This window comes from Vulpes lagopus, chromosome 5 (assembly GCF_018345385.1).
Source record: "Vulpes lagopus strain Blue_001 chromosome 5, ASM1834538v1, whole genome shotgun sequence".
Lineage (NCBI taxonomy): Eukaryota > Metazoa > Chordata > Mammalia > Carnivora > Canidae > Vulpes > Vulpes lagopus.
In genome coordinates, this window is record NC_054828.1 from 52,946,288 (window position 1) to 53,087,799 (window position 141,512).

A 141,512-nucleotide genomic window follows, 5' to 3' on the forward strand; every position below is an offset into this window, starting at 1 on the left:
CGAGAAGCTAGCAAAAAAAAAAAAAAACAAAAAAACAAAAAAACTGCACGTATTGATTTCGATGGTGGCTGTTTCCTGAGTGTGACACTTGGAAGGCGGCTTGTTCTCAGCTGGAAACTTTGCCCAAAGAGTACACAGTGAGCGGCAGCGAGGAGGCTGATCGTGAACAGCAGAGGAGACACCAGAGGAAGAGCAGCTAAGGCCCCGCGGTCCCCGCAGCCTGCAAACCCAGGAAAGCAAACTCAATTTGCTCTGGAAACTGGAAGAAGAGAGAAGCCGAGGCTCACGGCAGAGGCAGGGGCTGCAGCTGATGGGCGGTGGCGCCGGCCAGGGGTGAGGCCTGCGGTCGCCACGTGTCCTGATTTTCCGTGGGACGGGCTCGGTGACTGTCCCGACGGAGGCCGCCCAGGCCGCTTCTGGGCTTTCCTGCCCGGGGTCCCCCCGACGCGGACCCCAGCGCCCCTGGGGCCTCCAGCGGCTCCGCGAGCACATTCAGGCTGAAGGAGGAGACGTCATTCATGACGCACGTGCTGGAGAAGGTGTGGGATCACGTTCTGGGATCTTTAAGGCCCCCTTCTCTCCTTTTTTAAGATTTTATTTATTTGTTTGAGAGAGAGGACGGGAAGGGAGGGGCTGGGGGAAAGGGGGAGCCTCAAGCGCAGCCCCACCAGGTGCAAGCCCGGGGCGCCCCGTCCCACCGCCCCACGATCACGACCTGAGCTGAAACCAAGACTTGGGCGTCCATGGGACACGCCCGCCCCGGGGCCCGAGGGTCCCTTCTGCCTGAGGCCGTCACGCTGAGGTACGTTCTGACGTTGGCGGCCAAACAACAAATCCTTGAAAACCGCCTCTCCGGGCGCTCGGCGTGCACCAGCCTGGCGCCGAGGTGCTGTCCGTGGGCCGTGACGCAGCCGGCTGAGGCCCGGGCCCGCGTGGGCGCACCTGAGGGCACCCGGATCCGCAGGCAGTGGGGCACGGCCCAGGCCCAGGTGGTGCTTGGCGGTCGGCGGCCACATCCACGGCGCAGCCCTCGCTCATCCGCGTCCCCACGTGGCTGTGCTGTCGCCTGGTCACCCCCGTGACGACCATACAAGGAACTGGCAGGCAGAGACGGAAGGCGCGAGGCGTGACACTGCGACACGAGAGACTTGAGCCGGACGTGGCGGGCGAGCAAGGAGCCGGCGCTGCCGGTGCTCACACGCAGCCGGCCGGGGACACGCGCAGCTGGAACACGCTCGGCGGCAAGGTGAGCCGAGCGGGGACCTGGTGGTGACGGAGGGCGGCCACGGCCAGAGGAAGCCGTGGTAAAAAGAATTCACGGTAAAGGAAGTTGCAGAGCGACTTGATGACCTCGACAGCACAGGTGACAAAGTGGCAGAAGCGGGTCCCGGCTTGGAAGGCTCTGACGGCCGGCGGTGGCGGGAGGACGCCTAGGCCGCACCTCGGGCGCGGGAGGCCCAGCCGGTTCCAGGAGGTGACCCAAGTCCCCGTGTTCCTGATGTTCCGAGCACAGTGCACTAAACACCCCTTACACTTTCCCATTTTATTTCACACATAACGGGTAGTAGGAGTTTTTAATATATTGACAGATTTTTGAGGTCACAGTCCTTCTCCCCATGGATTACTAAGCTTGCTTTGAATGGCCCTCGACGCGGCCCGACCCTGCCTGTGGCCGGGGACACTGCCCGCTTTTTTTTTTTTTTTAATTTTAAGATTTAATTTATTTATTCATGAGAGACACAGAGAGAGGCAGAGACACAGGGAGGGGGAGAAGGAGGCTCCATGCAGGGAGCCCGATGTGGGACTCGATCCTGGTACCCCAGGATCACAGCCTGGGCCGAAGGTGGTGCTAAACCACTGAGCCACCCAGGCTGCTCCCCCTTTTTTTAAGATTTAATTTATTTATTTATGAGAGACACAGGCAGAGGGAGAAGCAGGCTCCATGCAGGGAGCCTGACGTGGGACCCGATCCCGGGTCTCCAGGATCACGCCCCAGGCTGAAGGTGGTGCCGAACCACTGAGCCCCCCAGGGATCCCGCCGGTTTCCATTACTGATGGCCAAATACCCCTCTAATCGGACACATACCTTCCTTTTGACTCAGTCATTTCTGTATGTGACTCCCTCCTAGGGGAATGAGGGTACCAGTGTGTAGAGATTTATGTAGAGTTTATGTATAACATTGTTTTTGGAAGCAAGGAGCTGAGAACAAATGGAAGGTCTACCAGTAGCCAGGTGGCTAACTAGTGTAGTAGATCCACGCAAAGCCTTGTTGTATGACCTTTAGGAGGAATGATTTAAAAGGAAGTCTATTGGGATCCCTGGGTGGCGCAGCGGTTTGGCGCCTGCCTTTGGCCCAGGGCGCGATCCTGGAGACCCGGGATCGAATCCCACATCAGGCTCCCGGTGCATGGAGCCTGCTTCTCCCTCCGCCTGTGTCTTTGCCTCTCTCTCTCTCTCTGTGACTATCATAAATAAATAAAAATAAATTAAAAAAAAAAGAATTGTTTAAAAAAAAAAAAAGGAAGTCTATTGAATTGGGGAATGTTCATAGTGAATTGTTATGTGAAAACAGCAAATCGAATAGTTCAATTTATAGTGCAGTCCATTGTTTGTGGAAAAGATCTCCGCATGTGTGTAAATGTTTGTATATTTCTACACGGGCACAGGAAAAAGGGGTAAAAACTGCCTAGAGGAACGAGGGGAGAAACATTTGAATGACACAAGCCTGGTACAAGAAAAGAATCTGCCTTAAATATATATAATTTATATAATATATAAATAAAATATATACAAAAATATATTTTTAAAAATAATAAATATATATTCATTTTAAAGATGGTATTTATTTATTTTAGAGAAAGAGAGACAGAGAGGGAGGGAGGGAGAGGGAGAATGAGCGAATCTCAAGCAGAGTCCGTGCTGAGCCTGGAGGGCAGCCCGGGGCTCCGTCTCAGGACCCTGCGATCGTGACCTGAGCTGAATCCAACCGAGCCCCCCAGGAGCCCCAATCTGCCTTCATTTTCAAACTTTATTGAACTATGAAGAGAAGCGTCTCATATGACATAACTGTACATGGTATTGGCAGCTATGTCTTAAATATGGAGGTGAATAGAAGAAAAAAATTTTTAGACACACAAAACATTAATTTTATTATATAGTAATTTAAAAAATAGACTTTAAAATTTTTTAAAAAATATTTTATTTATTCATGGGAGACACACAGAGAGAGAGGTAGAGACACAGGCCGAGGGAGAAGCAGGCTCCTTGCAGGGAGCCCGACGTGGGACTCGATCCCAGGACCCGGGGGTCACGCCCTGGGCCAAAGACAGATGCTCAACCACTGAGCCCCCCAGGCGCCCAATAGACTTTTTAAAAAAACACTTTCTAAAAGATTTTTGTTTTTTTAGTTCCAGTTTGGTTAACATACAGTGTTGCATTAATTCCAGGCGTACAGTATAGGGATTCAACGCCTCCGTACATTACTCGGTGCTCATCCCACCTCCTTCACCCCCTTCACCCACCTCCCCTCTGGCAACCTTCAGTCTGTCCTCTACGGTCAAGAGTCTGTTTTTTGGTTTGTCCCTTTTTCTTTATTCATTTGTTTTGTTTCTTAAATTCCACGTATGAGTGACATCATAGGATATCTGCTTTCTCTGACTTATTTTGCTCAGCGTAATACCCTCCAGTTCCACCCGTGTGGTTGCAAGTGGCAAGATTTTGTTCCTTTTTATGGCTGCGTACTCTTCCGTTGCATCCGTACACCGCCTCTTCTTCATCCATTCACCGATTAAGGATGCACACTTGGGTTACTTCCATAATTTGGCCACCGTAAATCAGGCTGCGGTGAACACGGGGGGACACACATCTTTTCAAGTCAGCATTTTTGTATTCTTGGGGTAAATACCCAGTAGTAGAATTTTTTTTTTTTTTAGAAGAGAAACTCTTTTTTTTTTTTTAATTTCTATTTATTTATGATAGTCACACACAGAGAGAGAGAGAGAGGCAGAGACTCAGGCAGAGGGAGAAGCAGGATCCATGCAGGGAGCCCGACGTGGGATTCAATCCCGGGTCTCCAGGATCGTGCGCTGGGCCAAAGGCAGGCGCCAAACCACTGCGCCACCCAGGGATCCCCCCAGTAGTAGAATTACTGGCTCCTGTGACGATTCCATTTTTAACTCCTTGAGGAACCCCTGTGCCATTTTCCACAGTTTGCGTTCCAAGCAACAGCGAACAAAGGTTCCCTTTTCTCCACATCCTCCCCGACACTGTTGTTTCTTGAGTTTTTGACTCTAGCTCGTCTGACAGGTGAGAGGTGGTGTCGCCTTGTGGTTTGGAGTCGCACGTCCTGATGCCGAGTGATGCGGAGCATCTCCCATGCGTCTGTGGGCCGTGCGTAGGTCTTCTTTGGGGAAATGTCTGTTCTTGTCTTCTGCCCATTTTTTATTTTCATTTATTTATTTTAGGGATTTTATTTATTTATTCATGAGACGCACAGAGAGAGAGAAAGGGAGACGCAGGCTCCACGCAGGGAGCCCGACGCGGGACTCGATCCCGGGTCTCCAGGATCACGCCCTTGGCCGAAGGTGGTGCCAAACCGCTGAGCCACCCGGGCTGCCCTCTGCCCATTGTTTAATTGGTTTATTTGTGTTTTGGGTGTTGAGTTGTATAAACAGAATAGAAGAAAACTTTAAGATCATACATTTTCGTCTTCCCATGGGCCCTTAGCCCCTTTCTGTGGAACGTGGATTCCAGTGTTATTTCCCTCGGTACCAAGAATTCAAATACGGCTCTTATTTTCCTTGTGATGACGTGATGGCAGAATTTAGTGGCGAATCTTAAACCTGGTGGTGATACTTCGTTTTCAGAACGGAGGGCACCGTCTGCAGCAGTGGAAGTCCTAGACAGAGGCCCGGCGCTTTGTCCCTTAACAAGTAATTGGGGCGAGCGGTGCGGGGGTGCTCGTAGTTCTGGTGCCCCGGCGGCTGGGTCTGCGGTGCCGGGTCCTAAAAACTCTGGCTGGTCCTTGTCTGCACCATCAGTGTTAGCTAAGGAACCACGGAGTGACAGCTCATTTTCTCAACTTTCACGACAAGGGCTCGTTTACGGAATGTGGTCTCCTCCTCCTCCAATTAGAGCGAGCTTGAGACCATCGCTCCCCGACCAGAAAACTGTTCCTGGGTCCGAATTCGAGCCGGGTGCCTTCTTATCAAGCAGGTTTCCCCGAGACCCTGAGGCAACAGGCCGGGCCTCGGAGGCTCTCCGCCAGGCGCCAGCCAGAGGAGGACAAACACGACCCGGTGTCACCTCTGCGTGAAACCTAGAGGAGCTGAGCTGGCGGGAGTTGCAGGAGCTGCGGTGGGGTCGCATGACGGCCCTCGATGCCGCCGTATGGCCCCCCCGCAGGCTGCCCACGGCCGGGACCCGTTCTTACCACCCCATGGAGGTGGCCGCTCGAGGGGGGAGGCGGGAGCTGACGTCACCGTGGTCAGCATCTCGCAGCACCAACGTGTGCCGAAGGGCCGCCGTGCACACCTAGAGCGAGCCCTCCCAGTTGTGGCCTGATGAGCATGGGGGGAAGGGGGGGGCAGGCGTCCTTGTCGCACGCACCCGGGCTGGGCACGGTCTCCATCGGCTGCGGCTTGGGACGTGGGGTGTGTATTTGCCTGGAAGCTCCGCTTCTCCGCCAGACCAGGAAGCCCATGGACCTGCGGGGCCCGACTGTGCGGCCCACGTCAAGTGCCACCATCCGGTCACCTGCAGGGCCCGCTGGCCCCAGGCCACAGCTCCTCGGCCCCAGGCCAGGGCTCCTTGGCCCCAGGCGACCACGCGCTCCGCCAACCGAGCCAGTGATCCGGTTACACCCGACGTGTGGCTGTCTGCCCTCGGGCTCTGGGCTGCATGCGGGACAGAGGTCCCCACCCTGGGGACGCCTGACCCACAGGAGTGTGCGCGGCCGCGGGGAGGCTCCGGGATGGCTCCGCAGACAGAGGCGCCAGCCCCGTGTTCTGGAAGGAACGGCCGCGCTTCCACAGCCAGGCGGCCAGAGGGCCTGACCTGCTCACACGTGCGCCGCGGTCACGCAGGGGACCCTCCGCGGAAAGTCCACGCATCCCGCTTCTCTCAGAAGGAAGGGGAGAAGCTGGCCCCTGAGCTGCATGGATGAGCCCGGGGAGCTGCCTCCCCAGCGGGTCCCTCCTCGGCCTTTGCTGTCCCCCCTCGGCCCCCTCGGTCCCCCCGGCAGCTCTGCTCTCGAGGCGCAACTGCTGCGGCTGTGGCTGGGCGTTCTCGGAGCCCCGGGCCGGCAGGACAGTCGGGAGAGGCGAGCCTGTGTCTGTGGGAGCCCGTGTCCTCGGGGGGCCCATGTCCGTGGGGAGCCTGTGTTTGGGGTGAGCCCGTGTTCCATGGGAGCCCGTGTCCTCGGGAAGCCCGTGTCCGGGGGAGCCCATGTCTGTGGGGACCCCCGTGCCCTGGTGCAGGCTCCCCCCGCCGACCCCCACACTCTGGTGCGGGCTCCCCTGCAGACCTTAGGATCCCCTTCGGGAACACGCAGGGCGCTGCGCCGTGGCCGAAGCTCCCGCTGGAGTAAAGGGACACGGCGTGTCTGCTTTTTCTCTCTCCTGCTGGCTTTTGGCATAAACGTGGCCGCGGTTTTACCCCCAGTTGTAAAATCTGCCTCCCGAAGAGCCATTGCCCACTCGTGCACGACCTCAGTGCTGGTCACAGGGTGCTCCCCACGGGGCCCTGTTCCCCCAAGGCTCCAGCCCCTTCTCTGCCCTAGGGGACCCCACCCCGAAGGAGGCCCCGCCTCCGAGCCTCCCCAGGGCACCAGCCTCTGGACACAGGGGATCCCTGAGCCCGGACGGGGTGGGGCGGCTCTGGGGGGGGGGGTACCAGGCGCCTGGGCTGCAGACACCAAGCCTCTCCTGGGCCACCCGCTCGCGGGGTGTGGGGTGTGGACGGCAACAGGGCCTGAATGAGAATCGGGGGGACTGTAAACATGTGCATGCGCCGCCCGGCAGGTCCGCAGCTGGCCTGATGGGGGGTCACTAGCTCAGTGGCGACGGCACCGCCAGGCCCAGGTGGTGAGCACATCCCGCTCGGCTGCACGGAGACCTCAGCAAGTCCCCAGAGAGCAGAGGGGGAGGGGGGCTTCCAGAAGGCAGGGAGGGGACGCGGGCGGGAGCTCCGGGGCTGCCGGGCAGGCAGGAGGCAGGGCCGCGCTGAGGGGGGCAACGGTGGGCTGGGCCAACGGCCACCAAGACGAGGCCGACAGTGGGGACTCCGGTCCTCGCAGGGAACAGCTGGTCCCCGGGATGAAGGGGGACGACTGCTTTGCTTCACTGCAAGAGGGGACAGCCCAGGGCCCCACCGGGACCGGGATCCCGACAGCCCAGGGCCCCATGAACCCCGGGACCGCCTCGGCTTGGGATCAGGGAGGCGGGAGGAGCGGCACTGGAGAGGCTCCCATGGGGTAGAGAGGAGGCGGAGCGGCCCCCGGTCCCCGGGACGGAACAGGGCCCAGGGGCGGAGGGAGCACCAGGTGCAGGCACAGCCACCCTTCGGGTCCCAGGAGGGGCTGAGGGCTCTGCCGAGGGGCAGCCACCAGGCCGGTGCGCTGGGGACAGGGGCTGCCTCGCTTCACCTCCGGGGGAGGGGGGGGGACAGCAGGTGCTCCAGGCTTGCCCTCCCTCATGAAGCCAAGCATCCCTTGGGACCAAGGTCCGGCGCCCCTCCACTGCCACCCGCTCCCGGCCGCTGCCGCACGAGCCCCTGCGGGGTGCAGGTGTGGGGTGCATGCAGGGGTCGCAGGTGCGGGGTGCAGGTGTGGGGGCAGTGGGCCTGGGGGACCCGGGTGGGCAGCCGTAGGACAGCCCTGCGGCAAGGGATGGGGCCCTGGGGGCAGGCAGGCCTGCTCCCCCGTCAGCGGCCCCAGGCAGAGAAACTCCAAGCAAATGCAGGCCTGAGGTCAAGGCTGTGAGTTCTGAGTCCTGACACGCCCGGGTTCCCTCCTCCGCCAGGCCTCGGGGAAGCTTCTCCTAAGGATGAGGCCCCACACTCGCCTGCCCGCAGCCGAACCCTGCAGCACCGGGTTCTCAAACTTGAGCACCCATTGGAAGCACCTAGAAGGGGCCCCAGCGCCTCTGCAGTTTAGTAGGTCTGGGGTGGGGCTGAAAATGTGCCTTCCTGAGAGGCCCCCGAGGGCAGTGTGGCTGCAGGGGGCCTGGGGTCGCCTGGGGTCACCTGGGGCCTGGGGTCACCTGTGGTTGCCTGGGGTCGCCTGGGGCTGCCTGGAGCCTGGGGGTCACCTGGGGTCGCCTGGAGCCTGGGGCTGCCTGGGGCCTGGGGCCTGGGGTCGCCTGAGGCCTGGGGTCACCTACGATCGCCTGGGGCCTGGGGGGTCACCTGCGGTCACATGGGGCCTGGGGGTCACCTGGGGTCGCCTGAGGCCTGGGGTCACCTACGATCGCCTGGGGTCACCTGGGGGTTACCTGGGGTTGCCTGGAGCCTGGGGCTGCCTGGGGTTGCCTGGGGCCTGGGGTCGCCTGGGGCCTGGGGTTGCCTGGGGCCTGGGGTCACCTGGGGTCGCTTGGAGCCTGGGGTCACCTGGGGTCACCTGAGGCCTGGGGTCACCTACAATCGCCTGAGGTCACCTGGGGGTTACCTGGGGTTGCCTGGAGCCTGGGGCTGCCTGGGGTTGTCTGGGGCCTGGGGTCACCTGGGGCCTGGGGTTGCCTGGGGCCCCTGGGGGTCACCTGGGGTCGCCTGAGGTCTAGAATCACCTACGATCGCCTGGGGTCACCTGGGGGTCGCCTGGGGTCGTCTGGGGCTGCCTGGGGTCGCCTGGGGTCACCTGAGGCCTGGGGTCACCTGAAGTCTCCTGGGGCCTGGGGGTCACCTGGGGTCGCCTGAGGCCTGGGGTCTCCTGAGGCCTGGGGTCACCTGAGGTCGCCTGGGGCCTGGGGGTCACCTGGGGTCACCTGGGGCCGTCTGAGGCTGCCTGGGGCCGCCTGGGGCCTGGGGCTGCCTGGGGTGGCCTGGGGCCCCGGCGCTCTCTGCCTTACAACTTGAGGCCCTTTTGCATGTGGTCTGCACCTGGTCCAGGACCACCGTCTGCGTCAGCGTCTCAGCCAGGCCCCGGTTCCTCTGGGGGCAGGGACCGCGTGCTTGTATTTCCCTCTGCATTGGCCGGCTTAGTGTCAGACGTGTGGACAAGGACCTGCACAGCCGGGACCTCGCAGGACTCGGTCTCTTCAGATGGGGAGCCTTCTCGTTAATTCTAGGATTCCCGCACTTTGCAAAAGAGCATCTAATTTTTTCTCGTCATCCACGTTTGTGGAGGAAAGCTGTGATTTGCTTTGCAGCGGCGCGCCAACCTCAGGGAGAAAAGCTCCAGCCTTGACTGGGGGGGCGGGGTTCATGGCTTCCTCCTTCCCAACAAGGTGCAGGACAACCGGAGGACAAGGCGCAGGACTGAGAAACACACGGCGTTTTGTACTGCTCACCAGTCTTTAAATAAGTGTAATTCAGATATTAAGGAAAAGAACTGCTGATCACATTAACGCATTACAGAAATCAAAATTAACTTATCACACAAAATAAATTAAAACATTAAATATTAACCTTCTCAGTGCAACATATACAGAAGTCAGAGTAACACGTTCTAAAAAAAAAAAAAAGCATCAGGTTTGTTATAATAAAGGTACTGAAAAGCCGAATGCTTCGGGAGGTCACTGCGGGGGGAGGCGCTGCTTCTCGGGCCGCCTGTGTCCCCCACGAGATCCCTCGGGAAGCCCCGCGGACCGCGGCTGGGGCGGCTCTTGGGCCCCGCGTTAAGGCCAAAGGTCTGTGTCCGCCCGTGCCCGAGGCACCCGCTGCGGCCTGCGTGTCCCCCGCTGAGCAGGTGCAGGGATCAGGGCCCGGCCCGAGCCACAGGGCAGGGGGCGAGCCGCGCGGGGAGCTTGTTGGTCCGTTTCTGCCAGAACTGCCGGGGGGGGGGGGGGGGGGGGGGGGGGGGGGGGGTGGCTGGTGGCCCAGGTTCCGGAGACAACCCGGCCGGGAGCCCCGGGAGATGCCAGCGCTTCCCCCCGCCTCGGAGGGCACCGTCCCCAGGGGCCGCACCTGCCCGGCTCCCGGCGCCTCTCGATCCCTCCTCCTGCGGGGGCCAGGGCTGGTGGCTGTGTGCCCTTCACCTGGAGGCCCGCGTGTCCTGTGGGGCCAGGCCAGGCCCCACGGGAGAGTCCCACGGAGAGTCCCGAGCACCCTCTCCCCTTTCCTCTTCCCGAGACAGACGCGGGGAGCAGCCCCGCTCCCGCCCCGTGGCTGGGTCACCCCGGAAGGGAGCCCTGATCAGAACCCCGGGCTTTGGGGCGGCGCAGACGCAGGAGCCGTCGGCACGGTCCTGAGATGCCCCCCGGAAGGGGGCACCCATCCAGCTGCCGCGGGAGCACCGGCGCCCCGCAGGGCACGGACTCCTGCACTTTCCGGGGCGCACAGGGCTTCCGGGGCGCTCAGCCCCGCCCGCCCTCACCCGGCCTCTGCCGCGGACCGTCCTGCACCTGCCGGTCTCAGGGCACCGCCCCGGGAGCCACGGCGCCCCCCGCCCCCTGCCCACGGCCTGGCCCAAGGCGACGGCCCGCGGGGAAGCCAGAGGCTCCCGTCCTCCCCTCCCCAGCCTCCGCGAGGGCCGGACGCCCCAAGCCTGGGCCGGGGGCCCGCCAAGCGCGTCAGCAGAGCCTCGCGGCCTCCACTGCTCTGGGAAAGACTGAGGAGAGTCGGGTCCGGGGCTCTCCCGTCCGACTCGATCGGCCGAGGACAGGGCCGGGGGCCGTGGGGGGCCGTGGGGGGGTCCACACAGCGGCCGCAGCCCCCGCCCGTCCCCTCCAAGGTCGCCGGCTGCTTGCTGCCCTAGGGCGGCTCCGGCGCTCCCGCCTCGGCTGGAGGACCTGGGGACGGTCCAGCGGAACGGACAGACGGGGGACGAGAGTCCGCGGGGGACGGTCGCCCGATGGAAGATTGAAGCCAACCTGACATTCTAGAGGCCCCTTTCGGGACGTGGGGAGCTGGCGCGCCCGTACACCGAGATCTTCGCTCCAGACACCAGGGAGTCGAGTCCTGCCGCACAAGGGCCTCCCGCGGTGCCTCACTGCCGCTGTTTGCCGATTTCAGTGAAAATGACCGATTTCAGTGAAAATCCCGCTGCTCGGCTGGAGGGAACCGGTGGGCTCCCCAGGCAGGCCCGCGGGTCACGACGCCCCCAGACGCCCCCAGGACAGTTTCGCCTTCTGGGGGGGGGGTGAGACCCGCCCCTTGGGAGGTGACTTGTTAAGAGTTTTTGTTAATAAAATTACCAGCATCCTGAATGGAAAGGGCAAAACCAAAACCAAAACCAAAAACAAAAAAAAACAAACAAACCACGGGGATGTTGCTCCTAATGCTGGAAAATAAATAGAAAAGTTAAATTTTTCCTTTTAAAAATAAAGCGACAGGTCGACGGGGCAATGACGCGGGGGAGGACGCCCCCTTCACGGGTGCGGCCGCGTCCCCGGGCTCTCCCGGCGCCTCCTGGCTGGGCGTGCGGGGACCCGGCGGGGCTGCCTGGGGGCACTGACCCGCTGTGCACCCGGCCCGGCCCGCCCTCGCCACCACGCGCCCGGGGCCCGTCCTGGAGCCTCAGCTGCCCGAGCGGCCCCCAGCTCCACGGGCACCACCGCGGCGCGCGCGGGCGTCGGGAAGGGTCGGGGCTCTTTACGCCCACTTGGGAGACCCGCGCCGACCCCACGGTCCAGGGGTCGTCTCCGGGCTGCAGCGGCCTGGGGGGCCTCGGCGACGGGGTGCGGGGGCTCCTCTTGCACCCGCCGTCGTCACGGGACAAGCAGCCCCCTCCCCGCCTTCTTCTCCCGGAGGCGGGTGCGGGGAAGCCCTCGGGGCCGGCCGGCACCTCCGGGGCTGGTGGGAACACGCCGCGGAGGGACGGGGCCGTGGAAGGGAGGCCTCCGTGACCCGCAGGACCCCCGCGGCCCGGGCACACGGCGCAGCCGGGTCACCCGTGTGGTTGTGCTGGGACCCGTCCTATCGCCGTGGCCCCCCGATGTCTCATCTGGGTTGTACCCGACGACCCCAAGCTCAGAGCTCCCGGCAGTCGCGGGGGCCGCGGAAGACAGGCTGCGTGGGGGGGCTGGCAGGGTGGCGAGGTCTGTCGGCTGGTCCCGGAGAAGCCGCTCCCCTCGGCTGCCACGGCGACCCGGCCAGACGCCCCGGCTCCTCAGACGGCTGCAAGGAAGGACACACGGTGAGTCCAGGGCTGCCCACAGGCTCTCAGGCCTCGCCTCGGTCCTCGGCCTCCACCACCGGGGCCGCGGCTCCTGACACTGTGTCCCTGGAGCCACGGGCCGGGCCGGCGGGGGCGGGGGGCGGGGGGCACGGCCGCGCTGGGGGCCTGGTGCCCTGGAGGACGGTGGCCAGCCCGTGGTGGGCTCCCGGGAGGCGGCTTCCCCTCGGCCCCCTAGTGTCTCCCAACGGGGGCTCTGGAGGCCAGCTCCCCGACGTCTCCCTGCCCTGCTCCCTCCCTGTCCCTCCGGAGTAGGGAGGACGGCGTCCCGGGGAGCTTCGGCCGGGGCGTCTCTGGGAGGCCAGACCCTTCCGAGGCTCAGGGCCCACGTCCTCCCAGATGTGGGCAGAGAGGAACATTGGTGAGAAGCTTCCTCCACCCAGTTTTTTTTGGGGGGGGGAGGGATTTTATCCATTTATTCCTGAGACAGAGAGAGGCAGAGACCCAGGCAGAGGGATAAGCAGGCTCCCTGCAGGGAGCCCGACGTGGGACTCGATCCCGGGACCCCGGGGTCACGCCCTGAGCTGAAGGCAGATGCTCCACCGCTGACTCCCCGGGGCCCGGAACTTCCTCCCGTTACGTCCGCCCCGAGGTGCGCACAGATGGGGCAGCATCTGCAAGTCCTCTTAAAAGGCTCAAGCAATGTTCCTCCTGGTGCCCGACGACAATACGGAAGCTTCACCAGCTCTATGGACGGTCCTCCGAGGCCGTGGGGGAGACGGGGAGTGGGGCCCGCAGAGGCCCCTGTGGCTCACGGTCGGACCCAAGCACACCTTTGGCTGACTCAGTTTACCCGCGTCATTCACAAACCCTCCCAAGGCCATAAGGGCTAACGCGTTAGCATCCTCAAGAGGCTCCTGGAGACTGAACAAGCCGCCCCTGCCTGGCCCCTGCCCTGGGGAGGTGAGGGGAGGGAGGGGGGGGAAGGGGGCTCCTCCGCCCGCTGTACCCCTGGCGCAGCCCCTTACCCCCCTTACCTGTCTCCGAGTGGCAGCAGGCGGCCCTTCCCTTCAGCAGGGCGCTGGGCTTCTCGTGCCGGCACAGGAGGGCCTGGCACCACTCACAGTGCTTCCGGACCTGGCAGCAGCTGTGGGCAGAGGGCAGAGGACGGGCTGTGCGGGGCTCGGGCACGGGGGCGCCGTGGCCATGCCCGGCCTTCCCGCGGGGGCCCCGGGCGGGCGAGCAGCTCAGCGCGCAGCCTTCCAGCTGGGTGCAGGCCGTTCGTGCCGCGGCGGAGCAGCACGCGGGCTGGTGGGCAGAGAAGCAAGTGCCGCGTGGGACGCAGCTGACGTGGAGACCCCTGGAGCTGTCCCCGCGGGCCCCGTGGGCCTCGGGCTCCGCCCACCCCGTGGGACCAGGCAGGGCTTCCTGCTGGGCGGGGGCCCAGGAGCCAGCGAGGAAGGGGGCCTAGGAGCCAGCGAGGAAGCGGGCCCGTCGCTGGGCCGCCCTCCCGGGGCCCGCTGGCGTCTCATGGTCCCCAGCCCAGGGCCCCGCATCTCGGGGCAGTGGAGCAAGAGCCTGAGACCCTCCGTCCTGGGCGGCCAGCGCCGTCTGTGTGGCACGGCGCCCTCCTGAGTCGCGAGGCCGAGGCCCGGGGGGTCCAGGGATCCCTTCCGCGGGCAGCTGGCGGGGGACTGGGTCCAGCCACGTCCTAGCAAGGGTCACCCAGGTGGTGAGGTGAGGCCTCCACACAAGCTGGTCGCCACCAACCGTGAGTCAGGAGGCTGCAGGCTGCAGCCCCGGCAGCTGGGTGGGGTGGGGGCTCCCGGCCTCGGCCTCGAGCAAGGGTGGGCCGGGGAAGGGTAGAGGGACAGGACCCGCTGCCTCCCTGGGAGAGAGGCCGCCCCGCCTTCCCGCCTCGTTTTCGTCTGCAGAGACCCTGGGAAAACCTGCTTCTAGATCCCTCGGGACAAGCTCCCAGGGGCCCCCAGCTTGTCCCCGAGGCTCTGGGACTCCTGGCCAGGCAGGCGCCTGGGAGCGACAGCGGGCACAGGTGGGCGGCCCTTGGGGGTGCCCTCGTGGGGCGCAGGCCTGACCGCTGCCCTTCCCAGCACGCGGGCGGGACACACGGCGAAGGGCAAGGGGCGGGGAGGGCAGCCTCACCCCTGCCCCCGAGGCCCGCACTTGCTCACTGCGGCCCCAGAGGCGCGTGTGTTGCCCCAATGGCCACTAACCAAAGCAGGCGAGGGCCTCACGACCGTCTGTCCCGGCCCCTCGGGGCCTCCGTCTGCACCTTCGTCACCACGCAGCCCTCCCCGGCCCCGGTGCTACGGAGGTGCGGCACCCGAGCCGATGACGCCCAGGGCCTGCTCCGTGACGGGTGTGTGTGGGCACTTCTGGGGAGGCCCGTGGCCCACGCTGCCACCACAGCACGGGGGCGTCCCCCTCTGCGGAGAGCCGGGCCAGGGCGCAGGGCAGGGGCCTCCCTTGGTGGAGGCGCAGGAGGGCCCCCAGGGACGCAGGGTGAGGGGCGGCGGGGAGGCAAGCGCAGAGGGAAGGGCCATCGGGGACCTGTCCACGCGGCAACCCCGACCTTCGCCGCGGCCGTGGGACCCGCAGAGAGCCCCGGCGCAGAGGAGGCTGGAGCCCTCCCAGTCCCCCGGCACGTCACCACGAGGCCTGCAAGCCCAGCCCCGGGGACACTGCATGCACCTGCTGTGCACCGGCGTCCGGCGACCGCAGTGGGGACCCTCCTGGGATGGGCCCTTCCTCCACTCGGGTAGGCGGCCGTGAGCTGGGCGCCCACAGATGCCCGCGGGGCCCGCCGTTGGGGGCAGCACCTACTTACTGTATCAGCACACACGTGATGATGAGGACGGCCAGGGCCACGATGGAGACCGCCACCAGGGCGGTGATGGCCTGCTTCTTCTGGCTGGCGGCCACCACGGCCAGGAGGTCGGCGTGCTCACAGCGCGCCCCGACGTACCCGGAGTGGCAGCTGGGGAAGAAAGGAAAAGGCGCTCGGTCGTCACCGTGTCAGACGCCGGCGACAGGGCGGCCAGTGAGTTAGGTCCCCAGGCCGCTCTGGCAGCCCACAGGAATCCGGGCTGTTTCTGAACTAAGTGCACGTATTTGGAGTTTGATGACGAGTGGAAACCACGCTAACCCGCAGGAGACACGCACGGGCTGCGCTTTGCTGTGCCACCGTCTTCATCGAATTCCGTCAGCCCTGAGCATGTATGGATGCGGGGGGCACACGGGGCTCGGGCTGCAGCGGGCTGGGCCACCTCTGCGAAGGCAGGGCCTGAGAAGCCAGCCCGTTCCAGCGACGCCCGGCCTGCTCCCCCCTGGAGGATCCGTGGGGGCAGGACGGAGCTGGAGCTGCGGACAAGCGGCCCCCGGAGAGGGCACGGCCCCGTAGAGAGCACGGCCCCACATGGAGGGCACGGCCCCGTAGAGAGCACGGCCCCGTAGAGAGCACAGCCCCACATAGAGGGCACGGCCCCGTAGAGAGCACGGCCCCGTAGAGAGCACGGCCCCACATGGAGGGCACGGCCCCGTAGAGAGCACAGCCCCACATGGAGGGCACGGCCCCGTAGAGAGCACGGCCGCACATGGAGGGCACGGCCCCGTAGAGAGCACAGCCCCACATGGAGGGCACAGCCCCGTAGAGAGCACGGCCGCACATGGAGGGCACGGCCCCGTAGAGAGCACGGCCCCACATGGAGGGCACGGCCCCGTAGAGAGCACAGCCCCACATGGAGGGCACAGCCCCGTAGAGAGCACGGCCCCGTAGAGAGCACGGCCCCACATGGAGGGCACGGCCCCGTAGAGAGCACGGCCCCACATGGAGGGCACAGCCCCGCAGAGAGCACGGCCCCGTAGAGAGCACAGCCCCACATGGAGGGCACAGCCCCGTAGAGAGCACGGCCCCGTAGAGAGCACGGCCCCACATGGAGGGCACGGCCCCGTAGAGAGCACGGCCCCACATGGAGGGCACGGCCCCGCAGAGAGCACGGCCCCGTAGAGAGCACAGCCCCACATAGAGGGCACAGCCCCGTAGAGAGCACGGCCTCACATGGAGGGCACGGCCCCGTAGAGAGCACGGCCGCACATGGAGGGCACGGCCCCGTAGAGAGCACAGCCCCACATGGAGGGCACAGCCCCGTAGAGAGCACGGCCCCACATGGAGGGCACGGCCCCGTAGAGAGCACGGCCCCGTAGAGAGCACAGCCCCACATAGAGGGCACGGCCCCGTAGAGAGCACGGCCCCGTAGAGAGCACGGCCCCACATGGAGGGCACAGCCCCGTAGAGAGCACGGCCCCACATGGAGGGCACGGCCCCGTAGAGAGCACGGCCGCACATGGAGGGCACGGCCCCGTAGAGAGCACGGCCCCGTAGAGAGCACGGCCCCACATGGAGGGCACGGCCCCGTAGAGAGCACGGCCCCGTAGAGAGCACGGCCCCACATGGAGGGCACGGCCCCGTAGAGAGCACGGCCCCGTAGAGAGCACGGCCCCACATGGAGGGCACAGCCCCGTAGAGAGCACGGCCCCACATGGAGGGCACGGCCCCGTAGAGAGCACGGCCCCGTAGAGAGCACGGCCCCACATGGAGGGCACGGCCCCGTAGAGAGCACGGCCCCACATGGAGGGCACGGCCCCCTAGAGAGCACGGCCCCACATGGAGGGCACGGCCCCCTAGAGAGCACGGCCCCACATGGAGGGCACGGCCCCGTAGAGAGCACGGCCCCACATGGAGGGCACGGCCCCGCAGAGGGCACAGCATCACGATCACGGGTATCACAGGCTCCTTCGCCCTCCCGTGTGCGTGTGTGGAGGCCCAGGCTGCTCCCTGCGTGCAGCTCTCGCTCCCGCTGCCTCCCGGACCCCCATCCCTGGGGCTGCCGTGGGGTGAGTCCCTGGGACCAGGTCGGCCGAGGAGGGGATGGTCGTTTCCTGATGCAGGTGGTCCCCCCCCAGCCCCGATTCTTTTCAACAGAAGATACTTGCTTGCGGCCCCTGCACGGGTCCCTCCGTCCTGCTGACTTGGCTACTGTACAGAACGTGGGGTCACCGCGGCCTCGGGGGGCCTCCTTCCCGCAGGGACTTGCGCCCCAGTCGCACACGGAGGCCGACCTGTGTTTCCCCCAGCGTGGCCACGGCAGCCACCTTCTCCCTTTTCTTCCCGGGAGGCCCTTCTGGACGCAGCAGCTGGTCTGTGACCTTCACCTCGAAGAACGAGGGAGACAAAGGGGCTGCGGGGCCCGGCTGCATCGTGTGGGGCTTTGCGGTCCCCTAAGCCCGGGGGAGGGGGGCAACACGGTGTCGTCTCTGCGGCACAGGCTTCGCTCCGTGTTGATGCGGCGACGCTCAGGCCAGAGCAGCAGGTCACGTCATCACCGAGGTGCACGGGACGCGCTGCCCGAGGCCTCCGGGGACGGCGGACGCTGCTCTCCGGCGCGTTACCCCGCGGCCCTGGCACCTGCCCTCCTGGCCGGGGTCTGCGGGTTGCAGTCGGGCCCTCGTCCTGTTAGGGGTCCTGGCCCGGCGCACATGCTGCCCCCATCCACGCACGGTGGTCGAGGCGCCTGTCCGGCTCGGGGGACAAGTGGCTCAGGAAACAGGTGGCTCGGGAACAGGTGGCTGGGGGACAGGTGGCTCGGGAACAGGTGGCTGGGGGACAGGTGGCTGGGGGACTGGTGGCTCGGGACAGGTGGCTGGGGACAGGTGGCTGGGGACAGGTGGCTGGGGGGACAGGTGGCTGGGGACAGGTGGCAGGGGGACAGGTGGCTGGGGGACTGGTGGCTCGGGACAGGTGGCTGGGGACAGGTGGCTGGGACAGGTGGCTGGGGGACAGGTGGCTGGGGGACAGGTGGCAGGGGGACAGGTGGCTGGGGACAGGTGGCTGGGACAGGTGGCTGGGGGACAATGGCTCAGGGACACGTGGCTCTGGGGACAGGTGGCTCGGGGACAGGCTCCCACCCCGCCTGGGTTCCTGCGCATTCCAGGCTGCGCCCCCCAAACTGCAACGGTGGAACCAGGAGACCGTGGATCAACCCCTACCTGCTTCTGAAAGAGCGACTTATTTCAGGGGGAGGCCAGGAGGGCGAGAGAGCGCCCGCGCGGCGTGGGGGTGGGGGTGGGGGTGGGGGTGGGGGGGGCGGAGGCACAGGCCTCAGCAGGACCCACCCGCAGCCCCTGAGCCCCACAGCCCCGCAGCCCCCCAGCCCCGCCCAGGCCTGCAGCCCCGCGGGGTCAGCCCCGGAGCCCAAACCCGCGGCGGCCGCTCATCCTCTGAGCCACCCGGGCCCCACCGGGCAAGCTCTCGCCAAGGCCTGACCCCCCCTACCTGCCCCTCCCCGCGGTGCCCCCCGTCACCTGCGCCCAGCCCACCTGCCACCCGCCAGCATCAAGCGGCGCTCAGTGCATGTGCACAGACACACGGACGGACCCACGGATGGACGCACGGCCACCGGGACGACTGCCCTCCGCTGCCCTGTCCCCACACCCCTCAGGCCACACCTTGAGGGGCCCCTGCCTGCCCCGGGCGCCCCAGGATCCCGGCCCTCGGGCCGCCGTCCTCCGCAGCCTGGCCCCTGCCTCTTGGCTCCTGCAGGTGCTTGCAGGCCTGCAGGCTGGGGCAGCACAGGAGGCTGCCGGGGAGCCTGCACTTTTGGGGTCTCAGGGGGCTCAGGGCCCTCATGGGAGCCTGCGCCGGGCCATGGCACATCCCCAGGGGGCCCACGCAGCTCCCCAGGCTGTGCAGCGGGTCCGGGCGCCCCTCCTCTGGCCTGCAGGCTCTGGAGACACGACCTCTGCACACCTGCCGCGCGGACCATCGGCGGGGGGCTCCGAGGGTCCCGGTTAAACGATGGTGGCCTCCGGCCGATGCGCACAAGGTGGCCATCCTGCCCCGCGCCCCGCTCCTCCGGGAAGCCGCGTCTCTTACTCCCAACAGTCACGCACGCAGGTGAGGCGGGGGCTGCTTAGGGACGAGGGGGTGGGGGGCTGCCAGGGTTAAGACCTAATGATCCCCCAGGGAGGTGACCTCTCTGGGGTCCTGCCACGGTCTTCATGGCGCGGAGGGCAACCTGGGGCACTGCTTTCGCGCCAAGCTCCGAGCCTCAGTGCAGAGGGAACGGCGGACGGCTTGGTCCCCTCGCTGCGGCACCACCAGTCGCCCGCCCCGGCTCCCTGGCTGCGCCATCCATCCCCATGCGCGGGAGACACAGCCCCGGCTGGCTCACCTGCTGCCGCCTCCCCCCGTCTTCCTCCCAGGGGAGCCCCCCCCCCGTTTGTGTGCCGGGCCCTTGCCAGCCCGCCCGGCCCCAAGCTGCCCCTGGAGGGGCTCCGGCTCGTTGGAAACCGTCGTGTCCACCGGCACGTCTCCGTCCCACACGGGCACAGCCGTGATCACGCACGTCTCAGCCTCAGGGGCTCAGGGAGCCCAGCGTGCACGTGGCGAGCACTGCCCCATGAGGCCCGGGGGACGCGGCTGCACCCGACCACGACCCTGTGGGTCCCGGCCTGGGCACGCTCGGGGAAGAGTGAGCGGGTCCTCACCCCGAGCGGCCGACTGCGGCAGGGGCGCGAGAGCTGCCGGCCACGGTCCTCGGGTCCCTCCACCCAGGCCTGAGACCCGGTGGCTTGGAGAAAAGGCCAGAGGTAACGGTGAGGAGGCGGAGGCAGGAGCCACCCACCACGAGGGCCTCCTAGCGACATCCAGGTTGGCTGCGCGCTGCCGTCGCCTCGGGAGCCCGACGCCACCCCCAGGTCCGGGCCGCGGCGTCAGAACCCGCGGGCCACAGTTAACGCGTCCTGGCCGCGGGGTGGGGGGGTCCTGCCTCCTGCCCGCCCGATGCCCGTGGTCATGGCGATGCTGCCAGGTGCTTTTTTATGAGGTTGGGAAAAGAAAAGGTTGGTGACGTACCTTTATTTTTCAAAAAAAAAAAAAAAAAAAAAAACCAACTTCCCAAGGTTCTACTGACACGAGGCTTGATTGTGCCGGTTATTCCAGGGACAAGTCTCACGAGGAGGGGAAGAGTCACTGAGCCGGGTCACGAAGGAATCGCTCTGACCCAGCGGCCGTCCCTCCTTGACCGCAAGCCGGCCCCGGTTCCTGCCCGACTGCGTGGTGGAACCCGCGGGAAGACGTGGAGGATGCCAGGGCCGAGGCCACCCCAGAGGCTCCGCCAGCAGGACTGCGCCCCGGGGAGTCTAGGATGCACCCGGCGGAGAACCACTGAGGCACTGGTGTGACTGAAGCACGCAGGTCAGGACCCGGCAACCCAGACCTGCCGCGTCCCTCCGTCCGTCCGTCCGTCCGTCCCTCTCTGGACCCTTCCCCAGGGCGGTGCCTGCACAATGGGCCGCCCCACGCCAGGCGCAGGACAAGGGGCAGAATCTGAACCCAACAGCAGCTGTTTTATCACGAGCGGCAACGGAGAGCGCGTAAGGTGGAGCATTTTCTCACATCCTTTGACCGGCTTCACCCGTGTGCCGTGGGTTTTACCAAACGCAGACCCTGGAATGCCGTTTCGTCTTCCTGATTCTGCAACGAGGCCTTGGGATCCCGTTCAGGCTTTTTACCCCCCAAATAACCAAAACGAAAGCCGCGTACAAGGAAGGGAAAAGGAGGCCGCGGGGGCCGCAGAGGAAGGCAGTGGCTCCGGCCGGGGGGCCCCGAGGCCTTGTCATTTTTGTTCCCCCGTCAAGATGGCTTTGGTGCTTCTCCTAGGAGCAAACTGTGGCTGGAGGCCTCCCCGCGTGAACAAGAAGAGAGAAATGATCCTCGAGGCGCCTTTTCTGTCCCCCCGGCGCGGGCCCGCGTGCGAGCCTTGCCGTCCGCAGACGTGCTCTCTTTCCCGGGTCACAAGGCTCTTTTCCAATTTCCAAGGAACATGATGATGCCTAGAGGGCTACGCTCCCAAACGCTTTCTTTCTTTTTTCTTATAAATTTTCTCCAACTGGAAAAGGAACGTTTCTATGCAAACTGGGAAGTGCATATATTACAATAAAGCGGGGAAAAAAAGAAAAAGCCCACACTCGTTGACCCCACGTCCCCTGGGGGCAAACTGACATGTTCCCTTTTGAGCTATTTCTATGTAGTTTTTAATACGGTCATTTCTTTCTTTCTTTTTTTTTTTTTTGCAGTCTTGTCTCGCCATGTCATTTCCATCTCGTCACCACGTCGTTAGAGGACTGGGAGGTCGTTTCAAATGTCGCACATCGATGTGTGTCCCAAACCCTTCCGGCTCAGGCCGTATCCAGCTCTGGCATCACGGACCCCGACAGGCCGTCACCCGACTGTACGCGCCTCTGTTTGGGCTGCAGACGATGTGCGCGGGACAGGGCCCCGCAACGGGACGCCTCACGGAACAGACCGTGGAGCCACACGGGCTCGAGGCCCGTTCGTCGCCTGGTGCCTGCGAGGCCCTGGGGTGCGCTCCTGCTGGGGGCAGCGCGGGAGTGAGGACGCGCCCCTTCTCCAGGCCTACGGATGGCACGACCTCGTGACTTCTTCCCGTATTTTTTACACCCAATGTGGAGCTTGAACTCAAGACCCCGAGATCAAGAGTCGCAGGCCCTGCCAACGGAGCCGCCCGGCGACCCAACGTCGACTGCGTGGCCCCTGCACCGCCCGCCGCCCGCCAGGACGTAGATCTGCGCCACGTGGCTCGGGTCCCGCCTGCCCGCACCTCCACCTCGCACTCCCCTCCTCGGTGGCGTCGCAGCTGGCCGGGGCGGAGGGCACGTCCCCGCACGACGCTGGCCTCTGTGCGGAGCCCCCGACAACGTGCCCGGCCTGGCCCACGGGGCAGGGTTCCTTTGGCTCAGCAACCCATGTTTGCTGCGGGAACGTGAAGTTGGGGTTCAGGCACCGCAGAGCACGTCGCAGGAGGGAAGCCGCGGACCGGCTGCCACGGGCTGAGCCCCGGGAACCCTCGGGACAGGTCACCTGGGCGTCTTTCTCCGACGGTTCTCCGACGGTTCTCCGTTGTTCCAAGGCCCCGCGGGCAGCGGCCCCCGGGCTGAGTGTGCCCCGGGGAAAGGCCGTGCAAGTCCCGACCCCGCACTCCTGGGGCTTTGCTGTCCTTGGAAATCCGTTCCCGCGTGCTCCTGCTGTCCCCGTGGGGACCTACTGAAGGAAGCCGCAAGCGCCGCCCGCGGTTCAGCCAAAACGTGGGGCCCAAGGACTTCGCTCACCACCGACGGCTGCGTCTGACGTCTGCCGGGTTGTGTGCTCTGACTCCAGCTCACACTTCGGGGTGAGACGTCATTCCAGGTTCTCCGGAATCCTGAAGACCGTCCTTCTCATAGAAAACAGGGCTGAGGCACGACAGTAGCTTAGAAGGAGCCCCCGCTTCTTCGATTATGATCTCGGGTCACTACGGGCCTTTATAAGGCCGTGACGCGGCCGGCCGGCCTCGAAGGAAGGCTGGTTGTAGTGGCCCGAGTGAGTGTCAGCAACCCAAGGGGCGGTTCACGCAAGCGGGGACAGAAGGTTCCGCTCTCGGCCCAGACTGGGAGTTCCCGCTCTGGGGGGGATTAGTTATCCCAGTCTTCTAGGAACTGCAGACACAAGGGTCCGTGGCATCGTCCCGTCCCCACCAGGCGTCCAAGCTCACACGGTGAGCAGAGTGGGTCAGGGCCCACACCCGCATCAGCACGGGGCAGTGGGGAGCCATGGGGGTGAGACCCGGGGAGGGTGAACTGGGACGGGACGGGATGGGGATGGGGTGGCGATGGGACAGGGACAGGGATGGGATGGGGACGGGGATGGGATGAGGACGGGGATGGGACTGGGATAGGGATGGGGACGGGTATGGGATGGGTATGGGATGGGGACGGGGATGGGACAGGGACGGGGATGGGATGGGGACAGGGATGGGACTGGGATAGGGACGGGGACGGGTATGGGATGGGGACAGGGACGGGATGGGTATGGGATGGGGACAGGGATGGGATGGGGACGGGTATGGGATTGGGATAGGGATGGGGATGGGTATGGGATGGGGACAGGGATGGGATGGGGACGGGTGTGGGATGGGGACAGGGATGGGATGGGGACGGGTGTGGGATGGGGATGGGGACAGGTATGGGATGGGGACAGGGATGGGATGGGGACGGGGATGGGATGGGGACAGGGATGGGATGGGGATGGGTATGGGATGGGGACAGGGACGGGATGGGTATGGGATGGGGACAGGGATGGGATGGGGATGGGGATGGGATGGGGATGGGGACCAGTATGGGATGGGTATCGGATGGGGATGGGTATGGGATGGGGACAGGGATGGGATGGGGACGGGTGTGGGATGGGGATGGGGATGGGTATGGGATGGGGACAGGGATGGGATGGGGACGGGTATGGGATGGGGACAGGGATGGGATGGGGATGGGTATGGGATGGGGACAGGGACGGGATGGGTATGGGATGGGGACAGGGATGGGATGGGGATGGGGATGGGATGGGGATGGGGACCAGTATGGGATGGGGATGGGATGGGGATGGGTATGGGATGGGGATAGGGATGGGATGCGGACGGGTGTGGGATGGGGATGGGGATGGGGATGGGGACCGGTATGGGATGGGGACGGGATGGGGACGGGGATGGGATGGCGACAGGTATGGGATGGGGATGGGATGGGGACAGGTATGGGATGGGGACGGGATGGGGATGGGATGGGGATGGGCATGGGGATGGAGATGGGGATGGGATGGGGATGGGATGGGGACGGGGACTGGGACAGTTTCAGGGACGTGATAGGATGGGGACAGAGATGGGATGGGATGGGGATGGGATGGGGACAGGGTGGTGGGTCAGTGAAACTTGACCTCTGGGGATCCCTGGGGGGCTCAGCAGTTTAGCGCCACCTTCGGCCCAGGGCATGATCCTGGAGACCCAGGATCGAGTCCCACATCGGGCTCCCTGCATGGAGCCTGCTCCTCCCTCTGCTTGTATCTCCCTCTCTCTCTCTCTCTCTCTCTCTCTTTTCTCTCATGAATAAATAAATAAAATCTTAAAAAAGAAAAAAAAAAGAAACTTGACCTCTGAAATGCCGGTAACTTCCTGCAACTCCTCAAGGACGACGCAGATCGTCCCCTGCTGCCACGTAGAACACACCTGTGGCCCGATTACCGCCCTGAGCTGCCAAGTTCTGCTGGGGAAACTGAGGTCAGGCGGCGCTCAGTGCTCGCAGGGCTGTGCCTCCCGACAGGTGGTCGGGCCTTTCCGAACCACACGGATGGCCCGGCTGTTTCTGGAGATCCCGCGCTTGCCGGGTGGTCCGGGTGGAGGGCTGGGGGGCGACCCCGACGTCCCTGTGTGCGCGGCGGGCAGACGCCAATGCCCCTCTTGGAAACAGAAGAGCCTAGTGATTCGAGACATTCAAGAGCAAGACTGAGCTGAGCGAATGTCGAGATCCCGTCGGCGTCCTGCAGCGACGTGGGACCGGGGCCGCGTCCGCCCGGCAGCTGGAAGCCGGGGGAGGCACCTGCGTGGGCGGCCTCGTCTCTCCGGGGCACACGGGGCCCCTTAGGCATGTGCTGTCATGGGAGCTGCCCCGGGGCGTCCCGGGCGACCGGCTGAGCTCGCTCCTGGGGGACAGCGGCTGGGGCTTAGCACAGGTGACTCCATCGGGGACCTGCCGTCTCTTTGTTTAAACAGGTGAGCTTTTAGGGCCAAACAGAGATCCACGTGGGGCAGGAGCTAAGAACACGGGTTTGGGGGCTGGAATCGAGCAGACTGAACCCTCAGCTCAGCCATTTAGCAACTCGGGGGCCCTGGGCCGACGGCTTCCGTGGGGCCGCCGGCTTCCGTGGGGCCGCCCAGGCGGTCGTCTATGCAGCAAGCACAAGGATTCCCAGTCGAGAAGGGGGCCGTGAGGACTCCGTGCGGCCCTGCACGCGGGCGCGGGGAGCCAGGCCCCACATGCAGCTACGGCTTTTCCAGAAAGCTCGTGATTAGTAACATTTACAGCGTGAACGGGGGTGGGGGCGGCGGGGGCTCAGGCGTCCTGACTGTGAACACGCAGTGCTGTGTAGACGTGGTGGACGGTGAGCTCCCCGGGCTTCCAGAATGAAGAGGACAAAACCCCCGGGCCCCCGCCTTCAGAGGTGACCGCCCGCTGCCGGGGCTCCGCCGCCATGGACGGTGCTGCTCGGGCACATCGGATGACCCGCTCCCGGCGGGCGGCTCTCGAAGCACTTGTGGCAGCCCCGGCCGGTGCGGAAGGCGCCGGGGAGGAACTGAGCTGAAACTTGGTCCCAACGCGGCAGGGACTCGCCGTCTTTCTCCAAAGAGGAGCCTCCGCCGCGCAGCTGGGTGCGCTGGGCGCTACCGAAGGGCCCACGGTCCCCACCGAGGGTCCCCGCCGATGCTCCCGGCCGCACCGGGGCTTCCTGGGCCACCGCGGCCTTTGTGGGCTCGAGCGTCCGGCACACACTGCGCTGCTGACAACCCGGTGCCGTCAGCCCCCGGGGGCCCTTGCGTGTAACTTAATAGAAATGGTGACCCCGAGTAATCGTCCTCATCGTCGTCCTGCTTTGTATTCACGGGCTGGGGACGGAGGCCACGGCCGGGTCAGCCCCCCGGTGAGGCTCCAGGCCCCGCCCGCGTCCATACAGCTGCGCCTCCGGAGGACAGAAGCACAGTATGGGGTGGGCGGACGCACCCGCGGCACCGAGGCTGGGAGCTCCTGCTCTGCGACCCGGGCGCGACCTCTGTGCCCGACTCGTGGGGTCCTGATGGGGACGTGTGGCCGAGCCCACGGAGCGGGACTGGACCGGGTCCGCAGAAGCGCAGGGCCCAGATCCTAGCTCCTGCTGACGTTGTAGCGTCCCTCACTGGTTCTGTGACGCTGGACCGGGCAACGGCTGCCTTTCTACCAGTTGTGACCCACGGAAAGGGCGGCGACCGCACGATGGGTGGCTTCCCACGGGGGCGGGGGGCGGGTTTTGTTCCCTCCCACCTCCAGGGGCCACCTGGAGGCTCTCGATGGCGGCAACTGTGAGGCGGGGGCGCCGGTGCCGAGCGGGTGGGGGCCGGGCTGCCGTCCCTGGACGCCCCGGAGGGCCCGGAGCCCGCAGCTGAGGACTGCCGCCCCCCGGGGGTTCTACACGGCAGACGGACAGACGGCGCTTCTTAGACACCCCTTCCCCAGACCAGCGTGGACCCCCCGCCTAGAGAACACAGGCCCCGGCCTCCGACTTGTCTCCAGTGTCGTCTCCCCGCTGGAGCCACCGCAGGTCCCCCGACGCCCAGGCCTGGGGCGCCTCCCCGTCCTGTCCTCCCCGCCGGGCAAACCCCACCGGCCGTTCAGGGAAGCTTCCCTCAAGAGCCCGGGCACGGGCGCCGAGCACGGAGAGCCCCGGGCCCCCACCCCGCGCCCCGCCCTCCGGAAGCCCCAATGAGGGGATTACGCCTGGAGCCTGGACCCGGGGCTTTTCAGAGTCGGCCGAACCCAGGTGTGACCCCGGGTGCTTGTTACAGATGCAGATCCCCAGGCTCCCACCCGCCCCCGCTCCCCGGCGACCCCGGGGTCCCGCCACTGGAATCCGGAGCTTCAACCCCAGGCTTTGAAGCAGGTGTCGCTCAGCCTGCTGTGCAGACCACTCCCCCCCCAGCTCCTGGCTGAGGCGCGTGGTGGGGCTATCCCCGTTCCTCCCACGGGCTGCAGGGACGCCCCCGGCCCTGGGACCTCGGGACAGCAGGGGACACTTACATGCACGCGGGCTTGTCCTCCTGCACCAGAAACCTGCAGGTTCCATGGAAGCAGAACTGGCTGTGGGAGTCCGGGCAGTCGTTGAAGTGGGACACCACCGCGGCGGCCACGGGCGGGCGTGCTGCGGAGAGAAGGACATGCGGCTCAGACCCACGGCCCCCGCCCCGCTCCCCCGCACGGGGTCCTCGGCGCTCCCCGTCTCCGGGGCCGGGTCCGCGGGCACCGGCCCCTCGTGCCTCCCCGCAGGGTGCACCGTGCCCCTACCATGTCGAACACTGGACGGACTCTCCGAGGGACCCAGCGTTTAGGGCCTGCCCTGCGCCACCGCACCTCAACTTTTGCAAAGCGACAGCGAGCTTCGTTTCAAGAGAGCCTTCCCAGAACCGCGTTTCAGAGGCAAGAAGCCAGAAGGCAGTCACGGGCGGCGCCTGACCCCCGAGGTGAGGCCGAGCGGCAACAGGGGATGGCGCGAAAGGGCCTCGGGGTGCGTTACCCTAAGTGAAATAGGTGCGGTTCCAACGTGGTTTGTAGAGGACGAGCCCGTGGCTGACGTAGGCAACAGCTCAGGTAGGCGAGGAGGCGCCGGGGCCGGGAGGGGCCTGGAGCCCAGGAGCCCAGGGGAGCAGCACAGACACACGCGGGAGGCCGGGCGTGGGGAGGGCGGCCCCCCTGGGAGCCCCTGGAGCCTGGAGAGCCAAGGTCACACCCTGGAGCCCCTTGGAGAGCAAGGTCACGCCCTGCTCCTGGACCTACTGAATCAGGGTCTTGGGGAGGCGCCCAAGGACCTGTGACAGGCTCTCTAGGGGATTTTTCTTTTTAAGATTTTGTTTATTTGAGAGAGAAAGATAAAGAGGATAAGCAGGGGGAGCAGCAGGCAGAGGCAAAGGGAGGAGCAGAGGGCCTGATGCAGGACTCGATCCCAGGACCCGGGATCACGACCCGAGCAGAAGGCAGATGCTCAACCGCTGAGCCCCCCAGTGCCTCCAGGTGATTTCCTGTGAATCAGGTTTGTTGAGGTGGGATCACGGTAGGTTCGCAGGTGCGCCAGGGACCGTGCTGCACAGGGACGGGAGGCCCGGCTTGTGTCACATGCGGAACATTGTTCAGAGACAAAGGCCTCTCAGAAGAGCAAGGGGAACCCTTGTGGTGGCAGGTCACGACCCAGGTGCTCACGACCCAGGTGCTCACGACCTGGTGGCAGGAAGGCCTGCGCTGCGCCACCGCCCTTTGTGGCCCGGGGTCAGGTCCAAGGCCACCCACGAGGACGAGTCTGGATCTGCCCTCCGGGACACGGCTCTCCAGGGCCCTCGGGCAAGGACAAGGCCCCACCCTGCGTTCCCGGTAGCCCGGCCCTGTGGACGCTTGGCCACGGCTCATAGAGGACCCGAGGGTCTCTACCAACATGGGGTCATAAAGGGAGGGGCACAGGTGAGTGAGATGGAGAAGGGAAGGGAAGGGGGGCAGAGGGGGACAGATGCAGGCCCAGCAACAGAGAAGGAGCCACCAGGCCAACGGCGTTGGGGGGCGGGGGGGCGGACAGGGGCAGGAGAGGTCATGCAGGTGCGGTGGCCCCAGGGCACCCAGAGCCCAGCCCCGCCCCAGCCTGGGAAGCAGGGTGCACACACTCAGGCTTGGCTTCGGCTCTGTCCTCCCCCCAGGGCTCCACGTGTCCCACCTCCTGGAGACAGAGCAGGATGCAAGCCCCGTGCAAGCCTCATGCAAGCCCTGCGTGGCCCTGAGGCCTGGAGCCGGGCGACGAGCAAGGCCTGCCTGCAGCCCACGCACACTGGCTCCGCGGCGCGGGGTCAGGGACCTGGAGGATGGGCCCTGGGTGCCCCTCAGCCGCGGCGGCCCTGAAACATGTTCATCTTCACACCATTTCTCTGGATGACGGAGCCACGACGGCGCTAGAGACCTTTGCTGACTGTCGGAGCCCGTGTGAGGTGCGAGCGCCGCTTCCTCCGGTTGCTGTGCTGCACCCCAGGGTCCACAGGGGGAGGCCCTGCCGCCCCGAAGGCCCATGTGTGTCCCGTGTGTGCCCGTGCAGGGCCCTGATGGGCACTGGGCGCGCGGGGGGTGGGGGCGAAGCCCAGGTGGGGGCGCGGTGGGCTTGCTCTCCTCCAGGCCCGGGGCTGGTCCCAGCCAAAGCTTTTGGAACCGACCCAGCGACCGACCCAGCGCCGACCCTGCGCGACCCCACCTGGAGTTGCCGAGGGCGCGGCCTGTGCACATCGCTGCAGACGTCTCTCGGGGGAGCCGCAGAGCTGAGCCTGGGGACCCCGCACCCGGCCATGGGCCTGGGGCCTGCTTCACAGTGAAGGGCGTCTGCAGCTGCAACCCGGGCACAAGGCGCAGGGACCCGACGGGGCGGGGGGGGGGGCTCCCCGGCTCGGCAGGGCCAAGCCAGCCATCCTGTGGTTCCCAGGCAGCGGGGTGGGCACCGGGCCGTCGGGGGGCCCTCACCGGGCTCTCTGGGCTGCTCGGGGCAGCTCCCCGCTCTGTGTCCCGGTGCCCGGGGTCGCGGACACGTCCCCACGGCAAAGCTCCCTCTACAGCCACCCCATCCCTCCCTCCAGGACCGGGGCTGACCTCGCCACAGTTTACTGCGGACACCGGGCTCTTTAGTAGGAACTTCCAGCCGAGGTTCCTGACCTGCGACCAAACGTTTTCTCCTCAGACACTGAGGCAAAACCCCGTAAGGCTCCTGGAACGTCCTGGAGGAAGGGCCGTGGGCTCCCTGAGTGAGGCCAGGAGTGGGCGAGCAGCCGCGGCAGGTGAGCGGGGAGGGGGGCGCACACAGATGCCGCGGACCCAGGGCCTCTCGCCCCGGCCGGGCTCCGTTCTGGGCCGGGGGGCTCGCCTCGGGCCAGCAGTCGCCCCACTGGACGGGGTAGAGACGCGTCCCTAGGCCTCGAGGGCACAGTGAGCATCCGGGAGATGGCAGGCGTCCCGAGGGCGAAGGGCATCGTCAGGAGTGAGCGTGGGGACGCTGCTGGCCTTCTCCGCGGAGAGGAGGGCCCTGGGAAGGGGCCGGGTTTCCTGCGGCTGCGGGACTGGGCCGAGCCAGGGGACGGCTGGGACGTGGGCAGCGGGAGTCCCAGAGCGCGGAGGAGGCGTCCCGGCCGCCTTACAGGGGAGGGCAAGCTCCCGTCCCAGGGCACTGGCCTGTCCCACGCCATCATCCGGCCTGTTCGTTAGAACCGAGAGCAGGGGATGCTTTAAAGACAGTGTGGGGAGCAGCCTGCAAACAGCTCAGGAGACGGGACATTCGCTTTTGGGAAGTGACGAAACGCAGCCCTCTCCGAGGCGCTGGGCCCACGGGGGCTGTGCTGGGCGCAGGGGAGGCCGGGCCACTTCTGGGCGTCGTCCCACCCACGCTCCTCAACCTCCTGACGGCAACGCCTGTGCCGAAGGTGCGGGTTTCCCCGAACGCAAGTTATGGGCCCTTCACCGACCTTCCGATGCTGTCTAAGCCTAACCTGGGTGCCTGCCCCCCGGTTTAGACCCTCTGCCCCGGGGCTCACCACGCGTCCTCCTGTTACATCTCCAGCCGGGCCGCGGGGTGAGCGCTACGTCCCTGCTCGGTGTGGGAACCTGCTCAAGGCAGCTGCCTGGGAGGCCCGGGACGCACCGACGGCACCTCTGACTCACGGGGCCGGGGGGCCGCGGAAAGCGAGGGTGCTGCCCCGGCCCGGGAAGGACGTGGGGCCGGCGCACGATCCGCGGGGCAGCCTAGGCAGCTCCGGGCAGCGGAGGGGACGCTTCCAGGAGGAGCACCCGGAGGCAGGACTGCTTCGGGGGCAGTGGGGAACATCTTATCTGCACACGGGAGTGGAGGACAGACGCGAGTGCACAAATCCTTTGCTGGGTGCACGCCCCGTAGGGCCTGGGCTTAGCGTTCGCAGCCCGGTGGGATCTTCTGAGGTCAGACTCCGCGGGTCCTAATGACGGTGACGGCGTCAACCGCGGCGACCGTTAGTGAGTTGTCTACGGCTGTCTACACCACTGCCCGCGCGGCATCCAGGGAGCTCCAGGTAATCCTCGCAAAGGTACTAGCCCGGTGTGCTACGGGGAGAAGCCAGAGCCAGGCCGGCTGTCGCTAAAGCTCTCGCTCTAACAGCAACCGTCGCTGGGGGGGGGGGGGGGGACACACAGAGAACGTGGGGGAGTCGGGGGTCAAGAAACCCTTAAGGGCACCTTGCGTCGGGAGGACACCTCTTCCATTTGAAGAACAGACAAATCAGGGATGAGCAGGAAACACGAAGTCCTAGGACTGTTCTAGAGGCAGAAGCGTGTCCAGTCCCACGGCAACAAGGCTGTACTCGGCACCGAGGCTTCAGGATCCCAGTCCGATCCCGGTCCTGGAGCCACGGGCCCACACCAGGGCGTCTCGCCTGACGACGTCCACACCCGTGCCAGGGCCGGCGTCCAGCTCGCCCTCGCTCCACAGTGACACGGCCCCGTCCCCAGAGCGCGTGGGGAGGGGCAGGGGGGTGAGGCGCCCCAGGAGTCCCCAGTCGGCGTCCCGGGTCCATCCCGGAGTAAAAGACGGGACAGAAGGGGGTACGCCCGCCCGCCCCCGCCCCCCACCGGCTCCCCGGGCTGCCCCTCCTTCGGCCTCGGCTTGTCCTCTCCCCGCCCGCCTCTGCCCCAGTCGGAAGCACAGAACCCATTACGGAAATTGCAGGTCACGATTTCGCTTTGAAGACCGAAAGGCGAACCCCCCCTCCGCCCGCCCCCGTCTCCTATTATTTAACGACTTGATTTCAAAGAGACAGAGCATTTCTTTCTTTCACGGCTTCCACCCAGAAAGCCCCTTATTCTAATTACATCCTCCTGGGGGCCAACAGCATCTGGAACCGCGCTGCAAGCTGCGCCGACGCTGACTGCGTTAGACGTCCAGCCCGTCAGCCAGCCTTGAAGCAGAACGGGAACGGCCCCGGGAACGGCCCCGGGAATGGGCGCGGGGTCCCGCTGGGGAATTCTGTCGGGCTTTGTTGAAGGAGCAGCCCCGATGGAGCCCAGGGCTGCCGGGCCCTCTGTCCCTCTGTTCTCCTCTTTACTAACGTCGGGATCTCGGGATCGCTAGGTAAGGGGGCTGGCAGGAAAGCCTCAGCTCACCCCTAGGAAAAACGCTTCCTGCTGTCGAGTCTTTGAGCCATAATCCCGTCAAGCCTTCCACCCTGAGTACATGTAATCACTACCCGGGTGACTGTTTTTCTAGAACATTCTATTCCCCCCGAGCTTTAGACAGATGCCTTTACAGTCGGCAGATGCGGTCTGGACGGATGGAAGATGCTCTTCATTTTAAGTGAGATTGAGGCACCCAGAGGTGAATTTAGGGCAAAGCTCCATAGCCCTAAAAACACAGACGTGGACGTGTGGACGTGCTTTGTCCCATGACCAACCAGTGTGTCTCTCATGAATAAATAAATAAAATATCTAAAAAAATCCGCCCCCCCCCCAAAAACAGCCCTACATACTACACTATAAAGATAATTAGAAGCTAAACGACTTTTATTTTTTATGGTTTTGCTCACGGGACTGTAGTTTTATAGGGAATTATCCTTAAGGATCTCGATTTGAATCTGCGTAAGAGAGATCACGTTCCTGACTCCTGTCTCATCATTAAAGGGGGATAAGAAAAATAAAATAAAAAATAAAGTAAAATAAAATAAAAATAAAGGGGGATAAGGTGGAGGGACACACAAAAGAAGCATCTAGGGAAGATGGAGGATGCTCAGATGAAGGGTGTCTAGTGAGGTGGGAGCTCAGGCTGGGCCTCTAGGCACCGAAGTAAATGCTCTTACCATCAACAAACCCCACAAAGAACGTGGCCTACATGAGCCGCTCTGTTTGCGGCTCATACACCCGCATCTTTTTTGTTTGTTTCGGTTGAAAGCCAACAGCAACGAAACCGGAGGCAGGGAATGGGGAGGAGGACGGGACCCGGAGCAGGGACCCCCCGGGGTTTCCCTAAACCCATGTCCCTTTCCCTGCCGGGCACGGAGATTACCCGTCCCAGCCTCTCTGGTAGGCGGGTGCGGCCCCATGACCAGACTGGGGCCGACGGATGTGAGCAGAAGCGCCGTGTGCTCCTCCATAAAAACCTCTGGGATCTGTCCTTCCGTCCCTAGCCGGTGGCGGAATGGGGGAGGATGGGAGCTCCCCCGGGGTGCACGTGGCCGGGCCGAGGCCGGGGACACCCGCACAGACTTGAAGGCAAGCAGGCACCAGCGGGCACCGGGGCCACCTCTCCGAGAGGCCTCCCACTCTCAGGCCGAGCCTGCGGTCGACCCGTGTCTGGGGGTGTCCGACGAGGACGAGACCCCATAACAAGTCACATCCTTCCCTCCCTTTCTCCCGTGTCCCTTCCGGGAACCGCTCACCGACGCCAACACGTCTTACGCTCAGAACCTGCAGCCGGCCTGGCCCCGGAGGCCTCCCCTCCGAAACCTCCGCTCTTGGGCTGAAAGTAGGTCCCGTCCGTTCTCCAGCTCAACCCGCACAAACCTCTACAGGGGAGCACAGTCTCGCAGTGGCCGGGGTGACCCAGGCCTGCTCTGAGTGGTTGTGGGGTCGGCCTGTGTAAGCGAGCACGGCGCGGGCGGAGCAAAGCCGGCTTCCCCGGGTCAAGGTCTGACCCTCGGATACGAGGCCGGACCCTGCTGCCGGGGCGAGGGAGAAGAGAGGAGGGAGAGCATCATCCCGGAAGCCGGGCGCGTCCTGCACGACGTGCACACCGGGCGACCCGCGCGCCGCTGCTCCCACCCCCACCAAACTCTCAGAAGTTTCTCCTGGAGGCTACTTGAAAAATGGGCACCTTGTCCCTTCTCCCCGCGGGCACCGCAGCCCAGGGCTGCTGGCGCTCCCGGAGTACCCTGGTGCCCCAGCCCCACCGGCCTACGTCCCTGGGGCTGCGTCCCCTCCCTGTCCTCCAGGTCTGCCCGGGTCCCAGGGAGGAACACTCCGCGCCAGTGTTCCTGCCCCTTCTCGGATCTAAAGGCTCTGCCTCCTATAAAGGTGGGAGTTCTTGGTTTAAGCCCCACAGGCTGAGTATAAACCAATCGTGTTGGACCTTTGTTCTTAAAAGGCGGAACGCTGGGGTTTTCCAGACACACCGAGGTCATTTGCTCTCTTGGTACCTTCTCCAAGCCACACTGGTTGCAGAACAAAGACCTTCTATTTCATCGAAACGCTTCTTTTCCATCAAAAGTAAAACCCGTGAAGCCCTGCAGCTAGCTCTGCCTGCTGCCTCAAGCCCCAGCCTTGGGCCCACGCAGAGCAAGCGCCTTCCGTCCACCTGCCGTCGGCTACCGAACGTGTGTCCGTGTGGCGATGGCCCGTGACGTCCAGTCTCCAGGGGGGTCCCCACGTCCTGGATCCGCGGCCCATGATGTCCCTCTCACCCCGTTGGGGGGCTGCACCCAGGAGGCTAGGCCAGAAGAGGCCCCGCGGCCTCTGCTTCGCACGTGCTTGCGCTGCCCCTGCCTCTCCGCGCCCACCCGGGGAAGCTGCCAGCGCCACAGGAGGTCCCGTGGTGGGAAATGGGGGCCTCTCACCCCAAGTTGGGTGAATGGGCCACGATCCGGCTTCCGCAAGCTTCCAGGTGGTGGGGGAGCCCCGGTCGGAGCCCCAACAACAACACCACTAACAGAAGCATTTACCAAAGGCGTCAGGGTGGCCTCTGTGCTAAGACTCCTACACGGACCATGTAGATTAATTCTTAGAAAACCCCTGTGACATCACAGTTCTATTATTATACCCATTTTGCAGATGGTGAATGTGGGTTTGGAGAAGTTTAGGGCCTCGCCCAAAGGCATGGAGCTAGAACAGGCGGAGAGGAGACCTAAAAGCAGGCAGCGTGACCTCAGAGCCCAGGCTCTGAAGCAGGAGGCCACGGGAACAGGACACAGCAGAAATACCACCTTCGACGATCTGATTTCCACACTAATTTAACTTAATTCTCCATCGATTTTGCCAGCGGTCCTGGAATGCTCCTGGGTTATATAAATGTGTGGTCACCTAAGGCCTCTCGCTTTTCTCCACACAATCTGCTGTCAGACGTGGCCTCCTATCCTTCCTAATTAAATCTCTCCCCTTTTCCCCCTAATTAAATCATTCTTAACCCAAATAGCGTTAAGCTCGTCACTGTTCAATTTAACCTGGTTGATTGGCTTTGGTCCAACGTTCTAGCAAAGGGCTTTTTCCTCTTTGAGCTTTTGTTCTATCATCGGACGCTCTGCGGGCTGGGGCTGCCCGTCGTCTCTGCCTTCCAGCTCTTTCTTCAATTTGTTCTTGGAATTCTCACTGGGAGCGGGACATAAATCCCGCAGGCACACCGCAGGCTCCCCAGGTCACTGCGAGTGCAGCAGTGGACACCTTCTGGGATGTTCTGGCTGAAAACTTCCTGACCTTCCTGAAGGCTCCCCGGTGAACCCGGGCAGGCTATGCCTGGGGGTCCGGTCATTTCCGGAGGTCCCTGTCGTTGCTCCGCTTTGCTGACCAGCCACCCTTCCCACTCCCATTTCTCCAGCTTGTCCTACTGAATACTTATTTTTGTCACGTGCTTTGCTGAAATCAGACTGTATCTTCTCGATAGCATGACCCTGGCAGCAGGATTTCCTTAATCAGTCCTATAATGCTGCAAAAAAAAAAAAAAAAAAAAAGAAAAGAAAAGAAGGTCGCTCTAACTCCTTTTTGGTGGGTTCGTTCGGGGCCGAGTATCCACTCTCTGCTGCGACAGCTTGGTCTACGGTTTCCTTCAGAGAATCATCAGGTTTTATCCTCCATAGTCTACAGACTCTTCAGGTGTTTCCACTTCATGTCAGAAACATATTTGCCTTTTTCCACCTTCCGAGCAGTTTTCATATTTGCTACTATTTCTTAAAAAAATCACCAACAGGGGTGGAATGATCTTTGCTACGACTTTCCTCGGTATCCTGAGGTGTTATTCATTGTACCCTTGAAAATAAACCCATTTATAGCATGAGGTGGTCTTTTACGAAGATCCTTGCTCACCTTCTGCCTCTTATTTACTTTGGCTTCATCCTCTCTTCGTCTGTCAAGGACCCTTCTCCTTGACAGAAGATATGAAGACAGAATCATAGTTAGGAGGAGCCTTTTCCTGGTTCTGCTCTAACCGTATTTGACCTGCCCCAAAGGATGGACCTACCCCTTCCCTTTTCACCTGCCTGTTCCCAAATATGGTTTTAAAATGCCCTTTACCTGTGTGTGGCCAACAGCCACGTGGGCAACCCTCGGGTTCTCCGTCCTTCAGTTTTCCGGACGTTCTCACGAACACCTGCCAGCACCCACAGTCACACCTGCCACCCAGGAAGCACCAACATCCTTGTTCACCCAACAAAGTGTCATTCAGTACCGTTCTTTGTCATACCTCTTGGGACGCCTCTTTCCTTTGATCGTCTCTGCGCAACTTATTAGGTGGTACGGGAGGCAGCGTCGGGGAACCCAGATGCACTTGGGTCTTTAAACGTGGACGCCTCGTCTTTCTCTGCATCCTCTGACCATCAAAGTGGAACCATTACAAGGCTTCCAAGCTCCCCAGGCCATGTTCCTTTTTAGAAGTCTAATCATGAAGTCTAATTCATATGGTTTTTCTCTGAATTTTTGTAGACTCTGCTTTACCGAAGTTGAACTATGCCCAGTGCTTCCTTCTTTCATGGTTATAGACTTTAAAATGACACACAGATCAACCTGATGTTCCTTCTGGTCAAGCTGCATTCAAAGCAGCAGGTGACCCTGTTGTCTTCCCTATCTTTCGGGCAACACCACAACCAACGGGTACGTAAGGAATTTTTTCAGGTGTTCCATTTGTGGCGCACTGAAATTTCCAGAAAACGTACCAGTCTGAAGTCTGCCGTCAAGCCACATTCTATCCTTATGACTACTTTGTAATCAGCCTCCGGCCAGTATTAATTACGCGGGTAAATCATCTCCGGAATTGATCCATGATGATACTAGGTTTGATGCTCCTTCCTTTTACGTTTCAATCAAACATTCAGCTCCCTGTTGAGTGTGCGCTCAACAATGTGGGGCTGCCTGGCAAACATTTTCCTACTTCCCAAGAGCACCGATTTTCTTTTGGGGAATCACCTCTCCCATCATGGGTTGACAGTGCTTTAAGGCTACAGTCAGATGCCCTAACCTCTCTTACGTGCCCTCTTCTCTAGAATTTGAATCTTGAGAAGACAGAGGGATAGTGCAGGTGGCGTTCACACACCCGACTGCGGCTTGCTGAGCCCCATCCTTGTTTGGGGATGGAGTGTGCGGTGCCCAATGCCTGGCTCCCTGGAGCATCCTTGGTCACTCTTCACTTCCAATAACGATTCTCCAGCTTTTCTGCCAATTTTGTGGGCTTCCAACAGCCTTCCCACGAGGTCGTTTTTGCTCAAGTTAGAATTGATTGCGGCGACCAAAGAGCCCCAGTTGGTGTGCTCCAGAACGAGGCACAATCGTCCAGTGACGGATTCCAATACCACTCATTTCCGCCGAGTCTCTGACGCCCACAGCATTGGAATCACCCACCCAACTCACTGGAGTCATCTTTTTATTCCCATTTTCAAAAACATTTTCCCGACAAGCCCACAAGACACAGGGGAAGTAAAATTTCAAGTTTTTTTTTTTTTTCAAGGTAAAATTTCAAGTTTAATCTATCGGCTGCCTCCAACGTGAGCTCCGGGGCTATAGTTATCTGAGGTCTTAAGTATTGTTTACAGTCATGCTATGTTCCACATCATTACTGCTCTTTCTTAACTCAGGCTCTCCCCGAGCTGATAAACATGACTTCATGGCCTCCTTGAACATTTTGTGAAGTTTAAAAATAGATTCAATATTGTATCTGAGAGCTGAGAACCAATTCAAAGGGCTGAGTGTTTTTCAATTTTCAAACGACACCTGCTACCCCCTCCATAGCATCTGCTCTGACAGTTTTATTTGTGTCTTTATCGCCTCCTCCGAATTTCTGTTTAGGGACATACGGTGCAGGTAGGGCGGCTCTTTGGCCAAACATGTATTTATTTTCCTGTCTTTATGTGATATAGTCCGTCTCCTGATGGAATCTTTATAGGCCACGGTCATAGTTACCTGTCATCTTTATATAGGCGGCAGGACCACTCCGGTCGCTGTGTTGGCTCTTCTGCATCATACGTTGGATGGATGGTCAAGAAAAACCAGATACTTGCTAATTAGCTGCAGCAGCGCAAACACCACACCCTTCAATAGGAAATCACAGCTCGCAACCACGCTGTCCCCTCCTGGAATTGAAGACTCTTTGGATCTTCTACTTTCCCACGTTATCAAGGCGATGGCATTTGAAAGGCAAAGGCTCACAGAGCAAGTCTCTTAATTCCCGCGTCCTGAATATATTTTCCCTACCTGCCAGGTCAGTAAGTCACTGCTTCCTCTCCTCACTGAAGTGGGTCCCTCCCGCATGTGCCCGCCTGTGAGACTCCTCGTAAAAATGGGGAAGGTCTACGTTCTGCCTCCAGACAACACAGCAAAAATGTGCTCTGTAGACCTGGGTGGTGAAACAATCCAACATTCACATCTATTCCACACCAGTTCCTAGGGGAAGGACCCAGGGAACAAGGGCGGGGGTACTGCGCCTCCTTTGAGCTTTTGTTTGGGTGCCTCCAGGGTGCACTCCTCCGGGTGGCACCAGACCCCAATCACAGGCCCCTAAGTGGTCTCTCAAAAACCTCTGAGTAAATCCCACCCAGATTCTTACCGCAGCTCCACCTCCCCACCCCCGCCCCCGTTTTAGGAACTTCTGAAATTGCAAAAGCAACCTGTGTTCGAGGCAGAAGACTTGAGCTAACAGCAAAGCACAAAGAAAGATAAAAAACGATAAAGATTAAAGTGTAAGTCGCTGCGAGCCCGTCTCACATAGATAATCACTACTGAGCGAGCGATAACCTTCGTCTTTTCCTTATTCTGTGTCCCCACTTTGTCCCCAGGAGGAAATCGAGTGACACGGCCGTGAACGCTTCCCCACCTCAGCGTTACGAGGCCAAGAAACCTTCAACGGCTGAAGTTTCCCACTGATACGGCTGCCTCAGTCTCGGCGGACCCCGTGACAGCTTCCCAACGTCTCAGTTTTGTGAATGACGAGAACCGAGTATCCTTCCACGTACATCTTTTCGTTCGTGCACATCTGTGATGACTTTCCTGGGAGCTGAAGTAGTGCGACAAAAGGAATGCTTATTTCTAAGAATGTCAAGCTGCGTTCCAGGAGGTTCGCCCCAATTTACACTCCCCCAAGGGGGAGGTGAAGGGCCCTCTGCATCCTTCCCAACACGAGATACCATCTCCCGCTTTGCTCTTGGCCAAGTCCATGCAGGTAGATGGGAGTCTCATAGTGCACTTTCTTGATTTCCTGTGATGCCCACTGTTTTTTCAGATGATTACCATTAGCATTTGTATTTCAACTCCAGTTAATTAGCTGTTTACATCTTTTGCTCATTTTCCTACTGATACGTCCTTTCCTGTTTGTTTGTAAGAGGTCTTTAAAATAATTAGAAAAGTCGGTATCCTGTTACATAGATATTGCAAATAATTTGTGGTTGGATCTTCATTTTGTTTATGCAGAAGTCACCTTGCATTATGTCTAGAGGTTTTCCCTTAAGATTACATATACACCTAATTTTTCTTCTACTATTTAATGGTTTACATTTTTTAATTAATTAATTAATTTATGATAGACGGGGGGGGGCGGGGGCGGGCAGAGACACAGGAGGAGGGAGAAGCAGGCTCCATGCCGGGAGCCCGACGAGGGACTGGATCCTGGGACTCCAGGACCACGCCCTGGGCCAAAGGCAGGCGCTAAACCGCTGAGCCACCCAGGGATCCTCGGTTTACATTTTTTTTTTAAGATTTTATTTATTTACTTGACAGAGAGAGGCAGAGCAAGCATAAGCAGGCTCCTCACTGAGCAGAGAACCCGACGCGGGGCTCCACCCCAGGACCCCGGGATTGTGACCTGAGCCGAAGGCAGACCCTTAACCAACTGAGCCACCCAGGCGCCCGGGTTCACATTTAATCCTAAACCATCTGCAATTTTATTTTTATTTTTATTTTTTAAATTTATTTATGATAGTCACAGAGAGAGAGAGAGAGAGAGAGAGAGAGAGAGAGGCAGAGACACAGGCAGAGGGAGAAGCAGGCTCCATGCACCGGGAGCCCGACATGGGATTCGATCCCGGGTCTCCAGGATCGCGCCCTGGGCCAAAGGCAGGCGCCAAACCGCTGCGCCACCCAGGGATCCCCATCTGCAAGTCTAGTGTACAGTGTATACTTTATTATTTTCTGAATAGCCAACCAATTTTCCCATTGCCCCTTATTATCCGGTTCATGGCTTCCCTATCGGTCTGAAATGTTCCCTCTATCACACATTAAACACTCCTTTTGTGGTCTATTTAGTTCCCCTGAGATTCTGGGTATGGTATGGTATTTCCGCATCAGTACCAAACCGCGTTATTTATTGTAACCTCGTAACACGGTTCACTGGCCGTACAAATCCCTCATTCTCCTTTGCCACCATCTCTCATGTTTTAAGGACGGATGTTCTCAGGTTTACTTTGTCCTGATGATCTTTGCATCATTTACAAGGTCCGTCCCCCGTAGCCTCATCTTTTGGAGACTGACATTTTAAATGAGCTTAGGGATAACGGGTCACGGAAATATGAAGATGTCCTAGTCACAAGCGCTATGTTTTTCCGTTTATTCGAGTCTCCTTTGTGCATCCGGCACGGGAGTTCCACGGAGCTCCTCACGCAAGCACCTAGCGGGGTTTGCATCTGCTTGCACTACCCCCAGCTCAGGGTTACCTGCCCCTCACAGGGACGGGCCTGGCCGGTCGGGCCGCTGCAACAGTCCTCCTGGACGCTGCACGGGAGGCAACGCAAGACCCTCCACGTTGGCGGCCTGCGTCCTGGGGGCGCCGGGACGTCCACTCCTGGCGACTTTGGGAAATCATTCCCTTCCCTGAGTCTCAGCTTACTCCTCTGCAAAACGGGTTTCCCTGTATAGGCAAGGTGCCCTTCATATTAACATTACGATTCTACCAGAAGTGTGACGGTGGCTGAGAGAAGCCTTCAGGGGGGACGGAGCCTCAGAGGAGTTACAGTGCGCTGCCTGTCATTGCGGTGTGCGTACGGGGGACGGAGTCAAGAATACGGGGTGATCGTCTGCAGGAGGTTTGAGCTGAGAAGGCTCATAGGAGGAGGCGAGCTCGAACGGGGGTCTTGCACGGTGCAGCAGATCCGGGGGGTCGGTGCCCCGATGCGGGGCAGGTGCACAGCTGCAGGGGCGCAGGTGGTGAGGCTCCGGGTGCGTGGCAGCCGCCTGACTCGAGGGGACACTGGCGGGGGGCGACGCGGGCCAGGTTTCGCAGGGCTGCCTGGCTGAGACCCACATGGTCGGCCCGTCGGGGCACAGGCGGTCACTGGATCCAGGCAAAGTGGCTTAGGGGTCCCAGGCCTGAAGCAGGCACCCCCGGAGCGCGCCCCTTCACCCGCGGGAGGCTCGCACGGGCCGCAGCCGGGCGCCCACGTCCCTCCGTCGGCAGGTGAGGCCTTCTCCCACCAGCTGGCGGGGAGGTGGGTGGTGGAATGCTGCTCCCGGGCACCCTGGCCTCGCGCAACCTGGTGTTTCACACACCCCTTCCTTAGCCTCATTCTCGGCCGTGCCATTCCTCTTCCCACGCGGTGTTTACTAAGATCTGCCCTCCCCACCCGACGAAGCACGAGACCAGGCCTCCCGGGCGGCCCGGGGAGCGTTCCCACAGCTGGGCGAGCCTCCGGGGCAGACGTCACAGGGTGCCACCCTGCCGACCGCAGCGCCCCGCCACCCACTCCGTGGCCAGGGACCCCGTGGCCAGCTCGGGGGCAGCGCGCGTTCTCTGGGACAAGAAAACTGTTGGGCGGTGTCTGGGGAACGGGGGCTTTTCCTTTGGGGTTGGCACATAATCAAACCTAAAACAGAAAAACCAACCTTGCAGGAAAAGGAAGAGAAAGAACTTGGGTGGCTTTGCTGCTTGTTTACAAAGCGGCAGCAGCAGTCAAGGGACAAGTGGGACCCCGCGCAGCATCTTATAATCACGGTGTCTACGATCTGCTGTCTAGCTGCACGTTCTTTGTTTTTTTAAAGATTTTATTTATTTATCCGTGAGAGACCCAGAGAGAGAGGCAGGGACCCAGGCAGAGGGAGAAGCAGGCTCCGTGCAGGGAGCCCGATGTGGGACCCGATCCCGGGACCCCGGTGTCACGCCCTGGGCCGAAGGCCTATGCGCTCAGGTGTCCCTGCAGGTTCTATAGTGTGGGCACTGCCCGGGGGCTGGTGGGAGATGCAGAGTGCCAGGCCCCACCCCAGAACCGCGGAGCGAGGACCTGCGTTCTGACCCGACCCCGGCTCCCCGCAGCCGCCCCACAACGCGTCAAGCTGAGAAGTGCTGCTCTGGGACCGAGCATCTCAGTCCTGGCTGCACCCGGGAGCCACCGTGGAAAAATACCCGCGTTTAGATGCGCCCCCGGGAGTCATGGTTTAACTATTCCGGGCTGCAGCTGGGACAATGGGATTCTGTACGGCTCCCCGGGTGATCCTGTTAGAGCAGAATTTGAGCACCGCTGGTCTAGCACGCGTGTGAATACATTAGGGGGAAAAATCAAGAAGCTCCCCCCTGGACTCCGGGAGTCCACAGAAAGCTCCGCGAACAACTAAGCAGACGCACCGGGAAGACCCGGGACGCACGAGCCCGGCCCCTGCAGCCGCCGCGGACGGAGGACGGGCTCCAGGCCGGTCGCGCCAGGACGGACCCTACTCTTCCGCGGAGCTGAAAGCCGGCGCCTCCCTCGCGTGTCCTCCTCCCGTCCGTGGCCACTAACCCGGCGCCTCACGCCCGGCCGGCGGGAGCGGCTGAGCTTTCGCCCCGTTACAACAGGTTTATTTTCGCGTCGCGCCGTTCGGGCCTGATAAGGCGCCTGCCCTGCGGTGGCACAAGCACAGAGCAAGTCCTTGTGCTCCCTCGCGGCGCACAGAGCTTCCTTTTACTCACATGTTCCTTTGATGTCGTTGGACATCAATCTTCCTCGCCTAAAAAGGAGGTTTTATTTCCCTGCCAGGGGACGGAACTTCCAAAAAACACAAGTGTCTTTCAGCATCACGCTGGGTAAATAGCCCAGGGGCCGTGAGCTGGTCTCCCTCTGACTTCCTGCCCTATTTGCCCTCAGCTCAGAGAGCGCGGCCTGGCGCTGCGGCCATGGGCGGGTGGGCGTCGCGAGCCCAGGGGTGCCCGGGTGCTCCCGGCCTGTGTGTCCGCACCAGCCCGCGCCTCCCTCCCCACCGAGCCGCTCCCTGCGGTCACCCAGGAAAACAGCCAGTGCGCTCGGCCCCGGTGTCGCCGGTCACGTCCGCTGGCGCACGCAACACGACCGCCTGCTTTGCAACAAGGCTCCGTGCATGCACCCCAAGCTCAGGAGCAGCGCGGCCCCCCCACCCCATGTGCCGCCCCGGAGAGGGTGCTCCTAGCTCCCCGGGCCCCGCCACTGAGCTGGGAAGGCCCCCAAGAGCGCGGCTGAGGACACGGCCTGGGGTCCCTGGCGTCAGGCATGGCCTTGGGAGGCAGCCGCCCGGCCCGACCTGCATCGCAGAGGCGACAGGTGTCAGCAGGCTGGCCGGGGCGCGCAGGGGACCCGCACTGCTCAGGACGTCCCAGCTGGGTGCACCTGCTCCACTCCAGAGGCTTCCGCCGAGGCCTGCCTGGGCTTGCATGAGTGTCCCCATCCTACGAATCGGTCTACGTGGTTTTAAAGACATTAGTTCTCTTTACCTTCATAGAAATTCAAGAGGAACACGTGCGAACGCTGTGAAGGGTCTGCGTCCCCTGTGCCCAGCCAGGCAGGGCACCCTTCCGGAGGCAGTGGCCTAACAGGGTCCCGTGCACCCTCCCTTCTCACAAGGGCTCTGCTCCGAGGCGTGAGCGGCCCTCTTTGCTCTGCTCTGACCCCCCAAGGAAAGGCTCCCCTACAGCTTCCTTGCCCTGAGACGAAGACCATGACCCTGCTGCGTCCCCACCTCCATCCCCTGGGAACTCGCGGGCGGCCCGGCCACTCAGCGTGGGTAACAGGTCACGAAGCCTGGAAACGAGCTGCACAAAGGTACGTCTCTAGTGTGTTTCCGGTGAGACCTGCACCTCTATGACTTTTGTCACCAACTATTAACTGAGCGGGTTATGTCACCTGTGCAGGAAAACTCACTACAGGAGAGAAGACGCCCCGTAGGACACAAAACCAAAGATATTAAGGACCGGAGGGAAGGAAGGAAGAGTGTAGATGACCCTTGGCCCCAGCACAATAAGGGACTGGGAAGGGGAAGAGGAGCAACGGAGCGTGTCTCACGCCGGCTGAGCCGTCCTCGGCCCGCCGAGAACCTCGACAGGCGCCCAGCGTGCACCTGCTCCTCCGCACCTGCCAAGGTGGGCCCTCGGGAGGGGGTTCTGGAGCGGGACTTGGCGAGTTCTGTCCTGGATCCTGGTCCCCTGGCACGGCCTCGGCATCGTCTGAGCTGGCGAGCGCGCCCCCAGCGGCCGGGCGCCGACAGGATGAGCAGCTGCGTGTGTCGCCCATCGCCCGTTTGTCAGGGTGACGGCGTCCATACAAGCGGGTATTACGTCTCCCGTTTATCAGACAAGGAGACAGACTCCAGAGGTTAAGTGACCTGCCCAAGGTGACGTTGGTGGTTGGTACGAGAGCCACGCAGCGACCCCAGCCCGCCGGGTTAGCCAAGCCTGGGACCCCCCTTTCCACTGAGCGGGGCGGTGGCTTTGCTCACCTCAATGTTCCCTGACGTCCTTTTAGACTATTAAAGGGCGTCTGCGTAAAGTAGGGGTTTCCGTATTCCCGTGTTTGACTTCAAACCCCGAGTTCCATTTCACAACCTCTCCTCACATCAGATGACGAGTTGCGACCGCGACCTCCGCGCGGTTCTCACTCACCGCCCGTGCTCCACGTGTGCTCCGAAACCCAGTGCTGCCTTCCACGCCGCTCCCGATGCACACACTTCGCTTGGGGCGTGGACGCCGAGTTCGCCGCTCGTCTGTTCCCCGAGGAGACGGGACCGATTCATTCTTATTTTGAAACGTGGTCCTGATCCCTTGTGGGCACAGGCGGCACTCAGAGGGCCGCACGCCGCACCTCTTTACCTTTCACGTGCTCCAGCCGGAGCCGTGATGGGTATTGGTCCTGGTTCCCGTGCGCACGGGGAAGGAATGTTCCGGAGAAAACCCGAGAAGCTGCCCAGGAGAGCAGGCCGCCCCCACGCTGTGCTGACACTGCGGGCTCCTCCGGCCCCACTGACCGGGTACCTCCGTGGGCCTGGGGGCGGCCCGCTCTCCCGGGCAGCTCCTGCGGGCCTGGGGGCCAAGCAGTGGACACCCGTCCGGTCCCAAGGCAGGGCCCACCGCGCTGCTGTGGCCTCGCGCTTCTCATTCTCTGTGCATACAACTTTGCAGCCAATCGGAGGACGTGTCTGAGCAGGACGGATCTTCCAGAAGACCCCACAGGAGGATCTCGGGCCATCGCGGGAGGTCGTGCACCTGGGGTCGGGTTCCCTCGCCGCCTTCTTGTCATAGTCCTAATGGCTGCTCGCCTCCGCGTGCGTCTCTTCTCACCTCCACCGCGCTCGGTGCGACATTCCGCGGTCCCCTGTACGAGAACGGGCCACACGCCCAGCGCACACCCCAGGAAGGGAAGTGCTAACAGCAGTGTGGCCCGCTTCCCAAACAAACAAACTGAAATCTGCTTGCCAGCCCCACCTGGACTTATCGGCATCGCAACAGCCACGTAGCTAATGGTGGTGAACAGATCCTTAAGGAAGAACAGAACTTGGGGCAAGAAGTGACCCGTAGGGATGAAGACAATGAGATCAAGGGAGCTTGGGACCCAAATCCAGGTCTCTGAACGTCTCACCCAGGACCAGCCGAGGTATAGCTCCGGCTCAGGTACAGAGATTGGATTTTTACGTCTTTTCCAGATGTGTTAGTTTCTGTTTGCTGCTGTAACAAATCATCACAAACTTAGCGACGTCACATGACTGTGTCATGCTACGGTTCGGGAGGTTGGGAGTCTGGATGGGCCAAAATCGAGGTGTCATCAAGGTGTCACTCTTCAGACCTTCCTGCTTCTCTCCCCTGTGGGCCTTCAGCTGCAGTAGCCTGACGCGGACGATCTGGGGTGATCTCCCCACCCAGAGCCCTCAGCCTAATCCACTACAAAGTCCCATTTGTCACAAATTCTGGGGCTCAGGGCGTGGACATCTTTGGGGGACTGTCCTTCATCCCACCCCACCCAAAGGACAGAACACTGTGCGCGTCCGGTCACCTGCCGTCCTTTGAAGAGTATCTGCGCACCCGACGGTCCTTCTGAAACGCAGAACTAAGTAGAGCAGTAGGAAGAAGAAAGCGCCGTTCTGTTCGTACCGTAATAACCCGACGGGTTAGCGTGGAAGCAAACCAGCACGTCCACCGGCGCTGGCCAAACCTGAGCAGATGCTGAATAAGTAAAGCTGTAAATCCGGCCCCAGATTCATAGTCACTGGAAAGATTCAAGGTTGAAAAACATCCCTCAGAATGGGAACAACAAAGCCCAACCCAAACAATAGTCAGGTGCATCGCTGCCCCTTGTTTATTCACACGCAGGCCTCGTCTGACCCTCGGCTGGTGCCCCGGGCACTGAGTGTTCGGTGTGGCCCAGCAACGTGGACACGGGTCCTGCCCGTCCCCTCCCCCAAGCAATTCCCCACCCTCCCCGGCACCTCCCACCGTCTCAGTGCCTGGAGTTTTCCTGCTCAGTGTCTTGCTGCAATCAGCGTCACTGTAGCCAAGACACTGCCCAAATCTCCCCATTATTGCCGTAGGGTAAATTCTTTCTGGGTCAGTGGGTGAACAGGGCATTTTAAGGCCTCCTGGTAAAAATACATAAATAAATAAATAAATAAATAAATAAATAAACAAACAAACAAACAAACAAATAAAAAAAATAAGGCCTCGTGGTGAGTGTGGCCGGACGGCCCTCGTACAAGCTGTGACAACTCACCAACCACACCAGTCTCCAACCTCACCCACTTTGTTCACTGACACTTATCCTTATTTTCCCCAATTTGATCAATGAAAACGACATCTCACATTAATTTGCATTTCTCTGATGACCAGCGAGGCTATGCTTCTTTTTCAGCGTCTTTTGTCTTTTTAAGCATCTGTTGGTCACAGTTGTTATTTCCCGACTTAACTATTCAAGTAATTTGCTTGTTCTCTTACTGGTTTGTTAAAGGTTTTTGTTACCGGTTTGTAAGAGTACTTTGTTATGAAAGACAGGATTAAATCCTCTTTAAGGATTTAAATATTGGCAAATATTGCCTACGGATTTTCTCTATGGGTGGCTTTTTTTTTTTTTTTTGAGTGATGGTCACAAAATTGTAATTTCTATCTACCTATTTTCATTTATGGTTTTAGTTTTCAATGTTCTGATTAGTTCTCTTTAAAAAAAATAAGTTATAGGAATAGTCACCTATTGACTATTATTTCTTATTATTTATTGACTCTTATTTTCCTAAGAGAAATTTCACACTTCATTAAGTGATATTCCAGTAGACTAGAACTTATTTTAGAATATTAGATTTTCCTATTTAACTTTATTTCTTTTTCAGTGTTTAGCTTCTGACCCAAGACTTACGGGTGACCTCGTCCCTTCTTTTCCCGAGGGATGTGAAATGCTGCTTTATACCACATCAAACCTCATTTGTGCAACTGGCTCTCTTCAGGGGCTTCCTGTACTAGCTTGAATCGATCTGTTTTTGTGCTGGTGTCACTAAATTTTAATTAGAGCAGTTTTATTCATTAATATTTGATAGTACAAATCCTTCTACCTTTCAAAGCAATATTTTCTTGTGCCTTATTAAGGTAAACTTTAAAAACCTTTAGTCAAATTCCCTCTTTGAATTTGAAATTCTGAAAGACTAGCACTCACTTAAGTTTCCAAAGTAATAATGGGAAGAACTGACAATTTTATAACATTACACTTCCCTATCGAGGCACAAGTCTCTTTATTTAGTCAAACAAATTATCTCTTTATTTTATTTTATTTTATTTTATTTTATTTTATTTTATTTTATGATAGTCACAGAGAGAGAGAGAGGCAGAGACACAGGCAGAGGGAGAAGCAGGCTCCATGCACCGGGAGCCCGATGTGGGATTCGATCCCGGGTCTCCAGGATCACGCCCTGGGCCAAAGGCAGGCGCCAAACCGCTGCGCCACCCAGGGATCCCCAAACAAATTATCTCAAAAGGAAAGTTTTATGGCAATCTTCAAATAGATCCTCAACATCTTTTGAAGTTCATTCCTACATAATCCATATTTCACAACTCTTTTTTATTTTTTATTTATTTATTTTTTAGAACATATTTTTTTTTAATTTTTATTTATTTATGATAGTCACAGAGAGAGAGAGAGAGAGAGAGAGAGAGAGAGAGAAGCAGAGACACAGGCAGAGGGAGAAGCAGGCTCCATGTACCGGGAGCCCGACATGGGATTCGATCCTGGATCTCCAGGATCATGCCCTGGGCCAAAGGCAAGCGCTAAACCGCTGCGCCACCCAGGGATCCCCCACAACTCTTTTTTTTTTTTCCACAACTCTTTTTTAAAAAGATTTACTTTAGAGAAAAAGAGAGAGAGTGTGTGCGAGCTTGAGTGGGGGAGGGTGAGAGAGAGGGAGAGAGACAGAATCTCAAGCTGACTCCCAGCTGAACGTGGTGCCCGACACGGGGCTCAGTCCCAGGACCCTGAGATCACGACCTGAGCCTAAATCAAGAGTTGGGCACTTAACTGACACAGCCATCCACTATCCCTATATTTCACAGCTATTTTGAAGGTGATCCTACCCCCCTATATTTTTAATTGGTTATTGATGGCTTACAGGAAAACCACTGATTATTTATTTTCTTACTCGCACCCTACTAAATACTCTTAACATTTCTAATAGGCATTCTGGTAGTTTGTGTTTCCTGGGTATATAATTATACAGTTTGTGAAAGCAGCCATGTATTTCCTTTCCAACCAAGTTTACTGAGCACCCTTTGTCCGTCCTCTAGTCTAAAAGTCTGGCTGCTGCACAGATCTGAGCAACACTGCAGAGCGGCTTCCACACCCACACGTGTCCACCTCTGACGCTCCGCTGCGGGAAGTGTTGCTACCAGAGTGTCATCGGTGTTGTCTGGAGCTTGGCCCTGCTTTCTGTGTGCTGCCATAATTATTTTTAGTGTTTCCCAAAAACTAGACTTTAAGACTTGCCTTATTCTCAAATTAGGATCATCGGAAATCTCCGTGCTCCAGCGCACATCCACGACTCTCTCCAAAATATGCTTCTATCAGAGTATTTCCTTGTTGCTACCAAATTCTTTTGCATAAAACTGTGGGAGGTGATCTGTTTTCATAAGCCCTAGACAAAAAAGTTTTGAGTCACAAGAATAAACCAAATACTTTCTACTAATAAATCTACAAAAGGTACAGAATAAGGCAAAAATTTAAGACTGAACCGTAACCTCAGACCGGACTCTGGCACACACTTTTGTAGGCAGGTGGTCGGAAGTCACATCTCAGCTCTTTACTAATTCTGACCTTGGGCAAGCCACCGAAACCCTGCGGGCCGCTGTTCCTCGTGTATCAATAGTGAATGTCATAAAAACGCGATGATGCGAAGTACTGGGTCGCGCTCGGTATTCACACACTCCCACGTGCCTCCCGCGTGCTGAGCCCATGCTGGATAGAGGGGACACACGCGTGAACCACACACCATCACGCCTTCAAGGAACTTAGGTCTTCTGGGGGAGGCCGCAGATGATAAGAGAAGAAATGACATCATGACAGAGTGAGCACCTGGGAGGCCTCGGGCCCAGGCGTGACCCAGGGCCGCTGCGGGAGGTCACCCCAGCAGGACCTCTCTGCAGAGGGGAAGCAGGTAGGTGTGAGCTCTGAAGGACCCAAGGGGTCTGGGAGGGGGCCTGGGCACAGAGCACCGGGCTGAAGGAGCAGCGAGTGCAGAAGCCTGGAGACAGGAGGGGAGAGGCGGTCAGTGAGATGGGGCGGAGGGAGGGGAGCCCCCGGAGGCAAGGGCACTGCTGCCGCCCCTGCTCTAACCTGGTGCCCACAGGTGCCGCCAGGCCGCCCTGGACACAGAGGCGCACGGTAAGCTGCAGAGCACCTCGGGGGGGTCCAGCCAGTGTTCAGAATTGCTTCTAGACCCAGCACTGCGCACCAACCCATGAAAGTCACAGCGACCCCCCCTCCTCCGTGGGGCCCCAGGGGTCCCGGGTGCCGAGGTGCTCCTCGAGCATCTTTCCCTGGGGCACGTGGCATCCCGGCCCCGCTGACGAAGAGCCCACGGCGGGGAGGAGGCTCAGGCTGGCGGAGGTAGGAAGCGGCCTGTAGCTTCTCGACAGCCTGGGGGGGCCTACAACCCGATGCTGGACGGCCAGGCTCCGCTGCCGAGGACCTCGGTGGAATGAGTCACACCAGTAAGAACCTTTCAGAGGACCTGCATCATAGCTGAGTAGGCCGAGGGCTTCTTTCGATCCTTGCATAAGCCCACGATTCATATCAAATGCACAAATCTGTATTTTTATAAGCGGTATTGCATTTATTTCCTGCGAGGGACTCTTGCATTGTTCTGCCTTGAAAACTGCTGTACATGAGAGGAAAAATAATTAAAAACAGCTTATTTTGGCATTAACTCTTAGCTGTGTCAATGGAAAAAAAGGCAACGTGGTGCTTTGATAACTAAAGGAAACCGACTTCTGAGGCAATCTCCAGGTGACCAGAACAGCAGCATTTCAAGAAGTTGCTTGTAAACCAGTTGGGTGGATTTCAGGATCTAAGCTAATACGAAATATTAAACTGTAGGAAACAAGATACTACAAAGAGTGGGTGAGAATGTTAGACCAACTCACAAAAGCTGGTCTGACCTACTGCATACCTTACCTCTCAAACTGAGTGTTCTCGAATCTTCCAGCCCCAACGGCACTGCCACAAGACAAGGCGCTGGAGACCCACTTTCTGAGGATATGGGTTTCATCTGCTGCTCAACCCATCAGAGAGCAGGAAGGGGCCTCCCCCAGGGCCGGGGTGCTCACTGTCTGCCCTGGCACGGGACTGGAGTGTCAGTGGGAAGGAGCAACAGGACGAGGTTGGAAATAGGGCTGTAGTGGATTACGAGTCTCAGAGCGAAGGGAGAGTAAAGGGAAGGGGCTTGGGAAAGGCTCTGGTGGAACAAAAGCCTCAGCCTTCGCCTAAGGACTAAGGGCTTGTCACAGGCCAGGGAGAGTAATGCAGATGCGGGGAAGGAGATTTTTTCCCCCTGCTTTTCTCCCCTTTGTCACTAAGATCTGCAGGAGGGAGGGAGAAGGGCCGCTTACTGACTGTGAGAGGGGGCAGATGCAGAGGTGTGGAGGATACTTTCCTCCTTCTGCTGGCTTTGTTGGGGGCGGGGCAGGGAGTAAATGGCAAGTGCACAGCCCCTGTTTATATAAACGTCCACACCTGCAGTGTACACTAACAGACAATATTTACTCACTACTGTAGCTGCCAAAGATTTCACACTTGTTTGATCTTCACTATTATCGGCAGATACGCAAGCTGAGGCTCAGTCAGGATCACAGTCAGGATTCCAAGGCCCTTGTTCTTTTTCTTACGCCTGTGGCTTTCCACCCTGGACACATACTAGAGTCCCCTAGGAAGACTGAGAAAATCCCGATGCTTGGACTCTCCCGCAGGCCTTGTGAATGACGATCTCTGGGGGGTAGGTCCAGGGCGTCATTGTTTTTGAAATTCGCCGGGTAATTCTAATGAGCAGCTAAGGCTGAGAACTCTTGTCCTCCTCAATGGTCCTTAAATTATAGTGTCAACAGAGATCACCAAGGGAGCTGGAGCTGGAGATTCCTGGACCTTACCTTTGAGATTCACATTAAGCCTGTGTAGCAATGTACACCTACCTCTACTCCTCTAGGCACCAGAAGTCTTGGTCTTCCTCACCGCCTGGAAGTTTGGGACGGCCACGTAAGTGCTTCAGACAATGAGATATCAACACTGAAGAGTGACACATATCTGGGTAAGCGTGTCAACAGCTGGCACTAGACCTTACACCTCCCTCACTGATACGAAGGGCTAATCTGAACCGTCAGTTTCCCTGGAGAGTGACCCAGGGCCCACGGTGGACTATGAATAAGAGAATTAAACTTTTGCTCTTAAGGCAGTGAGATTTGTCACTGCAGCACAACTTAACATTTCCTGACTGAAACTGTCAGTCTGGAGTGAAGTCTGGGGATATTAAATTTTTTAAAATTTATTTATTCATGAGAGACGCACAGAGAGAGGCCGAGACACAGGCAGAGGGAGAAGCAGGCTCCCTGTGAGAAGCCCAATGTGGGATTTGATCCCAGGACCTCGGGATCACGACCTGAGCCAAAGGCAGGTGCTCAAGCACTGAGCCACCCAGGTGCCCCTGGGGGTATTAATTTTTATAAGCATCTCTGTGATTTTTATGCTAGCAGCCTATGGCCTCTACTTGTAGAAGTAAGCACAATGTTGTGTTAACTTTCTCTCTGTGTGTGTTTTTTCTTAAAATAATTTATTTTTAGAGAGAGAGGGAGAAAGGAGGGGGAGAAAGTGAGCAAGCATGCGTGGAGGGAGGGAGGGAATCTCAGACTCCCTGCTGAGTGCTGAGCCTGAGCGTGGGCCTTTATCTCATGACCCTGAGATCATGACCTGAGCCAAAGCCAAGAGTCCAATGCTGGGCCAACTGAGCCACGGTATGACCTAGATCTTCAAGGACAGGTCAACACTGCCCAAGCAGGGCATTTTCACAGGTACGCTTTTACAAGAAAGCATTAGACAGCTGGGCTACAGCAGAAAATTGGGGTGACGCAGAGAGAGGGCCCAAGGGGCTGCCATTCAGGGAAAGGCCCAGGGCGGAGGGAAGCGGAGCGAGAGGGAACCAAGGTGCCGCAAGGTTCTAGAGCTGTGCTGTCCGGCAAAAATAAATGTGCACCATTATCGGTGATTCTACTTTTCTAGAAGCCACCTTTGGTGGTGGGAAGTGAGATTGATTTGAATATCTAACCCGACATAGTCAAGACAGTGTCATCTCAATACACCACCAATACAAACAGTAATAGGGAGTTCTTGAAAAGAAGAATGGGTGAGCAGTCTGCCAAGCCTGGGGTGTAGGACAGATTCTTGGCACAGCTCGACTGGGACGAGCCACTGGCAAGAGCTCCAGGGCCACTTGTGGGTTCAGTCCTGAATGGTGCCGCTCGGACGGCTGCCAGGGGCTGCTGGACACATCCTCTCCCGGGGCCCGGTCAGTGGAGCTCGCAGCAGCTCTTGGTCCCGGGGTCTCACCCTCAAGCCCCAGGTGGGGGGTGGAGCTTACTTAAAAGAACAAAGTCGAACTTTCTTCAGGGAAAATACACTGAGCACTGGGCCCTCAATCACCTAAGAACAAAACATGAACCCAGTATCCTCCTTGTGCCAGATTTTTAAAAACCGTCTAAGCCTTTGGACACCAATAAAAATACGGCGACATCTACAAATCCTGTCACTGGCAAAGCCCATTCCCCGGATACCATCCTGGTTGTCTAATTATACGACTTAAGCTAAGGGTAACAGCGTAAGTCAATCTGCAGACCTAACGGCAGAAGCCCACCTCCGGAGACGTTCTACGGGGGCGACTGTGCGGACAGCTCTGTGGCACCACACGCTTCGCCGGGGGAGACGTTTAACTTGCAGGGCGAGCAGCGGGGAGCGGGACCCCTCAGCTGAGCCTCTTCCTTCAAGCTCGGCGAACACAGGTGTCTGGGGCCTCCTCTACTCTCTCCTGACCACGAGCGCCCGTCACCCTTTTGGAGAAGCCGACGTGGCTCGAGGCGCACGTGGGTGATCGGGGCCTAGACACGTCACTGCGTCAGAGTCCTCGACAGATGCTAAACTTAACTTGCTGAAGAATGGTCTGGAGACCGTACTCCTTCCCGTGGTCCACGGGTGAGAGATCCGGATCCTCCAAACATGCACACCCTGGCCTCCTGCCGCGGCTGAGCTGAGGCCCGACGCAGGGGACCCCGGGCCGGAAGCGCAGACTGGAGGCTCACCCTGCAGCCCGCCCGGCCCCCCCGCCGCTGCTCCACTCACGCGGGGGGCACTCGCCCATTTCCAGTCGCCCCGCACTCGGGGCCCGCGTCTGGCCCGACGCCCGCACAGCCCTCTGCACCACGCCCTCCCATTCGACCGTGAGGCTGGTAAATACTCTTAATGTGAAAATACCAAAAGAAAGACCGACTCAGCTCAAATTGGGCCAAAGATCCCTTCGGTATCATATCCCCTTTCTCAGCGGGACCGAAGAACTATTTTTCCTTTTCTTTTTGAGAAGATACGATTTTCTTCCATGTTGTCACCGGGATGTTAATCCTAAGAGCCGCTGAATCCCAGCAGCTCCGGCTCCTCAATTAGCTGTACCCTCAGCGTAACCGTCTAATTATTTCCCTGCCTTTCGGCGTCTCTAACCTGTGCCCCCACTGGGATTCTCAGATCATTACAAGTAAAAGGGGAATTAGGAGCGCACGGTTCTCAGAGGAGCCACTCTAAACAGTCCCACACGTGGGCATCGGCTGCTCCCCGAACCCCGCCCACGAGGTCCCAGCGGCTGGTTCATACGGCGCCGGGGGCTTCGGCGTGGCGAGCGGGAGACTGCGGGTTCCTCGGGTGAGCGACCACACGGTGCTCACTGCTGGGCCCGGGGACACGTGCCGGGCGCCTGGCCCAGGAAGCCAGGACCTTCTCGACCTTCCTTTCCTGTCGTCTGGAGCCTTGGCTGGCCCCCAGCCTTTCCGCGGGTGGCTGTCCTCCAGGGTCCCTCCGTTCCTCCTGGATGTCCCCGCTCCCAGCTGCCCGTCCCCGGGGCCACACTGCTTCCTCTGCGCTGGGTACTGTACCGAAAGCGACACTGAGCACTTCGGCATCTGCTGCAGTGGCAGGTTCCGTGACGCCACTTCCCCGTGGCCGAGTGGGCTTCCCGACCCGCCGAGTGTGACCAGGCCACGGCCCCGAGCCCTTGCCGCTCAGACCCTGACCGTGCGTGTGCCGCCAGCCGGCTCAGGCCCCCCGGTACGTCACATACCACCTCCTCCGTGGCTGCTGCTGCTTGTCTAGCTTTGCAAATCTAAACCGAAAGGTTTATGTGACGGACGCCCTGGCATGGTTCAACCGCCTCCCGTATGCCGTCTTGCTGAGTCCTCATAAGGACGCTGCGGGGCGGGCCAGGTTGTTGACTCTACTTTACGGGGGGAAACTGAGCCACAGAGTGGAGACGGAACTCGCCCGAGCTCACGTCCCCAAGGGGCAGGTAAGGCCCGGACCCCGGCGTGCCATCGGATTCACCTCCTCTGTATTTTTAAGCACCTTTCCATCAAGCTGCACTGAAACAGATGAAAAAGGCACAATTCCCTGACCTGCTAATGAGAGACTGAAATCAAGGACCGCTTAAGCCCTGAGAATAACGTGGGAATTTCTAACCTAGGAGCCACCCCGACTGGATGCACCGGCAGCTGGCGGGTGGGGAGCACTGCACACAGCCTGGGGGCCCTGCTTTCATCCACACGGACGGACGGACCTTGTCACCTTGACCTCCTGCAGCTTTGATCCCTTGCAGTTCATTAGCCTACTAATGGTCATTTCAGAGAAACCTGTAAGAGGCTTCCTTTAGGACTAAATGTAAACCCTGAACTGCGCACCGTGGTGAGCCCAGTGCCCCATCACCACACGGCCACACAACGTGAAATGCGACATTATCGACCGCGCTCCCCCTGCTGCACGTTACATCCTTGGGACTTATTTAGGACTGGGGATTTGTACCTTTTGACCCCCTCTCCCATTTTGCCTGCACCACGAGCATGTCACAGACTCCCAGGACCGGCACCGTCCACCTGAAGATGAGCAAGAGTCCGAGGGAAGGGGCATCCCTGCCCTCAGGAGAAGGCACCTGGGCCTGCAAGGTCGTGCAATAACAGAAGGAGCAAGGCAGCAGCGGCCGTTCGCGTTTGGAGCACCCACTGTATATGCGCACAGCTCCGAGTGCCCAGCGCAGCAGCTCTCCCTCCTCAGGCGAGCCCCAGGAGCAGGTGCTACCTGATTCCTGTTACAGGCAGGGAAGCCAAGGTACAGAGAGGTCAGGTCGTTTACTGGAGGTCTCACAGCTGGTAGGTGGCAGAGGCGCAATCTGAACTTCGCCTGTCGAATTGCAAATACTCACATTCTAGGGACTGACCCCATGGCCTGGAGAGGCCCAACTTCTCTTCTGAAACCCAGAAGTGTCAGGCACTTCGAGTTTTTGCAAAGTCGATCAAGATCCAGGGGCCAAAGGGGCTACGGGACAAGAGCCTAGAGAAGCGTCCCCAGAACTGGGAGGTGGACGGGTTACTGTTGGATGGGGGCTGATCTCTCCACAGAAAGGTCCCTGGAGGGCCTGCTGTCCGTGCAGGGGAGCAGGGTGGGCCTCAAGCTGCGGGGCCCCGGGGGAGGGCAGGTCCCCAGAAACCACACCTGAGCCGTAGGGACAGCCGCAGTCACGGGACGGTGTGGGAGGGCCTGGCACGACCCACACTGGCCGCCAGACTCGCAGGCACACAGCAGCTACTGCCTCTTCTTCCCTTTTAAAAATAGGGCCCCATCCCTTTCTTCCTGATTGTCGCATTAGAATACGCTCGTTGCGGACGTGGCAAAAAACGGGAAAGTACAAAGGAGATTACAATCACCTACATTCCCATTACCCAGAGCTCACCCCCCTGCCAACCCGCCGCAGCAGCTGGCGGGCGCCTCATCAAGGGAGACAACCCAGTAGGATTCTCTCTGGAGACCCCGAGCGAGGAGGCACAGAGACCAGAGACGGAATGAGTTGGAATAGAATTATCTTTGCGGGAGGCACCGGGTAGACAAACGGCGGATTCCTTAAAATCAATCCCCTTTTACCTACGCTGATGTGTCGCCGGATTCTGTTCTTGCGACATGCGGTGCCTGGCACAGTCAGAAGCAGGACCGATCACGCGGAAAAGCAGCTCAGCACCCGGGGCCCAACCGAGCAAGACGCACGGTTTCCCCCGCAAATCAATATGTAGCTTTTATTGCACCTTTTTTTTTTAATTGCACCTTTAAAATGTCATAAGTCTGAGGCATCACCTGGCTTCTTGTTTCCATAGCCAGACAGCCCAGATCTTATTCATCGGCCTGCTGAGCTGTTCCTTTTTCAGAAACGTAGATCTCATCCGAAAGTTTTCTGCTCTTTGTGTTTATTTTTTTATTTTTATTTTGCTCTGCTCTTTGTTTTTAACTGTTGGGGCTTTGCTGAGTCTAAACAGTGAGCCTGATACAAGTTCAGCGTTGTGTCCTTCAAGAATTAACTCCTCTTTCCAGGCTGGAGATACTAAACGAGCAACTCTTGGCTCTGTCTACACCCTGTGGGTATATTTTTTTTGCCCAAGGCATTTCGGATTTCTACAAGAGAAGCATCCTCTTGAATAAGGACCTCGGCGGGGAGGTGAGCACACGCAGACCCCGTCTTGCAGGGCCCGCCCGGTACAGCGCCCTTGATCCTGCTCTGTCCGTGACCATAGAGGAATCGTTGCCTGTTCCTTTCTGTTTCCTCACTGTTTGTCGACCCAGAGCCTCTTTTTTTTTTCCTTTCGAGGAGACAGATTCCTACACCGATGTGGCTGAAGGCCCCCTGCAGGCTCCTCTGCGGCCCTTCACAGCGGGACCCTTCAGACAGACGTTCACGTTTTCTGACTATGGTCTTCAAGCTCACAGTAGATGCAGGAACAAAAGAAAGAGTAAGACACGATTTGACAAAGAATAAGAAATACGGGCTGGAAGTCAGAATGCGGTCAAAGCAGGTGTTTTCCTCGGAGAAATCCACCTTGATAGATCAAGGCTTTGTCCATGTTTATGCTTTATCTTGAGATACAAAAGTCATCCGCAGTATCCGTCTGACCCTATGCCCTCTGACGCCCGGGCTTCTTTAATTCTCATGTCTAACCCTGGGGTGCCTGGGAAGAGGAGGTATTTAATAAATGTGTGCTAAATAAATGCCCGAAACCAAAAAAGTGGGAGAACAGTAAGCTTCTACTGGCCTTGATTTTTTTAAAAAAGCCACAAGTTTGTCACTTGCCTTGCTCTTTTCAAAGATGGCAGATGGTCTCTTAGCTGGGCTCAACCTGAACCAAGCTCTTGATTTATGCAGTCCCGTCCTTTCCTAGAAATATCAAGGCCAGCGCTCGCCGCATGCAACATTTTAGCTCGTTGGCTAGTCTGGTTTACCAGTCCATTTCTGTTTTTACCAGTTAAGCTATTTATCAAGAGGACGTTTACGTTTTGTCCCCAAACCTGTTTACTTTGGTTGTACTCATTGTACTTATGTAACTTAATTGCGTATTACATAAAACGAATGAAATACCTGTGCCTCAGCTGTTGTTTCTATTACAAGTTGAGTGTTTTGGAAAGACTTGCTAGAGGCGAGTAGATGGAAATAACTGCTTTAAATTAGAGGTGAGCACGACAAGCATAAAGAAATTAGGTGTATGTGGAGGGGAGACTGTGCTGGCCTAGAGGGATTTATGGCACTTTAAGTGTCCAAGTTCTCACACTAAAGAAATCAGGCCTGGACATCACGGAGGGTGCAATACAGGGACGGCTTATATGGGTGAATGGCGAGGAATGCCCAGATCTCAGGAGTCCGTTCATAACTAAAACAAGAATATCATGAGACATTCCTTGTCCTTCCTTCATACGATGTACGTGACATTCTCTATTCGTAGCTCTCCAATCTCATTTTTTAAAAAAATGTTGGCCGTGACCCACGAGAGTGATTTTGTGACTTCTGGTTTGAAAGGACACTGCCTAATGCCGCTCTTCGATTTTATTGATGGGGAACTGAGGTTCTGGGGTTTTGAGGAGCTCTACTAAGGCCACACAGCTGGGGAGTCAGAACTGTAACCATGGATTTCACATCCTAAGGCCTGTCTGCTACCCTGAGCCACCCTCCCTCTCATCCAGCAGTTTCCTTTGCAAAACGTAGAAGGTGAAATGAGCAGCTGGACGACAGGGATAGATCCTACAGAGGCACGCAAAGAATCCCTCGCTCCCTGCGGAGGCCCCACGATCCTCCAGACCTTCTCTGAAACGAGCAAGTCCCAGCACACGCAGGTGTAGGCGCTTCCCCTTCCAAGGCAGGCCGCACCTCCCGCGCTGCAGACACATATCTGGAACAGTGAACTGTGTACCTGGGTAGAACACGTGAGCCTTCTAATTTTAGAATGACTTCAGCTCCACGTGGGAAAACTCCAGACAATGGAACGGGGAAGCAGTGTGCAGTTCTGAAAAGCTTTTGTTAGGCGAGATGAGCAATAAACAGATCTCCTGGTTGCCGGCCGGCCCGTGTTCTACCTGTTTCCCAAACAGGCAACGCCTTCAGAGGCTTTTTCCTGTCATCTGATCTTCCTCCCTTCGTGCACCCCCGGCCGGAGCTCGCCTGCTCCGCAGAGTTAAGCCCAACGTCCTCACCCGAGTCTGACCACCGTCTCCCCAAGCCGGCGGTCCCGGAGGCCTTCCCCATGATAAACCACCACCGCATAATAAGATCCTTCCATGTCCTTTCACCACCACCTCTGAAAAAGCCCCGAGACTACCCTAAGGGAGCCTTCAAACACTCCCCCATTCCAGCTGGGTGGTGTTAGACACGGGGGACGGCAAGGAGACGTTCAGAGGTTCGGACGTTCCGCGAGGCGTACACGTCGGGCGAGGCAGATGGCAGGGGGAAGCTCGGAGCCTGCTGCCAGGTGTCTGAGAAGGGCCTCGCCACACCCCTCGGCCATTGCAGCGAGTCTCACAAAAACATGAGAACCAGACGGGCGGCCTGGGAAATGCGCAGTATTTCAGAGGGTTAAGCAAGGAGCCACCCAGCAACTCCACCGGCTGTGTTCTGCCCCTTTTAAGGGGCATTAAAAGGTTCCTTTTGAAGATAGGTCATAACTCCTTTCTTGGGAGGGTGTGACAGGTGTTCTAAGCTGCAGGTGATGCCACCCTCTTTCCGCCTCCAGCTAGGTTTCTCTGCATGCTTTACAAATTAACAACCAACCAGATAAAAATTTCGCCTTAACCCCAGACTACTGACTTCACCCCCACAGCATTGGTTTCCTAAATCCCCCACTAAGCGGTCAGCTGAGGTGGCCTTCGGTCATTATGAGGCTGGATTACGAGTTCCCGTGCTATCGTGCGGTGGGGACACGATAGGACAAAGGGTTGGGGAGGACTGCTCCGTTGGCCCCAGCAACTAGAACTTGAGAACCTAAATGAAAAAGGACATCTGATTCCAAGAGGATGGAACACAAGGCCGTCGCACTCTTGCCTCCCTGCCGTGGGTCCATGGGGGGGGTCAGGCATGGATCGTGGCCGTATTTCCGGAGAGCCTGACGGCAGCCTTCCAACCCTTCCCAGCAGAGCCTTCCGAGCAATGTCTACCAATTTATCAGAGTGGTCACGTGAAACATCGCACAGGCTCTTTATTCCCGATTCAAGTCCAACAGGTGAGGAAACCCCGATCCAAACGGGAGACAGACGAACAACTTGCCCAGGGGCTCAGCAACACAGGCCGGCTGGGCCCAACGCCCCGACTCCTGACCGCCAGCCCACGGCGTGTATCTCCCCAGCGTCCCCCCAAAGGAGATGTCTGAAAAGCACTTACTGACCACACTAATGCAGCTTCCTATGCGTCTGGCGTAGTTTACGCCTCACATTTAGGAATCTGAGAGGGAGGAAGATTGGGAGAAACCAACGAAACCTCAACAAGAAAGGCCAAGGGCAACTTTCAAGTGATAAGATCGTGGAACTTCCTCCCGCCCCCGAAAGCACAAGAAAGCCACACGTTCCCGGGGGTTCATGCGCCACACTCGACTGGCGCTCAGGGTCTGCAACTCTCTCCGTGCTGCTCCATCGAGACGTGAGAGCGGAATCCTGATTAGGCCTCCAGTGTGAGCATTCGAGAGTGTATGAAAACCTTTTTTTTTTTTTTTTTAAAGATTTTTACTTATTCATTCATAGAGATGCACAGAGAGAGAGGCAGAGACACAGGCAGAGGGAGAAGCAGGCTCCATGCAGGGAGCCCGACGTGGGACTCGATCCTGGGTCTCCAGGATCACGCCCTGGGCTGTAGGCGGTGCTAAACTGCCACGCCACCGGGGCTGCCCATATGAAAACCTTTTTATTCCGTTACTGTTTCCGAGGCCTGTCGCCCGTGAAGAGCAAAGAGACTTGCACAGTCACGTCATGGATGGAGCTTTGCAGCGTCTGTCCTACAACAGCCCGTCTTTGCAGCTCAGTGGACAGCTCTGAGACTTAGGAAGGTGCCTGCTGACATCCAGAGCACAAAGGGGTCGGGGAGGAGGGACGCAGAGGTGCCAGTCAGTCTCCCAGGACACTAAGGAGCACACTCGACGAGCAGTGTTCACCCAGAAGGGAATGTAGGTAGAGAGCAAAATATGAAGACATTAAAGGAAAAGCAGATTAAGCGAAGTACAACCCAAAACCGAACGCAGCGTCCTCTACCCTCCAGATTTAAGGATCTGACAAGAGAGGGCTCCTCTTGCTTTCGTGGGTGTGATGCGACTCTGGCTGTTTCCCACGTCCTCGTCTGGGCTCTAAGTAACATTCACAAGTGACACAGGCTCTGCTCTCACACGTCCCTGCCAAGGGAGAAACTCCAAACGGTGTGAGAACCGAGGAAAGAAAAACGGCAGCCGATGCTCGTGGCTGAAGCTGGGCGACGGGCGTGTGCGGGTTCATTTCACGCTTACTTCCTTGCACGTACGCAGATTCCCACCGAGCTCGGTCGCAAACGGCGTTGCTTATTGACGAGGCCAAGAGTGCGACACACACGCCAACGCCGGGGGTGGAGGGTGTGGCTGGTGGGGTGGTGCCCCCGTTTGCGCTGCACCCGCAACAGGGTTTCGGCTGCGTCTGGTCAGAGTGGGGTGCGCAGGGGTGGTCGAGACCTCCCGGGGCTGGGGCGTCTCCGAGAGAAGTACGGTCGCCCTCAAGGAAGAGGAAGTGAAGCAAACAAGCTGATGCGGTTGCAAAGCCCCAGCCCTCGGGGAGGGGGCCGTGACACCACCGCCGCCGTCTGGACTTGTCCCCTCGCCCAGCCCTCTCCGGACTCCGGCTTGGGTCCCGCAGGGCAGGTGGAGCGGGAGTACAAACGGCGAGAGCTGCTCCATCCACCTGCCCGGGCCCGAGGCCCACAGCTGAGGGGCCCGCGGGGGCCGGGCAAGCAGCCCACGTCCCCCCTCCACAGGCCCCTGTCAACGCTGGGCTCTGTGCCCGCCCGGTGTGCGGGGCTGTGGCACTGCCCCTGCTCTCAGCCGGCACACGGCGCCCTCCGCCCGTCACGGGGGCTGTGCAACCCCGCAGGGCGTGACTGGCTCTCTGGTGACACGCCGTGAAGAGGAAGAGTGAACATCGGGGACTCGGGACAGAGAAGTTCGCGCAGAAGCAAATTCAGAAACAGGAACAGAGGCTGGTCAGCAGCGCAGCAAGGACAGGCGCTCCGGGATGAGCACGGCAGGTCTTCCCACGCTTGTCCCCGAAAGACCGGGAGGCCCCCCAGGGCCTGGGCAGGAGCGGCGCCTGAGGGGACAGGCTCCGGGGTGGCCCCAGGGCTCTGCCGCCAGCGTGAGGGGCTGCAGAGGGGCAGGAGGCAGCAGGCAGTGGCGCTGGGGTGCATCAGCGTCTGCCGTCACTGCGACTCACCACCCGCAGGTGACTCAGGACAGGAGCTGGCTCTTGGCCTCCCGGCTCCTACAGCGAGGACCATGGGGCTGAGGATGTGAGCCGGGACGCCCGGAGGCAGCCGGGGGGCCCCCACTGCACCCCCCACAGACGCACAGCTGAGCCCTTGCCGACTGGGGAGGAAAGGTGGACACTCTGGTCGACCCCGGGCCTCGGGGGCACTGCTCTGGGATGCTCACGCCCACCCACCCCGGCCAAGTGGAACATGGGGGAGCCAGGCATCCTCTTCCATGGCATCACGGGCCCCCAAGTGGCTTGGACACCTTCGGGGTTCGAGTGCCTCGACGGTGACGGCTCCGAGGGGAGGACGCAGGGGCTACAGAAGCAGCATCGTCTCCTCGCGTTTGGAGGAACAAGGAGTGGAAGAGACGAGCAGGGTACAGGGGGGCCGTGTGGCCGGCTGGAGGACCGTGAACGCACAGGAACCGCCCCTCCCCGCCGCACACCTCCCTCAGGTGACTATGGGGGGGCAGCATCCAGCGGGGGCCCGGGACTCAGCACTGCCGGCGAGGAACTTGGCTCCCTGCATGTGGAGGGCTAGCTGGCGACTCGCCACGGGGGTCACAAGGATATTTATTCGTGTCCCAGGGAGCACCCCAAGGAAAGCTCCCGACCGAAGGGAAAGGCCCTGGGCGTGCGGGGGGCGGGGGGGGCACCGTGATTTAACTGGATGCCATGTGAGGCCCAGCAGGGAGCGTCGAACTGAACCACACAGTCCGTTTGTGTGGATCCCAACATTTTTGGAAAGATCCACTTATTAGTTACGGGGCGGGGGGAGCAAGCCCACACATACAAGCCTGGGGGGACCTCAGGCGCTGAGCGAGGAGCCCGACGCGGGGCGCAGCCCCACTACCCCAACCGCGGCCTGAGCCCGACTGAGAGCTGGTGGCTTCCCCGACCGCGCCATCCGGGAGCCCGAGTGGGACATTTTAAAAAGATGCATCTCAAGGCTTTGCGGCAACGTGGAGAAACGTACGACTCAAAGCCGCGGCCTAGAGAGCAGCAGTCACGTCGCTTCCCCCCGCGGCGGCCGCACACAACTACGAGTGCACCGGGCGCTGCGAAACGCCAGGCACGTGCAGCGGCGGATGCTCCGAGCCTGGGAGCGTGGCCTCCCACTCTTCCCACGCCGCCCAGGACGTGGGCCCAGGTCTCTGAAGCCAGGGCAAGGTCCCTCGAAATGTCACGAGGTGACCCCTAGAGCAGCGAACAGAGACCAGCGGGCAGGAGCAGACCGCGGCTCGGGAACCCCGGCTCCGCTCTAGGGGCACGGCCGGCGCCGGACAGCGGGGCCCCAGCTCCACGGCGCCCCTGCCCGCCCGCCCCTGCCCCTGCACCCAGGACCCTGGGGCACAACCCGCCGAGCCCAGGCCAGGGCCCCTGGGGACGCTCAGAGGGAGGCCCCACGAACCGGCCCGCCCGCTCCCCCGCTCGCCGCGCACCCCCGGGCAGGACTCACCGCTCAGGGCGGACGTGCTGTTCTCCAGGGCCTGGCCCGCGGCCAGCAGGACACCTGTGCAGGGAGAAGAGGACAGGTGAGCATCTGTGGCAAAGCCTTCAGGGCTGGGGGGCGGCGCTGGAGGGGCGACGGCCGGGCTGGCCGGGAACCGGGGGGCCCAGGGCAAGGACCGCCGCTGGGGCAGCTCAGTGCCAGCCGATTCCGTCCTTCTCGCCTCCCTCTGCCCGGTCCCGCGTCCCGGCGTTCTGGTTTGTTTCTTTGCTACCGTGTAACTTTCTAAGTTGTCTCGAAACAGAACATTTACTTTGTAACCATTTTAAGTGTCCAATTCAGGGGCGTTCAGTGCGTCGGTGTCACCAGCCGTGGCCACGGCCGTTTCAGGCTTTACGCCGCCTCTCTCGAGGCATGTGGATTCCTGGGGGACCCGCGGCCCAGGGACACGTGTGGACGACGCGCTGTGACCCGCGGGGCAGGGCACTCTAGTACTGCTCCTCCCCGGGGACCCCGACCCCGCAGACAGCGATCGTGAGGGCATCACAGCCTCCCCGCCAGGACGCTGGGGGACCCAGAGGGGGCCTCATCCCTGCCTGGTCACCCACTGGCCTTGCCACGGAGCTGCCAGCTCGGGATGGCGGCACCTGCCGCTGTGCCGTACTGCGGGCGCCCTGGGGTGCAAGCCCCTCACACCACACCTCAGGTCTGGGCCCTCCCGGGGTGGCGGCGGGGGCGCGAGCCCTCAGGGAGGCAGGGAGGTGGCGGTCAGGGGGCTCACGGGAGCCCAGGCTCCAGGTCCCAGGGACACACTCTGTGGTCTCCCAGGATTTCATGCACAAAATACAGATTCAAAGGTAAGATGTGAAGATTTCCAAGGCTGCAACTGCAGAGCATCACAGCCCACCCTCGGGACGCGGGCGAGCAGGGGACGCCGTGAGACCTTGGGGGGGGCCCTCGCACACGCCCGCCGGCGGGGATGCTCTGTGCCCTCGCACCACAGCGCCAGGGCATCCTGGAAACAGCGGCCCAGCGCCCACGAGGAAGGAACCTCCCGGGGCCTACGCAACCACGTGAGCAAAATCAGACGGGCTCCCTAGGGCCGAGGAGCAAAGACACACACGGGGCCGCGCACCGGCCGGCGGCAGGGGGGAGGCGGCGCGGGCCGCGGGCCACGGGGAGGGAGCTCTGGGCTGGAGCTGCTCCGGTCCCTCCGCGCCTCCCCCTGCGAGCCGTCCTGGCGGGAAAGCTCTGGACGGACTCAGACCCGCGTCTGGCGTCCACACACTCCGTGGCCCGAGGGACACGCAGATGGCGGCGACTCCTCGCGTACCTCGGAGGAGGTGCCGATGGCCGCCACAAGGTGTCCCCGAACCAACGAGGTAGTCGCCGCGTCCGTGCCCGTGTCCTCTCTGTGGTTGGAGCCAGGACGGCCGGGACCAGGCGGCGGGACCCGCGCCCCAGGGCGGGCTGTGCACCGTGGATCCTCGTGGATCCTCCCCGCGGCGCGGCCAGCCCCGGGGCACGGTGGGAACCAGTCGGAATGTGCGACACTTGTCGTTCCACAGAGAGGGCCACTGGGTCTCTCCCCGTGATCGGAGCCCCAGGGAGGTTCCCTGCACACCCGCGGAATCCCACGGGCAGCAGCAGCCACCCCGCGCTGCCCCCCCAACTGGGTTTGTCCACAGCTGGTGCCGATGAGGGGGAGGCCTCTGCTCTCCAGGCCCGGCCCGCAGGCTCATGCCTCAGTTGGTCCCACTGTCACCCTCGATGCCGCATCTCCCGGCCTCCCTGCCACCCGCCCCCCGTCCCCCTACAAACACGTGGTTTCACAGGAGGCAGCGAGGCCTGCAGGGGCGAAGGCTGTCCCAGGCCCTGGAGTCAGCGCGAGCCCAGGTCCGCCCAGGCCCAGGCCGGCGCCGAGTCAGCACCGCACTCGCCCTACCCGCCACCGGCCGGGTCCCGGCCACAGCCCCAGGGCGCACGAACGGCAGACCCCGCGGGCGCCGGCCAAGTCCATGCCTCTGTTCTGGAGGCGTCTGCTGCCTCTGATCCCCCCATGGCGAGCGGGCAGCCGGGTGGAGGCCATCCAGGAACGTGTGTCCCGGCAGGCCCTGCGGCCCGACCGAAGCACAGAGCATCCTTTGGGGGCACCTGAGTGGGGACGGCACCGGCGCCACCACGACGGCTTCAAGGCCACGCAGGGCTCAGATGGAGGCTGCTGCCCGGCCACGGGTCCCCTCGCCTGCCACAGGCCCCCCGGCGGCTGCCTTTGCATCATTCCTGCCTAAGTGGCTGCAAATAGGGGGATCCCTGGATCACGGGCTTCAGGAAAGAGAAAAGGGGAAGCGGTGAAGTGGGGGAAAAAATGACCCATGAGAGCTGATCCCCACCTGAAGAAGCGTGGACGCCCAGGCCGGCCCTCGGGGCAAGGACTGTGGTGCTTAGGGCTCAGCTGTTCCGAACTTAAAGTTTCCAACAGAAAGTCAAAAAGAGGCTCATCCACGTGTCCTGTGGGTTCACAGACCGGAGCCACCGCACAGCCTGTGCACTGACGGGCCGGGCTGTCGCGAGGTGCTGGGCCCTCCGTGCCCCTGGCCCCACCGCAGCACCCCCACCCCAGGCCCCCGGGGCAGCCCCACACCCGCACGCGGGATCAGGACACCCTCGTGACACCTGCTCGGGCGCCCAGTCTGGGAGAAGCACCTCAGGCCCCCGGGAACCCCGCCCTGGCGTCTGGCAGGCTCCGACCCAGGCTCCAGCCCAGTCCACCTTGGGGTCCGCTGTTGCCCCCAGAAGTCAAGAGCTGCACGTCTCCTCCATATTAAGATCCCATGAGTCAGGGTGCCCGAGCCAAAGGGTGAGGGTGAGGCTGGTGTCGGGGGACGGAGGGAGGGTCCTTCTGGAGGAGGACGCCTGGGTCCTGCAGGTCAGGAGCCAATGCAGGCGGAAGAGGGGTGCAGAGGGGGAAGGTGGGTGCTGGGGGTGCAGCCAGGGCCCCCCGACCCCGTGGCCTGGTACCCAGGGCTGGACGGTCATGAGGGGCGCAGCAGCAGCGCAGAAGGCCGTGGGTACCGAGAGCGAGGGCCCCGCAGCACGGCTGAGGTCTACCGAGGACTCGCAGGGGCGACCGTGTGGGCACAGCAGGGCCTGAAGGGGCCACGCGACACCCAGGCCTCAGGGACAGGAATTTCATCCCACATCAAGCTTTACCCGCAAGCGCGGCGCGATTTCAACGGTGCAGCGGAGGCTGGGACGGGGCTTGACCTCAGGATTTTAAACCTAAGAGGTTTTGGCTCATGTGGCGACGCTGGTTTCAGGGTAAGAACCGAGTAGAAGAAAGAGAAAGAGGACACAGCGCGGTTGGGACCAGGAGGCACTGGAGGGACCGGGGAGGGCAGCGAGCTTGTCCCCCCGAGACTGTCCACCCGCGTCCCGGCTGGCACGGCGCACGGAGGGCGGCCCACGGCTCCTCTCCACGGAGGGGGCCACGGCTCACGCTTGCCCGGCGCCCAGAGGCCTCAGTGACACCTCGGAGGGTGTTGGGCCCGGCGGCACAGGGATTTGTGGAAGAACTGGCCGGACGGGATCGGGATGCTCTGGGGACAGCAGGGAGAGCGCAGAAAATACGTGACGTGGGAATGAATCACCCCAGGAGACGGGCCTGCGGCACAGAGCGCCCTTTCTTTCACCGTCCCAGCATCTGGTCACTGCTTTTACAGGGCAGGTGGGACCCGCCCCCCCGAGCAGAGTGTCCCCCAGGGAAGTCATTTGAAAGGTCTGTCGTGCGGCAGGTGGCGCGTCGCGATGCAAACAAGCCAACCTGCGGGGAAGGGGCAGCTTCCGGTTACAGACCCGGGCCCGTGAGGTCCTGACCCCTTTGCCCAGACGCAGCCGCGATGTGGGACATGCCTCTGCGCCTCGGGGGCCTCCCGCTCTGTCCCCACGTGGCTCCGTCCTAGGATTCCCGCCCGTGCGTCCCCGCGAGCCGCAGTGTGAGCTCTGGCACTGACCACGTGCCCTGCGGAGTCTCTGCGGTCAAAGCAAGTCCAGGAAGGTGGTACCACCGTGCTCCAAGTTTGGAGGAAGTCAGGGCGCAGGGGACGAAGCATGTGCCCCAGGTCACCCAGGTCACCCAGCTCACGGGTGACGGGTGCTGCAGGCTTAGCCCACGGGGCCCGACTTGGCTCGCACTCCTCCGTGAAGCACGGGGGACGCACACCAGCTCCCCGTGTGCTCTCCTGCGAGGGGACAGGCACGTGCCGTGACGTGGGGGACAGAGGCCAGGAGCCCGAGCTGCGGGGTCGCTGTGGGGGGTCAGCCCCGGCGCTCGCTTCGCCGCCCCACCTCGCGGGCTCTGCGTCTGTGGATGCCCGAGCTGGGCCCGGATGCCTGCTGGCCTTGAACTCCAGGCACCGGGGAGGATCCAGGGCTGGGGCCACGGGCGGACACACGGCCGCACATGCACTCCTTGCAGGTGGGGCCCTGCCTTGGGCGAGGATCCCACGGAGCAGACCCGGCGAGCGAGCTTGCTTCGCCGTCACCGTCCTTCAGGCCGGCAGGACGTTCACGGCAAACGTCAGCGCGGAGCGAAGCCCTCGTCTGGTCCTCCACGAGCGCGCCCCAGCTCCGTCTCAGCACCGTCTGGACCTGCTCACGACCCACGAGGGATGCGCTCGGGTCAGTGGGCCTGGCACCCGGCCGCCCTCCTGATGACCTGGGGGCGTCAGTGCCGAGGCCACGGGACGTGCCACACCTCGTGACGGCGACATCATGGAAGCCGGTGCTGCCCGGGTGCTCCTAGGGGTTCCCCACACCCGTCGACGCATCTGCGGATGGGGAACAGCCGAAGTACCAAGGGGGGACCTTTGGGGTCCCAGAGACGAGATGAGCAGACCGGTGGCTCATGTTTTCCTTCCTGACGCAGTCGTTAGGTCAGAGCAGGAGGGCGCCTGCCCCCCACTCAGCCCCCCACTACTGCCGCCCTTGCTGCCGGGCCCTGGCTGCGTCCCGCCGCCGGCCTTGCCCAGCCCTAGGCGTCCTCAGTCCTACGTAGGGACAACGGCTGCTCACGTGGTCTCCACAAGGCTCCACGAGGGGAAACGCCGCACACGGAGAAACAGACTGTCCCACACGAGAGCAAAGGGGGTGGGATGGGCCCCACGATCGCGGGTTCCCACGGACGCTGCCCTGCACCCGATCCCAATCCCAAGCCCCGTGTTCAAACGCAAGGTCGCCTCATCCCTGAGCTGCTGCTCCTGTTGGCTTCCGGGCGGGTCTGGGGACCCACGGCATCATCCACCCCCCACCCTGTATCTGAGCCCAGCGCCCCCGCCCGCCCGCCCCCCTGCCAATGTCCCAGCTCAGGCCTCATCATGCCTCCTCGACGTGCTGCACTGACCTGCTCTAAGAGGACCCGACCTCCGAAACGAGGAGCTTTTAGGGCAAAATCTTTATCCAAAATATGGGCTCTTGAGGATGCACCCTGCATTGCATCGGGCAGGACCAGCCCCGTGTCCTCCCCACGCAGGTCCACCCTTTGCCCTCCCTGCTGGCCGGAGGGTCAAGGCCGCTCAGTCAGCCACGGCTGGGCCAGGGCCGAGCGGTGAGGTGCCGGGAAGCGGTGGCAGGCGGGGCGCGGGAACCCCGAGGGAACCCCGAGGGAACCCCGAGCCCTGGACAGCGAGGCTACACGGGACTGTCCCAGGGCAAAGCGGGAGCGGGTGCGGGCTGGAGCCCAGGCCAGGCCAGAGCGGCAGGGGCACCGGCTGCACCCGCAAGGACCAGGTGGGCCCGGGGAGTCGGCACCCGGCAGCCAAGAAACTCAGAAATGGAATGGCAGCTCCTGAAGCATCCACCGGGACGCGAGGGCCCCACCGACGGGGTGGAGGGGTGGACACAAGGTCCGTCCCCGTGCCGCATCTCTGTTCCCCGCCAGGCCCTGCCCAGACCTCGGAGCAGCGCGGTCGGCCCCACAGCCCCTGTCGAGCCAGGCTGAGCCCCGGGCCCCTCAGGCCCCAGCAGAGCCACCCCAGCAACTGGCGCAGGAGCAGGCGCCGTGCAGGGAGGAGGTGACAAAATAAGCGATCCTTGATTCCTGCACGGAGCAGCCCGTGGCGACAGCTCCGGCCTCCCCGCTGCCGCTCCCGGGACACCCCCAGAGCCACCTGCAGATCGCACCGTGGCGCCCGGGCCACGACCAGGAGCAACAGGACATGGGGGGACTTCAGCCTGGGAACGGGGGGTGGACGGCTCTGGGGCGACGCTGCTGGGAGGACTCGCTGCAGCACGCAAGGCCCGAGAGGGAAGCACGGCAAACAGAGGAAACGCGTTCTGGGAACTGCAGTCTGAAGAGCTGAGGGGACAACACCCTGCAGTTCTTGTGACCCCTCATTTCTCAATCCGCAGCACAGTGCTTCCCCGGGCGCTGGACGCGGGGGCGGGAGGGGGAGCGCCTGGGTGGGAAAGGACCGGACACGGGGAGGAGGCGCTAGGCGGCCTGCCGGGACAGCCCGAGCAGCCCCCCACCGGCAGCGCCCCGCGGCTCTGGACACCTGTGGGGGTGGATCCCGCCGCCGCCACGGCTGGGGCCCTGCTGCTACCGGGGCAGGGAGAGCAGGGCCGCCACCACGGGATCCGCGCCGTGCGGGGTCCATAGTGCACGCGGGTGGGAGGCTCTGCACCTGCTGGGCGGCCCTCCAAGCGCAGGGCATGCAGCCTCAGCCCAGACCCGGGGTGGCGGCCCTCGTGGGAGCCCGTGAACGGCCTCCAGCCGCGTCCTGCTCGTCGGCTCGCTCTCCTTTAATGGATGCTCCCCCCCGGGATTCCCTCCGTGCTTAAGACTGTTGGTCTCCCCGTGGGAACCCGAAGTGCCGGGCTGCACGGCAGGAAGCCCACCCCTAGTCATGAGATGGGCAGAGCACAAACAGCCCCCAATCCCGGTGGTTCACAGTCTCGGGGTTCCGCAGAGGCTCTAGAGGGTCGGGAGGGTCAGGATGAGAAGCAAAAGGGAAGACGGAGCAGTGGAAAGAGGACACTTTGCACTGGGACAGGTCAGCTGAGGCAAGAGCAGGAGGGCGCCCAGAGAGCTACGTGAGGGCCGCCCTGCGCGTTGGGCCGGAGGGGAGCGCGGTGAGAAGAGGGTGTCGGCGGACGCTCGGCGTGCTTCTGAGGCATTGCCTGGGAAACAACCAGACTCAATAAATGAAGGTGATGTGAGAAGCAAACCCGCGGGTGAGACGGTACAGCTGCTTGGGGGACAGCTGAGTAGTTCGCGGCAAAGTGCAACCTCGTGGGACCATGTGGTCCAGCAGCAGAGCTTCTTGGTATTGACCCAAATGACCGAGAACTCGGGTCCACAAGGAAACCTGTGCACACGCGTGCAGCGGCCTGACTCCTAACTCACACGCGTGCAGCAGCCTGACCGCCGACACTTGTAAGGAGCCAAGAGGCCCCTCGGGGTGAAGGACAGACCGTGGTGCATCCAGACACTGGAGAACTGGACGCATCGTATTACGTGAAATAAGCCAATCCAAAGGGGCTCTAAACTGCGAGTCCAACTCTAGGACATCCCGGAAAAGGAAACACACGGAGACTGAGAAGACGGGTGGGTGACAGCGGTGCAGGAGGAGGGGCACGGAGATCAACAGGGGAAGACGGGGCCTTGGCCAGAGCAGCGACCCCGCGGGACTCACGACGGCCGGGGGCTCATCTGCCACACGTCCCAGAACGGACGACACAGAGAATCAGCACTAGTGCAGACTGCGGATTTCGGGTTAAATTCAACGTTAAAAAGTATGAACATTTTTTTGTGTGTGTGGTGGGGGGGCACGATACCACTTTTCTCAGCAGTTTGGGGTTTCTCCTTCTGAATGTTTCTCTTGTAGGCTCAGACCCGAACTCTTCCTGTGAGTACCACCCACACTGCAGAACGGGATGGTCCGCCCTTCAGCCGTGACTGTCGGCCATCAGTCATGACTCTAAACGACCCTGTGGTTGAGTCCGTGGGGCCCATCGGTACTTCTTAATGCCCTTCTCCGGACTATTATTATTATTTCTTGAGCACGGCTGGCCCACAGCGTCACATGAGTTTCAGGTGCACGCACAGCGATGTGACCGCTCCTAGAGGTCGTGCTGTGCTCGCCGCCAGCGCGCCTCCGCCGTCCCCACGAGACACAGCAGATCCCACAGGTCTCCTCCGTCTGCTGTGCCTGGCGCCCCATGACCACAGTCACTCTGTGCCTGGGAGCCTGGACGCCCCTCTGTGCCCCTTTTGCCCACACCCACCCCCCTGGAAACCGCCCATTTGTTCCCTGTACTTATAGGCCCAATTCTGCTGTTTGCTTGTTTGTTTGGTTAGAAAAACATTAACTTTCGTTAATAACAATGTGCTGACATTGGCTCGTCGATTGTAGTACTTGTACCGTCTCAAGCGAGAGGGTGATAGTAGGGGAAGTTATGGGAATTCTCTGTACTTTACACTCAATTTTTCTATTAAACCTGAAACTACTAAAAAATAAAGAAACAAAAGTCCATTAGAAAGACAGCCGGTGACAATTCTAACACTATGAAGCTGGATTATTTACTCTACGTTCCAACGTGTCCCGTCCTGGGGCTTCCCTAAGTTCAGGGAAAATGTCCTCCTGGGAAGGCTGTGGCGGGGACCTGAGGCCTTGTGAAAACCAAGGAAACCCGGTATTGCGGTTCCGGGGCCACTGGTCTTGCTCCGGCGACTCCTAACGTACGACAGGTAGCACGTCGTGGACACGTGGTCTCAGCTGAGGATGGGCCGTGAACACAATCTTCAAAGCTGTCCACCAGCTGTCAGCTCCAAGGCCGAGGCAGCAGCAAACAAGACCTGCTAGATGGTGGTTTCACCCAGTTTCTTGGCTCTCTGGCCACATCTGAGCGTGGGCTCCCCGGTGGGTGCCAGGCTCGGCCTTGATCGGACCCCAGTGAAGCCACCGTCACGGAGACCACCTCCACGGCCCTCCTCCTGTCCTTGCAAACAGTAATTCAGGCAGAGAAAGAACGAGAGAGCACGGCGGGGGGGGGGGGGGCTCTGAATTGCCCAAAATCATCCTTCCGGGAAGACCTCCCAGCAAGGTGATGAAGCAAGCGGCTTCCCCTCCGTCTCCGACACGGTCATACGTGGGCTTATCTCCCGTCTCCATGGTAACAAGTGACGTGTCGGGGGAGATGGACTTTCTCAGCTGGCTGAACCCCGGGCGCCGAGAACAGCACCCGACACGGGGCGAGCTCTCGACAGCACCTGTTGAACGAATTCGGTTCCTTTCCGAGCTCAACCCATTGGACCATCCGGAGGTGGTCAGGGAGAGCCACCCACAGAGGCCAACACTTGGGGTCCTAGCTGAGCAGGAGCGGCTAACGCGGACTCTGTAAAATCTAGGTTCTTTCATTCTGGAATAAGAAGACACCTGTAGAACGTTTCTGTGGCGGGAGCTCTCCAAGAAGTAGTCCAGACACCGGAGCATTTCCTTCATCATGGGATGATGATGAGAGAGAGAGGAGGACGGGGAAATAGAGTCACAGGGTCGCAACCGGTGACATCTAACGGCAACTTGAACAGAATGAGGGAACCAGTCCTGCAAATGTCGGGGGGAAGAGCACCCAAAGCTGAGGGAACAGCAAAGGCCAAGGTGCTGAGCTAGGAGTGAACTCCGCGTGTTCAAGGAAGAGCAAGAAGGTGGAACAGGACGGTGGTGGGACACAAGGCTGGGGAGAGGCCAGGGGACAGCCAGGGGTCTGGGTTCCACGCTGGACACATTTGAGTGGAGGGACGATGGCACTGGATGTAGGTGTCAGGAGCATCGTCTGGGACACCGGGAAGGGAAGAAGCCTTGTGGAGGCAAGACTGGAAATTGGAAGAGCAGGGATGAGGCCACCGAGAAGTCCAGGTGAGGGGGGGGATGCGAGATGTGGTCGGTTCCATACGACAGGGTGGAAAGAAGACTCCTTGGCCTTCTCCCGCTGTCCACACCTGCCCCTGCGTCCTCTCCACCTTCCTAGGCCGAGGGCGACCTTCAAGGCCTGGTTCAAACGTCAACGTCTTCCCAAACCTTGCCCGTCCACCTCAGAGGGAGGACCTCCGTCCCTCTCGAAAAATTAAAAAGCAAACATGCAGACAACCAACCGCCCGAGAGCACGGGGTGGAGAGACCCGCCGGCAGGCTCAGCACCCACGGCGTCGAAGCCACACGACTCCAGGTCTCTTGATCCTGATGTTCTCGCTTCCCCGAGGGGCTCTCACTGACGGCTCCCTTCAGTCTGCGCAGCATCCCCGGGCTCCCCTGGAGGTCTCCACGCCGGGTGACGTGTGTGCCCTGGGGCAGCCCCGGCCGGGGCCTCGGAACCCTGTCCAGGTAGCTGCAGGCTCAGAGCCGGGACCCACGTTCCACGTCCAGGAGGAGCTGCGAGGCGCTGGCGCCTGGACGACGACATGGGCTCACGGCCTCCTGGGAGCTGGCTGGGTGCACCCTGCTTACCCCGCGCCTCCCACGCGGCCCGCGGGCTGGACTGGGGCCTCCCGGGCTCACGACGGCTGCAGCCACCTGCCGCCACAGCACGCAGGCTGCAGATGGACAGACCGCGGGCCTACTCTGGGCTCTGGGTCTCCGCCCTCAACGTCCCGCCTTGGCAGCAACCTTGGCCCAGCCCTTGGCCACCCCCCGACCCCGGGGGACACGGGGCTGGGGACACAGGGCCGATGACCTCACTGGGCACCAACATGCACTTTTATGCAAAAGTCAACGACTTTATCTAGAAGGTGGAATGGGGTGATGTCCCAGCCCCCTGAGCGGATCCTGCCGAGTGGGGACGCCCCGGGGCCCAGGCCCTACTTCCTCGCTCCCGGGTCCCCTCCCTGGGCGCCTGCCTACCCAGTGAGGCAGACCCCAGGTCAGACCCCGTCACCCCCTTCCCCCGGGCCCACCAGCTGTGGGCACAGACACAGCGGCTCCATCCTCAGCCTGAAGACGCCCCCCCAGGCCAGCCCGCCCCCTGACTAGGGGAGGCCCATCTAAGGGTCGGGTGTGGCTGTCGTCACTGTTGGACGATCCCAGGGTCATCCCAGCTATGTCCCCCCGTTATTGCCTGGGCCTCGGGCCAGGGTGCGAGCCAACGGGCGGGGGGCACTCGGACCCACGGGGCCTTTCTTCTTGTTCTGCTGCTGAACGTCACCCCGCAAGAGCACCGGTCGCAGGAAGAGTGATCAGGTAGCGGGTGTGGGGACGGGGCGACGGCAGTGCAGATCCAGGCAGCCCCGCGCAGCCCGACACGCCCCGCGGAAGCCCCGCAGGCCCCCTGCTCTCAGGGCGACAGGGCTGCTATGAGGAGGTGCTGTCTCCCCAGCTGTCCGGGGCCGGAGGCGGTAGGTGTCCTGGCCGCCCGAAGCCTTGGCCTTTCCTCCCCTTACTCTCCCGGGGGCGGCGGGGCCGAGGACTCGAGCTGGAGAGCGGTCCAGGGAAGGGTCGTCAAGCAAGGTCCTTTAAATGAAACAGTGATTTTCAAAAATCTCGGTTTTTTTCTTCTCAGAAAGGGGCCTGTCATTGCAAAAGTGCTCCATCGACGCCAACGGGCAATCACCGCTGATTTATACGCAAACTTTATTTTTTTCTCTTGAGAGAAAGAGAGAGACAGAGAGCGAATCCTAAGCAGGCGCACGCCCAGCCGGGAGCCCGACCCAGGGCTCGATCGCACGACCCTGAGATCACGACCTGAGCCGAAATCAAGAGTCGGACGCTCGACGGACATAGGCGCCCCAATATATGGAAACATTTTTGAGTATTCCTAGACCCTGAAAAATAATCCCTTGGGCCTTTCCGGTACCGAGGGATGCATCCTGGTCACGGATGCACAGAATAAACAGGTAAGGCACAGATGCTCCGACGCGGCTCCAGGGCAGGGCCGCTGGGGGCCGAGGCAGGGCGTGCACTTTGGGGGAGTGAGCTTGGCGGGGCCTCCCCACCGCTCGGGGGAGCACGCCGCCCCCGTAAAGGCTGCCAAACAGACGCTGGAAGCTAGTTTGCATGTCTCTGGGTCAGCAAGAAGAGGCACTGGGGCAGGTCGCCCGTGAAAGTGAAGCGGCCGCCGCGGACTCCACGCAGGGCACCTGGGGGCCCAACGCAGGGCACGGCCCCTTTAGTCGCCTCACGGGGAAAAACACCCGCCTTTAATGGGCACGCACGGCCCCGCTCACACCTGAGGACCCGGATGCCCCACGATCCTCTCCACGTCACAAGGGCCACAGACGAATGCCGCCCCCGGGTGAGGTCCCTGCACACGAAGGGGGCCGCGTCCCAGGGAATGTCAAGGGGAAGAGCCGTAACGTGGCAGCTGCTAGCAACTGTGCCAACGCAGCTTCCACCTGCGGGGCGGCGACCAGCCAAACGTGTCAACCAAGAAGTGGCAAAGGCTCTGCCGTCCCCTGCTAATGCCCGGGCCGTGTCACCTGGGCAGGTGAGGAGGCCGAGCAGCCCGCCCGGCCCGGGCCTCGGGGACGACCTGCCGAGCTGGCCGGGGGGACGGCGGCAGGACCATCACTGCCCCTGTGCTGAACGCAAACCTTCAGGGAGAGGCTGTGCCATCATTTGGCCTCACGTCGGCCACAGAACGGCGCTTCCTGCACCCACAGCCCTCTGCGAGCGCCACAGAGCAGCAGGACGGCCAGGGCAGCGAGGGCCCCGGGTGCGAATCCTTGGCTTGCCCCGTTGCGGAGCTTCAGCTCCCCCCATGGAGGGGATAAGCGCCTTACGTCCCGGGGAGTGCGTGGGCTTGGGGGGCTCATGCCCCACGTGAGACCGGAAAGCAGGGCCAGGGTCATGTGGTGGTGGCCTCCGCTCCCCGGCGGCCTCGCCTCGTGCCCCAACAGCCTGCTCCCCAGCACACGGCGCCCACCGCATGCCTCCCGTCCAGCTGCAGACCTGCCAGCCTCGCGACAGGCCGGGATCCCGCGCCCGGGGGTGAGGCTTGGGGGTACCAAGCCCACAGGCACCCCACAACGGTCTGCTCCACGCATGACCCACATGGAGCCCAGGTCCCCCCAGACAACTGAAGACCCCCCCATTTGGAGCTGGTGGCTCCCACTGTGCTTGCCAGCGCCGGGCTCTGTACCACAGGCCCGGTGACCAGGGTCTGGGCGGGTGGGCCCGGGAGCTGCTGGGTCCCAGCTTGGGCAGCAGCAACCGCAGCCGCGGGGACCACGGTGGGGAGCTCCACGCGCCTCCTGCTCCTGTGGCTGAGGTCCACAGAGGTGGGGCCGCCTGGTTTGCCATTGCAGGGAGGAAGGCGAGCAAGCCCACGCCACAGTGGTCACCCGGCCCCGAAGCCTAAGCCCCAACTGAGGGGTTGCTGGGGGTCCTGCTGCCGAAAACCTCACGCCTCACAGAGGATTCCAAACAAGACCTTGAAGCGGTGGCCTGTGTGCAAGATCCACCATCTCGAGGCGCACACGGCGCAAGTGTGGGAACCTGGAGTGACGGCGGGCGCGGAGGGAAGGGGCACGACGCACCGACTGGTCGCTCGTGGGGCAAACGGGAGGTTGTGCGCTGGGCACCTGGTGGCCTGAGGCTCCACCAGGGACAACCCGTGGGCCCCAGCGACCCGGAGACAGCGTCCTGCTCACTAAGGAGGGCACAGCGCCGGGCACAGGTGCAGCCACTGCTCCCGTCACACTCGGCACCCACCGTTGGAGGGGACTGAGCCGCTGGCGGGCATCAGAGAGGACGGGCACCATCCTTGGGCCAGCCCGAGGGCACCGACAGCCACACACGGGCGGCCTTCAGTGCCCGGCCCCATGCCCACCCCCCAGGACGGGCGCCAGCCATCGGGGCGGCCAGACAGTCCGCAGCTCCGCTCGCCGCCGGGACGCAGGTGCCGCAAACCCGTCGACACAAACAGCCGGAAAATCCCCCGGTACCGGCAATGAAACGGGACACTCCTCCAGAACACGGGGCTCAGGGGGACACCCCAGGAGCATAATGCTGCGGACCGAGTAAAAATGGAAATGCAGCTCATTTGTGGGACGCGGCCAGAACGGTGCTTAGAGACAAATGGACGTCACCGAATGAATGCTCTAGAAAGAGAAGAACGATCTAAAATCATTGATCTAAGTTTTCGTCTTGGGAAAACTTAGAGAAGCAAATTAGACCTAAAGCACAGGTATGGGGATCCCCGGGGGGTTCAGCGGTTGAGCGCCGCCTTCGGCCCAGGACGTGACCCCGGGGTCCCGGGATCGAGTCCCACGTCGGGCTCCTGGCATGGAGCCTGCTTCCCCCTCTGCCTGTGTCTCTGCCTCTTGCTCTAGGTCTATCATGAATAAAAAAGTAGAAGGGGGATTGAGATTTCAAAGAGGGACGGCAAATCCCTTCCTGCCCCAAGTAGGGGTCATAAAGGAACAACGAACAGCTTCTAAGGCCTTGGAAGACAAGAACGAAGTCGTTTTCTGTAAACCCAAGCACAGCACATCCAAGTGTGACCAGCAAGACGAAGGGAACGTTTTCAATATATCTTCTTAAGAACTGTTCACAAATCGGTAAGAAAATGACATGCCCTAAACCTAGTCTGATTCACAAGAAAATGAATGCAAAGGCTCAAACGTGAAAAAGCAGCCAATGTACCAAACGTTGGTTTTTAACAAATACAAATTAAAACAATGAGATACCATTTTGCCAACGCAACGAGCAGAATCTAGAAAATTGTGATATTAATCATAGGGCTCGTTTGCCAACAAATAGGCATCGCAACAGGAGGCAGAAGTATGAATCTGTACAGCTTTTCTGGAGGGCAGATGGTCAGAACGTATTAAATGGGCTGAAAAAAGCGTGTCCCTTTAGACCTCCTAGTCCATTTCTAGGGATCTGGCCATAGAAGATACTGGTAACGATGTAGCTGTAAGAGTTTTCACTTGGGGTTTGAGGATTTGAGCTTGAGATAATCCACATCTCTACCCACAAGGGACGGGTAAATACACAACGGCAGGGTCCAACAACGGAATGTGTGCAGTCATCAAATAAAAGGGGAGGTTGATAGATATATTTGTATTTTTGCCACAGAAAGATTTTCCCTACGTACTGTAAGTAAAAAGCAAATTGAAAAAATACCAGATGCCTTTTTTTTTCTTTAAAGGAAAAGGTGAGGGGATTCCTGGGTGGCTCAGTGGTTTAGCACCTGCCTTCGGCCCAGGGCGTGACCCCAGGGTCCCGGGATCGAGTCCCACATCGGGCTCCCTGCGTGGAGCCTGCTTCTCCCTCTGCCTGTGTCTCTACCTCTCTCTCTGTGTCTCTCATGAATAAATAAATAAAATCTTAAAAAACAAAAAGGAAAAGGTGAGTATATGAAAATCTCTACCCACGGAGAGAAAGAGATCTGATAGGATAGTCGCTAGTTGAACCTAGTAAGAGGAGGTCTCTGGGGAGTCTGATTTGGGGGCGCTTCTTGATTCTTCTCTTTGTAGATTCTGATTTTGATATCGCTTTGGAAGAAGAGCACGTGAGACTTCATGAAGGCCCAGGTAGGGAGGTGCTGGACAGAGCGGGTGCAGGTTCTCTGAACGGTAAGTGGCCTGCCCCAGAAGTGTGTGTGTTTTGGGGTTTTCTCTGCATGGCTGGGGAGTGGCTGATGGGGCTCAGAGAGAGTCTAGATCCAGGAGGAGTTCCCATCTGTGTGGCCTAGGAGTTTACCTCACCTCCCTAAATAATGCTCAGGCCCCAAGCTTGCTTTCATTCCGGTTCAGGGGCCTATGAGTCATCCCCTGAAACACTAATTATAACACTCAAGGTCTGCTATGTGCAAAAAACATCTGTCATTGTTCAAATTTGCTGGCAGGGAGCGTGAACAGCATGCAAACCGGCCTGATGACATGCTCCCCCAGTGCAAAAATAATAATCCAGAAACTGTTCCAGGTGAGAAGTGCTCCAGCCCAGAGTTGCCACCTGAGCTCAGGGACTTGGAGGGTGAATAGGCTGGACCCTGGCTTATAGGCCCGCGCCTCGGAGCCACGGCCCTGGTAAAATTGACAGGTCTTAGGCTTTTTCTTTTTACCAAGAGACGTACGTTGGGTGTGTTTCTGCCGGGTTGGTTCCCAGTGCCTGGCAGGGGGAGGGAGCAGAGTGTGTAATTGCAAACCTCCCATTTATCAGCTTCAGCCGCTTTTGTGTCACCACATTTCGTGCACCATTTAGCCAGTTAATCTCCTGCGCCTCTCGGAAGTGCAGTAATTACCCGGAGAATGCCTCTGACCTGGCAGGAGATGACGAAGGAGCAGGAGAGGTGCGTCCGTCCTTTAAGTGCCCAGGAGAATTGTTTACTGACCTCATTCAAACTTGGATCAGAGGCCCTAAAAGAACCCAAGCTGGAGATACGGTGTCTTTGTAAGAATCCAGTTTTCACCTAGACGTTCCGATCTTAAAAAATAACCCCAGAGGAAATGAGCCAACAGCAGCAAAAATCTCCCACAGGAGCACTGGTTGTCTTGTTTCAAATGCCTGAGTAGCATCTAATGGACACACCAGCGAACCTGGAGGTTTTGAAACTTTTTCAAGCTGAAGGAACCAACAGAAAGGAGTCCGCGGCCTTTGCTACGAAGTACAAGGCCACGCAGCGTCCGACTCAGAAGCGGCACCGTGTGCGGTTAGGCAGATGAACGAGCTCCTTCCCCGGGCTCCTGGGCGCACTATTAAAATGAAGCCCTCACGTGATTTTGGTTTAAGATGAAAAAGAAAGGTCCCCTCCCCCCTAAAGTATTATATCCAGAAAAACAAACTTGAAAATGGATTTTATTTGGGGGGCCTAGGTGCTTACTTAATTTTGCTGTTTGGTAAAGTCACATGGGCCACAGATGCAAAAGAAAACTTCAAGTTAAAAGGAGATTATTTATAAAATCTATGCCCAAAATTTAGAAATCCGAATTGAAGAGATTGTGAGGAAGATAATTACCAATGACTCATGGGGAGGAGAACTTAAACTGACCGCTAGCAATTTCTTTCAAGCCTTCACAAAGCCACTTACATCCATGATATTTCACCTATTCGAGAGCATAACACAGATGGAAGCTTTTAAAGTGTATTTTATAGGGACGCCCGGGGGGCTCAGCGGTTGAGCATCCGCCTTCGGCTCAGGGCCTGACCCCAGGGTCCCGGGATCGAGTCCCGCGTCGGGCTCCCCACAGGGAGCCTGCTTCTCCCTCCACCTCTCCCCCAGCTCACGCTCTCTTTCTCCCTCCCTCTCTGTCAAATAAAGAAATAAAATCTTAAAAAAATGTATTTTATAAAGCTGATACATTGTTGCTATCAAAACCTAAAAAAAAAAAAAAAAAAAAAAGAAAAGAAAAGAAAAAACCAAGGTCCCCAAACACTTCAGAACAGATCAAATCTAGAGGTAAGCCCAGAGAATAATACCACGGAGGGTGCATCCTGGGAATTCAAGGATGCCTCTAACATAAGCGAATCAATAAAAGTCCTCAAAACATCTGAAAAAAAAACAAAACCCACAGCTCATATCATCTCCTCTTCTTTAAAAAGCAAAGCAAAATGCCAAATATTTTAGAAAGTTGTGAAGAGAAGCACATTTTACTAATGCGATAAAGTGGGTTCGTAAGCAGACACACACACATTTTCATATATACGCACGTATAGAGACGTTCTCACAACAAAGTCATCCTCATACTTAACTGTTAAATGATGCAAACCTAGCAGTGAGTCAAGAAAAACACAAGCATATCTACTGACTTTTAAAAAAATGTTCTTGAAGTTCCAGTCGGTGCGCTAAGTAATAAAAGATAAAAATATTAAAAGAAAGGAGGCAAAGATGTCACTATTCCAGATTATATGATCATGTGCCTGCAAACCTAAGGGAATAAACTGAAGGACTACTAGAATCAACAAAACCCATTACTATATATATATATATATATATTTTTTTTTTTAAGCTTTAAATACTAGCAACAGCCAGTTACAATAGAGAGCAGTGGGAAGTGTCCAACTCACTAAAACACAAGCTCCGTGTCTTATTCTAAGCGGATTCCCTAGCCGCTAGGAGCGCTCTCGGCAAACAACAGGTGCTCAATACATGTTTGCAGAACACATGAATGAACAAGTTCACAGTAAGTGCAAAAATGCAAAATAGCAGAACCAAAATAAAATTCTACAGATTCAAGTACTTCTAAGAATTTAGCACGTGATATAAATGGAATTTCAAACCACAGTAGACAAGATAGATTATTCCATAAATAGCAATTGGGACTGGTAAGTGTTTGGCTATTTTTTTTTTTAATGAGATTTTAAGTTGTACCTTACACCATACATGAGAATAAATTCTGGGTACAATAGGTCAACATAATATAAGAGAGACTTAGGAGATAAAAATAAGCAAATATTTGCCATATCTTAGGCCAGGGGAGGTTTTCCTAAATGTGTAAGTGAAGGTAGAAGCCATATGGGAAAGGCTTATTTTTCTAGTTCCTGCTACATAAAAATAACCTTTTGATAAAAATCAAAAACACCATAATCAGTAAAAGACATACAATAAACAGGATATTGCAAAGTATCAAGATCCTTCTTATATAAAGTGTTATAAAGCTCTAAGAAAAGGATAATCAATCCATAAGAAAAAACATTGAAAAGGTTAAGGTGCAAACAAGAGGACATGGCCAATGAATAAACTGAGTCATGCTAACAAATACTATGAAGATTGGGTGGAGGTCTTTTTTTTTTCCAATCAACTTGGCAAGTGTTAAAACTAACTTCTTGTGTTAGGGAAGATTCAAGAAAATGGCATTTATACACTGCTTGTGGGAGAAAAGGCCAATTGCTAGGAATTTATCCTAAATAAAGATGGGCCAAACACTTACGTACAAAAACATCTGTTGTATCCTTTACCTTCCGGGACCTCAGGCATTATGGATTTTTTTTTTTTTTTTTTTTTAGTCATTATGGATTTAATATCAGCTTGTTACAAAAAATCTAACCAATTCAAACCAAGGCAGGGCATCATGCATAGGGTTCTATGCCTTTCTCGATGTAAGATGTCATGAACCTTTATTCTTTTAAATAGATACATGGTAAATCATTGTACGTCACATGACTTATTAAGGAATCTCCTTAAATAATTACAGCAGTAGGTACCGGCAACTTGTTATAAACTGAATCAACAATCGCCTTCCTTTACATTTTGTCTTTGCACATTTAGGCAAGTATTTACGTAGGATCGTATCAAAAGGTAGAACTAATGACCCGAGTTATGCCCCCTTAAGAGTGTCGGCCACTGCCACACTGCCTTCCCGAAAAGTCGCATCGATTTACGTTCCCAACAATAGCGTGTGGATTCTTCATAACAGTGAAGAATGGGGAAAATCTATAGGGCCAAAAGGGTTTCAGAACGGGTTAAATTATAGTAAATATAGTTAACAGATTACTTCCGGGCCTCTAAGAATGATGTAATGACGCTAAGAATGAGTGTTTAATGACATAAAAAAATGTTTATCATAAGGGTTGTTAGGTTGCAAAAACAAGAAGTTAAAACAGCACAAGTCCATCAGAAACACAGACGCTTTCAAACAGTGTCTCAGCCATATAACAAAACGTGGTTATTGTTGGGGGGGGGACTACAGGTCACGGAAACACTGTTTCTCTCATGCTTTCTAGAATCGTCTAAATAATCTAGAGGGAAAGAATGATTCTGTGATCATTAAAGACACTAAATCCTAATCTATTTTTAAAAAATAACCGTAACACGGGGATTCTGAAGACTAACTGCATCTGTGTTGCTAGACTTCATATGCGACCCCGTTTGATTATTACAATGAAGAGTTTCTCAGTATGGATGTTAACTCTGTGGCCAAGTATTTGCCGACTGAGTCTATCCCCTGGAGAATCCGGTACTGGGCACCCCAACAGGGTCAGCCTAGCTCCGTGGGCTAAGGGCAGAGATGGAGACCTCGGATCTCCGCCTCCAAAGCACCCGCACGCTACCAAAGAGGACAAGCACCGGCCAGGATTGGTCCGCGGCAGGACATGGAGGGACCAGAACCCTGCTGCTAGGGTTCCCAGCCAGGAAAGTCAACATATTCAAAGATTGAAACCAGGAAAGGCCAGGCACTGGCAGGCTGGTGTTCCGTAGGTCGCACAAGGGGGTTGTGTGTCCATCCCTTCTTGAGGAAGCCCTGACCATCTCTCCACACGCACTTGAGAAACGCAAACAACAAGGTGGGGGAAAGTGAGAGCTCTTCAAGGTAAGAAAGGGGACAAGAAAGCATGAAAAGCAAAAGTGCTGTGCATAGAATTCACTCGACCAGGGGAGAGACTCCACGTGGAACGGTGTTTCCTCTGATTTAAGGGGGGAAAAAGGACTGATGTGAAACGCTAATGAGCATAGAAAGTTAAATGAAACAAAAGAAAAGAAAGCAAAAATCAAATCAATTCCATGGCTAACAACCTCAAATTTAAACATATGAGAACTGGGTGCGGGGGGTGGGGGGGGGCGGTGGATCAAACGATTGCCAAAGATTTAAGGAAGAACATGCTAGAGTGCAGTAAAACAGGTCCTCCCACAACCTCTCTCAAGACCTTACAATATTGCACTAGCAAATACATAAAATTCCATTTCAACAAACTCCCAACTTTTTCTAAGTCATATTTAATACAACCAATTCATGATGTTTCAAAAGACAACCCAGATTTGTATTTCAAAAAAAATTTTTTTTTTTAATTTACGAGTGAGAGCATGCAGGTGCACACAAGCTTGTGAGCAGTGGAGGGTGGCAGGGGCGGGGGGGCGGTTGCAGAGGGAAGAGATCTCACTCAGACTCCGCACTGAGCACCGAGCGGGAGGTGGGGCCTGGCTGGATGTGGGGCTCGACCCCAGGACCCTTTGCTTTTAACCAGCTGAGCCACCCAGGTGCCCCAACACTACCCAGATTTTAGAGCTGGTCTGAAGGACTGTGCCTTGTACTTGGAGAGCTCCTCAGAGATGCTTCTGCTGGCCTAGATTTTAGGCTTTCCTGATTCTATGGAAGATTTTTATAATTGACATTTCACAAGGGGGGAAAAAGCAAAACAAAACCAGAAGTCACCATAAAAGTATTCAAATTCTCTATCTAGATGCAATTTTTAGAATTTATTTATTTATTTAGCGAGAGAGAACAAGCAGCAGCAGGAGGAGGGGCAGAGGCAGAGGGAGAGGGAGAGAGAGAGAATCTCAAGCAGACTCTGTGCCGAGCATGGAGCCCGTCACAGGGCCTCATCTCAGGACCCCAAGATCAGGACCAAAACCAAAAATCAAGAGTCTGACGCCGACCCCACTGAGCCCAGGCACCCCTAGACGCCACCGTAAGCACGTGAGCCTTTAGCACAGAATTAAGTTCATACTTTTAAATGAAGGGATTGAAAGTATTTGAAACCGTAGCAAGACAATGGTGAATTTTGGGCAACCTCCCAAAAAAAGAAAGTGCGACACGCTTAGGGTCAGTCAGCTTCCGTCTACTAACCAAGGACTAGCACAGTTGCGGGGGCAAAGGCCAAGAACGCTCCCGACAATTGAGAGACCTGGTCGAGAGTCCCAGCCTTCGGCAATGGCTCCTCAACCACGGCTGTCGCACGGCCCCCGGACCCTGGATAAAAGGCGGCGGCTAAGCCAGGAGATGGCCTCACAGCTGCCGCGGTTCTCCAAGCGTCCGTCTGTCCTGCCCGCCGGCAGCACGAGCCCCACCTGGACGCGTGGCACGCGTGCAAACCCTCCCCCCTCCCGCTGGACAGCCTGGTGCACCGAGCCCGCAGGGGGCCGGGACTCAGGGCGCTGCTCTGCAAGGTCCTCAGAGCGTTCACGGGTGAAGCCGAGCACAGGGTGCCCACTCCGGCGGGTGGGGCCCGCCCCGTGTCGGCTGACCCAAGCTCCACGTCCCGCCGCCCATCCCTTTCAGCCCACAGAGTAGGACTTTGTTCAAACACACTTTCAAAAGGCCCTCAGAGATAGGCCTAATGGAAAAGTCAGCTCGTTTTCCTAGGTTACCATAGTAACAAAGCATCACTTGCTCCTGCAAGAAAGGTCCCCTTTGCAGGGGACACTGAATATTTACAGAAAGATCTCTTTATCCTAGGAAACCAAGTTTTGGAAAAGCAAATACGGGAGACTCAGCCTCCGAGGCTTCCAGATGCACCTACGGCCCACGTTCTAACTCTCCCCACTTGCGGCTACACAACACGTGTCCTGGGCAGGCCCCCCCCCCCCCCCCACCGTCGGCTCTGCAACACGTCACTTCCACGTACGGGCGAAGACGACCGTCTTGGTTCATGCCCCCTACTCGGCCCTCGGTCCCCAACGCACAGGGCCACCCACCTGCTTCATCTCTACCATCCTCACGACACTCAGGGTCCTAATAGGACCCTTCCGTGGGCTACACCCAGCCCCACTTCTGGGAGCTGCCGGGAACGTAACCATGTTTACTTCTGGGTTACAAAACCAATTTCATCCTGTGTGTAGTTCCCTCTCTGTACAGTTTAGAAACAGCTTCTGTATTCACCACCTTATCTGATGCTCATTACAACCTGTGAGGTGGGTGCAGTTTTTTTTTTTTAAGATTTTATTTATTTATTCAAGAGAGACACAGAGAGAGAGAGAGGTAGAGACACAGGCAGAGGCAGAAGCAGGCTCCATGCAGGGAGCCCGACGTGGGACTTGATGCCAGGACTCCAGGGTCATGCCCTGGGCCGAAGGCAGTTGCTCAACCGCTGAGCCACCCGGGTGTCCCTGGATGCAGTTTTTTTGTTCCCACTAAGAAAACTGGAGCATAGTGTGACTTCAATAAACTGACCATCGAACGTCAAGAAGGAAATACAAATGTTTTGCATCAAAAATTAAAGAACTCATGACGCCCAAGAAAACAATTCCAAACTTGCTTGAGTCTCATTTGCTCCTGGCAAACGAGACTCCGCAAAATCATTAAGTAGGTTTTTAGGTTAGCTGATGATTCCTAGCTTAGGAAGGGCGGAGATAAGACAACCTGTCCCAGCTCCAGAACGGACACAACCTGCTAGGACACCTGGAATTCTGTGGGGCTCAAAGTCGTAACAAGGATGATGATGATGACGACGGCATTGAGGTGACTGCAGCTCTTACAAGACACGCGCCGTTCTACGCTCACGGAATATGTTCAACCGCCCTGTGAGCGGCACCGGGTCACAGAGGAGACACACAAAGCACAGAAAAGCGGAGTCACCTGCCCCGGATCACACACGCCGCTCACGGAGGAGGACGTGCGGCAGGAGCCGCCAAGCCCCCGAGAGGTGTGCCCGCCCGAGGACGGAAACCAGCCAAGGAGGGCAGCGCCACAGGAACCCGGATGACATTTCCCGCGCTGCCATTTAGGCCACCGTCTCCGCTCAGTCTCCGCCAAAACATCAGTCAAGGCTCACACCGCGGAATCCGGAGCATCGGCTGCGACTCCAGACAACTGGGGCCCTCTCAGACTGTCCCTCCGGGGGTTAGGAAGGAGGGGAGCGATCTCAGTTTTGCAGATTTGCTGATTTGCCCGTAACTGCCTTCAACTAATTTGAGAAAAATTAGAGAGGAAAGCAGCCCTGGAGGAAATGTGCAAATTAAGGATGCATGTGGCGTCGCTGAGCGCTACTTAGTAATCGAGCAGAAAGCGCGGTGGGGGCAGGAGCTGGAGTCAACCGTCGGAACGGACGGCTTTAAAACAACAACAAAAAAAGAAATATAAAATAAAACACCGGCACTCCTGCCTTCTTTTCCTCTGCTTTCTCCCCCACTCCCCCTGCCCCAACTGCTCATCTTTTGGAGTCCTGTGAACCAGCTTTTACATATTGGCCAATCTCTTTAGGTTTATGTTACACATTTGTTTCTCAATGGAGGAAACAAGGGTCAGGTTCAGCTCTTGGGCAAAAAGGCAAAGTAACATGATGAGTGCGTGTAGTAGGACGGGGAGGCGGGCGGCTCTCAAAGGTGCCCTCCAGTCTGCACACCTTCCTCATTTCCTGCTTCTAATTTTCACCGAATAACCTCAGGCCACCTTGAGATCCTGGGAGTCCATGGAAGACCCAAGGCAACAGCAAGTTCTGGGGTATACAACTGCGTGCAATGTCTCCTTCTGGGGATCCCTGGGGGGCTCAGCCGTTTGGCACCACCTTTGGCCCAGGGCCTGATCCTGGAGTCCCGGGATCGATTCCTGCACCGGGCTCCCTGCATGGAGCCTGCTTCTCCCTCTGCCTGGGTCTGTGCCTCTCTCTCTCTTGCTCTGTCTCTGTGTCTCATGAATAAATAAAATCTTAAAAAAAAAAGAAGAAGAAAAGTGCCAAAGCTGAGAGAGGGGGGCTCCAGCGACCGCGGTCAGCTGACATTTCAAACCGTCGGCTCTCCCACACTCCAATAACCCCGGCCGGTACTTCCTACTGCGGGCCTCTGTGCTTCGCTTTCCCGTCTGTGAAATGGGCACGGTAAGGCCTCCGGCGGGTGCGCGCTTGGCCCGGGGCACAGCTGCCCTGGTCGGGGTTGGGGGGCCCGGAGGCGCGGGTCGGAGGGCGGCGGGGTCCTGCCGCCCTCCCGGGGTCTCGGATCGGAGCCGCCCTCGGAACAGAAACTTAGAAGGGCTTTGGGGAAAGGGGCCTGGGGCCGCCCCATCCTGCCACCTGCCGGTGAGTGTCGGCGCGGGCGGGCGGCTCCCGGCTCCCGGCTCCCGGCTCCCCGCCCGGTGCTCGGCGGCTTCCCAGGCCGGGATCCCCGCCGCCCCCGCCCCGGCCGCGGCCCGCGTCACCGGGAGGCCGCGGCTCTGTCTGCGCGCTGGGGGGCACCGGGGGCGCGGGGGGCACGTGGGGGCGCGGGGGCGCGCGGGGTACGGGGGGCACGAGAGGGCACGTGGGGGCGCGGGGTACGGGGGTACGGGGGGCACCGGGGGCGCGGGGGTGGGCACCGGGGGCGCGGGGGCGCGGGGGCGCGGCCGCTCAGGCTCCGGCGGGCGCGGGTCTGGCAAGTGGCTCTGCGGGGCTGAGCCCCGGGCACCTGCGCCGAGCGAGCCCCAGCGCCCAAGCCGCGCCCGCGAACCCGGCGGGGGCTGCGACCCCGACCCCGACCCCGCCCCGGCCCGGCCCGGCCCCACGGGGGGCGCAGCGGAGCGTCCGGCGTCCCGCCCGGCCCGGGCCCCGCTGCCGCCGAGGGGAGCTCCGAGGGCGGCCGCAGCGCTCCGCCGCGGCTCCGGGAAGTTCGCCCTTCCCCGCCCGCGCAGCCCCGGGCGCCGGCCCGCGGCGAGGGGTCCCGGGGCCCCGGACTCAGGGGCGGAGGGCGCGGGCGCTCGCTGCACCCGCCGTGGGCAGCCGGGGACCCGCGGGGGGCAGGTGCGCGGGCCGGGGGGCGGCCAGGTGCGGGGGGCAGGTGCGGGGGGGACAGGTGCGGGGGGGGCAGGTGCGGGGGGTACAGGTGCGGGGGGGGCAGGTGCGGGGGGGCGGCCAGGTGCGCGGGGGGCAGGTGCGCGGGGGGGCGGCAGGTGCGGGGGGCAGGTGCGGTGGCAGGTGCGCGGCCGGGGGCGCGGGGCGCGGGGCTCGAGGGCTCGGTGCCGGCCCCGCCGCGGATTAAAGTTCAGGCGGGTGCACCGGCCCGGGCCCGCCGCCCCCCGCGCCCCGCGCCCCCGCCGCCTCCCCGCTCCGCGCGGCCCAGCCCGGCCCTGGGGCCCCGCGACCCCGGCGGTGGGGGGGGCGGGGGGGCGGCAGGTGCGCGGGGGGCGGCGGGGGGCGGGGGGCGGGGGGCGGCTACGTACCCAGCGCGAGCAGGACGAGCCGTCCGAGCCGCCCGGCCGAGGGCACCATCTTCCGCGGCTGCAGCCCGACTCCCGCCCACCTGCGAGCCGGCCCGAGTGGCGGAGCGGCGCCGCGCTGCGGGGAAAAAGGCGCCGGCGAGGCAAGGCCGGCCCCCGGCGCGGGCGGGCGGAGGCAGGACCGGGCGCTCTCCGCGCCGCTCCCCTGCCCTGCCGCGCGGCCGCGGGCGGAAATGGGGCGGCGGTTGCCGTCGCCTCCCCGCCCCCCGCCCCCCGCGACCCGGCCGCGCGGACCCCCTCCCGCCCGCCTGGGGCGCCCCCGCGGGCCCGGGGCGGGGCGGGGGCGGGGGCGCGGCGGGCGGGCGGGGCGGGGCGGGGCGAGCGGGACGTGGGAGCCCCGCGGCGGGAGCAGGAAGCGCCGACCTCAGACCCCGCCTCGGAGCCGCCGCGCGGTGCGGGGGGCGCTGCGGGGGGGGGGGTCTGCGGGGGGGTCTGCGGGGGCTCTGCGGGCGGGGGCGCGGGGGGGCGGGGGGGGCGCTGCGAGGGGTCTGCGGGGGCTCTGCGGGCGGGGGCGCTGGGGGGGCGGGGGCGCGGGGGGGCGGGGGGGGGCGCTGCGAGGGGTCTGCGGGGGCTCTGCGGGCGGGGGCGCTGGGGGGGTCTGCGGGCGGGGGCGCTGCGGGCGGCGGTGCTGGGGGCGGGGGCGCTGCAGGGGGTCTGCGGGCGGGGGCTCTCTGGGCAGGGGCGCTGCGGGCGAGGAGCTTCGGGGGGTCTGCGGACAGGGGCGCTGTGGGGCGCTTTGCGGGCAGGGGCGCTGCGGGCCGGGGCGCCGCGGGCGGGGACGGTGCAGGGGGTCTGCGGGCAGGGGCGCTGTGGGCAGGGGTGGGGAGCAGGACCCACCGGGGGGACCCGCGAGGTCGGCCGTCGCCTGCTCACACTCGGCCCGAGGCGGGGCTCCCCAGAGCCCAGCAGAGAATCTGCGCACCGGGTCTCCCAGCTCCCCCCACCCCGGTGGGGAAGTCGTGACCGCAGGGGCGCGGCCACAGCACCGTTAGGAGCAGCCGGCTGTCGCCCATAGGACCTGGGCTCCGGCGTGAGGAGGGTCCCTCAGGGGTCCCTGGTCCCACATCATGACCCCTGCCCCAGCGCACCCAGCCCAGCCCGCCGGCAGAGAACAGGGTAGCACAGCAAAGGGGCCCAGACCGGGGCTGCTGGGGCGGCACCCACCTGGGTGGCCCTTTGGGGATATGTGGCTTGAAATCTGGGCAAGTGGACACAGTCTGGGTAGAGAATGGAAGACCCATCGGTTTCTTGGGGACTAGCCCTAGGTTCCCTGAGGACGGGCCATAGGACATATGCCCCCAGGAAGTGACCCATTTTCTCGGATGCCCCAAGCTGAGGGACCACCTCTCCTCTCTTGCCACCTCCAGCCTGGCTGCTTAGGGTGGACCCACTTTCTTTGGGGGGTGAGGGAATCCCTTGCTGTTTTCCTGGCCTAAAACTCGGGCTCTCGCGGTTGAGTCGTGTTAAGTTTGTTTCATAGGAGCAGAGGGGCCTCGTTTCAAAAAGGACGCATCGGGCCATCGGCCTCAACATTTGGGCCGGAACAGCAGTGCTGGAAGAGGCCTTCGGAAACGACTGCTTTCCAGGTCTCCGTAGAGGACACCTCACTGTCCCTCCCGCCCTTGACGGTCTGCAGCCAGAGGTGTGCGGGGAGTCCTGCCGCACGTCTTTTCCAGCGTCTGCACCGCCGGCCCAGGGAGCACCCCCCGCCCCCCGACGCCTGCAGCGCCCACCTCCTGGCTGCTGCTGCCCTGTTGGGGGGCTCTTCTGCCTCCTTCCCAGGCTGGCCGGTTCCGGGAGGGGGGACGTCAGTCCTCACTGCCCGTGTCCTGTTCTCCGGGCCGCCCAGCGAGGCCTGCTCCCTGCCGGGATGCACTCAAGTCCACTCTGGCTGCCAGCTTGCTGCCCAGCCCGGCAGGGGGTGGGCTCAGCAGCCTCCCCTTCTCTGGCCGCTGCCCGCGCGCAAGTCGTGGGTGGGGGGAAGTAGCAGCACAATCAAACCCATGAGCTTGTCCCCTTCGGGACTATATAATCTTTTTAATCAAGAGATAATTTGGTATCTTGTAAACGACAGAGAACTCCAAAGTACATCCAGTGCTTTGAAATCCTTAATTCTCCGCCAACGTGTTCAAGAGCCAGTCCGCATCCACGGTTTTATGAACCTTCCAGCTCACTCATGTCGAACAGATCATCAGCATTTTCTTACATCTATGACTTTTTTGGTGAACTGAATTGAGATAATTTTTGAACATTTATTTATAGAGCTAGGAGGAACCCTGATATCCTAACACGCGAACACCCTGCCTTGGGCATCTTCTGGATCTCATTCAATCCTCACGACAACAATCCTCACCAACAAGATGGATTCCATCGTCCTTATCTTCCTTTTATTTGAAAATGAGACCTAGAGCGTTTAGCAACCTGGAGGTGCAAGGCCGGCAAGTGGCAGAGCCTGACCTAGAAAGCACAAGGAGCTGGTTCCAAGGCCGATGTGCTGGCTTCTTTGCTAAGCTGCCTCAGTTTCCACACTTTTAAGAAGGATGATATTGGACTCATTGGGTTGATGTGGGGACTGGGCGCAAGCATTCATCTGCATGCTTAGCGCAGTGTCCCTTATCAAAAGTTATAGTCATCGGGGCGCCCGGGGGGCTCAGCGGTTGAGAGTCCGTCTTCGGCTCAGGGCGTGACCCCGGGGTCCCGGGATCGAGTCCTGCGTCGGGCTCCCGCAGGGAGCCTGCTTCTCCCTTGGCCTGTGTCTCTGCCTCTCTGTGTGTCTGTAATGAATAAGTAGAATCTTTTTTTTTTTTTTAAAGTTACAGCTGTTGTTTAAAGAAAATCTCTCTCAGTGGAAATACCGTTCCCCTCTCTCAATTTGCTGGCATTACCCTTATTTTATCATTGCCGCATCGTGCCTTTGCCTGCGCCTGCTGTGAGCGTGTGTATGTGTGGGTGCGAGCGCGCCTTCCCATGGGGTCGGTTCACAGCTTCCTCAGGAACGAGGACTTTAGTTTCTCAGCGGGTGAAAGGAATGACGGGGGAGGGGATCTCAGGATCCATTTAAAGTCCAGAAATCCTTTTCCCCCAAGGACGCGTGAAGTTCCCGTGTGCCAGCAGCGTGGACCACGACTCGGGCTGAGCCGAGCGGAGTTCGAGCGCTGTGCGCCTCGCGGCGTGGCAGCTGTCTCGCCAGGCCCTGAGGGTGCCTTTGGTGCCCGAGGAACACGTGGCCCTCGCTCCAGGAGTGCGCCTGGCCTCGAGCTTGAGCCCGGCCCCTCCCGCGCCAAGCCGCCCCCCTCCCCTCCCTGTGCGAACAAGAGAGCTGCTCCGTCCTCGTCCTCAGGCTGGTAACATCCCACTGTCCGCTTTCCCTTTCTTTCCGTCCACATTCGCGTCACCAGCCTGCGTTTAAGGAGCCCCCCTTGGCTGTAAGGAGCCTCTCCCTCGTGCCTGACTCATCTGGGAAGTGACGGGCCGCAAGCCCCGAAGTCTTTCCTGAATGATTCAAGCCAGCGGAGCTCACTGTGGAGCTCGGCAGTTCCCCGACGTGCTGGTGAGTAGATGGCCTGGACGTTCTTTTTTTTTTTTTGATTTGATTCCTTTAAAAAAAAATTTTATGTACATTCAATTTGCCAACATATAGTATAACACAGTGCTCACCCCATCACGTGCCCTCCTCTGCGCCCGTCACCCAGTCACCCTGTCACCCCATGGCCCCCCACCCGCCTCCCCTTCTGCGACCCTTTGTTTCCCAGAGTCTGGAGTCTCTCATGGTTTGTCTTCCTCTAATTTTTCCCACTCAGTTCCCCTCCTTACCGTGTGGTCCCTTTCACTATTTCCTATATTCCACCATGAGTGAGACCCTAGGATGATTGTCCTTCTCCAACTGACTTAGGTCACTCAGCGTCATGCCCTCCAGTTCCAGCCACGGCGCAGCACCTGGTGGGTGTTGACCCTTTCTGAGCCACTCTTGTTGCACTGTGTGTACAGACCAAGCTTCTGCATCCGCTCACCCTCCGGGGACTGGCTCCCGGGGACACTGCCGCTGCCAACACCGGGGGGCGGGTGTCCCCGCGTTTCATTGCATCTGTGTCTTTGGGGTGAATGCAGTGGCCGGGTGGGAGGCAGCCCCCCCCAACCTCTTGAGGACCCTCGGGCTGCTTGGGCCTGGACGTTCCGAGGGAGGAAGCTCGGCTGCGGGGGGCCCCAGCGCCGTTGGGGGCGATTCCTGCAGACTCGCTGCCCCGAGCAAGGCCCGAGCTGGCTTCAGCCTTGGGACCTCCCGGGTGGCAGCAGCGGTCGGGTCCGGGGCACCCGCCCGAGGTGACCAACTCTGGAGAACTGTGCTTGCAGGGGGAGGTCTGCTGTGTCGGGGGGTCCAGGAGCACAAGGCAATGCCCGAGGGTCTGCGGCCTCCGCCGTCAGTCTAGCGCTTGCCTCTAACCAACAGGAAATCGGAGCCTCGTCCTCGTCCTCGTCCGCGGTCCCCACCCGCAGGTCGCCGGGGCTGCCTCGTCCCTGCGGGCCCGGGACGTCAGGTCTACACCGCCGCGGGGGCTCCGGGCGCCGCACCCCGATGCACACACGCGCCCTCCACTGCCCGGGGGCCAGGCCGTGACCCCGGGGCGCCCAGTCGGACGGAAGAACCCCCGGGAGTTCGCCTCGAGCTCGAGGGAAGGACACGCGGACTTGCGGGGACGAGACCCGGGAGCAGGAAGGGCACAGCCGTGGGCAGGGCTCCCTGGGGCGCCCCGAGGGCGGGGGCAGGGCCGGCGGGGTGTGGGGAGGGGGAGGGGGGAGGGGATGGGATGGGGGAGGGGGAACCTCAGGGGGGAGGGGATGGGGGAGGGGGACGGGGAGAGGGGAGGGGATGGGGGTGTGGGAGTGGGACGGGGAGGGGGGAGGGGATGGGAGGGGGGGAGGGGGACGGGGAGAGGGGAGGGGATGGGGGAGGGGGACGGGGAGAGGGGAGGGGATGGGGGTGGGGGAGGGGGACGGGGAGGGGGAGGGGATGGGGGTGGGGGAGGGGGACGGGGAGGGGGGAGGGGATGGGGGTGGGGGACGGGGAGGGGGGAGGGGATGGGGGAGGGGGACCGGGAGAGGGGAGGGGATGGGGGTGTGGGAGTGGGACGGGGAGGGGGGAGGGGATGGGAGGGGGGGAGGGGATGGGAGGGGGGAGGGGATGGGGGAGGGGGACGGGGAGAGGGGAGGGGATGGAGGTGGGAGACGGGGAGGGGGGAGGGGATGGGGAGGGGCGGAGGGCGGGGGGCGGGGGGCAGGGTTAGCCGGGGCCGTGAAGTCCAGACGGGGGTCGGGCCGGAGTAAGCCTGGATGTGCCCGGGCCCCACTCGACGCCGAGTCCTCACTCACCTTGTAGAAGACAAAATGGGACTCGAGGCTGTCACGCGACGTCCTCGGCGCTGCTGTAAATGTCAAAAAACAGAAGAAAAATAAATGCAAGACAGACGTCCCAGCGGCCAGCGGTTGAGCGTCCGCCTTCGGCTCAAGCGGTGACCAGGGTCCCTGGGTCTCGGCCTCCCTCAGGGTCTCTCAGGAATAGATAAATAAGAATCTTAGACACGCGCACAACTGCCCTGTCAATGCAAAGTAAAATAAATCTGATGACAATATCATTACGAGAAAATGAAGATTTGCACCAAAGAAAAGGAGTATATAAACGGGAGTATTTTGGCAAAAGCTGTCAGAGATATAGGAGAACTACAGGACAAATCATGACCCATTTGTGTGGCCGAGGTCACCTTGGTGGCTCCGTGGAAGCATATTTTCCGGTTACCTGTGGCTCTGGAGCCTCCCACCCTGGGCCACGTGCTTGCTCAGTTCATGGGACTTAGTCAACAGGGTGGTATGGGCAGAGGCTCAGAAACGCTCCCGTGCCCTGGAGCTCGCCCTCCTGGGAGCTTCCACCCTCGGGGGAGAGGCAGCGCAGCGTCTACTAGAGGACAGAGGCCGCGGTCCCTTGGCCCAGCGCCCCGGGCTCCGCCAGCCGCATTCGCTGTGACAGCGGAACCAGGCAACTCACAGAATCCTGACAAAGAATAAAATGTCACTGTTTTAGACCATAAATTTTGGGCTGGTTTGTTACGCAGCGATGTTTTATGAAGCCTGAACATCTCTTTCCGCCTGTGGTACCCCGAAAATGGTAAACATTAGGTGAAGTCAGGATGAATTCGAATAGTTTATCTAATACAGTTAATCTAATGCATACAGCTCAAGACGTCCGTTCTGCAAACATGAATACATTCCTTTCCAGTATCCTTAGAAGACATTTAAGGGTCTGTTGTATGCCGACCCTCCAATGAAACCTTGATAAATTCCAAGAAGAAAAAACTGTTTAGGCTACAGTCTGTAACTGCAATACAATCAGGTTAGAACTTAATAACAAAAGGACAATTTACATATGGTCACTTGGAAATGAAAGGTTTTCTTCCTAAGTTACTGTAGGATCGAAGAGAAAATTAAAATCGTGCTACAAAGTAAGTGACGAAAACAGTTGGGATTCAGCCAAAGCTATGCAAAGAAAAATCTGTAGCCACAAATTTTATTTTATTATTATTAAGAAATAATAAACTAAATGAAATAACAATTTAACTGAAATAGAAATTTAAAAAAAAGAGAAATCTAAGGAAGGCAGAAATACAGGGTCACAATTAAGGCGCAAATTAATGAATTAGGAAAAGCAAATACCAGAGAATAAATGCAAGAGCATTTTTGAGAAGAATAGTAAAAGCATGGCAAGACCAGTCGTGAAGAGTGAAGAGGAAAAACGTACGGCGTTGCGGGTGAGAAGTAGGATAGAACATACGCAGAAGAGATTTCTTATTTATGAGAATATAGTATGTGTAACTCAATGAATTTGAAAAATCTCACTTGAATGATTCACTTTTCTACACAGATGTAAATGCCAAATTGGCTTAAGAAGTAGAAACTGGAAAAGACTAATAATCAGAGGAGAAAAGGAAAAATTGTCAGATAATTACTCCATGAAAGGTGCCTGTTCCACAGTCATAAAGTGTATTTCTCTTAGTCCTTGCGGAATTTAATGTCCTTGCTGTTTAAAACGGCCCAGAACATAAAGGTGGATAGAAAGTGTCCCACATTCAGTCTTTCTTTCCATTTTTTTGTAAGATTGATTTATTTATTTTAGAGAGGAAGAAGGGGGAGGGGCCGAGGGCGAGGGAGAGACAGTCTCTGGCTGACCCAGCCGACCTGTGGCTGGATCTCAAGACCCTGGGATCGGCACTCGAGCCCCACTAAGAAGGGGGTGCTGTAACGGCCTGCGCCACCCGGGCACCCGACCCGGTTCAGTATTTCAAATTAAAGTAACCCTGGTATCTCAGACTAACAAAAGTAGTAAAAATAAACAAAAAGAAGGTGACAAACCAAACTACAGACCCATCTGACTTGAGAGCACCGATGAAAAAAGGTAGATAAAATGCTAGCACGTCAGATTCACAACATTATTTAAGCCAGTTTACTACGACCCGAGCACCTGGGTGGGTCAGCGGAGGAAGCAGCCGACTCTCGATCTCAGCTCAGGTCTTGATCTCGGGGTTGTGAGTTCGAGCCCTGTTTTGGAGCATGGAGCTTACTTAACAAACAAACAAACGAACAAACCAAAATACACAATTTCCTGTGACCAAGCAGAATTTATTCTGGTAATTCAGGTAATATTTTATCAATGTAAATAATGACCTTTTAAATTGAGATATAATGGACATATAACACGTTAATTTTAGCTACATGACATAATGATTCAATATTTGTATACGGTGCAAAATGATCACCACAAAGATGTCTAGTTAACACACGTCCCATGTATGATTAGGCATCTTTCTCACATTTTAAAATCAAAGATAAAATATAGTTATGGGAAAATTTCTTAGTTAACTAGAAATAGGCTACTTCACCAGCATGAGGAATACCTGTGTCAAATGGGCACCGATAAAATCCTTAATTTGCAGCTTTAGAAGCCTTCCTGTTAGCAGGCAGGAAGCAACCAACAATGCAAACGAACGTTCTTGGTACAATTTGGTTTGGTGGTGGAGGACTTTAAGGTTTTTGGTACTCATTAACTTTCCACATTCTTTCTTTTTTTTCTTTCCGAATATTTTATTTATTTATTCATGAGAGACACAGAGAGAGGCAGAGACACAGGCAGAGGGAGAAGCAGGCTCCCTGCAGGGAGCCCGCGGCGGGACTCGATCCCAAGACCCCCGGGGTCACCGTCTGGGCCAAAGGCAGACGCTCAACCGCTGAGCCCCCCCGCCCCCCCACCGCCTGCGCCCCTTCCCCATTGTTTCTGCGGGTTTGCACTAATCCCTTCACCGCACCACAGATCTGCTCTATTCTTGGGCCCGCCTGCCCACCCCAGGCTTTATATTCTCTGTCACTAATCTGTCTCTCTCTGTCCCCCAACTGCTTTGCATTATTTTAGCTTCGTAGTAGGTTCTTACATGTATTTTAACCCTCCCCCCCACCCCCATGCACACACGAGATAGGACCCCAACTGCCCTACAGAAAAGTTCAACAACTGAACACTCCCACCAGTGTGTGGGAAGCGGGGTCCCCTATTCGGTATTTCCCCAGCCAAGTCGGTAGAAATCCTCGGTTCTGGGGTCACGTGTGCGTTTTGCAGAGACTCTGCTGTAAACTGTGAGGCGTCTTCCCCGCGCTCCCGCGCCGCTCTGCTGCGCTATGTCCACAGCTGCGTCTGCCGACGTTCACAGGCCGAGTGGCGCTGCTCTTCGGGTGGACAAGCTTCCTGAGGCTGCGCGAGGACCCCGGGTTAGCCGCAGCCGAAGCGAGCATTCATCGACGGTCGTCGACGTTCGTTGCACCACGTCTCGCACTGGAGTCTTCATCCAGTTGCCGTGTCCGGGGGGTTCTCCACAACACATCCCTAGCCGGTGGGTGTGCAGGGGCCCCGGGCCGGCTGGCCCCGAACACGGCGGGGTCCGCGCGAGGAGGAGCAGACCAGGCCGTGGGGCCGCAGCCCTGGTTTCTTTCAGAGAGGAAGGCAGTGAAGGCGGTTTGGGGGGCTTCGGGGTGGCGGGGAAAGCCAGGGGGTCTCTCCTTTCTTGTCGCCGTGGAGACGATCGCGGGGTGGCGGCGGCTGAAGAGTGAACACCAACTGCGGGCGCCGCAGCCGCGGTGGCAGGAATCGGGCCCCATGGCTCCGGGGACACAGGGCCCCAGTGTGCGCCGGGCCTGTGATGGGCCCGTCCGCGCTCGGCGAACAAGGGCCCTGTGTCTGCCACCGTCCGACACAAAGGACAGAGGTCCCCTGTTTACTTTGGATTAGAAGCGTTCAGATGAAGGACAGCAAAAACATTTGAGTTTTCCCACTTCTCAGCTTCTTACAAAAAAAAGCAAATTGTAGTGAATCGGGGACTTTTTGGCATCTTCCCTGAATAAAAATCAATCACGCTGGATGGCTGAGGGGAGTCGTAAAGAGCTTCCTTGTTTGTTTATTTATTTATTTATTTTCGATTTATGGGGCTTAAAAGCTAAGAAGTGGCAGTGACCGAGTAGGCGCCTCAATCGTCCATTCATTTCCCAGGAAATGGGGCATTCCCAGTGCCTTGGTCAGCTGGAGCAAGTGACCTTTGACCTTTTGCAACAAGCCCAGCATAGGCTGGGAGCACCCCCAGACTCAGGGCCACGCCGGCCTCCTTCCCTTCCGCCCCTCGTCCCGCACACTGGAGTTCTCCTCTTCCCTCAGCTCCTCGTCCAAGTCCCCGTCTCAGGGAGGCCTGCGGAAGGGTGGGGGGCTTCGCGGCAGCGGACTCCTTAAACCGTAAAAGCCAAGGCGCTTCTGCATCGAAAGGCTGCGAGACCGTGGGGCCTGGGCTCCGAAGGCCGCGGTCACGCGCTCGAGCGGCGCGGGCTTGCGTAGTTTCTGGGTTCAGATCCCAGTCCTGGCGCTACCAAGCCAAAGCTTCCGGAGCCTTCCCACGTGTTGACTCTCTCACCGTACCCCGGGGATCCCCTGCCCCTTGGCGCGGAGCCCTTGATGCGGCCGGAGCCAGACCAGGGGTACTCAGAGCCTGACGCCTGGCTCGGGACGGTGGCGCAGCACCCGGCACGCCTTGCCCTGGCGAAGCCCCGCTTCGGGGGACCGAGTGTCCGGCCTGACGCTGCCTTGTTCTCCAGAAGCCACCGCAGTATCAGCAACAAAGGGGGACGGAGAGCCCCACCGGAGGGGCTTCTGCACCGCACATCCGTCCTGCCCTCGGAGTCTGACGGGCCCTCTGGACGTGTGAGACCGAGAAGGGCCACCGTGATGGCAGGTGACCCCACCACCTCGTGCGCGGTGTGCCAACGAGCGGTAGGTGCGGAGGGAAAGGTGAGAAAGGTGAGGCTAGCTCATACCCGTGTAATCGTCCCCTGCCTGCCACTGACATCATATCTCAAGTGACACGTGCTTGTCACACGCCAGATCCGGAGAATTCCTCAATCAGCTCCTGCAGGGATGCTCTCTGGAGCCTGGGCCCTCCAACCCCCAGCAGGGCCGGTGCCCACTGCTCCGGGGCCGCCGAGCTGTCAGCGGCCCCCGCGGGAGCGGAGAAGAAAAGCCAGTGGGTTTTGAGACGCAGCTGAGATGCACTGAGCCGTTCCGCCACACGTCACGAACTTCTCAGCGATCCAGTGGAGACGGAGCATTTATCCCTACGACGGGGAGTTGAGCTTTTCTAGAACAGAAGTGACTCCTCTGAGAAATAACCGGAAGGCACGGTCAGTACCAGGTTGTCTGCAGGTCCGCGCGTCACGTCACCACGGCCGTTTCTCTGGCTGTAGACCAGCTCCAGAACCTTCTGTTGGTCCTCCCGGCCCTGCCTCCGCCCTGCCCCTCTGGCTGCCCTTTGCCCTCCCTCGGCCTTGTCCCGCCGCCTCCCGCCGGCCACCGGCAACGGGACGCAGGGAGCTTTCCGGTGACTGCAAACGTAGTTCCGACAGGTGAGGTCTTGGATGCTGCCCTCGGCCTTAGGACAGTATGTCAACATTTTATTTATTGGTTTTAATCTACATTTAGTTGGCCTTTGTGCACACGGGATTCAGTTCATTTTTTCCCCTGGGAGCGCGCATGTCCTTCTCCATTAACGACGGTAACAGGAGTCCGGTGACCGTGCTCCTGGCCTAAAGGGTACTCTGTGCTGCCGTTCTACTTCTTACTCTCATGTGGCTGGATTTCTGGTTTTTAATAGATTTAATTTAATTTTAATACACGTTTACAAGTACAGTAGGAAAGAGCTCAGCATGACCGGGTTCCTGCCGGTGACCCAGCCTTCACCTGCGTCTCGAGACCGCATCCTGGGTCGAAGAACGAGTGTGTCTGCCTCCGGTACCTCTCCCCCGAGCCTTGACTTAGGTATCAGGACGATCTGGCCGGCTGGCTAGCACGGGCTTCCTGATGCCAGACAGGAGTCTGCCAAGTGACCTGCTTCTCCAGTTGGGCGAGACCTTGGAATTCCCCGGACGGGACCTCCTAGGAGGGACAGGTTCTGCGGTATCGCTGTTGGATCACACCGAGTAAGATAACCAGCACCTCGCGCTCGGGCTACTGCTTACACAGAGCTTCCGAATAATTATCTCACTTGATCCTTACCTCAACCTTGGGTGGTGAGCTGCGGGTGTAGCCCTGTCCCATAGACATACGTACTGAGACCCCGGGGGCCTGGGGGGCTTGTCGGGGGTCACGCAGCCAGGAGGTGACGAGGGGAGCATCCGAATCTTGGCCCCTGAGTTCTAAGTCCAGGGCGTGGCCCAGAGTGGGCTCGGCACACATTTGCCCTCCTCCTGTACCCTCCACAAGCTAAATGAAAGTCACTGCTTCTCTCTTACAAGGCCGCCCCTCCCTCCAGGCGAGGACGTGACCACCACCAGGACCCTCAGCAAAGAGGAATTAAAGACATGGTCCTCTTGTGACCTTAATTATTCAGATCTCAGAACTTTCTTGGCCTCTTTGGATTTTCCCTGCCAGCTCAGCTGATGAGACTGCTGTTTTATGTAATACCTGCATGAAAAAGAAAGGAATTCCCCCCGTTTTTCACAGAAATGACAGTTGGGCATCACTGTCACAAAATAATAGAAATGTTAGCAACCGGATTCACATGAGGACTAAGTGGCCCCCATGAGTCACATTGACTCTCATATTCCACTTTGTCCTTTCTATAGTTTTCTGGGTAACAGAGAAAGCTTTTTCTTTCCAAATAACAGTGGGATTGGCAAAATTGGCAATGAAGTTGAAACTTGGAACCAAATTAGAGAAGATGGATCGTATGCAAAAGGGCTGATGAAAATGTGAAACTAGGAGAAAAAAAATAGAAAATGTAAGACTTGGCTGCATTATTTGTGGGGGCTCAAACTGGGAAAGGTTAAATACCATAATGTTTCCATTTGTTTGGCATTTTGATTCTGAAAAGAAAGCTGGCTTTGCCCATTTTTTATTCCTAAAAACTTATTTTAAAAACGAGAGAGAGAAAGGAACAATTAAAAAAAAAAACACAACAACCACCTTAGAGCATGACAGCCACGAGCAGCTAGCTGGAGCAGCAAGTGACTAAGGGCGCGAGGAATGACGAGCGCGCCTTCCTCTGGGAGGGGCTCCGCCTGCGCGGCTCTTCGCACACAGGAATCTCACCCGCAGACACGTTCTCACACGTATGATGGTGGTGAATGATTTGAAAGAAATTGAAGGCAGAACAAAGAAGAGCCCGGAACACGTTTAATGATTTACCTGTAGATCATTCTGAACAACCTAAAATTTGGGAGACCTCTCGGGGTGCCTTGCCGCTTACACAACTCAGCTGGGAAGCAAGAGCCAACACCTGTTTCCTTGGGAATGTCTCCAAAAGTTCCAGGAAGGTCGGAAATATCTCAACACGAGATTTAGTTGAAGTAGCCCAACTCGCCAAGCCATGATCATAATCAAAAGTTCATCCTTCCAACTCATTAATAGACTTCTCGCCTGCAACAACATTCTCAGAACACACAGACTCCCCCCCCCCCCCCCCCCCCCCCCCCCCCCCGCCGCGCCCTTCCATGCTACTGAGTCTAAAACTTTCCTAGTTAACTCCTACTCCCTTTCCTGGCTCAGCCTAAATGTCCTCCAGGCAGGCTCCTGATTGCTCAGACACGGTCAAGGCCACCCGCGAACTCTGCTAGTACCCTGCCGGCTTCTCAAGGGCGCTCCTAGCATTTCCTCTGTTCCCATCTCAGGGTGCTTTATCTGACCCCGAAGTGCAGATACCGACGCCCTTCCATGCTTCCCCACCCCTCACTAGGTCTCTTGGGCTCCCAAGTATGTCCCAGGGTGTTAAGTAGAAGGATCCCCAGAAGGATGTGGAGGCCTTCGCCCTCCTGGATGTGAGGAGAAGCCAAAGTGGACTTTGGAACCATGAGGGATTGGGGCTGAAGGTGCTCCGTCTCCCAGCGTGGGCTCTTCGGTGGCCTTTCATGGTCAGGAGACAATGGAACGTCCCGAAGAATGGACTGCCACCGCAGGGGCACGCGGGTCAGGATACGGGGCGCCCAAGTGGGAGCCATCCGGCCTGAGCTATGGGCCCTACCCTGTTTTCCTGGATGGCATCAGCTCCAGGGTAGCAGGAACCACCGGGTGAACCTCAACAACCTGGGCACGTGGGTTCTTAAGCAATATTTAATTTGACGTAGGAGAAGTAGAGGGGTCTTTTAGCTAAATTCATGACCATTACACTCACACCACAATTACAGTTACACAAGGACTTCCCAAATCGTCAGTTTTACGTCCACCTTCCGCTGTTGGAAACTTGCATACCTAGCACAGCCTACAATGTGGCCGATTCTCAACCAACGTTCACTGCATGGATAAATGAGTGAATCTTTGAAAAATTCCTTGATCTTCCGATAACACAAACTCCCTTGTTGGAAGCTTTTACCAAAGCAAAATCATAAAACTACCGCCACCCAACATGTTTTTGAGAAGTCTACCTCAGCCCTGCAAGTCTAAAATCACAAATTTTGGAAAAAAAAAAAAAAAAAAGGTGTTTTGGTGTTTGGGATTTTTAAAAGAAGAATAGAGACCCTTTTGCTAAGGGTGAGCCCCAGCCCCTCTGCATTAGATATGTTGATGAAGCTCACCCTCTACCTCTGAGGGTCCCCCCAGACCACCCTTTTCTCTTGTGTTTTCCCAACTTTAACCACCCGGTCAAATGTTTGCAAAAGAATAAACCCAGGAAGCAGGCCTGGGAAGCAAGCAGCGGGCACTGCAGCTCTCGCCTCCCGGAGAACGTGCTGCGGGGAGGCCTCCACTCTCTGGGGTTTCAACTGGTGGGAAAGGCGGTGGTTCGGTGGTTAGAAAAGTGTCTCCTGAGGGAGGGGAGGTAGGAAGGGGGGGTCTTTTCGTGATGAAATCAGCGAGTGACATCTGAGGTGTGTGGACAAAATCAGGTCCTGCAGAAATGGCTCGTGATACGTGATGAGACAATAGCCCTCTCTGTGGCCTGGCCTCTGTTTCCTTACGCCATCCTTGCCCAACCCAAACCAAACAGTCCTATTTCACAGATTTCTGGCAACTTGCCTCTCTCCCTAATGACACACATATAAAAATAGGTAGCCACCGAGAAGTGACTTCTAGCTTTAAATGCCATTTGGCCAGCAGCGTATGAGACGGCCCAACTTTTTTTTCTTTTGATGATATTTATGAAAATGAAGAGGAAGACAAGAACTCAAAAAATACTAGAAACTTCAACCCAATCAATGGTTTAAGTAAATTTAGAAAGCATTTTCATGAATTCTAAAGTGGGACACGTGGGATTGGTGAAATCTCACGCAATAGAGGTCAAGAGGAAGCCAGTTGCCCTACGTTTTATCAGAGACCCGGAGATTCAAGGTCTGTACCTAGTAGAACACGAGGCGGATATTCAAGCCATGGAAGTGCTGCTCTTTGAGGATGCTGATGCGGCATCTATTTGGAGGCAGCTCCTCCCAGGAAATAACTGGTCAGGAAGTGTGTGGACACACGGGGGAGGGATGGGAGGAAGGAGAACCAGCAATTTGGTATTATATCCTGGGAGGTGCACTATTTATTCACAAGTTAAGCACAACAGGCGGGGGTGGGGGCAGGAGGCTCACTAATGGCAGTATACACTGTCCACTGTGGGTAGCAGGTGACTCCTCGGGTGAGAGGACTGGAGAATTAGGCGGGGGAACGTGCTGCCTCAGGAGAATGGAGCCACGGCAGGTGCGTGCCTGCCAGAAACTGAAATTTGATCTGGACGCTCTGCGTGGCAGCTCATACTCCAGGGCTGAAGAGGAGACGCTCATCACACGGTGGACTGAGAATGTGGCCGAGGGCAACACACTTTTGCTCCCTGATGACCAACATCTATCTGGAAAGACCATCTTCGTTCAAGATGAAGGGGAAAAAACCCCAAATCCTACTGTTTACACCTGAAAATGGGGCATATGTAAAAAATCCTACGGATCGATAGAATTCTGAAGATTCTTGGGAACAACCTATGGTAGAACTAGAAGATTCAGAAAGGTTAGCACTTCAATAAAATACAAGAAGACGTGGTATTTCCTAGGGTGACCATTTAATTTATCCTATTTAGAGTGAAAGTTCTATTCATAATTATATCAGTTACAGGGCAGTATCTCTCATAAAAAGAGAGAAAAGGCCCCAGAGGCTCCAGTTCCCCGGTGTCCGAGCTCCAGCCATCATCCAACTACGACTGCATAAGACCCCAGGAGCATAGGGCTAAGTCCTGCCTGCATTCCTGACCCACAGGAACAAAAGGATATGGTCAAATAATTATTGTTGTATGTCACTACATTGTGTTTTTTAACATTTTATTGAGTTATGATTGACATGTAAAAAGTTGTGCATATTCAACGTATACAACTTGGGGCATAAGTGAAACCATCACCATCATCAGAGCCATAGACATATCCATCACCTCCCAAAGTTTTCTTCCATGTCTGTTATTATGAGTATTAGTATTAGTATTAGTATTTATATTATTATATAAAAGTGTGCATGTGTAGTAGGACCACTTAACATAAGATCTACTTTCTTGGCAAATTTTAAGTATAAAATGCAGTATTTATTTTTTAAGATTTTATTTATTTATTCATGAGAGACACACAGAGAGTCGGAGACACACGCAGAGGGAGAAGCAGGCTCCATGCAGGGAACCCGACGTGGGACTCGATCCCGGGTCTCCAGGATCACGCCCTGGGCCGAAGGCAGGCGCCCATCCATTGAGCCACCCAGGGGTCCCAAAATGCAGTATTGTTATTATCGGTACAATGCTGTGCAGTAAATCTCTTATTTACCTTATTGCTCTTATGAACTGAAGCTTTGTGCCCTTGGGCGATCCCCTCCCCATCGCATCCCCCTCCCCAGCTCTGGAAATCACCACTCTGCTCCCTGCGTCAGCGACCGCCTCGGATACGAGTGAAGTCCCACAGGGTAGTCTCTGTGTCTGGCTACTTCACTTAGCGCCTCCAGGTCCATCCATGTTGTCACAGAAGGCGGTTTTCTTAGTTTTTAAGGCCGAATGTACCCCCATTGCCTGTGGCCCCGTCTGCTTAGGCTGCTATGATGGAAGAGACGGGGTAGCTCATAAAGTCCCACATAGTGGAGGCTGGGGAGTCCGTGACCAAGGTACTGACAGATCCGTGTCCGATCCACTTCCTGGTCCGTAGTTGGTGTTTTCACTGTGTCCTCCCGCGGTGGGGGTGGGGGGGAGGTGGGCTCTCAGGCCTCTTGCAAAGCGCACTAATCCCTCGCAGGAGAGCTCCACCCTCATGCCCTCACCACCGCTGGCAGACTCCAGTCCCAACACTATCGTCTTGGGGGTCAGGATCTCAACCCAGGAATCCATGGTGGGGTGGGCACAGACCTCAGGTCGACAGCCGTATGTGTAGACCAGGTTTTCTTTCCTGTTTATCTGTCACTAGACTTCAGGTTGTTTCCACACCTTAGCTATTGTGGGTGCTGCCGCAGCGAACACGGGACTGCAGGTATCTCTTCAAGATCCCAGTTTCTATTCCTGGGGATGAATACCCCAGAGGTGAGATTGCTGGATCACACGGCAGCTCTATTTTTAATTCTTTGGGGACCTCTATGCTGTTTTCCAATTTACATTTCCACCTCCGTGTACCCTTGTTCCCCTTTCTCCACATTGTCACACACACTGAGTTTTTTTTTTTTTAATTAATAAGAGGCATCCTGGCAGGAGTGAGGTGACGTGTCATTATGGTTTTGATTTGTGTTCCTCTGATGATTAGTGATGCTGAGCACCTTTTTATATGCCCGTTGGCCATTTGTATGTCTTCCTTGGAGAGATGTCTATTCAGATCCATTGCCCATTTTTAAATCTGATTATTTGTTCTTTTTTGCTATTGAGTTTAGGAGTTTGTTACATATTTTGGATGTTAACCCCTTCTCAGATATGTAGTTGCAAATATTTTCTCCCGTCCTTTAGGTGCCTTATCATTTTGCTGTGATTTCCTTTGCTGCACAGATTTTTTTTTCCTGTTTTGTCCCAACTCTTTATTTTGCTTTCGTTGCCTATGGTTTTGGTGTCATATGCAAAAAACCATTGCCGAGATACATGTCAAGAAGGTTTTTTTCCTGGAGGTTCCAGTTCAAGATGGCAACCTGGGAGGCTCCTGAACTCACCTCCTCCCACGGACACCCCACATCTCTAGCTACACATGGATCAATTCCCTCAATTCCCTCTGAGAGAAATCTAGAAACTAGCTGCATGATGCCTACACGTTGGGAAAGTGAGAAAACACCCACATCACAACAGGCAGGCAAGGCTGGAACCCTCCCGTCATAACCTTCACTCTAGGCACAGTTCCATACAGTTGGGAGGGAACGCACAACTCCCAGATTCTCCGTGATGAGCAAGGGGTTTGGACTCAGCATCCAGTACCACAACTCTTACGACCTCCACCCAAGGGATGGGCCCAGACACCTATCCCTAAAAGCATCCACGAGACCCACAAGACTATTGCAAAAAAAGAGAGAGAGTCCTAAGGGACTCATGAGGACCTGCTATGGCTACGCCCCAGGGCTCAGCAAAGGGGAAGCAGACAGAGGCACCCATCTCCCAGTCGTCCCCTGAATAAAACCTCTGTGCCCACTTCAAAAGCTACTGCCCAGGGCCAGGCTTCCATGTATCACACATCTAGGGGCTGCCTGTGGCCCTGCTGGAGACGGGGGAGGCCGAGGAGGCTGGCAGGGACCATCTCTACCTTCTCCCGCTGGCCTGCTCCAGGTCATCGGTGTCTTCCTGGAAGAGGTTTGGGCACATGCCCTGGCTTTTGTGGCCGCTGCCAGGGGGACACACCCGTTGATCACCTGGCCCTTATGGTCAGCGGGACGTGCATTTGTGGTCCCACAGGACTGTGGCAAACAAAGAGACAGTTTCAACCAGCTATCCCCCCAGGGCTGCAGTGGAAGCAATAGTAGAACATTGAGTCATACGCCTTTCAAGTTGTTGGTGACCAATACTTCTGGAAAAATACCCACAGCAGTTTTGAGGTTATGTCCTTAAGTAGAACGACAGTAATCGCATCCATAAGGACTCAGCCTTTGCACTGGGGGCATCTTGATGTTTATGAGGTAAGAACATAAAGATGTTTGGCCATTTATTGACCCCCACAGCAAAATGTGGCTGTGTTCTTTACTAGAAGACATGCTAATAGCACCCAGAGCCTTCACCCTGTTTGATGTAAATACAGTTGAGAGGCTGTCAAAGTGCATTCATTCATTTATTCATCAACGCCGAGCGCTTATACACCAGGCACCATTCTAGGCGCTCACGCCACGGTGGTAGAAAATAACCTCCAAAAAGCTCTTGCCCTCGTGTGGCTCACATTCTAGTAAATAGATGATAAACTAATAAAACAAAAACTATGTGATGGTGATAAGTACTATGGAGTAAAATAAAACGGGAGAGGGAGAGGGAACAAGGTGGGCAAGTAGCTCTTTTTAAAGGGGTATTCAGGGAAGATTTCACTAAGAGATGACATTTGGCCAAAGGTCTAAAGGAGGGGAGGGAGTGAGCGTTGCAGACATTTGGGATAGAGTGATCTGGGGTGAGGGAAAGTCAGTGCAAAGGCCCTGATGCAGGAGCATGAGGCAGGGGGAGTAGTGGAGACAGAATTGGAAGCGGGGCAGGCTGTGCAGGGCCCCGTGGGCCATTTGAAGGACTTTGCTCATTGTTCGAGTCGATGGGAGCCACTAGCGGCGTTAGGCAGAGGCGTGACGTGGCCGGAGTAATGTCTGACAAGGACCACCTTGGCCGTGACGTCGAGAACAGGACGAGGGTGCGGGAGTACACACAGTAGGGTCGGGCACAAGGCTCCCGCAATGCTGCAGGTGGAGGAAAGAGGTGACTCGGAACAGGGTGTTCCTGTGGAGTCGGGGGGCGGGGGGGTGCTCGGATGGTGGAAAAATACTGCTGGTGGATTGGAACGAGATTAACCGACGGATGCGTGAGAGAGAGAGATTTTTGGCGCGGGCCACTGGGAGTTTGGAAAAGCCATTTCACTGACACGGGGACACCACGACAACCATGTCCCAGGCGTTGTTCTGGTTGCTTAGGAACTAGAACATGATTGTTTTGTGGGGAGAGTGTCAGTTTTGGACAAGCTGAGTCTAAGAGGAGATGGCTAAGCGGAGATGTCAAGTAAGCAGCTGGAGGCAGCCGTCGGGCCGCTTTTTAAGCCCGCATGAAGCCAGAGGCCTGCTTATTAGCTGAGATTTTGTCCTACCCGTACTGAAAACCAGCAGGAAAAGGCAAATTATCATTTCTGTAATTAAAGCTTTTAGGATTAGGTGGTTTCGTCTCAATCACACAGCCCTAAATAACAGATTGCATCCATCTGGCGACCCACCCATGCTTCAGACCACAACTGTGTTAACCTCAACCTCCGCAGGAATCGCTCTAGTGCTCTGCTGCGTGTCGAAATGTGATCTAGAAAAACGTCAGTATCCAGTTTTTAACTAATGTGGTAGTGGTGAACTAAGTCCGAGTGGTGGGTCTAATGTTGGAAAATGGCCTCAAGATCAGAGCATTCGGGAACTCGCCCGTAGATGCCCTGGCCCCTTGCATAGGACCTGGGGTCATCAAATCAACAGACTGGGACAAACACGTTATCAGTCTATTTTAAAATCGTTTCTGTGCCTTTCTCAGACTATTGCCCCTTTAAGAAAAAACACGATGGTCAAGGTCAAGGTCAGGGGACCTCAGCAGCCTGCGGTGGTCACAGTGGGTATGCTGTGGGCGGGCGTCCAGTTGCAGCCTCGCTGTCTCCGGCTTTGGAAGCCTGGCCTGGGTACCACGGGCAATACTCGGGTTTCCTGAGTAGGCCCGTGGCTTCTAATTAAGGGCGACCCAATGACAGTTTGGCCACCACGGAGGTTACGTTTCCACCTGAAAATTATGAATAATCACCTTCCATGTTGTCATGAGCACTCTGTAAACAACCTTTTCACTATTTCTTTACCTTTGCCAATTTTGACTTTGCATTTCTTTTTTTTTTTTTTTTAAGATTTTATTTATTCATGAGAGACACACAGAGAGAGGCAGAGACAGAGGCAGAGGGACAAGTAGGCTCCCTGCAGGGAGCCCGATGCGGGACCCGATCCCGGGACTCCAGGATCAGGCCCCGGGCTGAAGGCAGGCGCTCAACCGCTGCGCCACCCAGGCGTCCCTTACTTTGCATTTCTTCAGATATTAGTGAGGTTGATCATTTCTTAATATATTAATTGGCAGTTCCTTTTTTTTTTTTTTTTAGAGAGAGAGAGAGGGAGAGAATCCCAAGCAGACTGTGCTCTGAGCACGAGCCTGACGTGGGCAGATCTCACGGGCCCGAGATGATGCCCTGAGCTAAAACGAAGAGTCGGAAGCCTACGCGGCTGAGCCCCCAGGCGCCCTCACTGGCGGTTCCTGTTTCTCCTTCACGTCCTGTCCCTTCAGCCGTAATTCCTGACACGCATAGCCCGTGGGTTTTGTTGCTCGTAGACCATGGACTGAATTTGTCTACTCTGTGAGAGCTTCCCGTTGTAAATAGTCTCTGAATACGACCTTGAGCACCTTTTCAAGAATATTTTATTTCACTTCTGCTGGTTGCAGTCCTCGTGTCCTGAGGTTCTGAACAAGCTGATTTGTCAACCCTACGCATGGCCGTCTGGAGACTTCATTGCAGTCTCCGCTGATATTATGCATGTGCTCCCCTTGTGGGGTTGGTGGAACCCAAACCAGATATCCGTGGTCATATCCGTCTCTGAATGGCCCCAAGACAGCATGTACCTGCACAACCCCCTTTAGCCTTCCCAACTTCCACAGTTTGGATTCCACACAGCCTTTAAGAGCAAATGCCTAAAACCAAAATGCCCAACTCGTTCTCTGCACACCTTCTTACACCTTCTACGCATTTGGACATGGTGGGTGCACGCAGGCCTGGGTGATGAGGGAGGAACTAATAGGGCCTCTGGAGGTTATAAATGCTGCTAAACTCAAGATTCCTGTGGGAAATAACAAGCTATTTTAAGCAAGCCCATGACACCCTTGTGACACCCTTGCCATCACCCAAGTGTAGGTATTTCTCAAGCAGCTAATAGCAAACCCTCACAAGCCCCACGCGCTTGCTCGGAGTGGTGGCTGTCCTTGTCCAGCTGGGGGAGCTGTAAAAATAATCCAGCCTTCACCACGCAGAGTCCACGCGGCGCGGCGCGGCTTCCTATGGGCCCCACGGGCTCGCTGAGGGCAGTTACTGTCCCCCTGGCGGTCGCTAAAACTGTTGTGACTGCACCCCTGTGCCACATTTTAGGGAAGGTCATACACGAATTAATAGACAAACCCAGTCTTCTGTAGAAGCTCCCTAGGTTGTCGTCGACTGTTTGCTACTAGCTCGAAGGGGGTAAGAGACGTCAGCAAGGCGCACCTCCGACCCACAGCAGAAGGGATGGATGCTGGGCTCTCCCACGGAATTAGTTCTGCACCAAAGTGTCCGTTTGACCACCAGGTGCTAAGAGAGAGAAGCAAAATGGTCGATACTTTTGAACCATGAAGTCACTTTCCAGTTTGGGAGCTGATTCTCGGAGATGCCGCGACAGGACATCAGGGGCCACGGAGAACTTGTATCCTGATGAGGCCTCGGCCGACCTGCCCGCATTGTGCTGCTTAGAGCATCTACTTCAACTGCATTAAGTTGATCTTATCCTAATGCCGCACGTGAAGACCCTTCTCCTGCTGCCCATCTCTGTTGCTATGCCAACAGAGGAGCGTGTATTATATATAGACACGTGTATTTGTAAATATATATATGCTTGCTGGGTGTATGCTTGTAAATACGTATATTTTTCCTTCTTTTTTTAAAAAAAGATGTTATTTATTTATTCATGAGAGACACAGACAGAGGCAGAGACACAGGCAGAGAGAGAAGCAGGCTCCATGCAGGGAGCCCGACGTGGGACTCGATCCCGGGACCCGGGTCACACCCTGGGCTGAAGGTGACACTAAACTGCTGAGCCACCCGGGCTGCCCTATATTTTTCCTTCTTAACCAGCCTAGGAATAATAAAATATGTTTTATTATTACTAACTTTAAGCACATATTTAAAATCTGTGGGATAGGGATCCCTGGGTGGCTCAGCTGTTTGCCACCTGCCTTCGGTGGCACTTGGTCCCATGCCGCGGAGCTCATGACCCGGGCTGACACCCGGACTCGGCCGGCCAACCGACGGTGCGGCTCTCGTGCCCCGCAGCTGGGTGTCGTCGGGGGCCGTGCCGTCCTGCAGAGAGTGTGGGACACGACGCCTCGCAGCGAGCTGGGCACGGGGCTTCCGCGGGGCTCCCCAAGCAGACCCCCCTCTTCCTCTGCTCTCTGCTCATCAGTCACATTTTCCCAGCACCCAGGTTGGCATCGAACTGCTCCCCCGTCGATGGTGTCAGAGAGCACAACCACGGTCGAGCCGTCGGCTGCGAATCCCGGCCTGCACACCCGCCGCTGCTCCGCGGACCTTCCTGGCACTGTATTCTTCCTCCTTCACTCGCTTCTTTGAAGCTCTTCCTTTCCTGCTGAAGGCCTGGCTTTCTGACTCATTCTTTTCCTTCCCTCTAAAGGACTTTTTTTTTTTTCCTAAGGGACTTCTTTTACCATTTGTCGTGAAGCAGCTCTACCGGCAACAGGTTCCCTCAAGTTTTGTTTGTCTGAGAAAGTCTTTACTTTGCCCTCATGTTTGAGGGTCAGGCTCACAGCACTGGACGCCGCACACCCGGCATGTCTGACTGCGCTGCCCCTTCGCTTGCAGGTCCCAGAGGCGAAGTCGGAGGTGACCTTGTCCCTCTGTCGAGAAGCTGGGTTTTCGTTTTGGTTTTGTTTACCTCTAGCTTCTTTCATGATTTTCAAAATCTACCCCCAGTTTTTCTGTAATTTGAAAATGACACGCCTGGGTATAACCCTTGGGCATCGCCTTCCTCCGTGTTCTCTAAGCTTTCTCAACCTGTAAGCCACTTTGGGGGAAAATCTGTCATTATTGTTTCACATATTTCTTCCGTTCCTTTCTCTTGCCTCCTGGCGTTCTCATGACGTGAACCTTACGCCTTCTCTGGTTGTGCCACGTCCTTGGGTATTTTGTTCTGTTTCTTCAGCCTTTTTTCTCTTCGCTCTTCAGTTTTGAAGGATCGTGTTGAGATAACCCGGAACTCAGAGATTCTCTCCGTAGCTGTGTCCGGTGTCTACGAGCAGGCCTGTCAAAGGCAGTCTCCATTCCTGTCACCGTGTTCTGTTTCTAGCTTTTTTTCAGAAAAATTCTTTCTGAGGACTTCCACCTCCCTGCGTGTGTCCTCCTTGGGATTTGGGAGCTGCCGACTTCCGCCGCTGGAGTCCTTAGCGTATTTATCGTCTTTGTTTTAGATCATTGGCCTGAGCATTCCAGCACCCCTCCCAGGCTGGCTCTGAGGTCTGCTCCATCGCTTCAAGTTGCGGTTCTGTGCTTACGCAGCCTCGGCATTCCTGCTGGATGGCAGGACACGTGTCCCGGGGACAGGGAACCGGCTTCAGCAACGCGGTCGCCAAGTGTCGGGGCCGCAGGGAACTGTTCTTTGGTCCCGCGATGAGATCCCAGGATTTTGGTGAGCCTGTGCCTCTGGGCTGTTCACGGATGTTTAGAGAAGCTGTTCCCCCCCCCACCCCCCACCCAGCCCCCCGGTTAGGGGGAGGAGGATGGCTGCAGTGGGCCGGGGGCGGGGAGGCTGCAGATTCAGGCAAGCCCCAGGGAAATTCAACCGCTTTCCTGGGCTTTCTTTCCACTTTTCTGAGGTTTTTCTCACTGCTCACCTTCGCTCCACCCCCAGAAACAGCGATTTGAGACTTCCAGAGGGGACACCTCTCCGAGATACGTCGGGGAACGGTAGTTTGGGTGGAGGCCTTGAGCACGCTGGGAGGGAGGGAGGCCTTGGACACCCCAGTTTGGCTTAACCATAGTGGCGACAGGCCCCCTTGCAGAAGGAGGGTTAGGAAACGACCCCAAACCATTTGCGGGGCGGGCTGGGCGTGCAGCGGGCTGAGGGACCGCCCTGGGATGGTCCTGAGGGGGGCACGAGGGAATTAATCAGGAGCCTGTGGCCCGACTGGGGAACGACGGCTGTATTCTCACAGCGTAAGGCTTCTGCTCCCGGTGAGAGCGGAGGGGCTGGAGCCCCCCAGCAGTCGTCCTTCTGGGGGCCCTGCGGGTCCTCGCTCACCTGAGCGCCTGCTCCTGCTGCTGAGACACGCTGGCCACGCTTGCCGGGGTGGGCGGGGACGGCCTGGACGGTGGCCTCTCGGCAGAGCCACAGAGCGGAACCCACTGCAGCTTCCAACCCCCGCTAGCCGGGGGTCCCCAGAATTGGGCCTGAGAAAACAGGGAAGACTCGTGTGAATAGTTCACAAAGAAAGTGTGGAGGCGAATGCTAGTCTCCAACGTAGTCAAGAGACGCGCTCGTGACAGGTCCCCGCGTGAAACCAGAAGCCAAGGGGACAGGTAGGGAGGGGAGAGGGCAGGGCAGTTTCTTCTTGGGGTCATGGGAAGATTCTAGAATTAGAGTGCGGTAAGAGTCGACAAGCTGTAAAGTTACTGAAAATCACTGAATTGCACACTTAGGGCATGTGAATCTTTACTACAAAAGCTGTTAAATTAAAAAAATAAAAAGGCGGGGCATGGAGAGCTGTTCTGGATTCAAGGGGTCCCTTCTCCCGCAGGTCGCACAACTGCTGAAGCCCAGCAAAACCCAGGGCCGCGCAGAAGGTCGTGGGGAATCCCGTGTCCTCTGACCCAGGCCAGCGGGTGGCAGTTCCCGGCCGCGGATTTTGCCTCGACCTCGTGGAAGGCTGCCAGCAAGGCCCCGTCGGAACAAGAGTGTTTGTGGGGCGGAGCGCTCCGGCCCCGGGGTCAAGCACTGGGCTGTCCCGAGAGGGTCCCTGAAGGGTGCTGGGTGACAGCCCTCCCGGGGGCGGGGCGGGTTAGGCTCCGAGGCTCCGGCTCCCTGCCCTGATGGGGAGACCCCCTTCCCTGCCAGGCTCCGTCTGTCCATCCCGAAGCCAGGATGGTCTTTGCTGCGCTTCTGATTCACCCGGAAGGGGATGTTTGTGCGCTGCTCGCAGATGTGCTGACGGGAGAGACCAGAGGGCCAAGGAGACTCCCTCAAGTCCTAGACTCAGGTAATAACAGGAACTCGGCAGCCCACAGACTGCAATTGTGCCTCCATAATAATAGTAATTAATGCAAGAATAATAACTTCATTTTCGATTTCCTATTGCCGCTTGTGTCCTGGGCAGCCAACAAGCCACTTCTGGCCTATGACCCTATGGTAGCTTGTAGGTTTGTTTGTTATAACATTTATGGTTTCCTAAAACATTATAAAAGTGCTATGTTGCCTATTAGAAAAGGCAGAGTATGAAAGATAATAGAAACTACACAGGAATTCCACAAGCCAGTGTTACCCTATTGACATATATCTTGTTATATTTTGTTTTATGAAACTAAAAATGTGGTACGCATACTTAGTAAACGGATTTCTCATTTAACAGTAGAAAATTGCTTTTCCAAGTCACTAAGGATGCCTGCAAGACATTATTTTTAATGTTTGCCTAGGATTGTATACAACAATACATATTAATATATTTAATGTATTCCCTATTGTTTTAGATTTAGATTTCTTCTATTGCTTTTGCTATTGGCCATGAGGTTTTTTAGGTCAAAGCCTTGTTTTTTTTTTAAAGTCAAAGTGCATATTTTTAATATAAATGCCCTGGAATGGACACCACATGTTGAATTTCTGGTTCAAAAATATATAAACATTATTCGAGTTTTTGATCTTTATTTCCAAATTGTCCTTCAAAGAGTTTGTGCCTGTTATACTCAAATTAGCAGGGTAGGAAGACACTCATTTCCTATGTCATCTATAATTCTAGTTATTATTTTCATTGTTAAGTGTTTATCAAATTGCTAGGTATACAATGGTGTCTCATTTTTAAAAATTTGCATTTCCTGGTCATTTTTTAAAAATATATTTTATTTATTTATTTATTCATGAGAGACAGAGAGAGAGAGAGAGAGAGAGAGAGAGAGAGGCAGAGACACAGGCAGAGGGAGAAGCAGGCTCCATGCCGGGAGCCCGACATGGGACTCGATCCCGGGACCCCAGGATCACACCCCAGGCCAAAGGCAGGCGCCCAACTGCTGAGCCACCCAGGGATCCCCATCCTGGTCATTTTAAAAAAGGTTTACTTATTTATTTGAGTGAGAGAGAGAGAGAGCGCGCACACATGTGCGCACAAGCAGGAGGTGGGGCGGGAGATAACAGCAGCAGACTCCATGCTGAGCGCAGAGCTCTACCTGGGGCTCGATCTCACAAGCCTGAGATCGTGACCTGAGCCAAAATCGAGAGTCAGATGCTCAACCAACTGAGCCACCCAGGTGGGCATTTCCTGGTCATTATTGACCTTGACCAATTTTTCATGGGTCATGTGTTTTTTTGTCTTTTGTGAATTTCATGCTCACGTTTTTGTTCATTTTTCTCTCCCACCATTCATCTTTTTCCTATTAATTTATAAATGCATTACATATACTATGGATGTAGAATCTTTGCTTCCTTTACTAATTGCAAATATTTTCTCCCAAACTGATATTTGACTATTAATCTTAGGAATTTTTTTTGATATTTTTTATGTTGTTGAAATTTAGTGATCTAGTTCTTTCAAAACTTCTGTCTTAGAAAGTCCTTCCCCACCCCCAACATATATGTAACTATTTCTTTATCTTCCTTAAGGGTTTTTATGATTTCACTTTTTACATTTACATCTTTAATCTACTGGTTGAGATGCTGAATTATTGTGTGAGGTAGGAACTTCATTTTTTTTCCCAAATGGTTAGCCTTTTTACCAATAATTGAAAATTTTATTCTTTATTTATTTAGTTTGAAAGATCACCTTTATCACACACTATAGTGTTATGTATATTTTGATCTGTTTCTAGACTTTCTAATGTTTTTCATCAATCTTTTTATCACCAAGCTTTTATTGCTCCAAGACTATCTCAACTAATGTCATTTATTGTAATATATTGTTTATTTGTATATTGTATTGTCTAAGTGGGCAAATTGCTGCTTATTTCATATGAAATTTATTTTTTAGATATTTTGCAGTTTCTGTAACTGTGGTCATTGGGAATCTTTCTTTCCATTGGATATTTTGAACAAGTTATTACTGATATTTAGTAAAACCTTTGTTTTTAATATATATATTTTTAGAGCATAACTACTAAGCACTCTCCTATTATTCATATTAAAATATTCTCTCATAGAAAGCAGTACAATAATTTATTCCAAAAGATGACAGATGAATCCTGCAGACAGTTTGGTACAGTACCATCAGGCAGGAACACGTCTTCCCTCTGAACGTATTATTTCTGATTGTCCCACTGGAGTCTGGAATAAACACTTATCCGGATACTGTGTGGTATATTTTCAAAATTATACAGTTCAAAAAGATTTGCTAATATTTTATTTAGGAATTTCCTCCCTGTACTGATAATAGAAATTGATCTGTAATTTTTATTGTCACTTTCATCTTCAGGGCTATGTTAGCTTTATCTTATAAATTGGTTTATTTTATAAAGCAGAAAGCCCTTATAGTTTTATACTGTCTGGGGCAGTTTATTTATTTTTGTAAAGATTTTATTCATTTATTTGAGAGAGAGAAAGAATGAGTGGGGGTGGGTGGGTAAAGGGAGAGGGAGAAGCAGACTCCCTGTTGAGTAGGGAGCACGAGCCAAGGACCCTGGGATCATGACCTGAGCCAAAGGCAGACACTTAACCTACTGAGCCACCCAGGCACCCCACTCTGGAGCAATTTTAAAAAACTTTCCTTCATTATTTTTTCTTTCTTTTTTTTTTATAATTTTTTTTTAAATTTTTATTTATTTATGATAGTCACAGAGAGATAGAGAGAGAGGCAGAGACACAGGCAGAGGGAGAAGCAGGCTCCATGCACTGGGAGCCCGACGTGGGATTCCATCCCGGGTCTCCAGGATCGCGCCCTGGGCCAAAGGCAGGCGCCAAACCGCTACGCCACCCAGGGATCCCTCATTATTTTTTCTTAATGGCGTGACATAACTTTCCACCAAATTGTTTGAATCTGTCCTTTCAGAATACTGCATCCCAAGTCACTGGGGAGTGCTTCTCCTCAGTGTTTAGTCTCTGCCCAGCCTTATATTTTGCATCTCTACATCTCATGTCTTCAAGCTCCAGTCCCAGACGTTCCCCTTGTTTCTTGCCAATACCTGTGAGTTAGGTCTTATAATTCCTGGAGCAAGAACCATATTTATAGCCTTAGGCTGGTCTGAGACATGATCGTGGTTGTCAGCCTGAGCATAAGTAGAAGCATAAGAAGAGTCGACACTGCAAGGTCTGCCTCAGCTGAGGTCTTTGCAGAGTCTCCAGGCAAGAGGAGATTGCTCCCCCTGATTAGGGAGAGGCAGCCATTCTCCTAGGGCAGGCAATTCAGGGGGGATCTAGGGGTTTAAAATCATTAGAGTCATACATTCGAATGTCCTCATCCTTGTCTCACAGATTCATTGTTTCTTGTATCAGGGCTCTGACTCTAACATGCGACACATATTACGGATACATATTGCTTCCTTTTCTATTCTGATAGCACAATTAGGTCCTGGGCCAGATTTTTGACATGGTGTATCCTATAGCCACTGGAAGTGAGAGTGGGGTTTCAGTAAACGCTTCTATAGAAGCAGTCTGGCTTACACAGCATGCTTTGTGTGCTGAGAATTGGCTGTCCTGATTCCATCATTTTATTTTTTCAAGACTTCCAATTTAATTGACAAAAACTAAACAACTTCAAAATCCTTATAATTCCAATCACCTCCAATAATTCAAGCACCTGCCCCTCCAAACCTAACACTTCACCTTTCATCTGTACTTTATCCCAGTCAACCATAGGTAAGATACTTGGTAATTTTGATGTCAATGTGTGTCAGGAGTTATCACAATCCACTTATCACCAGCTATGGAGACTTGATGGCCATATGACCTGTGAATGACCCATCTACAAAGTCCTTTCCTGAAGGTCCACTCTCTAGGACCACTCCTGGTGCCAAGTATCTTAGCTTGGGTTTCCCTAAAAGCAGAGCCTAGAACTGAAAGGAGAAATAGATGAATCCCCTATCATAATTGGAGATTTTAACACTCCTCTGTTAGAAAGAGACCCAAAAAAAGCAGAAAGTCAGTGAAAACATAGCTGAATTCAACAACACTGTCAATCAACTGGATGTAACTGACATCTCTAGTTGATTTCATGCAACAACTGCAGAATACACCTTCTTCTCAAGCTCACGTGGAACATTCACCAGGATAGACCATTTTCTGGGCCCCAAAGCATACCTTAATGAATTTAAAAGAATAGAAATTATACAATGTCTGTTCTCAGACTACAATGGGATTAAACTAGAAATCAAAAACAGAGAAATAACTGGAAAATCCCAAAATATGTGGAGATTAAACAACACGCTTCTAAATAACACATGGATCAAAGAAGAAATCTCAAGAGAAATTTTTAAAATGTTATGGATGAAATGGAAATGAAAACACAGCTTGTGAAAATTTGTGGGATACAGCAAAGTGCTTAGAAGGAAATTTATATCATTGAAAGCATGTACTAGAAGAGAAGAAAGACCTAAAATCAATAATCTAAGTTTCCACCTGTGGAAACTAGAAAAAGAAGAGCAAATTAAACGCAAAGTAAGCAAAATAAAAGAAATAAGAAAATCAACAAAACCCAAACCTGGTTCTTTGAAAAGATCAATAAAATCAATAAGCCCCTGCCCAGGCTAACTAAGAAAAATAATTTGACAGGACACAAATTACTAATATCAGAAATGAAAGAGGGGATATCACTACAAAGCTCTCTAATTTAAAAAGACAATACAGGAATACTATAAATAATTCTATGCTCACAAGTTTCATAGCTTAGATGAAATGGACCAATTTCTTGAAAGATACAATCTTCCGAACTCACACAATAGGAAATTGACAATCTGAATAGGCCTGTATCTAATAAAGAAATTGAATCAATGATTACTAACCTCCCAAAACAGAAAGCATGAAGCCCAGATGGATTCACTGGTGAATTCCACCAAATGTTTAGGAAGAGATTATACTAATTCTCTACAATCTCTTTCAGAGGATAGAAACAGAGTTGAATGCTTCCTAGCTCATTCTGTTTTATTTTTTAGAGGGGGGAGGGGCAGTGGGGGAGGGAGGGAGAGAATCTTAAGCAGGATCCCAGCATGGAGCCTGATGTGGGACTTGATCTCACAACCCTGAGATCATGACACTTAACCAAGAGTCTGACACTTAACCAACTGAGCCACCCAGACACACTAACGGTACTATCTTAATAACTGAAACCAGACAAAGGCATTACAAGAAAATTACAGAGCAATCTCTCTCATGGACATAGATGCAAAAATCTACAACAAAGTATTAGCAAATTGAAGCTAACAATACACAAAAGGACTCTATGTAAATACTTTCTCCAACTCTGTGGTTTACCTTCTTATTCTCTTGACATTATCTGTAGCAGCACGGGAGTTTTTAATTTTGTGGGATGTGGGATTTTGTGCCATGACCAAGTGGGATTTATCCCAGATATGCAAGGATGGTTTGATATGTAAAAATCAACTAATGTAATCCATCACATTGACAGAAGTCCATCACTTTCCTGGATATTAGTAATGAATATGTGTAATTTGAAATTTAAAACATAATGCCATTTATATCGGCACCCCCCAAATTAAATAGTTTGGTATAAATCTAATATATATGTATATATAATCAATATGAGGAACACTACAAAACTATGATTAATGAAATCAAAGAATAACTACATAAATGAAGATATATTCCATGTTTACAGATATGAAGACTCAGTATTGTTAAGAGATCAGTTTTTCCAAAATTCATCTCTAGATTCACGGCCATCTCAATCAAAATCCCAGGAAGTTATTCTATGAATATTGACAAACTGATTCTAAAGTTTACACGGAGAGGCAAAAGACCCAGAATAGCCACACAATATTGAAGAAGAACAAAGTTGGAGGACTGGCACTACCTACCCAATGTTAAGACTTAACTATAAAGCTACAGCAATCAAGATATTGTGGTATTGGCAGAAGACAAGGCAAATAGATCAATAGAACAGAATAAAGAGCCCAGAAATAGACCCCATAAATGCAGACTACTGATCTTTGGCAAAAAAGAAAAAGCAGGGGGATCCCTGGTGGCTCAGTGGTTTGGTGCCTGCCTTTGGCCCAGGGCATGATCCTGGAGTCTCAGGATCGAGTCCTATGTCAGGCTCCCTGCGTGGAGCCAGCTTCTCCCTCTGCCTGTGTCTCTGCCTCTCTCTCTTTGTGTCTCTCATGAATAAATAAATAAGATCTTAAAAAAAAAGAAAAAGAAAAAGCAATACAATGGAGCCAAGATAGCACCTTGAACAAATGATGCAGGAACAGCTGAACATCCACAGGCAAAAAAATAAATCTAGGTACAGACCTATGCCCTTCGCAAAAATTAACTCAAAGTGGATCAGAGGTCTAACCATAAAAAGCAAAACTATAAAACTCTTAGAAGATGATGGAAGAAAACCTGGTTGACCTCGGGTATGGTGAGGGCTTTCTGGATACAACACCAAAGTCATGGTCCTGAAATAAAGAGTTGATAAGCAGGATTTGATTAAAATTAAAAACTTCTGTGCTGCTACAAATAATGTCAAGAGAATAAGATAAACCACAGAGTTGGAGAAAGTATTTGCAAAAGATACATCTGATAAGGGAATGTTATTCAAAATATACAAAGCATTTTATTTTATTTTTTAAGGATTTTACTTATTTATCTGAGAGAGAGCACAAGCAGGGGAAAGGGCAAGGGGGGAAGCAGATTCCCTGCTGAGTGTGGAGTCCAACGTGGGGCTCTATCCCAGGACCCTGGACACATGACCTGAGCCAAAGGTAGATGCTTAACTGACTGAGCCACTCAGTCGCCCCAAAATACACAAAGAACTCTTAACACTTAACAGTAAGAAAACAAACAACCCAATTTTTAAAAATGGGACAAAGCCCCCTCAGAGAAGACATACTGATGGTAAATAAGCATACGGCAAGATGCTCCACATCATGTGTCATCAGGGAAATGCAAATTAAAACAATGAGACACGCGTATGCATTTATTAGAATGGCCAAAATCTGGAACATGGACCACCCCAAATGCCACAAGGACGTGGAGCAACAAGGACTCTCGCATATTGCTGGTGAGAAGGCAAAGAGGTGCAGCCACTTTGGAAGACAGTTGGGCAATTTCTTATAAAAGTGAACCTACTCTTACCATATGATGCAGCAATCGTACTCCCTGGTGTTTACCTAGAGGTGTTGAAAGCCTACGTCCACCACAACCTACACGAGGCTGTTTAGAGCAGCCTTATTCATAATTGCCAAAACTTAGAGGCAACCAAGAAGCCCTTCTGTAGGTGAATGGGCATCCAAGACAATGGAATATTCATTGCTAAAAAATAATGAGCTATCAAGGCATGAGGAGACACAGAGAAAACTTAAATGCATATTACTAAGTGAAAGAAACCAATCGGAAAAGGCTACATATGACGTGATTCCAACTATACAAAAATCTGGAAAAGGCAAAATTATGGGGTGAGTAAAAAGATATGTGGTTGTCAGAGTTGGAGGGAGATGGGGGAGGGAGGAATGGATGGAGCACAGAAGACTTTCAAGGCAAGGAAAATACTCTGCATGATGTTATGATGATGGGGTCACGTTATATACACTTGTCCAAACCCATAGAATGTAGGACACCAAGAATGAACCCAAGGTAAATAATGGGCTTTGGGTGATCATGACGTGTCAATGTAGGGTCGTCAGTGTAATGAATGTGCATCTAGTGAGCGATGTTAATGACGGGGGGAGGCTAGGCGGTCGGGGTACACAGGGAATCTGTGCCCTCCTCTCAGTTTTACTGCAAACCTAAAACTTCTCTAAAAAATACAAAAATCTTTAAAAAAATAATAGGCACATATTAAGTCAACGTGGATGCAAATGTATTAGTAATCACCTTAAATACAGAGGAATTAAATATGCCAACGTAAAAACTAAGATTTTCAAACTGAAAATGAAATCAAAAGCCGATTGGAAAAAAACAAAACTAAACAAAGCAGAGCCTGAGACCAAGGCCCATGTATGATTGTCCATCTGGGAGTAGGTCTGGGATTGGGATGGGAGTGAGGGAGGGACAGGGAGATGAAACAGGGAAAGGCGGAGAGGCAAAACTAGGATGTGTTATCAGGCTGACTCACTGATCCAGGATGCTCCATCCCGATGGGCAGCGTGAACTGTAGGACGCGCAGCTCAGGGCCTTGCTCCTGGGGGAAGAAATGGGGAGGCATTTACCCACCTGTTTCCACCAGCCTGGTGGAGGTGGCCCCAAAGGTCACGGGCTGCTTCTTACCTTGGCTGCTCAGGGTCCCGCGGCACCTGCGCTGAGAGAAGAACTAAGGTCTGGAGGACTCCGAGTGGTGCCCTAGAGGCGTCCAAGGGGTCATCCAAACTCTGGGACTACAGGTTTCCTTCTACGACTTTTAAATTTCTTTCAGTATCATCAGGCTTTCTCCTCCTGTTTAGTCTATTCTGGACTAAAATTTGAAAATCAGCCCATTTCATCAAGATCCTCCAACCAGCCAGGAGTTTTTTCTTTTTCTTTCTCTCTCCTTTTTATAAAGTTTATTTATTTATTTATTTATTTTATTTATTTATTTATTTATTTATTTATTTATTATTTATTTTTTTACTTAGAAAAAATTAAGTATTTTTTACTTAGTAAAAAAATAAGTATTTTTTACTTATTTACTATTTTTTATTTATTTTTACTTCCTCTTTTAGGTGTTGTCCAATGTGTTTTTGTTTTAAGGAACCCAGATTGGATTGAACTATCAATGATACTTTTCTGTTTTTCAAGGAATTAAGTCCTGCTTTCATTGTATTAATACTTATTAATAGGTTCACATTTATGTCATATTAAAAAAAAAACACGTTGCTTCTTAGTCTAAAATAGCCAAACATGTAGGAGCAGAGGGGAGAATGGGGGCTGGGAGGAGAGGCAATTGGGGAGGCGATGGTCAAAGGGTACAAAGGTTCAGTCTCGCAAGATGAGCCAGTTCTTGAGAGCTCAGTACAGGACGGTGACCTTGGTTAACAACTTGAGGGGTTAACGCACACTTGAGGGGTACGGGGGGTCGGTCGCCACTCACGGACACGGAAATAATAAGGAGGAAAAGACAGTAACCATATGAGGTGATAGATGTGTTAATGAGCTTGATTGTAGTGGCCCTTTCCCAATATATACGAAAATCAGAGTTGCATATCTTGAACATAGACACAATTTTTGTTTGTTGATTATACTTCAGTGAATCTGGGAGAAAACGATTATACGGTGAAGGCTGTCAGAGGTCGGTGAGTAAGGAGATGAAGCCACCCTCTGTAATCACACAGGAAACGAACAACAGCAAAACTCTGCTTCTTGAGATGAATACTTAATTCATTATTTTCATTATTTCTTTTGAAAAATAATAATAGCATTCTAGAATAAGATTTTTTTATTCTTTATTTTCTGAGTATGGCTTTGTCACATGCCAGAAGTTTTGAAACCCGGTGTTATTATTATGGTTATTTTCAAAACACTATTTAATTACATGTTTTATTTCCTTTATTACCCAAGGGTTATTTGGAAGAATATTGCTTAATTTCCTGGTACTTGGATTCTATTATTTAATATTTTTCTTGGTAATGCTTTGTTTTGCTGGATTATGGTCAGAGAGAGTTTACACTTAAGAACTTATTGGAATTTCTTTTATGACCAAATATATTACCCTACTTTATGAGTGTCCAATGGCTGTCTTATAGGGATATGAATTAAGTTTTTGTAGACTATGTGAAAAGCTTGTCGATTGCATTATTTAATTCCTTTATTTGTGGGTCAGCTTGATTAATCAAAATGCATAAAAGAAATGATAATGTCACTGTTCACTTTATAGTCCTATCAATTTCTAAGATTTTTATTGCTCATATGGAGGGGCTGTTTCATGCAGAACATAAATATTCATGAACCTTCTATCTTCTCTGTGATTCGCATCTTGTCTTGACAGAATGTTCCGTATTCTTCTTTGTTCGATATTATTATTGCCATCCTGACTTTAGTTTCTGCTTTGTTTGGTTTTCCGATCTTCGTCATCCTTTTAGGGAAGAGCTCTGCGGGTCACTTTATTCTAGGCCCGCCTTTCGTACACAACACGCGCCACCAGATTTCTGTGGACAAAACAGAAACCATCTTACATCTTCCAAGTGGAAAGGGAGTTAAGGCAGAAAGTCGGGTGCTCATTGAGGCTTTAGGGGAAGAGGGGGAGAGGCTGCTGGCCTCCACCGGGTTATGGAGCCCCACTTCCCACACATAAGGAAGGCTGCTGCCGCCACCACCGCCGGGCCCAGCCTCCCGTCCTCACCTCCTTCCCTCCGAGTTCAATCCAAGGGGACCCCCTAGAGCTGAATGGAGGCCGCTGCTGGCTCTGGTCACCAGGGGCCCCGGGGGACAGTGTTTGGCTTATGAGGAAGTTGGCCTCGTCTCCTTTGCCCGGCCTGGAGAGGTGTGGGAGGCGCCTCCTGCACAGCCCACCCCCCCAGGAAGGGTGGGAGGTGACTGTTTCCCTCTCTCTTCCCCTTGCTGTGGTCGCCGGTCCTGACTGTCTTCCACGAATCACAAGTCGTTGCACAACATACGGAAACCAAGCAGCTGGTTTCTGCCTTCCAGGGACGCGGGTCCCACGCGGAGAGGTGGGTCCTTGGGGCCACGGCTCTGGAACCCGGGACACAGGCTAGAAGCACGTCGGCGGGTGGGACTTAGCTGGGTGTGCACCAGAGGGGACTAGGGGCTGGCCTGGCCCCCTGGCACCACGACCCCTCGGCCTGGGGCCAGGCGGCCCAGGGCACAGCGGTGACCCGGGGGCCATGCACCAGCTGCACCCACCAGCTGGGGGCCGGTCACTCTCTCTCTGGGGTTGGTTGACTCTTCCACCCGGGGAGCTTCTATGTCGGCCGCAGCCTGGAGAAGGGGTGCAGCAGAGGCAGGGGGGAGGTGGGGGGGGGCGTCCTGCAGTTTGGCCAGGAGGAGGGCCTCCCACGGGCCGGGGCCAGAGCCCCGGTGGGGAGAAGACCCGGGCGGGCTCCAGGGAGACCACCCAGTCGGAGTGGCGTGGGGGCAGTCCTGTAGGCCCGGGAGAGGGTGCGGGGGCCGGTCGGTGCCCAGGGGCTTCCATGTCACCAGGGGCCGCCTGGGGTGCCTGCAGCCCAAGTCCCCTGCCCAGGCCACAGCTGGGGCCCCCACGGGTTCTCACGGACCCAAAGCAGGTTTGGATGAGCTGCCCACAGGGGGCTGCGAGGGGATGGGGGAGGGGAGTGGAGGGGGGAGGGGAGCGGAGTGGGGGGAGGGGAGGCCAGCACCAGAGGGCAGGGGGCACCTGCACGCTCAGGCCCCGAGGCCGGCTCCCCACCTTCTCTGACCTGCCGGGGACCCAGGCCACCTGTTCCTCTGCACCCGCCCCCCACCCGCCGCTGGGCTCAGGCTGAGTCAGGCCCCCTCCGGCCCCAGGGCCACGCCGCTCCAGGCCCTCCTTCCGCTTCCTTCCAGAATCCCATTCCCGGGCAGGGGATTGGCCTTCCTGAGGGAACTGGGGTGCCCGGCTCTTCCCGCCTTCCGGGCGCTCGGGGCCCTTGGGGGAAGCACTCCCCTCCCCGGCCCGGGTCCCCCCCAGCTCCCCTCCCGGGCCCTGCAGCCTCAGCCTTGAGCTCTCAGAACTCAGGCTGGCGGCTGTGACCTGCGCCCCAGGGTGACGGCGGCCTCGCACACCCTCTCACCTCCTCGGCCGCCAGCCACCTGCCCTGGGCCCCGGCTAAGCGCAGACCCGCTGCAGGGCGGGCGGGCGGGCGGGCGGCCCACTAGACCCCAGGCCCCCGCCCTGACCGGCTCTGCGGGCCAGAGGCTCCAGTCGGGTCTGTCTCCGCCGCCCCCTCCGCGACGGTCCCGCTCTGAGCTGACGGCCGATTCCCAGGATGGGCAGATGGGCCGAGCCCCTGACAGGCTGTGTGGGTCCGAGCCCCGCTCACAGGGAGGCCCCTGAAGGGCGGCCCCACGCGGCCCCCGGCCCTGAGCACCGCCCCCGCCCCGGCGCCAGCTCGAGGTCCGCAGTTCCCTCTTCTCCGGGGACTTTCCAAGCTCCCGTGGGCCCCACCTGCCGCCTGCCCGGCCACGGCACCTGGGGGTGGACGCCGGGGCTCCTCCTGTCAGAGCTGTAGGGGTGAAACCCAGACAAACCGCCAGCCCGACCCGAACACGCCAGGCTGCCCACCGACCCTGCTGTGGGGTCCCAGCCACACACACGATCCCGCCAAAAAAAGATTGACAAGCAACACAGGCAGGTACTTACGAAGCTTTCCTCTAGACCTGGGAGGGGATTACTTAGCACAGCGGCCAAAATATCGCCTAAATCCTTTGTCAAAAATTCTTCTTATGCCCAGACTTTGACTCCTCATCAGTCTTTTTTTCCAGATTTTATTTATTTATACATATTTATTTATTTATGATTTCATTTCAATTTACCAGCATTAGCACATCATTGGCTTCAGATGCAGTTTTCAATAATTCATCAGCTGCGCATGAGCCCGTGCTCAGTCCTCCGTCAGGCCCGTCACCCGGCTACGCCCTCCCCGCACCCGCCTCCCCTGCACAGACCCTCAGTCTGTCCCTTCGGTCCCTTTCGCTAGTCCCTGTATCCCCGTGTGAGGCCATATGCTGACTGTCCTCCGACTGACTCACTTCCCTGAGCTCACGCCCTCCAGGTCCGCGCACGTCCGCGTAGGTGTGGGCCCTCGCGTCCTCGGTCTCTTAGGGCAAGTGCTCAGGTCTAAATTCCTCTGCTTTTTCCTCCACTTCTCTGCCCCTTCACCCCTGTCTGTCCGTCTCGCTGTCTTCCCCTCTCTCCCTGTCCTGTTCTATCACATGCGCTTCTTTGGCCGACAGGATCCAGGCGTCCTCCCCAAGGGGCCAGCCTGGTGCAGTGACCGTGAGTCGGTCACTGATGCGGTCAAGGTACGTGCCCAGCAGCACGGGCGTCCTCGGAGCTCACCTTGGGGGCCACGTCTGTCCTGTCCCAGGGACCCTCGGGAGCTCCCAGCCCCACTGGGCTGCAAGCCCGAAGCCAGGTGCGGCCGCTCCTGTTTCCCGGGGTCCCCTGGCTACCGGCGGGGCTTCTGGCCGGAGCCTCCCTTGGGAGACGCTGACCCCATGGGGGCTCATGACGTGAGCACTCCCGTGACCCGTCACCTCGGGAGTTGGGGTGCAGGGCGACGCTGAAGTCATGCCAGGGCAGCAGTTTCCATGCAAGGACGTGCTGCCGTTTGCTTCCCTATTTTCAACCCCTGCAACACGCCTGGGTTGTGTCCGGGTCGGGGCCACCAAGGTGAAGCAGCTGTGAACGCCTGGTGTGCGAGTCTGCGTGTGAGCAGAAGTCGTCGATTCTCTGGGACAAGCACCGGGGCCAGCACCTGGCGGCTGCGTGCTCGAGTTCTCGAGAAGCTGCCAGACGTTGCCCCGGGCGGCCGCGGCGCTCTCCGCTGCCATCGGCGTCGTGTCCAGTTCCGGCGTCCTGGCCGGCGTTGGGCGCCGTTAGCGTGGTCCTCAAAATTTGCGTCCTTGTGCTAAGTACGTCGTGACACCTCGCTGTGGTTTGAACCGCGTTTCCTCGCTGGCTAGGGCCCCGAGCAGCTGCCGCGCTTGCTGGCCGGTTACCGGTTGTGCATCCTTTTCGTGGAACTTTTCTCCGTGGCTTTGGGCCGTTTTCTAACTGAATTGTTTGCTTTTTTTTTTTTTTTTTTAACCATTGAGTTTTGAGAGCTCTTTATTTCAGATTCTTGTCTTTTGTCAGCTCTGTGGTTTAAAAATATTTTCTCCCACTCTATCGCTTGTCTTCCCAGCCTTTTGACAGGGCCTTTCGTAGAGCAAACATTTTTAACTTTGGTAAAGTCAAATTTATCAACTTTTCCTTTTATGGGTTGTGCTTTTGGGGTCAAGCCTAAGAATTTGCCCGGCCTAGATCTCAAAGATTTTTCTCCTGTGTGTGTGTGTGTTTTTTTTTTTCTAAAAGTTTTATAGTTTTAGATTTTAGATTTAAGTTCACGATCCAGTGTTGAGTTAATTTTTATGTAAGAGGGGAGATTTAGATAAAGGTTCTTTTCGTTTTTCTTATGATAGCCCATTGTTCCAGAATCATTTGTTTTTTATTTTATTTTATTTATTTTATTTTATTTTATTTTATTTTATTTTATTTTATTTTATTAAGATTTTATTTATTTATTCATGAGACATGGGACTCGATCCTGGGACCGCGGGATCACGCCCTGGGCCGAAGGCAGACGCTCAACCACTGAGCCACCCGGGCATCCCAGCATCATTTGTTTAAAAGGCTATTATTAAATTGCTTCTTTTTCTTTGTCAAAAATGAACTGGGCCAAGTCATGTGCATGTATTTCTGTGTTCCGTGTTCTGTCTCATTGATCTATGTGTCTCGCCCTTCATTAGTATGAATTCTGTCTTAGTTACTGTAACTATGTCAGTCTTGAAATTGGGTAGCCTAATTCCTCCTACTTTCTTCTTTTTTTTTTTCCTCCCAAAATCGTTAGAGCTATTCTAGTTCCTTTGCCTTTCCCTATAAATTTTCGAGTAATCTTGTCTATATTTTAAAAAATCCTGCCGAGATTGTGATAGGAATCCTGTTAAGCAAGTATATCAATCTGGAAAGAATTGACATCTTTACTATGTTGAGTGTTTTAACCCATAAACACATTATGTCCCTCCTACTATTTTAGATCTGCTTTGATTTCTTTCATCAGTATGGCGGTCTGTTCGGCACAGAAGTCTTGCACATGTTTTGTTTGATTTATATCTAAGTATTTCTTTTCTTTTCAGTGATTCTCAATGGTATCGCATTTTTAATTCCAGGGTCCCTGTGTTCATCGCCGGTATATAGAAATACCGTCTTCGTAGGTTTATCTTTTACCCTGTGATCTTGCTGGATCCTAGAAGGTTTATTAGTCCTAGGAAGGTCTAACACATTTTTGGGGGCTATATTCCTTGGGATTTTCCATGTGGACACTCAAGTCATCTGCAAATAGGGTCGCATTTACGTTCTCTCTTTCAATTTGTATGCTTTTATTTCCTTTTTTTTTCTTCTGTTGCACCAGCAGGACTTCGAGAACATGTTAAACAATAGTGGAGCAAACAGACATCCTTGCCTCGTTCCCAGTCTTTGCGGGGAAACATTCAGCCTTTAGTTAGGATGTGTCTTGGTCTGGATTTCTTTGGGCTTGTCCTGTTTGGGATTCACTTAGTTTCTCGAATCTACAGGTTTATGTCTCACCAAATTCGAGGATTTTCCAGCCTTTATTTCTTCAACTGCTTTCTCAGTCCTGCCCTCTTTCTTCTCTGCTCCCAAGATTCTAATAAGACAAATGTTACGCCTTCTGTTATAGTTCCACGGGTCCCTGAGGTTCTGCTCATTCTTTTTTTCACCTTATTTTCTCTCTTTTATTCAGATTTTCCGATTTCTATTGTTTTATGTTCCAGATTACAAATTCTTTCCTCTGTCCTTCCATTCTGCTATTAAGACCATCCACTGGGGGGGATCCCCGGGTGGCTCAGCGGTTTGGCGCCTGCCTTCGGCCCAGGGCATGATCCTGGAGACCCGGGATCGAGTCCCACATCAGGCTCCCTGCACGGAGCCTGCTTCTCCCTCTGCCTGTGTCTCTGCCTCTCTCTGTGTGTCTCTCATGAATAAATAAATAAAATCTTAAAAAAAAAACCTGGATATTTTAACATTGTGTTTTGAAGCTCTGGATCTTATTTAGATCTTTTGTTTTAGGTGATTTTCTCTGACATCACTATGGAGATTTCTTGGATTTCAAGGTCCCTAGCTTGTCCACCCTCTTCTCTATACCTTTCAGGCTCTTTTTTTACATTGGTTTGCCATATACTATTCAGGGTTTTTAGTTGTATTTAGCAGGAGGAATAAATAAAACTGCATCTACTCTATCTTCCCAGAAGCAGAAGTCAGGCAGGAATTTTAAAACTTTAAATTTATCTGTTCCTGTTACACATGGAAGCAAAACAATAAGACGTTTCTTTTATGCAGACTGTTCTAGAAGCTATGCGGTCGGGGGCATTTGAACATGACCCAAATGGAATCTAACAAAATGAAAAGTTATTGAGAAGAGATAGTGGTAGGATACATGGGGAGAAAGAACAGATCCTTGGGATATTTAGGGGATGACATTGACATAGGTGATGGCTGCAGAATGGGGCATGAAAGAAAGGAAGGAGTCTAGACGGTCGGTTTAGAGCTTGGGTTTGTTTTTGTTTTTGTTTTTTGAGAGAGAAGGAGAGCAAGCAAGGGGGGAGGGGCAGAGAGAGAGGAAGAGAGTCTTTTTTTAAAAAAAAGATTTTATTTATTTGACTCAGAGAGAGAGCACAAGCGGGGGGGGGGGGTGGGGGAGGGAGAAGCAGGCTCCCCCGCTGAGCAGAGATTTCCCCACGTGGGACTCGATCCCAGGCCCCGGGATCATGACCTGACCCAAAGGCAGGTGTTTAACTGACTGAGCCACCCAGGCGCCGAGAGAACCTTAAGCAGACCCCTTGCCCAGCAAGGAGCCTGACATGGGGCTGGACACAAGGCTTGATCTCGTGACCCTGAGATCTGGATCCGAGGCAAAATCAAGAGAGTCGGATGCTTAAGGGACCGAGTCACCCAGGCGCCCCGTAGCTTGGGATTTTAAGAAGTGACGATATTCTAAGATTGGGAATATGGGAGCAGGAGCAGTTCTCGGAAAGGGGGAAAGGAAGATGGATTTTAGGTGTATCGGGTTCAAGACGCTTACGGATCCTCCAAGTGGAGGCACCTCCCGAGCAGGGACGCCAGCGCGAGGAGGCACAGCGGGAAGCCGAGGCTGGTGCCACTTGTCTGAACGGCCTCAGTACAACACGGTAGTAAAGCGACGAGGAAGGAGGTCACGTGCTGAGAACGGAGAGGGAAGCGCAGCGCCCCAAGAAGGGAACCTGCAGAGGAACAAGGCAGGAGGAGAGGGGAGGGTTGTCTTGGAAACAACAGTGGGGGGACTTGGGAGACAGAAGTGACCAGTGCACCAGACTCCGCAGGAAAGGGCGCCGCGGGAGAGGGCAGGGCCCCTGGATTTGGCCTCCCAGGAGCCGAGGAGCCTTTTCCAGAGCAGCTGCAGCGAGGTGCTCAGGCAGGAGCTTGAATGCAGAGGAGGGAGTGAAGGGAGCGAGGGAGGAGGGAGAGCACGTTTACACTCGCTTCTCAAAGCTTGGCCTCACGGGGCTGGGGGCCTGGGGGGCTGGGGAAGGAGCTGGCTGGCGGGGTCTTGTACTCATGCTTTAGGGTAGGAAGGACCTCAGCAGTTACAGGATGAAGGGGAAGAGACAGTAGGGCAGGGGGTGCCTGAAGGTCCTGGGAAGGGAGGAGCTGCCTAGCAGAGCCGGGTCCCAAAGGCAAGGTGCAAACCACAAATCAGGGACTCAGGGGAGAGCCTGGCTTGGGCCCCGGTCCAGACGCCCAGGGCTCGGAGTCTGGAGGGACAGAGCTAAAGATGGGTGGGGGGGGCGGGTATGTGTGGATAAGTTGGAGGCAGGAAACAAGAGGAAGTTGTTTACTGGTGTCCGCCCCGATTACCTCGGTCAAGTGGGTGGTGGGGCCCCTGCCGGCTGCTACTTCGGGGGGCGACTGGACGGGGAGCTCGGAGAGGGAGGAGGTGCTGACCGTGGACGAGGTTAAGGGTCATCAGCCGGTCAGGTCGGACCCACGGACAAAGAAAGGAATGAGCCAGACGTCTTGGCCATGGTCTCTTGGCGCAGGAACCAAAAAGGTTAATGTGCAGCTGGTCTGTGGGACACTGTGCAGACAGCGCTGCTGCCGGCGCACGGGGCTTGGATGGCTCGTGCTGCGCGGTTGTCGCAACAGAAGGGAAGGACTTCCGTGACTCGTGGGGAGTTCCCTGGGCATCGGAGCCGCGAGGTCAGGTAGTAAGACGCGGTCCCGCCCAGGTCCCAGCCGTGTGAGTGGAACCGTCTCTGCTGCCAGGACGATGCTCCTCTTTATGCCACGCCGGGCCCGGCTGCTGTGACTGTGGGAAGCCCCGTGGCTCAGCACTTGGCTTGGTGACCCGGGTCCTCAGGGCCCAGCATCCGGGGCAGCCGGGGCCGTGGACACATCCGCGGCCCCGCTCTGCACACGGCGGCCACGGAAAGGTGCAAGGTGGGGACGCGGCGCAGGGCCCCGCTCAGCCTGCGGAGCCCCGAGGACACCGGGCCCGACGTCAGCCTGGGCTCCAGGCCACTGCAGTCTCCAGGTGGGGGAGGCGGGGGCTGTCTCTGCGGCCACCTGCTGAGGCTGGCGGGGCGGGGATGACCAGCTGTCCGGGGGTCAGGTGCCACTCAGGGTTGCAGGAAAGGCCGCGATGGCAGAGGGAGGGGGAGACAAATCGTGTATTTCCAAGCCGGAGGCTCCGCCGTGTGACCGAATCCTCTTGAGACGAAGCCCTGAGACGGGTCGTCCCCGGTCCCGCGGGAACAAGTGCCCACGGTGGGCCTCCTTCCCCAGGCAGCCAACAGCCCTCTCCTGGCCCTCCGCTGGCGTGTCCTCTCTTCCTTCCACTAGGGAAGGACAGGGACAGGACACCTTCTTGGATGGTCCTTCCTTAACCCGCACGGACCCCCGTGACGTGGAGCGGGGCCTCCCCTTGACGGAGGAGCAAGTGGGGAGTCAAGGGCCTTGGGGAGATCGGCAGTGGCCACGCGCACCCGAGCGGCGGGGCCGCGACTCAAACACAGGCCGCGTGCGTGGGGGCCTGTGAACGCTCCTCCCACGACACACAAAATCCGCACGGCAGCGTGCGCGGGGCTGCCTTGTGCTTGGAGCGTCTGGTTACACGTCACAGAAGTTTGCAGCCCGAGACTCAACGACGTCAGAGAGCAAGGGGGTGTGTGCCCGGCGGCCCGGGGTGGAGACGCGGTTCCCACCGGGGCGGGGTTGGGACTGAGCGCAGCCCACTGGGCGCCCCTCGGCGTTCCCGCCCTGACCCAGGTGGGCCTCCCGGGGCCTCGGCCGCGGCGTCTGGCTGCCCGGCCACTGCCCTCACCTGTAATACGCGCCGGTGGAAGCATGAGCCCTGGCGACAGCCACTCAACCGCACGTTGCCAAGGACTGTCATGGAAGGCGCACGACGGCGAGACGCCCGCTGGATGAGGGCGGCTTCCGGCTGAGCTGGGCCCTCGGCCGGGGGCCGCACCCGCGCACTGCGACGCGGGCGTCTAGACTCGGCCTCTATCAACATCCACCGGTGGGCGGCACCTGGCAGGGGGCCTTCAGGAGTGTTGCTCATTCTCTCAGTGAGGCTCCGTGAAGCTGCCCAACCCGCCCCCCCAGTGTCCAGGGCCTGGGCTGGCCCCTTGGGTCCGAGGTCCCCAGAGGCGTCCCCGCCGGGTGCCAGGGTGACCCTGCCCCGCAGCCTGCACGCTGCACGGACCAGGACGGGGCGCTCGGCCCCGAGGCTGCTCCACAGCCCCCCGCCAGGAGGGGCGTCTACGCCTGTGCCCCGCGGCCTCCGATTTCTGCCCTGCTTCCGCTCCCTGGACGGCGACCCGCCCGACCCTCGGACCCTGGGGACAGCCGTCAGCTAGGAATCCGGTGCGAATCACTGCTCCCTGTGCTCTGGTCTCCAGGCGCCTGGCGCAGCCTTCCTGCCACGTCCCGCCTTGGATGGCCGGTCCGCCGGGGGGGCCGCGGCCTGGGGCCCCCAGGTGTCACCTGGGACACCACACAGCCCATCTGCAGCACGACTCAGGGAAGCGCGAGGCTTGTGGCTCAACGGGGCACCTTGCTGGGTGGGCTGAGGGCGGCTTCCCAGCCCGGGGGGCGGGCAGAGGGTCCGCTGACCCACGCAGAGGCCCAGGCCTTGGACGGGGGAAGGGCCTTATGGGCCTGACACCCGGTCGCCCGGCCTCACTAGCAGCCGCGGCGGCCGAGCCGGAGCACGTGGGGACCCGCGGAAGCCAGCGGGCCGGGACGGTGGCCAGGACGGCTCCCACACTTCCCCTTCCAGGTCACAGCGTGTCATCTGCAAACCGAGTCTTCTCCCTGTCTTGTTGCCCGTGCTAGAGCTTCCGGTACGTTCTAGATTGGAACTGGGGAGAACAGAGCTTGTCTTGCTCCTGAGCTTAGCGGGAGAGCGTTCGGTTTCTCTCCACGAAGCCCGCCGTCAGCTGTGGAATTTTCAAAGATGTTCTTTCCCGGACGGAGGACGTTCCCATCCATTCCTCGATTGTGCAATGTTTCCATCACAAGCAGGGTCGGATTTGGTCAAACGCCTTGTCTGCACCTATTAGATGATCACGCGGGTTCTCGCCTCTAACCTAGGAATCTGGTCTTTGCACGAACTTACCTCTTGGGCTGGAGTAACCCCCCGTCGCTGCCTGGGTCCCCATGTGTTTTACATTTGGGGCGAGGGCTTGACGGTATCTACCACGTGGATGGGCACCGAGGTGTGACTTAGCGTCTGCAGATCACCCTGAGAGGCGGTGGTGCGGCCCCGGGCAGGAGCCGAGCCAGCTGGCAGTGGGGGAGTGCGGCCCTCCTCACTGATGAACACCCTGTCGGTGCAGCAGCCAAACCCACGTAGTTACCCAAGATCATGTTCACGTTCACCCCTTGGCTCAGGTTGGTTTCCAAGCCGAGTCCATCGGAGCTTCCCGGCCGCTGCCAAGTAGCAATTACCGAGGCCTCCCTCTGTCCCCCACGGAGGTGCCCCGCCAGGAGTGCCAGACACGCAGGTGCCTGTTGGGGCGCCGGGACTGCCCTCTGCTGGCGGCAGGGACCAGCCACCTGCCTGACTGCAGGCCTCCGCGGGAGCAGGCTTCCAGAAAATGCCCAAGGTTCAAGGAGCCTCATTAGGGCCCGCCTCCCCGCTTCTGGTGGCGATAAAGCCCCACACGACCACGACCACGACCACGTGAGAAAGCACACAGACGCACGCCCTCCCTGAGAGGGTACTGGAGAGGCCCAGACGGCGCCCGGGCGGCTGCAGGCAGAGAGGGGCGGAGAGGGGTGGAGGGGGGCAGAGGGAGGTGGAGGGGGTGGAGGGGTCAGAGGGAGGTGGAGGGGGTGGAGGGGGGCAGAGGGGGGCAGAGGAGGGTAGAGGGAGGTGGAGGGGGGCAGAGGGGAGCGGGGGGGCGGAGGGGGGCAGAGGGGAGCGGAGGGGCAAGGGGGTGGAGGGGGGCAGAGGGGGGCAGAGGGGGGTAGAGGGGGTGGAGGTGGGTGGAGGGGGGTGGAGGGGGGCAGAGGGGAGCGGAGGGGGCGGAGGGGGGCGGAGGGGGGTGGAGGGGCAAGGGGGGGCACAGGCAGGGGTGTCACCCAGCCGGCAGGTGGCACGAGGCCCGGTGGACAGGGGATGATGTGTCTCCGCGGGGACGACGGGCTGTCCACGCTGTCACGGAGGAGGGCAGAGAGGAGACACGGGCCGGCGCTCGTGTCCCGTCGGGCGTTGGTGGAAGGTTTCTCTTCAGTCAGTGAAACGGGAAGCAAATGCCTCAGCTGAGAGGGAGTTTTCAGGAGGAAGAGGGAAAGGCTGCAACAGCTGTCGGGGCGAAGGACGCAGCGGCTCCCCAGGGCCGGGGGCCGCGGTGAGGGAGCCGCAGCACGACCTCTGAGAGCAACCAGTGGAGGGGCCCCTTCTGCTGAGGACGTGGAAAGCGACCGCTGTCACCATTCCCACCCGGTTACACAATCCCGGTTTTTCTAGAACCATCAGAGAGCTGAGATGACGAGGCACAAGCTTTTCAGCTCCTTTGCCGAGAGGTCAGTTGTAGGAAGAGGCCTAGCCTTTTCCTTCGGCCCCACACTGTAGGCTCTTCTCTAGATATATGGAACTTCTGTCCAGGGGCCACATGGGACTGCGGGGCGGGGGGGGGTGGGGGTTGGGGGTGTCCCGGTGCCAGCGAGGCGAGTGCTCCGTCGTGCACGGGGAAGACCCAGCTCGGGTCAGGCGGTCTCCGCGCTCATCCTGAAGAGCGAGGCGCCCGCGGGGGACCCCGCCAGCGCGGCCACTCCCAGCAGAGGCCTAGCAGAGCGGCTGAAGCAAGGAAAGGGCGACACGGCTTCCCATTATGAGGGAGGAATTGGCGATCACCAGACAGAAGACAGACACCCGAGTGTGGAACAACAGCCGCACAACATCACCGGGAAGGGACCAGGCCAAGGGGAGAAAACGTGAAAGCAGCCCCCTGACGAACGTCCGCAGGGTTTTCAAGATGTCGTGCGGATATGAACAAAACAAGAGCAGGGCGCCGTTGGAAAGGAACAATCAGAAAATTGTTTAGAAAAAATGAATAGAGCAGTTGGAAGATCAAGTCCAAGCGCTTTCCTAGGACATAAGGCCAAGAGCTGGAAACCCGGGAGGAAAGGTAAAAGGCCTGAAAGTATCAATCCAGGAAGTCGATTACTTGACTAATAGACGTTCCGGAGGAGAAATAGAGAAAGTGGATCAAAAAAATAATAATTTAAGATACTTCCCTAAGGCTCAAAAGAAACCAAATTTTTGGATTTTAAAAGTCCAAGCAGTATTGACCCCCACTTTAATGACTCTCTGCATTTTGAGGGGAGGGTACGTCCCAGAGCCAGGAGAGGAAGCAGGGCAGGGAGTTGGGGGCCGCGGAGGAGAGGGAGGGATGGGGGGGAGGCAAAGAGACAGTCGTTAAAAATCAGAAAACAAGGGCCCCTCGGTGGCTCAGTCGGTTGAGCAGCTAATTCTTGATTTTGGCTCAGGTCATGGTCTCGGGGTCCTGAGGTCAAGCACCTTGCTGGGCTCCCGCATGCTCCCTCTCCCCCTGCCCCTCCCCCACTCATGCTCGTGGGCTCTCGTTCTTTTTCTCAAATGAATAAATAAATCTGAAAAACATAAAAATCACAAATCAGATTGTCATCAGGTTGCTTGTCCACAACCGGATTTTAAAAGATAATGGATCCAATTCCTTCAAAGTTCTAAGGAAAAACGATTTGGGGTCTAGAATTCCAACCAAACGTGAGGCTGAGGGGCGGCTGGGGGGCTCAGTCGCTCACGCGGCCGACTCTTGATTTCCGCCCAGGTTATGGCGTCGGGGTCCTGAGATCAAGCCCCGCGCTGGGCTCTGCTCCGTGTAGGTTCTCTCTCCCTCTCCCTCCAGCCTGCCTTCTCCTTCGCTCTCAAATAAATAAATAAAATCTTTTTAAAAATGTGAGGCTGAAATAAAATGGTTTCAGCAATGCAGAGCAGACGACGATGGCTGCCGTGAAAACACACCCCGTGGACCTCTGGTTATGGGGACTGTCACTGAGGTGGGTCCACCTTTGTGCCTAAAATCTGTGACACATTTGTCAGCCGGTGACTGACTGTCGTGCAGACGGGGGACCCTTCAGTGTATCTGCCGAAGCTTTCCTTTGACTCGGCGGCAGTCTAGGTCACCGCACCCTCTGTCCCTCTCTCCGTCACCCGGCAGCCCACCTGCATCGCGGTCCGACGGCCTTCTAGGCCTTGCCCAGCTTCCTCCCTACCCCCTCATGCAAATACATTTAACCCCATCCTGGAACCTACTCGTATGTACAGAGAAACCTGGAGATGTGAGTCGCAGACAAAAGGGATCCAACATGCGTGTAATTGAAGAAGAAAACCAAAGTAATGAATCACGGGCGTTTTATTAAATGTCTGGGCACGCGGAGTACGGTCTGCTTCCTGGTGTTGACGACGACCTTCCAAAATTCTGAGCCCGCCCGAAGCCCTCCTTGGCTTTGAAGCCATGTGGTCTTGCATTTGCCTCTCCCGTCTTCCGGTTACTACAAGCGGTTTCAGCAGGTTCCTTACCCCCCACCCCGCCGGGGCCCTGGGGTCCTCATACGTACAGTGTGCCCAGTAATACCCACAACACACGGACGGACTGAAAACCACACGAAAGCGGAACACAGTGCCTGGTGCAAGACAGGCAGAGTGAACAAAGGTACAATTTAACTAGAAACAAGTTGCTGAAGAGAATCAGAGCAGATCACGCTACGTCTTTTCGTAACTGGGTCCTAGAGTAAATACAGGAACATTTCTCGAGCAAGACTGTGTGTAGACGTGGGACCAAATTAGGGGCTTGAATCCCAGCATTATCACGTACTGATTGGGAGGTTTTCCATAATAGCTTTGCGCCTCAGTTTCCCCATTTGAAAATGATCGTCCTTATCTCTTAGGGCCCATATGAGAGTTTAAATGAGTTAGTACATGTGAGTATTTAGATGACTGCCCAGATCACAATAAATAATCAAAAATATTGGCTGTCACTGGGTTTGGATTACAGGCTTTGAGACACTCCGGGTCCAGGCGCCCGATTGAATAGAATATAGGCCTGGCCTTTCTCCCCAGGGAAGAAACTTTAAAACAAAACGAAAACAAACTCACGATGGGCGATGGGGAGGACAAGAGCCACGAAAACTGTGAAGCTGGGAACCAGGCGGCTGTGCAGGAGCCCAGGGAGCAGAGCTGGTGGAGCCGTCTGCCGACTGCGGGGGCGGCCAGCCCGACTCACCTTCCAAGCCCTCCAAGGGCTCAGGAATGGGCTGCACCGGGCGCCTTCAGCACAGGGGGTACGGGAGGGGCTCACATACGAAGCCGGGGTTGGGGGGTGGAGAGCTGGCAAGGAGCGGTGAGGCTTCTTCCTTCCGGGCGCCCCGGGGCTGCACCTACGCGGCATCAGGCACAGGTCTTTCTGCACAGAGGGAAGCCGAGGCCTGTGTGCTGCCAGGGAACAGGCTCGGGGCGGGAGGGACCTGCAGGCTCCTCTGCAGCCCAAGAAGGAGGCCAGTGGCAGGTGCCCGGTACACAACCTGTGACCCCCCGGAACAGGCTCCCACCTGCCAAGGCCTTCACACGTCCAGGACTTCCCAGTCGCTGTTTTCAGAGCCCAGTGTTAGTCAAGAGCAGACAGTCAAGGCTGCTCAGACCTTGGGGAAGTTCTCTGCTGTGGGATAAAGAGGCCCAGCAAATAGGTGCAAGGGAACCTAGGGGTGCCTGGGTGCCTCAGCCCCCGAAGCGTCTCTTGATTTCGGCTCGGGTCATGATCTCAGGCTGTGAGGTTGGGCTCCACACTGGGCATGGAGCCTGCCTGAGATCCTCTTTCTCCCTCTGCCCCGCCCCACCCTCTCCCTCTCTCTCAGAAAAGAAAAAAAATAATCTAAAAGAAATGGAATGAATGTGAGTAAGAAGAAAACTTCTTTTTTAGAACTACCGTTAATACGCCTGGAGAACAAGGAGAGACGACGTCGATGAAGTGAGAACTCTGTGTCCACCCAACCCCCCACCCCGATAATAACAATAACAAACGAGCTCTTGAAAATTAAAGCAGGATGGCAGAAACGAGACACTCAGTAGAAAAGCCAGATGCTAAATTTCTTCCAGGAAGAAATTTCCTGGAAAGTGGAGCAAAAGAACAAAGAAATACAAATTAAGAGAGATGACATGAGAAGTTAG

The 141,512-nt window shown here is 56.9% G+C and overlaps 1 protein-coding gene across 1 annotated transcript; it reads right to left on the reverse strand.

Annotated features, from left to right (window-relative positions):
- Window positions 1–9,515: 9,515 nt before the first annotated feature.
- Window positions 9,516–90,450, reverse strand: TGFA (transforming growth factor alpha). Its single transcript, XM_041754124.1, has 6 exons — window positions 90,171–90,450; window positions 64,404–64,457; window positions 27,000–27,120; window positions 15,118–15,267; window positions 13,307–13,416; window positions 9,516–12,271 (listed from the first exon to the last, which is right to left on the reverse strand). Exons 1-6 carry the CDS (start codon window positions 90,217–90,219, stop codon window positions 12,264–12,266), a joined length of 492 nt encoding a protein of 163 aa, XP_041610058.1. The 5' UTR covers window positions 90,220–90,450; the 3' UTR covers window positions 9,516–12,263.
- Between the last annotated feature and the right edge of the window lie 51,062 nt (window positions 90,451–141,512).

Excerpts from the sequence above, each read along its gene's own strand:
- TGFA (XM_041754124.1), bottom strand. The coding sequence starts at position 90,219 with ATGGTGCCCTCGGCCGGGCGGCTCGGACGGCTCGTCCTGCTCGCGCTG. Across the intron at positions 64,458-90,170 it reads GCTCGTCCTGCTCGCGCTGG|GTGTCCTGCTGGCCGCGGGC; the intron begins GTACGTAGCCGC and ends CTCCCTGCACAG. Across the intron at positions 15,268-26,999 it reads GAGGACAAGCCCGCGTGCAT|CTGCCACTCCGGGTACGTCG; the intron begins GTAAGTGTCCCC and ends TTTCTTCCCCAG.